Below are 123,249 nucleotides of genomic sequence, written 5' to 3'. Positions count from 1 at the left end.
AAAAAAGAAAAACCACTCAGATTTTTAATCTTCCAAATTTCCTGAATGTTTCTCTTTCCCAACAAGTATTTTATTTGAGAGAACATCACAGGGTTTCTTAGCTGTTATGACTCCATTCTAAAATGCCTCTAAGGAAAAGACCAAAAGAATAACAATTTTATTCAAAATGTAGGTCCAATCCCCAGCCATCATGGGTAAACATTGCTTTTATTTTTGTTTCTTTCTTTTTGCCTTTCCAATGAAAAGATAGTAAGCCCAAATATTAATGAGAGGGCTTTCTTTCGAAGTTTGGACTAGAATTAAAGTGTTTGGGTCACTCGTCCATCTGTTGAAGTTGGACTTGGGTAGAGTATAATTCTTGGATTGTATTACCTTCTTTATCTTTTGTTCAATAGCAATACATTTGGAAGTATGAAATAAGGAACTTTCCAGCATTAGCAATGGGATGAGTGCTACTGTTATTATTAGAGATTTAGTCTATTTCAAGGAGCACACATTGAACCATAAGAAGTTGCATAACTTTAAGCAAACTTCTTACAAATGTAACGATGAATGACTTTTTGCCCTTTCTGCATCAAATCATAGTGTGGGGCAAAAACTGACCAAATGGTTCATTTTCCATCCTTGCCCCAAATAAGACTATACTATTTTCTCAGGGAAAACAAAACACTGTTATTTTTACCTTTCTCAACTCAGGGTTAAGGAGAAAGAAATTATATGGAAGTTCAGAAAGATATGATTTCAAAACAAGTCCTTTTAACATTCATCCCCAGCACAGAATCTTGGGTAAAGTTTTAATAGTTTTGGTTATGCTTTCCATGCCTTATTTACATTAACAACAGGCTTCCTACGTAGGATCCAAGAGCAAATAATCTTGCTAAATCAACTTGTCATCCTAGCCAAAGCAAAAGAAAATCAAGGGATGGCAATGCTTGGGAAGACCTGAAATGACTTGTGTGCAGTCAGCTGGCAGTATTGTGTAGTGGCTTACACACTGGCTCTGGAGGCAAATTGGTTGTGTCCAAATCCAGGTTTTCCTTTTCACTAGCTTTGAAACCACAGACAAGATATTAACCTTAAGCTTCAATCCCCATCTATAAAATGGAGTAATGATACTGACCTCATAGAGCTTTTGTGTGGCTTGAATGAAATAAGCAGAGCACTTAGCATGGTGGTGAGAAGTGAGCTATGTGCTCAGTAAGCACTGGGTACTGATGCAATTCTCTCTTCTTCATTCTCTGTGCTCCAGTTGCATAGGATTTCTTCATTCCTAGAATGGACCACATGTTTGATTTCAACCTTAGGCCTTCACAGATGCCATTTCATTTGCAGGACATGCTCCTCCTGCCCTTCATCTTACTAAGTCCCATCATCCTTACTGTTTCTGCTCTTCAAAGAGATCTTCCTTGGTCACCTACACCATGGGCTGGTCATAATGTCTTCCTGAACTTCCCCTTTATTGTAGGAACTAGCATATAGTAGAAGTTGCTTAACAAATGACCATTGTGACTAACCTCATTACTATTAAACTATTTAAAAACTTAATGGCCTAAATCAAATCAGTGGGGTGAGGAGAATAGCTTTACAAAATATGGGGTTTGTAGCCAATGAGTTCTGCCACCTGTCAAAGGAAGCAACCAGGCTACATACAGCAGGATGTATCATGTAGCACTTGCCAAATTGGAGTAATTATACTAACTTCATGGTTTTTGCCATATGTATACAATATCTAGAGTGCTATTTTCCCAGAATTTTCTTTATATTGGTTCATTTTTTTTGTTAATTTTGATCTGAGAAAACATAAAATCACAACCTAATTGGAAACCAGTCTTTGAGAACCACTGATCCAGTTCAACACTCTCCTTTTCCAGATCAGCAAACTAAGGACCAGAGAAGGAGAGGAACTTCCCCACAGTCTCATACCAAGTATATATCAATGATATATCAATGGCAACAGTTCAGATCTCTCACTTCTTAGGGGGTATTTTTTGTCATATCCTACACTGCCTCTTATGAGTTTCATTTCACACAGCCTGTTTTAGTTAGGTTGGCAAATTTAAACAGGTTTGACAGAATAATTCATCCTTATTTTTGATGACTTATAAAGCTAACTAAGGAACCACCCTGGTTGTAGATGTTTCTAACAGAAAGATAATGCCCTAATCTAGAAGAGCAATTTATGTTTCAGAAACGGTGACAGTCTAGTGACCTTCTTTCCCATCTCTTATGATCACACCACAGTACCTTCTACCTACTTTACCAACAAGTAAAAACAATGAAGTTAATCAGAACCAAAGTTCGTTATTGTGATAACAGTATTGTAGTGGTAAAGCACAATTCAATGTTTTTAGTAGATTCACAGGGTTGTGATGGTTGGCACAATTATCACCAGAATATAATTTCAAAACAGTTTTATTTCCTCTAAAAGAAACCTGTATCTATTACCAGCCAATGTCCACCCCTCATCATTGTCTCCACTCCTACCTCCTGCAGTGCTAAGCAATCGCTTAATTTGCTTTCTGTCTTGACAGATTTGCCCACACTGGACATTTTATATAAATAAAATCATACAATTCATGGTATTTTGTGTCTGGCTTCTTTCACTTAGTATAACATTGCCAAGGTTCATCATGTAGCATATGTCAATAATTCATTTTTTATGGCTGAACAGTATTTCATTATATGAATATAACACATTTTGTTTACTCATTCATTAATTGAGGAACATTTCAGTTGTGTTTATTTTATGGCTACTATGAATAATGCTGCTCTGAACACTCATGCACAAGTTTTTGTGTTAATGTATGTTTTCATTTCTCTTGGGCACGTATATACCTAGGAGTGGAATCAGTGGGTTACATGGTAATTCCATGTAAAGCCACTATTTTGCCTGTCCCAAATCCTTGACTCCTTCTAGTAACAATCCTCCCTGGCCCTCTCCATTTTGCTGCATAATTTCTTCCTCTTTGGCTAATCTTGGTAGAACTATCAGCTCATCAGAATTTTCCCTGGCTATCGGATGAGCAGGTGATCCAAGTCCTACCAATCAGATGCCTCTTCTTGGAGTCTGACTCTTTGGCAGAGGGACATCTACCAAAGGAGTCAGAGCTCATAAATTAATTTTCTATCATCTACATCACAGAGTGGCATTTATACTTCAACTTTTTCTTTAAGGACTGAGTTATACCATATCCTTCCAATAAGTTGCCTGATTTTGCTTTTTGCCTAAGCAGGTCAAGGGTAGTTTTGTTGCTTACAACTGCCTTCAGGCACATATTGGACACTTTCTTTAGATATGTAAAAACACATGTGTATTTATTACCCTGAACTGGTCTTTCTGTTGATGTTATGATTTAATCGACCCAAATCTTCCCTCCCTCGCCCATCATCTAAGAGGGAACAGGAAAAACACCCTCTATTATATGCTTTGATCCCCCAAAAGAGGAGCTTCAAACAAGTCCCTGAACTTGCCCTGTGTCCAAAAGACAAAGATGCACATGCTAGAGCCACCAACAATAGTTCTTTCTTGGTCAGGTTATAATCAGAGGCATTTGCATCAGTATAGTCCCTGCTCTTTCATGTATACATAAAGGATGCAGTTACAACAAATTAAGGGTTTGCATGCCTTTATTCTGTATTAATCCACAGAAGGCTTCTTCAAACCCAACGATAGGGTCCTGAACTCCCTTCTTTCCAACTGTGAAAGACAAAATGCACAGGACAATTAAAAAGATGATTTTACTCAGGCTATTACAATAAGAAAAATGTTTATTAATGAAGACTATCTCAAAGAAAAGGAAGGGGCCTGTGGTTTTACGGAGGGAAGTAGACAAGAGAATCGTGAGGGGGGTAGGGGTGGGCCTCAACTGAGTCATTTGTGAAGGGTGGTTCTTCGTGGTTTGCTCTTTCCCGAAACAGTAAAGCTTCAGAAATTTCTTTTTGGGAATAGAGGACTTAGATAAAGTTAGATTTGGCCCTTTTCTTCCTTCCTCGCTTCCTTCCTTCCTCCCATACTTTGTTCCTTCAGGAAATATACATTGAGTATCTCTTTTTATTCTGGGACTAGGGTTCTGGCCTAAAGCTAGAGGACCTTGCTCTCAAGGTCCTTGCAAAAGGTCTCAGAACTTAGTAGGTACCTTGACCTGCATAAGTAGAGGGAGCCCCTGGTGTTGAGGCAGACTCTTCCTCTTACTACCTCATTCTCATCATTCCCATTCCCAAGTCACCTCTCTTCTGTTGGTCTCTTTGCCTTCAGTCAGATGCCCCTCTTTCTGAATAGCACTTCTACCTTTTCCTACTACCTCCTAGGTCAGTCTAAATGTCTTTTCCACCAAAGAACTTTCTGGATTTCAAATGCAGTACATAAGATAGTTTGGGGAAGGTTTAATGGTCCTACCAAACCTCATCCCAATTCTCTGATAGAGATAGCATATTTCTTCTTAATCTGGGGTAAAGTGGTATCTAAAAGCAACCTCAGGATACCCTCTAGCCTCCTCTTCCAGCTACACTGACTCCTCAAAATGTCCTTTATATAGAAATTCTAATAAGTCCCCAGACCTGAATGAATCACTCCTTTTCTTATTATATTATTTAACAATCTGCCTTATTGAAATTATTTATAAATGTCTTTTCTAATAGTTTGTAAGACAGTTTTTTATTCATATGTCTATCTCTCAAAATGCCCTTTATACCAGGCAGATATAAATCTTCCTAAGTTTGAGGAGTAAGCAAGAATTATAAATACTGTAGGGAAAAAATTTGTACTTCAGTGTAAAACTATCCATTGTCTATAGCATATCCCTCTAGTGCTATCCTATTCTGATTCTATGGGAGCTACAAATCTGTGAGCTGTAGATAAATGATAGCAAGGTCAAATAATTCTTGTCTATAGATGTGCAAATTCTATTCAGTAGAGGTTCAAATGACTTCTATCCCCCACTGTGGAAGAGTCCAGTTTTGCCTCTATTTATACATTCATTTTGATATTCCTGACATATAAATGTATTCAGTTCACTTTTACTGGCTTTAACACATCTCTATTTTCCTTATAACTGAGTTAAATAAAATCTTTAACATGTGCTTTTTTCTATGTCTATATGAGAGTTAAGATCTTACCTGTTTTTGAAAATTATGTTTTAGCAAGGTTGAATTGCATGAAATTGCTCAGATCATCAAAGTCAACTCAGGAAAATCCTCACAGGCATGAGTTCAGGGGAAATAGTGTAATAATTATAAGTACAGGATCTGCAGTCAGACTCCCTAGGATCAAGATCTACCACTTTTTTTTAAAGCTACTTATTCTTTTTGTGCCTGAGAGCAGATAATATTACTTATTTTATAGACTGGTTGTAAGGATTATATATGTTCAACAAACAATGTGTAACATATAAGATTTCAAAAAATGTTATATATTAATATTATTAATCAGTAAGCAGACAGGTTAAGTAAAGTCTGGAACCCATTAAACTCTAGCAGGTTAAAGACAGAAAGCAAAACTTTACCAATCACATGTCTCAATTCACAGCCATAGTTCCATTTATAGGAGGAAAAGTTGAGTTGATAAAAAGTAGAATCAAGCTTACTTGAGATATTATTCTGCAAGTTTGTACCACTTTGCTAGCCCTGGGATTTTTCCAACCAAGGCCACTTGATTGACAGACAATGAGTCCTTCCTGTTTCTCTCTCTCACTTTGAGACACAACTCCTCCCCCACGCGCCACCCCCTAGATTTCTTACAAATCTCCTCTCTGACTCCAAATATAAAATGGGGCTGAGGCACAATTATCAGGGAAATTTCTGTCTCAGGAAACCCATTTTCAAGCTACCAATTTAGAATCTCTTGTCAGCCAATTCCTGCCAAAGTATTTTCTGAGAGATTTTCTTGGGCCCTTCATGACCCCATATTTTACCATCTATGCTTTTGGCCAGATGATAGCAGTCTCCTTTATGGATGTATCTCTGATTGTATGTCTGGAAAATAAAGACAAAAAAAGAGGATAAAGAATCCAGAAATGGTACAGGTAGGAAAAACAAGTGTCAGATTGACCTGGGGAGCCAGATTGGGAAAAGCAGAATTTATCTGCATACACACTGCAATTTGTGAACTACACTCAGTGGAAAAAAGATATATTTCATGGAAAAAATCACCATGCTTGCATTGTTTTTTATAGAGGTGGAGGACTTTTTTGGTTTGGTTTTGGTTTGGGGATTCCTTTTTCTTTTTTGGCTGCTTTTGTCTGTAATAGAACAAATACTAATAAAAAAGATTCTGATGTGTAATTCTACTTTTTATGGTCTGTTCTTCTACTATGTGTCCATATCCATAGGTAAAAGCTGAACACCACATTTATTTTTTTCACATAGAGTCAATTTTCTTAATTATCAATTCACAAATTCTTACAGGTTAAGATAGACAAATATTTGAAGCATGTATATCTTAATAAGTTCTTCTGGGGGCCTTAATTTTGATAGTTTCATAAAAGGATGTAGGACTACTCCAAACTTAAGACTCACTGTTTTAGAGGACCAAAAAAATAGAATAATTTTATCACCTCTTTCAGTCAGTGGACAATGGAGATGCACGAATGAAGAACTGATTTTGACTCACCCTTTGTTCCATCTCTTCTCCAAGGCCAGCGCTTGGCATGAGTAAGTGCAATACATGGGGAGACAGAGAGTGATTGCAAGGAGCCAGAGGACTGACTATACATTGCAACTTTACAGAATAATAAAGAGACCACTTTTCAAAGTTCTTGTCTATTCAGTGTAATAGAAAATAAAGAGAAATTGGTTCATCTTTCATTTGGAGAAGTCAGCCACCCAGGTCATCTGGTTAAGTGATGTGAACCAAGTTCATTCAAGTGCTGCATAATGTTCTAGTTCTTTAGAATGTTTGGAGGGATTTGTTCCCTGATGAAGCTGAAAAGTCACCACAGTAAGGCTATCAATGACTCATCACAAAGGCCAAGGGGGAAAAAAATTATTCTCGCTCTTCTAATATGGCATAAATGGTGGGATTCATTCTCCCTGTTTTTAACCTGCTTCTGAAATGGCCTGAACTGGATAAACCAGAAGGAAAAAAAATAAAAGATTCATTTATTGTCTAGTTTGATTCCTCAGTAAACAGCACATCCATATTTTAAATTTTAAAATCATATATTTAACAGCTTTTTAAAAAGAGGTTGCTTTTGACCAAGGAGTGTCATATTTAGGAATTATTTACCTCTGAACAATTAATCAGAATCTTCAGGAGTAGTCCCTATGCAACCTTAGTTTTAAAAAGTTTAATGATGATAACATGAGAGCCATTGGTTAAACTAAGAAACATCTAAATTTTTAACACCATTTCACTTTTATAAGAATGATGTGGTCCCTTTAGAAATCACTTCAAATTCAAAGGCTATTTCCTTATCTCTAAAGTGGGGATATCCAACAAACATTATCTTAGGCTTTAATGAATATAAAAAAAAGAAAAAAAGAAGGGCGCACTCTAAAAATTAAATGTTAATCCTTTTCCATCCTACAATAGACACTCTCCCCCACAAAGAGTTATAAAAGTGACAAATGTCTCATTACCATATTCAAATGTAATGAATTTAAAATAACTGAGTTTTTTTAGATGATTAATTCTGACCAAGCATCTTTTCCTCTTTGCTGAGTGAATAATAATAATTAATTTACAGTAAGCAGGTGATTCACATTCTACTCACACTCTGATTTCCTGGCTAGGACCAATGCTGAGGATCAAGCCATCTTGGCTGGCTGCCTATTCAGCCATGGGATTATTCTTCTTTACAAACAGACCCGGCCAAAGCAAAATGAATTCACATCCAGCTGAGACGATTGTCCTTATCAACACACATCTTCGGGGAATGTCCCCCAATCTCTGCCACATGTCCTATGTCTACTTTTGTGATGATACAAGCAACCATTTTTGCATATTTTTTCCGTGCCAATTTGTGCTAATTATTTCACATATATTATTGCATTTAACCCTCACAACAGCTCTCCGAAAGAGATAATATTATCTCCATTTTACAGAGGAAAAAACAGGCTTAGAGTGGTTAGAAAACTTGCCCACAGGCAAAGAACCGATATTTACACCTGGATTTGAATTCAAGTCTGCCTGGCTCTTAACCACTATACCAAATTCTTTCTTTTTTTATTTTTATTTATTTATTTATTTTTTGAGACAGAGTCTCGCTTGTTGCCCAGGCTAGAGTGAGTGCCGTGGCGTCAGCCTAGCTCACAGCAACCTCAAACTCCTGGGCTCAAGCAATCCTTCTCCCTCAGCCTTCCGAGTAGCGGGGACTACAGGCATGTGCCACCATGCCCGGCTAATTATATATATATATATTAGTTGGCCAATTAATTTCTTTCTATTTATAGTAGAGACAGAGTCTTGCTCTTGCTCAGGCTGGTTTCGAACTGCTGACTTCGAGCAATCTGCCCGCCTCAGCCTCCCAGAGTGCTAGGCTTACAGGCGTGAGCCACCGAGCCCAGCCCCAAATTCTTTCTTGACCTGCACGACTAATTAAGTCCCACCCAGATTCTGCCCTTTGTTCTATCTCAAATCACATAGCAAATTTCCTATCTCAGAAAACTGAAAACTTAGCATTTCTGTTACTATAATAGCTAACATTTATTCAGGAATTACCAGGCACTGAGTACTTTATATGCCTTATTCTTTTCTTTGAACCATCTCTGGTAGACTTTTCATGTTAAAAAAAATTTTTAACTAATGAAATAATTTACATGTTCAAAATTATGTGTATGTACTTACAGTTGTATACCATGTCCACTAATCACATACTCTTTGCTCCTCCCCCTCTGCTCACAGGAAACTATTGTAATTCCTATGAACCAGCCAAGCTGTCTCTTGCTTCTGGTCTTTTGCACATAAACTTCTTTTCTTCTGCCATATGCTCCTGAATACCACTCTGCTTCTCCCTACTCATTCTTCAGAACTCAGTTTCTCTTCCCGTCCAAATATGGTTTTATGTGTCTTATGTCTGGGCTGATCCTTTTGGTAGTATTTAACAGGCTATATTTTCATTTGTGATCTATTTGTTTGTCTCTTCTTTCATGTTGGGAGCTCTTATATACTACAGCAACCAACACCTTAGGCATCAGATGTGCATAACAAAGTGCCCACATAGGGTAGATCCATAGGAAATCTTTTTTAAAATAATGCAATTAATTACAATTTCTATAATCCATACTGAACCTGCCAGGCTATACCTCATGTGATTTCAAACTGCTTTTACAGCATTATGAAGTAGAACCAAAGCTGTTTGGCACAAGATGGTAGGAACTATAGAACTGTTTTACTTAATCAGTAAATTTCATTTTTCTTTTTCATTTATTAGCCTTTCTTGGGCCATTCTCAAACTTTGCCTTTTGAAAAACACAGAAATGTTAGGTAAAATATCAGTTTGTTTTAGAGTTAGAAGAAGGAATGAGGAGCAAATGGATTAATTAAATTGCTAACAACAGTCTGAATTTTATGTCTTTCTTAATGCATGGACACAATTTCAACTCTTTGGAATTAATGCTAAATTTTTAAACAAAATTTTGTGACTTAAAAAACAATAAGACTGCTGGGCGCGGTGGCTCACGCCTGTAATCCTAGCTCTCTGGGAGGCGGATTGCTCAAGGTCAGGAGTTCAAAACCAGCCTGAGCAAGAGCGAGACCCCGTCTCTACTATAAATAGAAAGAAATTAATTGGCCAACTGATATATATATAAAAAATTAGCCGGGCATGGTGGCGCATGCCTGTAGTCCCAGCTACTTGGGAGGCTGAGGCAGTAGGATCGCTTAAGCCCAGGAGTTTGAGGTTGCTGTGAGCTAGGCTGACGCCACGGCACTCACTCTAGCCTGGGCAACAAGCAAGACTCTGTCTCAAAAAAAAAAAAAAGAAAAAAACAATAAGACTTATTTGCCAGATCTTCTTCCTGACTGTGAACCTGTAAGTTTTTGTCTCCCCAAGAGAATGTCAAAGTACACTTCTCCAAGAAAATTCAAAAATCTAAAACCAATCAGAGTGTTCTAATGGAATTAAGAAAAATCCCAAGCTATATGATTTGTAATCAATATGAAGCTATTACCATTTAAAACAGAGACGTCTGAGAGTTCTTAGGATTTGGTTTTTGAGGAGGGACCCATCAATTCCCAGATTGCATTCAGGTGTGTGAACTGCATTTGAAAGGACCTGAAGTACATGGTGCTGAAAGAACAGTTCCCACTGAAGGTTTTTCACCTATGCCAGAATAGACAGGGAAGGGAGACCTGGGAATCTTCTCCAAGTTAGGAAGCACCAGCAGCACTTAACATAAAAGAGTGTCATTAGAAACAGTATCAGATTAGAGACATCAGAGATACCATTTTTTATAATATTGTTTGAGAACCACCTGCAGCAGAATCACCTGGAGGATACAGATTTCCTGAATACATTAAGACGCTTGATATCTATTCTCAAACTGCCCTCTGAGAAAGTGCTGCACCCATAAACACTCCCAGAAGCAATGGATGTGAGAATCTATTTTACTGCACACTCACCCAACCATACGCACTATAGATCAAGGGCTGGCAAACTCTCGCTGTATAAGATTAGACAGCAAATATTTTTGGTTTTGTGGGCCATCTATTCTTGGTTGAAATTGTTCAACTCTGCTGTTGCAGGTGGATAGCAGCTGTAGGCAATATGTAATCAAATGGATGTGACTGTGTTCCAATAAAACTTTATGGACATGGAAATTTGAAAAATACTTGCTTTTCATTCAGGGTCCCCCACATTTGAGCCCAATCTTTCAGGCCCTCTTCATTACTACCCTATAAGCATTGTGCTTTCCAGCCAAGCAGGATTGCTCACTGTTCTCCCCACATTTCTTACTCTGCCAGGAATGACCTCATCCATCCTCCTCTGTCAAAATTCCACTCTTCCTTCATCACATGTGGTTTACTTTTCAGAATGCCTTTGCTGATCTATAGCTCTCTTTTCCTCTTGTGACAACATTCATTACAGTCTAAGAAGCATTAAATTTGAATATATGTCTTAGCTACTGTATAATAAACTTCCACAATTCCTTGAATATTCCCTGGCACAAAATAAGTACCCAATAAATATGTAATGAATTGATTAAACAGACTGTTTTCCCTTTTGTTTCTCCAGAAGGGTTTTCCTCTCTTCATAGCTGAGGCAGAGTAGACTTGGATCAGATATTATCTCTTCAGTATTTGAATTATTTTAGGACAAAAAAACAGAACTGGTCAAAAAACAGACTGTAGGCCGGGCGCTGTGGCTCACGCCTGTAATCCTAGCTCTTGGGAGGCCGAGGCGGGCGGATTGCTCAAGGTCAGGAGTTCAAAACCAGCCTGAGCAAGAGCGAGACCCCGTCTCTACTATAAAATAGAAAGAAATTAATTGGCCAACTGATATATATATAAAAATTAGCCAGGCATGGTGGCGCATGCCTGTAGTCCCAGCTACCCGGGAGGCTGAGGCAGAAGGATCACTCGAGCCCAGGAGTTTGAGGTTGCTGTGAGCTAGGCTGACGCCATGGCACTCACTCTAGCCTGGGCAACAAAGCGAGACTCTGTCTCAAAAACAAAAAAAAACAAAAAAAAACAAAAAAACAGACTGTAATATATATATATTTATAGATGGAACCTTCACAGCCAAAAATTCCTTTTTGTTACAACGAATCCTTTTGTAGTATATTATGTGAGAATATGTTCGCATTGAATTTTTTTGATAAGAAATAAACGATTTATCAGACAACTGACTTGTTTGGAAAAAAAAAAAAAAAAAAAAAGAAATAAACGATTTAACAGTTAACATTATAGTTTAAATCTTAAAACAATTCCTAGTGACCAGTCAGCATTAAAAATTATTAAATAAGTTGTTAGATATCACATAGTCAAAGCTGAGTAATTTTTTAAAAAAAGGGTGAATAAGAGTAATTCAAAAGTCCACAGTTCTTCATAAGAACAAATTCCTAAGTGGTTTCTTGGATTTTATTTAATGTTTTCAGAGGTAAAAAAAGACAAGCAAACTTTATTTTTATATTATCACATCTACTAACATTTTATAAAGTTATATTTCCAATAAAATTAGATGTATCATTCTTAGGAGGAATTTTCATCTATGCCTTTTCCTGAATTAAAGACTTCTCAGAATCCGGATGTAAAAATTACTGGTTGTAAAAATCCAGATAGTGAAATTAATCATCATTATGTGACTTATGATTAAATTTTAGTTACTTATTATTGAGTTTTAAATAAATAATTATGAATTGACAGACAATGTCACCAGTTACATTCATAACAAATAATCAATTTAACAATATTATACCCTTATTTTATTTTGCGTAAGAGTAACTGTCACAGTCTACATTCACCAGACTAACCACAATAACATAGACATTTAATAAATCCTATCCATCTGTTAAGTCACTTAGATTTTTAGTTCAGAATTAATTTTTAGTTAAAATTTAAAAATAAATTCAAGATAAAACACTTTACCAGAAAAATAATCCATTATAATTTTTAAATGGTATTTAACCTTAGATTCTCTACTGAAAGCCTTCCCAACATGTATTCAATAAATGTACAGTTTTATGAACTTTAGATTAGTCAGATCTTGATATAGTCTACTTATTCCTAGAACTGATTAGTCAACCTTATTACAAAAGACTGCAACATGTATTTTTATAGGTGTAACTTTTATAGTCCAAAATTCTTCTCTAGTACAATTAATCATTTTGTAATATACTGCATATATGGTCATATTGAATTTTTTATAAGAAAAAAACAATTTAGTAAGTTACCATTGTACTTTAAATGTTAAAACAATTCCTAATGACAAATCAATATTAAGAATTATTGAATAAACTGTTATACATTGCATAGTCAAAGCTGAGTAAATTCTAATATGAGCTTTGCTAACAAAATTCATCTTGAAAAGAGTTTGTATCTTAATTTTAGTGTACTCTTATAAGATAGATTTTATATATGTATTTGACTACATCTTTAGTCTAAGGATATCTTTCAAGGACAAATGTCTAAGAATTTTATGACTGTAACAGAAGGTAATCTGATTTGGTTTTCCAAAATGCATTTTTCACTTTGGTCATGCCTTAGACTGATAAGTAATCATTAGCCACATACTACATATAGTTCTACCACTGAAAAACAAAAAATCCAGATAACATTAATTTGATGTGCATTTATTATTTACCTATTGGTCACAGAAATTGGGGCTAGGCACCGAGGAAAATAAAATAATAGCATGTGTAGAGAACAGTTCAGTTGGCATGAAACATCTCACTTTTCCCCCCAGTACCACAGCTTTCTATTTCCATTTTGTTGATGGGGAAACAGAAATAGAGAGTTCATGTAATTCTCCAAAATTCACTGAGCTACTTGGTGAATCCAGAATTGTGGTCCAAATTTTCTGACTTCCAATCCCATGTTTTTCTCAATCATATCACACTCCACATAAATATTCTGATAGTTTTTAATAAGACATGGAAATTTGGGCTATGTGATTGGACTAATTGTCTGCAGATATTTTCTTCATGTTGCCAATATAAATTATTCTGAAAGCTTAGGAACATTGAAAGGATCCTGTTTCCTATCCATTCATCTTAATTAGGAAAGATCTGGAAGAATAAGGCATTCCAGGGAGCTGCCTAGACAAGGAGTTATTTATTAGCAGAAAAATGGAATCAGACAAAAGCATTGGGATCAGAAATAATTACCAATGAGTTTATGTTCTCTGCATGTACACATGACCATAAAATTCTCAATGAAAGAATTATTCACCATGTTTCCATTTTTTCTCCCATATCTTTTGGTATCTGTCATTCATATCCTTGCCTGTTTGCTACTTATGTTGGAGCCAGGATATGCCCTAGTCTTGTGGAGCCAGCAAGTTTCTTCTGTCTGGAATGAAAGGAGCTCCTCTTTTCAGACTGTCATCTCATTTGACTACCTTTCTTTGTGCATCGCTTAGTTTAGGCTAAAGGAAATACTAAAATAAAAGTTACCATTTTCTACATTAAGTCTAAGTTTCATGCCCAGGTTCCTAGAGTCACTCAAACTATCAACAAAAATGTTCCCAATAAGAGAAAAATGATTGGTTTTCTAGCCTGTCTCAAATACAGTCAGAATTGGTTAATTCAGAAGCCCAGATTTCTGAAGACACACACCTTCTCTTAGAATTTGAGTTGAAAATTTTCTGCCCCGATATGAATTATGATTATTTTTATTTTTGAGGGCGGTAATCTAATGTTATTGTTGCAAACCTCAGCTCTCTAGGAGTGAGGGATTTCTGTATATCATTCTTGACCAAGAGTTATTCTTAAAAGCAAATAATCAAACTAAGACAGTAATCTATTTGGAAAGGAAAACAGGTTTAAAAATTCCAATTAAAGGATCAACTTCCAACTGACAGAAGATTGCAGAAGAATATGAGCAATGAATATAGGTAAAGTGGTTCTTTTTCAGAGGGAGCAAAAGAGAGCTAGAACAGGTAAGGGGTACATAGGACACTTGAACTCTATGATGTTTTGTAATTTCAAAACGTATGAATAAAATATGGAAAGTTAACATTTATAAACACTAGACAGTGAGCACATAGGCGTTTGCTAAATTACCCCCTGCTTTTCTGTACTTCTAAATTTTCATTGAAAAGGAAGGAAGGAAGGAAGGAAGGGAGGGAGAGAGGGAGTGATTTAAAAAGAAATTTGTTATTGTTGTTTTTATCTTTGAATAGTAAAAGGTAAAAGAGAATCATTTTATTTTAAATAATCAGAATGAGAATCTTACAATAATGTAAAATCAATGAGATTCTTTTGTAAATGGACAAAATACATGAAGAGTAATTGGAAAAGTAACAAAGTTAACTACATTTTCTAAAACCTGGGAAAAATATTGCGAACTATGGTTGCTGGGAAAGAGGTTAGATAGGTTATATGGTTTTTTTTTTTTTTTTTTTTTTTTCCGTCCTATTATATCCGGTAACTCGATTTGTTGTCTGGCCCTTACTCAGAGATTTTCGTTTAGGAGATTAAATTGCACCCGTAAGCCTGCCTCAAGGAAACTAGAGCATTAGCGCATTCGAAGTGAATTATCTATTTTATCATATTGGTCAGCAACTACTTTAAAATTTGTCTCCTTCCCACTTAAAGCAAAAGGAAATTCTATGTTTGGAGCTGGTTTTAGAACATTTGAGAATAATAAAGCCAAAGAGATTGGTGTATAAGACTGGGAAGGAAACTTCTACAACTCCCCACCAGGAAGGTGATTATGTCATGTCCTATTAACTAATCCTTTGGTGGAAAGGATTTGCCTCGAGGACATTTGTAAGCCTTCATTTCACACCCTCATCATCATGATCATTTTCCTACTCAGCTGTCTAACTGCTGGGATGATTTGTGTGAGGTGACAATTTGACTCTGATGAAGCCTTTTATTTTATTTTTATTTCTCATTTTAAATAATAGATCTACCTAATGGAATTGGGAGATAAAAGCTTGGTTCAATAATTTTCCGTCAGCAATTTTCACAATACTCAATAAATGTGTTTTTATCTAAAACAACATCCTGGACACACGTTTGAAAATATCATTCTTTATGATTATAAAAGTAACTCATACTTACTATAAAGATTTTTCAAAATATAGAAATGCATGAAGGAAAAAACTAAATATTACCCATAATCCTATGACTCACCCTTTACTATTATTATTTCTTGTAGGTTTTTTTTCCCCACATGTATATATTATTAATATTATCAGAGCAGGAATTTTTTTCTGCATGCACGATTAAGATTATTGAAAATATTTTATAATCTGGTATTGACATTGTGCACATATTTGCAACCTGTTTTTAGGTTTGTAATTAACACTTTGGTAATCGATTTTGTTTGTTTGTTTTTTTGAGACAAGATCTTGCTCTGTTGTCCTAGGCTGGAATACAGAGGTGTAATCATAGTTGACTTTAGCTTCAAACTCCTGGGCTCGAGCAATCTGCCTGCCTCAGCCTCCTGAGTAGCTAGGACTACAGGTGCAAGCCACCACATGTGGCGAATTTTTAAATTTTTTTTTCAGAGAAGGGGTCTGACTGTGTTGCCCAGGGCTCAACTGATCCTTCCACTCTGGCTTCACAAAGTGCTGGGATTACAGATGTGAGCCACTGTACCCAACCTGGTCACCAAATATTAATCTAAAACTCAATAGTGGCCTGTCAGAAAAATTCACAGGGTGTAATGGAGGCATACGGAAAATGGCAGTCATTTTTAACATCTATACCAAACATTATTGTACTATCAATTTAAATCCTGCAAAGTTAAAGTTACAGGACATGGTCAAGCTCATTGCAAAGTCCGTGTAATATTAATGATGTATCTATACTCTGAGGAAATGGGGTACTATTATTTATTGAGCAACTACTATATGTCAGGGAGAGAGCTGAACATTTTGCAAACGTTGCCTCATTCATATATGGCATCTGTTTGTGAAAAATGAAGTTTCTAACCTCTGTGTCCATAAAAATGATAAGAGATAATGTAGGTTCAAATTCCTGCAACTCAAGAAGAAAAAGACAAACAAGAGGCGGGTTTTGATTAGAAATATTTAAATTCACTGTTGAGTCAAAGTAAACTGTATAATTCCTCTATTGTCTTCTTATTTTGAGAATGGAGGCACAGCCTTAGTGAGTATTAAAATTTTATCTTCTGTAGGTAGATGCTTGCCTTGTAAGAATGTGGTGCAATCTATTTTTGCATGAAATACATTCTGTGTGCTGCCATATTGGGATTGCTTAGTGCATACTACTGCCTACTGTGGAGAAGTCTCTGTCTTCTGCTGATCTATAGGTAATAGCAAGTGCTTCTGGAATACATCTTCCTAGAGTCATAATAGGATATGCTATGGGCTCACATCACAAGTCATCTCAATGCAAAATGGCATGTGATTTACTGCAGTTACAGGAAATGCAGATTTGATCTGGTATGTGACAAGTAGAAAGCCGTGTTTTCTTGCCCATATTAAAGAAATAGTTTGCTGTTTGAACATTGTTTTGGATAACTCCTTCCCAAGGAGTCTAACTTAAAGCATCAGTAAACATACTGCTGCTTTTATGTTTGTGATTGTCACAAGTAGTGTATCCTCTACCTTACTAGAAAAAGACATGACAAAGTGTCATGTGTTCATAGGGCTATGTGCCTTTGCTAGGAGGACAGTGGTCGTATATTTCTTTATGTGAGCACTTGTCAATTAAAGTTAACTTAGAGTTACTTCATTTGTTAACACTTTACTTTTGCCCTTCCCATTTATTATTTCTCTGGTTCCTCATGACAGAGCTCTATCATGGGGTATTTTTTAAGAGCACAGGCTCTGAATCAGATAGTAGAAGGTTTGAATTCCAGCTTCATGTACAAGCTGTGATACTTTGGACGAGGAACTTAACTTCTCTAAGGCTCATTTTCTCTACTGGTAAAAATCACTCCATATTTACGGGGTCTTTATGAAGGTTAAGTCAATGCATACGAAATTCTTGGCACACAGCCGTGTTCAAAGAAAGAAGTCCTTAATAATCCTGCTAGATGGGTGAGGCAAATATGAAGGAGAAAGACACAACTAGGTTAAGTAAGAGACTTGCTACTGCCACATAGTTGCAGAACTGGAGTCAGATCAGCATTCCTATTTCAGTCTCTTTTTTTTTAATAGGTTGCTTTGCATTCTTTTTTTTTTTTTTTTTTTGAGACAGAGTCTCGCTTTGTTGCCTAGGCTAGAGTGAGTGCCATGGCGTCAGCCTAGCTCACAGCAACCTCAATTTCCTGGCTCAAGCAATCCTTATGCCTCAGCCTCCCAAGTAGCTGGGACTACAGGCATGCGCCACCATGCCCGGCTAATTTTTTATATATATATATATTAGTTGGCCAATTAATTTCTTTCTATTTATAGTAGAGACGGGGGTCTCGCTCTTGCTCAGGCTGGTTTCGAACTCCTGACCTCGAACAATCCACCCGCCTCGGCCTCCCAGAGAGCTAGGATTACAGGCGTGAGCCACCACGCCCGGCTGCTTTGCTTTCTTGATTAGACACATAAACTGTTGACTTTTAAAAATATGATGTTTTATCAACAAATGTAATTATTAGGCATATATTGTCTCAGAAATAGTGGTGAGGCAATGCAGCTATAACAGTGGGCTCACCTACAACCACCAAGTCCATGTGCCCACACAAACGAGCACATACAAGCACACAACTTCATTCCGAACGTGTCCTCTTTCAAAGGAAACCTTAGGCTTGCTGCACACACCTTGCTTCAAGTTATGACTCTGTTATAACTTGGGCATTTACTCAGAGCCCCTGCTTTCTTGTTAGTAGAAAAGAAATAACAATAGTTCCTGACTTTTAAAGTTATTAAGACTAATTAAGATACTGCAGGGGATGTCCTTAGCACAGAGTACTAATAAAACCTCGAAAAGCACTAACTGAAATTGCTCTGAGGCAGTACTTACATGAAACTCTGGTTCCATCACCAATTAGCATTTGTCAAAAAAGGAACAGCTGCCCAGAGGAAGTCAGTTTAAGAAATCATACATTGATAATTTTGATAGAGTACAAGCTTTCTCTTTGCTGAGGGTAGGTCAACATACCTGTCTTTGATTTGCATTCGGGCCAACTTCCATCCTCCAAACCTCTGTGACCATCACAGGCCCGCCACTGAGCTTCTGGCTTCCAGTGTCTTTGTTCCACTCCCCAAATGGAGGTCAGAGTTTCAGTTCACCAAATTCAGTGCACATGTCTTCAAATATTGTGTCAGTGTGCACGAAGAAGCCTGCCGTATGATTATGAGCATTAGATGAGTAACTATATGTGAAACAATCATAATGATGACTGGCACATAGCAACAGCTCCATAAATGTTCCCTGGTGTTATTGTTGTTGTAATTATCACCCATTTTTTCCAAAAGGGTTTTATCGAGTACCTATTACGTACCTGTAGATATTCTGGGCACAAGATACGTAAAGGCAAAGTGAATAGACCAGATCTCTGCCTTCATGGGGCTGAATGGGGGGTGGGCGTGGGGGTTGGTTCACAAAACAAAACAAAACAAAATTCAGTATGCTGAGCAGAACAGTGAGTGCTCGTGCTACCTAGATGGTGGTTATGGACTATACACTCTTGGTGGGGACCCGCTCCAGTATCTTGTGAAAGGCGTAGTGAGCAATTGATTTATGATGGTTGAATAAATACATAAATGGATGAATTTCTGAGAGGGAGCCCAGCTAAATCTGGGTACTGCAGGTTCTGGGTCAAGGCTGTGTGTGCAGATATCATGCAAACTCTGCAGTTTGTGAACTCTGTTTATGTGGCAAAGTCTGGGTCAGAGTATATGTGAGTGGATGTAAGGAAGAGGATGAGGTTATGAGAGCATGTATATAAGTAAAGTCTGCATATATGTGAGGTAACAAGGAAGGCAAAGCGTGAAATTTTTTTGGTTGTGCATTTTTGAGGTAAATCTTGGCTTGTGTGTGAACCTAAGTGTAGGGGTTCAGAAGACTGAGGTAAACCTGTCTCTAATCAGTGTGTAAGGTATAAATCTGGGGTTTGTTGTATGAAGGACAGAGTATTAAGAAGAGTATTTTGCAAGGCAAAATCTAGGGATGTGTGCACAGCTGTGACCTGTAATGTAGTTGTGTGTGAGGCAAATTAGGGGTGGGTAAAAAGCAAAACCTAGGATGGTATATCCATAAGGTAAGAATGGGTGTATCAATGACAAGCTTTTGTGATTGTCAATGAAATACGAGGGTTTCTGTGTGTGTGTATGTGTGTTTTGTGTGTGTGTGTGTGTGCGTGCGCGTAACCCAATTCAGGAGTTTATGTAAAGGTGTAGGTTTGTGAGGTAGATTCTGGACGTGAGTGTAATTGTGAGACAATTCGAAGATCAGGGTGAGGCAAGTCAGGGTTTATGGGTAGGACTGTGAGTTTGTGCTAAAGTTCTGAGTTTGTATGTGTTAGTTGTGGTGAGTCAGGTTTTGGCTTTGAGACGAACCCACCTGGGTTAAGGCTGGTGCTTTGTGCGTGAGGGGGTCAGAAAGATTTGTGTTTGTGAGGTAAACTCGGGAGTTGGAGTGGGTGAGAGTGGGGTCTGTGCGCGGACGTGAGTCCAAGTTCTTGCGTGCGAACACGGAGACACCGGAATTGTGTGTAAGCGTGTGAAGTCCGGGGGGCTGCGGCGCGAGCGGGAAACGGGCGCGCGGCGTGCGTGCGCGCGCGCCAAGTTTGGGGCTGTGTGTGCGCCGGGCACCAGCGCCGCGCCAGCCCGGGCGGCCGCGGGAGGGCTGGGGGCGCGGGAGGTCCCGCGAGCGAGCCGGGCGCGCCGCTGCGCCGGGCCCCTGCGCCGCGCGCTCCCTGGCGCTCTGGCCCGCCGGCTCGCGGGGGACAGGCAGGAATCGGAGCAGCACTGCCGCCTCTGGCGCGAAGGCTCAGGCGCCTCCTCCCGCCCCGCTCACTGTGGCTCGGCGCACGCTGCCGGCGGCTGCCCTTTCCGCCTCTGAGGAAGAAAAGCTCTCGGGTCGCTGCCGCGCTTGAGCCATGGCCTCGGGCCGGAGGGGCTGGGACAGCTCCCACGAGGATGATCTGCCCGTGTACCTGGCCAGGCCGGGCACCACCGACCAGGTCCCGCGGCAGAAGTACGGCGGCATGTTCTGCAACGTGGAGGGCGCCTTCGAGAGCAAGACGCTGGATTTCGATGCCCTGAGCGTGGGGCAGCGGGGCGCGAAGACTCCTCGGAGCAGCCAGGGCAGCGGCCGCAGCGCGGGGAGCCGGCCGGGGGTCGAGGGGGACACCCCGCGCCGGGGCCAAGGCCGGGAGGAGAGCAGGGAGCCCGCGCCCGCGCCGCCCGCGCCCGCCGGGGTGGAGATTCGGAGCGCCACCGGCAAGGAGGTGTTGCAGAACCTCGGCCCCAAGGACAAGGTAAGGGGGCCCGGTCACTTCTCCGCCCGCCCGCGGTCCCTTCGCCAGCCCTGGCCGCCATGGCCCGGGCACAACTTTCTCCCGCTCACTTTGCACGGGGCCGGGGGACGCGGAGGAGGAAAAGGGCATCCTCCTCTGAGCATAGCGTGACCTCCTAGCCCGGACTCTGGACTCGCGCGTGTCCGCAGTCGCGGCATCTTTGTGCGCTCGCGGCAAGGGTGCGCCGCGTCCCCCATTCCTGCCGCCTTGCCGCACCCCTGGGCCATCCGTCCTGGGTGGGTGTGTCAGCCCGGCCATCCCGGGGAGGCTTAGGGGTTCCCGGCCCTGCTCTCCGCCTGAGTAACCCAACAGCACAATTGTCTTGACCTCCTCTGGCCCTAGATTAAACCGCAACCCGGGTCACCAGGGCGGAGGGCAAACTGATGGTGAGAAAATGGGGTCGTCTCCGTAGCGCCCGGAGGAAAGTACAGGATGGGCGGTCTCCCCTCGCACTCTTCGAACGTCGTTTCTGTCCCTGAAACTTTTGGGTGTGGAGCCACTAGACTAAACACCAGGATCTCTATGCTTCGCTTCTGCCCTAGCACACATTTCACATCTGTGTTTGTAAAGAGTGTATTCGTGTGTACGTATCTTGGCACAAGACCGGGTATCAGAGGGGTCCAGCTGCGTCTGCAAGAATAGCAGTGTATTTTTTTTAAATAGGCGAGGGTATTAAGGGTGCACATTAAACTAGCACGAGATGCAAATTCCCTCCTGCTCTTATGCCAAAGCCAATTTCTTCTGTATGTGTATTTTTTGAGAAACTCATGTCACACTGAACTGACTGAAGAGATGGTGTTGTAATCCAGCTGATTATTGTGTTTAATTCATAGGAAATCAGAGCTGTAGTTCAGAAAATTCAGGTCCTGGCAGGGCTGGAGGCTTCAAAGTTCAAACTGAAGCTTTTGAGTTGGGAAACAATAGTAATCAGATGTCCTCGCCCATGTCTAGGTAATGGCTACAAAATCCATCCGCATGTATTATTCTGCACTAATATCGTTGGGAATAATAACCTGAAATGGAAATGCCTGCCTCAGAGCAATTATAGTTAATGCTTATCCAGGTTTTTGTTGTTTTGCCATTAAAATGCAGTGAGCCAGTGAAAAGACAGCATACCACTCCACTCCTTGATTTTTGAAAGTTTAAACATACAAACCAACCTTGAACTACTGATACCACCAGGGAAAGTAAGTATTGAAGTTAGTGCTGTTTAAAGGTATCACTTAGGAAACAATGTTGGTGTCCCTTGGAATCACTCATTCAGTTTGGGATTTTACATCATCCTTTGAATGTGGGCTTCCTCTAGGCCTTGCTTGCACACCCTTTTAGGGAAAGTTTCTGATATTTTGGAAAGGCTTTGGCTGATTCCTAAACTGAAGAATAGCCCTCTAGAAAGGTCATTGCCTCTCTTTAGGTCTAACTTGATCAGTATTGAAATGTTCCTTTCTTGACTCCAAGGGATGGGAGCAGTGATGGAAAAGGTCGGTAACAATTGCTGTGAGTCAGTGCTATTCCCTTTGCTGGAACACCCTGATGCCTGATGTAAGTCAGATAATATGCCTGGTTTGCAAGACTGAAGAATGGTAACTTGAGAAAGGGAAAATGTTCCTCCTTGAAACCCAGCAATTCTCTCGTTTCTCCCCTTTTGCAAACCCTATACTTTTGGCTCCTAATTGAAAAATAATAATACAACCTAAACATCGGCAGGATTTCTAGTGCTACATGGTTATTTGTAAGTTCGGGCTTGCTGTCAGCTTCATCTAGGCCATGTTATTATCTCTAATTTGGTTGAATCACACTTTTAGAAGAGACCACAGAGGTTATCAAGTTCTGAACTTGATGATTATTTCCTTGAGGATACAGATTGAATGTTTGAATGTGTCTTTGTGGCTGGAATGCTTGGCACATTGGAGGTGCTCAGTAAATGTTTGATACATTAAACCTCCTTAATTAAGCCATCTTTTGCTACATGGATGGTACAAAATGATCATCTGGCTCCTGCTAAAATACTGCCATTGTCAGGGAGCTCACTACCTCATGAAGCAACTTTTGGACAACTTAGGCAAATTGCCCAAATTTGCCTATCTGTAGTTTCTACAAATAATTCTTAGTTATAACCTCTGGAAATATAGGAATAAATATGTTTCCTTATTCTGAGATATTTTAGTGATTTTTAGGTATGTGGGCTCTTATATCTGTCAGAAAAGGCTGGGTGATGCTACAGTAACAAACAACCCCGAAATCTCAGCAGCTTAATCAAACAATAACAGTGTATTTCTTGCTACTACTTGTTGAACATGGGTCAGCAGGGAAGTTCTGTTCATTGTTGTCATTCAGAGATCTAAACTGATGGATGCTCCATCTCTACACATCTGTGGTGGGAACAGTGTGTGGCAAGTTGTACACAGACTCTTAATCCCTCTCTGAAATGATGACCGTGATGTATATTCACATTTCATTGGCCAAAGAAAATCTTATGTCCATATCCAACTTCAAAGAAATTGGGGGAATGCAATCTTACCATGATCCGGTAAGACTAGAAATATTTGGCAAATAGCTCTAATATCTCTCCCAGATCTGGGGATATACTACTCGGGTGAAACCCGGCTAACCCTTACTAGGACTAGGCATGTAGCTTATAGCCTCTTTTTCTCAGTTTTCTCATCTGAAAAATAAGGATAATAGTGACTACTTTGCACATAATAAGTACTCAGTACATATTAGTTATTACTATTTCTCTTTAATTTTTATTGCTCTTTATATTTGAGGGCAGTTATCACGTTTTTCCCTAAATTTCTTTTTTAGCTTGTTATCCCATCTCTTCATCATTCTCTTTCATAAGCATTTCGCCATTCTGATTTCCTTTTCAGGATATATACTATATTTTGTAAATACTTTTCTGAAACTACAATGTCCAGGACTGAACATGGTGCTTCAGGTGGAATATGGCCGTGGCGAAGTGCATTAGGCGATTTAATTTTCTAGATTTATACATAATATATGCTTCTGTAATAGAAGATTACACTTAATAATTAAGTATCTGTGTCTTACTATTGTCTCCATAGTAAATTCTTCATCATTGAAGCTTTCAGAAACTTTTTTACATAAGCTACTGTTACGCCAGGATATCCCCATTCTATGCTATAGCAATTGAATTTAAAACAAAAAATTTAACTATATGATTTTATTTTTATTCCCGCTATAGTATTCATCACTATCTTAGCTCATCTTTCTATTATATAATAACAATTTTGAACCTTAACTCTATAACATTTCTATTCCCAGCTTTGTACCATTTGAAGATTTGATAGTATCACTTTTTGAGCCCCTTCTGTGTGCCTCTCATAAATATGTATTTTTTCTTTTTTTCCTCACAGAAAATGATTGTACAGATAAGGAAACTGAACATAAGAGATTCTGCATGGTTAGCCCCAAATCACATAGATAATAAAGGAGAGAGCCACAATTCAAACTCTGAGTTTTCTGACTCTAGAGTCCATGTTGTTTCCATACTAGGAGACTGCTTCTTTATTTTAATTTAACCAGCCTGAGCACTGTGTCAGCTCCTGACATATAATATAATGCAGGGTAAAGACAGATCTTCCTGCCACACCTCTAGAAACCTTCCTCCATCTTGCTACCAGCCCATTACTCAGGCAAACTTTGAGAGCAGTTGTTCAGCCTTTGAGAACATTTGCTGCAAAATCCTTAGTCTTCCAAGTTGATTGCAAAACTATCAGAAGACATTTTAAAAAATTGCCTTGATAAAATCAAAACATGCTTTGTCTCTAGCATACCTAATTATTAACTCCCATCTTAAAGAAATGCGTTTAAGAAATTATGAAGAGGTTAAATAACAAAAGGGTTGGGTAGAATAAAAATGTAAGAGTATCTCTAAGTTATACTTTAAATGCTAAGTTCCATGTTTAAAGTTACCATTGGGTGCTAATAGTATGGTTCTGAATTTACATCTAAACACCTTGTTAACTTATGTATTTAGATTTTCTCATGATAGGCATTCGTATTGCAAAAATCCTCTGGTTCACTCACACGAGTTTTTGTTTATAATTTTTGACAGTGTATAAAAAGCAATTTTAAGTGAAAGTAAATATTTTTCACCATTTCTCAAGATGCTTTTCCATGCACACAGTATTTTCCTAGCAGTAAAAAAATTACTCAGAGGAGGAGAATTATGATATATAGTCTGTTTGAAGCAAATGATACTACAGAGACTTTGTCATCCAGCAAAAACAAAGTAATGACGTTATGATTACGCAGGGATTTCATTGATAACTCCCTATCAGGAACGTTGGATCATTCATTTCTAGTTCCCTGCTTCCCACGTGGGCCACTTTTGTGCAAGATGTCTCCTTTATGAAGTCAGCAGGGGCTTTGAGTGTACAGAGAGAGACTTAGAAACAAATGAAATGTGGCTCTTACCTTTTTACCATTTGCCATTTGTCTTTTTTTGTCTTAGGCTAAAAGTTTTCAAAATGACTCAGAAATTGATGTTCTCCTCCTTACTCTGCACAAGGGAAGACAGCTGGAAATAAAATTCTAGGCTAAGAAAGTTCTCTGTAACCATTAGAATCCAAATCCTGGAGTGTAAATGAATTTTACAAGGCTACTCTGACAAATGAAAGTTTGTAACTAGGGGAGGAGAAAGGCCTCCTGCTCACCTGGCCCTCAGGCAACACTTGAAACTGGGAGTGTTTCCTTACCTAAACTTGGAAGTGTTTGAAATCCTTCAGAGCTTTGGTTTAGTTTGACAGTAGGCATTTGAGGAACATTAAAAAACAGTGCCTTCTGAGTAATGCTGCGATTGGCAGAGTTCCCTAAAAGTAATGGTCCCTGGAGACAGGGTTTTGCTGACAGCTCTTGTAAGTAAGGTTTAAGATGGGCCAGAGCACTGTCTGTGATGTTTTCTGTTGGTGACTGCTATAGCTGATTCTCTTTGTGATTAATTTCTACTGGGCATTTCCCTACGAATGTTTCTATGAGACAGGGAATAAAGCTTACTAGGAGTAGGAAATCTGGCTAAGGAGAACACAATCTGTGACTGCAGGCTCGGTCGTCCATTTTCAGGAGGAGGCAGAAGGTCCATTTAGATGTGTAAGCACTTTTTAAATTAAGCTTCTAAGAAAATGTAATGTTAAAATATATCTATACTCTTAACATGGAATCACAAGGCGTTCAAAAAACAGTTCTACTCCATCAAAGAACAATGAGATTAGCAAAAAAGAAAACAAAATAAAACAAAATTGGGTAAAATATTAGCAGTCTCAGCTTCCAGACCCAACCTTTTACCTGCTGTGTAACTAATATTTCTCCAAATCACGTAGATAATCACATAGATATTTCCCTTCTCTTTGAGCCGTAGTTTCCTTCATTCTAAAACGTAGGGGCTGGACCAGATGGTCACGATGGTAATGGTCTATAGACTTCTTTTTTTTTGAGACAGAGTCTTGCTTTGTTGCCCAGGCTAGAGTGAGTGCCATGGCATCAGCCTAGCTCACAGCAACCGCAATCTCTTGGGCTCAAGCAATCCTACTGCCTCAGCCTCCTGAGTAGCTGGGACTACAGGCATGCACCACCATGCCCGGCTAATTTTTTCATATATATTAGTTGGCCAATTAATTTCTTTCTATTTGTAGTAGAGACGGGGTCTCGCTCTTGCTCAGGCTGGTTTCGAACTCCTGACCTCGAGCAATCCACCCGCCTCGGGCTCCAGAGTGCTAGGATTACAGACGTGAGCCACCGTGCCAGGCCTCTATAGACTTCTTGATCATACATCTTTATCCAAAAATTTTTGGAGTATGCTTCATATTCCTTATATGTATATGTCTATGTGTATACACATATATGTAAACACATGTGAATATGTATAAATTATATACAAAAATATATTAATATCTTATGACTGTCATAAAATGCAAATCTAAAATATAAACTAAAAAAAGCAGAAATATCATTAAAAATATATACATCCTGATTTTTTTTTTTTACTTTATCCCAGTGGCTTGTCTTGCCCAACCAATTGGATAAGTGCTTAGAAGTCTGTATCTGTAGACTAAACATATAATAATCAATTGTTCTAACATTATAGTCTGAGTTCTTCATTGATATAAGCCCTTTTATTGAACAGCTCCAAGAGAAAGTTCAGAACTCTTGAAGGCTTGTGATGAAGTTATAGACCAGGTGTTGGTCGGTGCTCAATGCTGTTTGTGAAATTTGTGTGCACTTTGGGCCAATAGGTTGTGGCAAACAAGGTAGTTCCCAAATCTCCCTTCACCCACTGATAGTTTTCTTTACTCATTTATTCAAAAAGCATTTATTAGGGCTCAGCTATATAGGTACACAATTAAAAACAAATGTTTAACAACAAAGATGTGCCAAACAGTTCAACAATAGGAAAACATAAACTGCATTTCCTCATAATCTTCTGGAGAAAACTGCCATTAACCCAATGGTGGTGTATTTTATTTCTATGTGTGTGTGTGTGTGTGTGTGTGTGTGTGAGAGAGAGAGAGAGAGAGAGAGAGAGAGAGAGAGAGAGAGAGAGAGAACACATGCACTTTTTTCCCAAAAGTGGGAAGATGCATTATTTCTGTGTTTAAACTGTTTTTTTACCACTTGCTATTATCTGAATGTTTGTATACCCCCAAATTTATATGTTGAAATCCTAACCCCCAACATGATGGTACTGATTAGGTCATAAGGGTGGAGCCTCATGAATGGGATTAGTGTCCTTATAAAAGAGGTCCCAGAGAGCTGGTTTTACTCCTTGCACCATGTGAGAACACAGCTAGAAATGCCATCTATGAGCCAAAAGGTGGCCTTCATCAGACACTGAATCTGCCTTGATCTTGGACTTCCTAGTCTCCAGAACCGTGAGAAATAAATTTCTGTTATTTATAATTCACCCAATTTATGGTATTTTGTTATAGCAGCCTGAACAGACTAAGATACCACTTTTTAAAAAATTAAAGAAGCTCTAAGTTTTGGAGCAGTTTTAGGTTCACAGTGAAGTTAATTGGAAGGTACAGAGAGTGCCCACGTACCCTGTCTCCACCTTCACTATTAACACCACACACCAGAGTAGTACATTTGTTAAAATTGGTGAATTTCTATGTTGACACACCATTGTCACCCTAAGTCCATACTTTACATTAGGGTTCATTTTTGGTGGTGTACATTCTATGGATTTCGAAAAATATTATATATAATGACACGTATCTACCATTGTAGTATCTTACAAAATAGTTTCACTGCCATAAAAATCCTCTATGCTCTATTCATCCCTCCCTCCCCCCAACCCCTAGCAACTACTGATCTTTTTACTTTCTCTATAGTTTTGTCTTTTCCATAATACCATATAGTTGGAATCATACAGTATGTAGGATTTTCAGATTGGCTTCTTTCATTTAGTAATATGCATTTAAGTTCCTTCCATCTCTTTTCATGGCTTGATAGCTCCTTTCTTTTTAGTGCTGGATAATATTCCATTGTCAGGATGTACCATGGTTTATCTATTTGCTCACCTACTAAAGGACATTTTAATTGCTTTGAAGTTTTGGCAATTATGAATAAAGCTGATGTAAATATCCCTATGCAGGTTTTTGTGTGAACGTAAGTTTTCAATTAATTTGGGTAAATAACTAAGGAGCATGATTGCTGGATCCTATGGTTGAAGGTATGTTTAGTTTTGTAAAAAACTGCCAAATTGTCTTCCAAAATGGCTGTACCAACTTGCATTTTCACTAGCAATGAAGGAGAGTTCCTGTTGCTCAACATTTTTGTCAGCGTTTGCTTTTGTCAGCATTCTAGATTTTGACCATTCTATTAGGTGTGTAGTGATATCTTATTGTTATTTTAATTTGTAATTCCCAAATCGTGTATGATATGGAACATCTTTTTATATGCTTACTTGCCATCTGTATATCTTCTTTGGTAAGGTGTCTGTTATGTTCATTTGTCCATTTTAACAATCCGGTTGTTTGTTTTCTTATTTTTGAGTTTTAAGAGTTCTTTATGTATTTCAGATAACAGTCTTTTATCATATGTATCTTTTGCAAATATTTTCTTCCAGTCTGTGGATTGTCTTCTCAGTCTCTTGACAATTTTTATAGAGCACAAGTTTTTAATTTCAATGTAGTCCAGGTTACCAATTATTTATTTCATGGATTGCACTATTGGTGTTGTATCTAAGAAGTCATCACTATACCTAAGGTCATCTATGTTCTCTTCTATGAGTTTTATAGTTTTGTGTCTTACATTGAGGCCTATGATCCATTTGGAGTTAATTTTTGTGAAGGGTGCAGATCTGGGTTTAAGATTCATTTTATTGCACATGGATGTCCAGTTGTTTTAGCACCATTTGTTGGAAAAATTTTCTTTGCTTCATTGTATTACCTTTGAAAAATCAATTGATTATATTTATGTGGGTCTGTTGCTGGGCTCTGAATTCTGCTCCATGTACTTATTTGTTTATTCTTTCACCAGTATCACACTGTCTTGACTGCTGGAGATTTCTTTTAAGTCTTGAAGTTGAGTAGTATCGGTTTTCGGATTTTGTTCTTCTCCTTCAATATTGGCTTTTTTTGTTTTTGTTTTTTGTCTCCACATGAACTTTAGAATTAGTTTGTCAATATCACTAATTCTGGTTGGAATTGTGTTGAATCTATAGATCATGTTGGGAAGAACTGAAATCTCGACAATATTGAACATTCCTATTCATAAGCATGGAATATTTCTCCATTTATTTAGTTCTTTGATATCTTTCATCAGAGATTTCTAGCTTTCTCCTTGTGGATCTTGCACCTATTTTGTTAAATTTATACCTAACTATTTCATTTTCAGGGTGCTAATGTAAATGGCTATGTGTTTTAATTTCAAATTCAACTTGTTCAATGCTAGTATATAGGAAAGCAATTGGCTTTTGTATACTAATCTTGTATCCTGCAACTTTGCTATAATTGCTTATTAGTTCCAGGAGGGCTTTTTTTGTTAGGTCAGTTCTTTTGGATTCTCATTTATTTGTTTGTTTATTTATTTAGAGACAGGGTCTTGCTCTATTGCCCAGGCTAGAGTGCAGTGGTCTCATCATAAGTCATTGCAACTTTAGACTCCTTGACTTGAGAGATCCTCTTGCCTCAGCTGCCCAAGTAGTGGGGACTATAGGCACATGCCACCATGCCTGACTAATTTTTCTATTTTTTTGTAGGGACAGGGTCTCACTCTTGTTCAGGCTGAGATCAAACTCCTGGCCTCAAGTGATCCTCCCACCTCAGCTTCCCAAAGTGTTAGGATTGCAGCTCTTTTGGATTTTCTACATAGGTGATCAGGTCATCTTCAGAGAAAGTTTGTTTGTTCCCTCCCAGTGTGTATGACTTTTATTTCCTTTCTTGTATGACTTCCAGTATGATAAAGAAAAGCAGTGGTGAGATGGTGTATCTTTGCCTTGTTCCTGATCTTAGTGGGAAAGCTTTGAGCTTCTTACCATTAAGTATGATGTTAGCTGTAGGTTTTTTGTACACATTCTTTATCAAATTGAGGATGTTCCCTTCTATACCTAGTTTTCTGAGTTTTTATCACTAGTGGATGTTGGATTTTGTCAGATACTTATTCTGCATCTATTGATACAATCCTGTGATTTTTCTTCTTTAGCCTGTTGATGTGATGGATTATATTAGGTGTAACATGATGTGATGGATTCTCAAATGTTGAATCAGCCTCACATATCTGGGATAAACCCCCTTGGCCATGGTGAAAACTTTTTGTATACATTGTTGAATTTGATTTGCTTATATTTTGTTGAGGAATTTTGCCTCTCTGTTCATGAGAGATATTGGTCTGTAGTTTGATTTTCTTGTAATGTTTTTGCCTGGTTTGGGTATGATGATAATGTTGGTCTCATAGAATGAGTTACAAAGTATTTTCCTCTGCTTCTATCTCAGGGAGAGATTGTAGAGAGTAAGTATAATTTCTTTCTTAAATATTTGATAGAATTCACTAGTAAATCCATCTGGGCCTGGTGTTTTCTGTTTTGGAATATAATTATCAATTCAGTTTCTTTAATAGATATAGGCTTACCTATTCAGATTTCCTATTTCTTCTAGTGTGAGTTTTGACAAATTGTGCCTTTCAAGGAATTGGTCCACTTTATGTAATTCATCAAATCTGTGAATATAAAGTTGTTCATAATATTCCATTAGTATTCTTTTAATAATCCATGAGATCTATAGTGATGTCCCTCTTTCATTTCTGATATTAGTAATTGGCATCTTGTCTCTTTTTCTTAGTCTGGCTAGAGGCTTATCAATTTTATTGATCTTTTCAAACAACCAGTTTTTGGTTTTGTTGATTTTCTCTATTGATTTCCTGTTTTCAATTTTATTGATTTTTGCTCTAATTTTTATTATTAGAAAAGAAATTTATTTTATTACTTAAAAAGAAAAAATCTTTTCTTTTGCTTACTTTAAATTTAATTTGCTTTTATTTTTCTAGTTTTTTAAATTGGAAGGTTAGATTATTGATATTAGATCTTTCTTCTTCTCTAATATATGCATTCAATCCAATAAATTTTCCTCTGAGCACTACTTTAGCTGCATCCCACAAATTTCGATAAGTTGTGTTTTCATTTTTCTTTGGTTCAAAATATATTTTTAACAATTTCTTCTTTGACCCAAGTGCTATTTAGAATTATATTGTTTATTCTCTAAGTATTTGGGAATTTTTCATATTTCTCTCCTTTATTGATTTCTAGTTTAATTCCATTGTGATCTGAGAGAAGACATTGTATAATTTCTTTTCTTTTGCATATATTAAGCTGCATTTTATGGCCCAGAATGTGGCCTGTGTCTGGTGATTATTTCATCCATGCTTCAGAAGAATGTATAATCTACTGTTGTTGGATGAAGGAATGTATAGATGTCTATTATTTCCAGTTGATTGACAGTGTTGTTTCGTTCAACTATATCCTTACTAATTCCCCATGTATTGTATCTGTCCATTTATGTTAAAGTCTTCAGCTATCATAATGGATTAATCTATTTCTCCTTACAGTTCTTTTAGGTTTTGCCACATGTATTTTGATGCTTTGTTATTAGGCACATACATATTGAGGATTGTTATGCCTTCTTGAGGAATTAACCCCTTTATCATTAAATGATGTCCCTCTTTATTTCTGATAACTTTTCTTGCACTGAGGTCTACTCTGTCTGAAATTAATGTAGTTACTCACATTTTATTTTGATTACGGTTAGCATGATGTGTCTTTCTTTATCCCTTTACTTTTAATCTCTCCCTTTATAGTTGAAGTGTTTTTTTTTTTCTTGTAGTTAACATATAGTTGGTTCTTGATTTTTGATCTACTTTGACAATTTCTATCTTTTAATTGGTATATTTGGAATCATTGACATGTAAGGTGATTATTGATGTAGTTGGATTAGTATCAATCATTTTTATTAACATATTCTATTTGTTGTCCTTGTTCTTTCTAGTTTTGTCTTCCATAGTGTTCCTTCCTTTTCTGGTTTTAATTAAGCATTTTATATGATTCTATTTCCTCTCCTTTCTAAGCATATCAATTATACTTTTTAAAAAACTTTTTAGTGGAGACCTTATAGTTTTCAATATATATTTACAACTAACCAAATCTGCTTTCAAACAGTGCTATACCAATTCATAGGTAGTAGAATTACCTTATAATGATACAATATTCCTAATTCATCCCTCCCATCTCTTATATCTTTACTTTCACTCATTTCAATTATACATAAGCATATATATTTACATAAGTATACATAATTAAATACATCATTGCTATTATTACTTAGAATAAATTTACCTGTTAGATCTATTAAGAATAAGAAAAATGAATTTTTTGTTTTACCTTCACTTATGTATTCTCTGATCTTCTTTCTTTCCTTATGTATATCCAAGTTTCTGACTTACATCATTTTCCTTCTCTCAGAAGAACTTCTTTAGACATTTCTTGCCAGACTGCTCTACTGGAAACAAAGTCTCTCAATTTTTGTTTGTATAAGAAAGTCTTCGCATCTTCTTCACTTTTGAGGGATGATTTCACAGGGTCAGAATTCTAGTTTAGTGTTTCTTTGTCTCTCAATAATTGAAATGTTTCACTCCACTCTCTTCTGGTTTTTGAGAAGTTGGATAAAATTCTAATGTTTGCTCTTCTATAGTTAAGGTGCTTTTTTCCTCTGGCTTCTTTTAAGATTTTTTCTTTATCTTAAATTTTCTGAAGTTTGAATATGATATGCCTAGGTGTTGTTTTTTCATTTGTTTGTTTTTGTTTTTTGACATTGATCCTACTTGTTGTTCTCTGGGCTTCCAGGATCTGTGGTTTAGTGTCTGACATTAATTTTTGGGAAACTCTCGGTCATTATTGCTTCAAATATTGCTGCTGTTTCTTTCTCTCTTTCTTTCAGTATTTCCATTATGCATTTTACATCTTTAATTGTCCTGAAGTTCTTGGATATTCCATTCTGGTCTTTGTTCAGTCTTCTTTTCTCCTTGTTTTTCAGTTTCAAAAAGTTTCTATTGTTATATCCTCAAGCTCAGTCACTCTTTCCTTAGCTGTGTCTATTCTACTTATGAACCCACCGAAAGCACCTTTCATTTCTGTTGCAGTGTTTTTGATGTCTAGCATTACCTTTTGATTCTTTTTTAGAAATTCTATATCTGCTTACCTTATTCATCTGTTCTTGCATATTGTCTACTTTTTTTTCTTATTAAAACCCTTAGCATATTAATTGTGGTGTTTCTAGTTTCCTGTTCTGATATTTTGAACATTCCTGCCATATCTAACTCTGGTTCCGATGCTTGTTTAGCCTCTTCACACAGTGTTTTTTTGCCTTAGTGTACCTTGTAATTTTTTGTTGAAAGGTGAGTATGATGTACTGAGTAAGAGGGACTCTAGTAAATAGGTCTTTAGTAATATACTGGCTTTTATAGGCCTCTGATTAGGTCTCAGTCTTTTGGGGAGCCTATTTCCCTGGACTGTGAACTTCACAAGTGTTCCTCAGTATTTACCCCACCCGTACCTGGTCCAGGATAGCGGAAGTGTGCTGGAGTTGTGTATTTCCCATTCCCCACTGGAAGGCTAGAGCCGGATAGAGTTGGGTATTCTCTTGTCCCCCTAGTAGGTTAGCTTCTCATAAAACCCCAGGAGCTTAGGCTCTGGAAACATAGTTTCTCCACAGGACACATCTTGTTCATGTGAACAGAATACTCTGATATATTTCAAAATGGTTCCTTTCCCTTTCCCCTACCTGAGGCAGAAGGGGATTTTTCTCCAGAGTATTCCCTGTGAGGACCTGGTAGAGCTGTTGGAGGTAAAACTCACAAAAGTGTGGAGGGTCTCCCTTTGACTAGGTGCCTCTGGAGTTTTTAACTCTCAGAGTTGTCCATACTCATCCTCCAGCAATGAATCAATGACAGTTCAGCTTTTCCTACCCTAGCCTGGTTCCTGTGGAAGTTTCTGCTTATGGATCTCTGCTTGGGTATGTGTGATTCTCTGTATCTGCCTGTCTGTCTGCCCAATTTCTGGGGAATCAGTTTGCTCTTTGACCTCACTTGTCTGTCGGATCTAAGAAGAGTCATTGATTTTTCAGTTGGTTCAGCATTTTACTTGTTACGACAAAGTAATGACTTCTAGGCTCCTTACATGCCAGACCAGAAACCCTAAACTATTTTTAAACCTCAGTTATTATGATGTCTTTACAAAGCATCAGAGATTTTCTAAAGCATAATTTACGATGGCTATCTGGTACTCTATTATGATGTGTCACATATTTAATTACTAATTCCTTTTAATTGGATATTTATGTTTTTATTTTCAGTTTTGATTTCATATTTACTGTCTCTTCTTTTGTTATTATAAGCAAGGAGGTGGCAAACCTTCTAGATAAATCTTTGTACACATTTATTTCGTCACCATTTTTCAATGAAAAATCCTACAAATGGCTGAATGTGGTCATTTTCATGCTCAGGAACACTGAGCTTGAGATGGATATTTCCTACTTGAAACTTCAGGTTCAAGACTCCAGGTATACAAAGCCAGGCGAGCCTTTTATATAAATTCTGTAAGAAAGAAGAGAGTGCAGCCTGGGATGGAAGAAACATTAAATGGCCCAAATTATTCAACAGTAGATGAGATTCAGGGGCCATAAGAGCCAGGTAAGTGGAGATAAAGTAAAAAAAGTGGGAAGAGGAAGAATTTTAAATCTTAGCTGGAGGTAAAAACATGAAAAGAAAGGAAGCTGAAGTTGTAAAAGGAGATCTAACTAAAAGAACAGAATTTTTCTCTACCAAAGTTTCCTCAATAATCTCTTGGAATTTTACTTTCCCCTGAGTTTGGAGCACAAATATGAGCTTCAAGAGATATGTTCTAATGAAATATTACTTCTATAAAGTACTTATTTATGTAAGACAGTGATGTCTTTAATCCTCATGACAACTCTACAAAATAGGTATTAACATCCAGATAATCTAGAAGAGACACTGAGTCTCAGAGACTTTATTCAGGTTCCTATAATCATATAACTAGAAATGGACAAAGTCAGGATTTAAGCCCCAGGACTGTCTGATTGCTTTCTGTATGCCACTGTGCTGTTCTTTTCTGGTGTTGTGGCAGCTAAGCATCAGTACTGAATGGGAACCAGCACCTAGAACTGGCTTGACTAAGAGAAAGATCCAAAATTAAATATCTACCAGAGGGCATTTCTGAAGAGTGAGAACGTGGGTCTCACGGAATCAAAATAGGAAATCAGAATTTGGTCAAGTCCGAAAGGTGACCACAGTAGCTATAGCAGAAAACGTGAGAAGCTATGAAGCACTAGAAAGAGGCCAGGAGATAGAGCAAGGGAAGGAAGAAGTGGACAGGGACTTAGACAGTTGTCACAATATGCCCAAGTGCCTAATCATAATTTTTATTGACTGCTTTGGCTTGCTCGTGCGTCAGCCTCATTTAAAGACACCCCCTAAGGGCAGAAAGTATTCAAACGACGGCAGCACAGATAGGGCTCAAATCTAGGTCTCCATGATTATGGAGCCTAACATACCACGATTCTAGATGGTCTTCACGGAGGGCAGAACCACTTGGTTTGTTTCCAAGAAGCTAGATTATGTCTAAAGAGGAAAGATATAATGCCTATGTTGGGTTGGGAGTGGGCTAGGAAGGGGCTTTTTTGCTCTGGGTAGTATTCCCACATCCTGCCACTTGGATAGAAACAAATAAAGCCAGTGACATGGAATGTTGTATGATAAATGGATATCGAATGAGAAGGGAAAAAATATAGTTAATGAATGATGATATCTCAAAGAATTGGTGGGGAGGGAAGACTGTATCTACAGATAGAGTTTTCTCCTACACACCACCCGCAGAGAGTCAGGAAGCCAGACTGTGGTACACTAAGGGAAGATTTTAGTAAGACTACAGGGTGGGGAGTGGGGAGTTCAAAATAGATGTGAGGGTTTGAAATGAAGGCATTGTATCTGGCAATGTATGTAGTCAACTAACAGATCGCAAATAAAGGGTGAGATGTCTCTCAATTATCTAGAATAGGAGTCTGTAAACTTTTTCCCTAAATCACCAGATAGGAAATATTTAGGCTTTGCAGACTATGAGGTGTGTCTATTCCAACTACTCAACTCTGTGTAGCAAAAGCAGCTGTAGACAATATGTAAATGATGGCTGTGGCTGTGTGCCAATAAAACTTTGTTTACAAAAACAGTGGTGGGCTGGATTTGGCCCATGGGCGGTTTGTTTGAATACACGAAAAGGGGCACAGGTGTATGTGTGTTTGTATATGTGCAGGTGTGAGTGGCAGAGTCATAGCAACTTTTCAATATGAAACGATTCAGAAATTTGAGGTAGACATAGTAACCAAGCAAAACAATCTGAAAGGCTCAGACACACTTGGTCGCCTTTCAGGATGCCTGAGATTGGAGGAGGAAATTAAAAATAAATACATTCTCTGACACTAAAGAGGAGAACAATGCAAGATATTCAGAGAATGTAAATTTATGTAGTGGAGGCAAGGCTTGTTGAAGAACAAAGACAGGAGAAAGGGGGAGGTGGAAGAGGATAATCTGGAAATGACAGTGGGAAAGAAACAAATATAGGAAGTAGGAGTGATTTGAAAGAAGGTCAAGCTTAAAGTAAAGCTTTGCTGGAGGCTAGTAAAAGGAAAAGTGGAAAGGCAGCAAACAGCCCAAAAAAGAAGAGATATAATAATGGAAAAGAAGGCCTCTTGGAGTCGTCAATCAGATGTGGCACTGTTAAGAGAATGGGGAGAATGATGAGGCTCACTCACCCTTCAGACACGTCAACAGATTAGGTATATGGAGTTTGGGGGTGGAAATAACGGCTTGTCCAATAAAAGTATGGTCAAGAATTTGCAGGGAAAGGGTACACTTGGGAGGGTGAGTTGATTACCTTTCAGGAGATGTGTGCTCACCATTCAGGAAATCTGACTTGCTGACCTACAGCTCAGGAATTCAGCCTGGAAGAGGCATTCAGTGAGAGTCAATGGCTCTCTATTTGCTCTTTTGTTCATTTATTCTTTCACACATTCATGGGCCCAACAGGTATTTACTGAGCATCTACCATGACCCTTTTCAGGGTCAACAGCAGTCCAAGATCTATCAGGTACTTGAAGGGATTCTGTTAAAGAAGTGATGGCAATTTCAAAAATGGGCCCTCAGGAGGACACCCTGGGCCTTGTTCAGGCCAGAGAAAGAGAAGGCAGAGAACTGATATTCACGAAAAGATCTCTCCATCATCAGTCACACGGCAGAGACTGTAGATAGTAGAAGTAGACTGTAGAATCTCAGAGCTAGAAGTAATTTCAAAGATCGTTTTTTTTTTCACCCCATAACTTCACAAATAGGGAAACTAAGGCTTTGCGAGGGGAATAAGGTTGAAAAATAAAAAAATTGTTGAGCATTTATTATATGCCAGGCACTGTTTTTTTTTAAATTGTGGTAAAATACACATGACATAAAATTTACCTTTTTAGTCATTTTAAAGTACAATTCAGTGGCTTTAAGCACGTTTACAATATTGTACAATCATCACCCACAAGTATCTAGTTTCAGAACTTTTCCATCACCCCAAAGGAAAACTCTGTACCCATCAATCAGTCATCACCCCCTATTCCTCCCTCCTCTTAGCATCTAGCAACTACTAATCCTATTTCTATGGATTTACCTAGTCTAGATATTTCATATAAACAGAATCATACTATAGGTGCCCTTTTGTATTTGGCTTCTTTCACTTAGCATAATGTTTCCAAGGTTCATCCATGTTGTAGCATGTGTTGGTGATTTATTCCTTTTTAAGACTGGACAGATATTCCATTGTATGGATCTATCAGATTTTGTTTATCCACTTATTAGCTGATGGACATTGGATCCTTTCCCCTTTCTGGCTATTGTGGATGGTGCTGTGTCAGACACTTTTTAAAGCACTTTACATTTATTAATTTCTGTTTACAAAAACCCTTGGAAGGAGGTACTACAATATATTCTTTTTTCAGATGAGAAAAGAAAAGTTAGGTAACTTTTCCAAGTCACACAATTAGGAGAAGGGGGGTGGGGAGGTGGAGCTAAGACCCAGACTTCTTCCCAGCCCACCGCTCTTTACGCCCTACCCCCAGCTCAGCTGTGTAAGGGCAGGGCTGCCACCCGTTCCTGTGTGCTTTGCTTCAAGGTCCACCACAGATGCCTGTGCCAACTATATTTGGAGTAAATTAGTTGAATTGAATTTCACTGCTGAATAATACATAGGAAACAAAAGGGAGGACTAGAGGTTACTCATAAAAAGTCACCCTATGCATTTTAATAGTAAATATATGAAACATCTGAAATACTCGGTAACAAGATGTTGTAAATAAATTATGGCATATTCAGATGACAGAATACTACAGAGCCATTAAAAATGACACTGTAGGAGAATAATATTGTGAGAAAGTGTTCCTGGTTTATTTAGTCCCACAGCCCTCTGAAGGGTAAACCAACCTGAGGTAGAGAGAAATTAAATAACCTGCCCAAGGCTGAGCACAGTGGCTCATGCCTGTAATCTTAGCACTCTGGGAGGCCAATGTGGGAGGATCACTTGAGCTCAGGAGTTTGACACCAGCCTGAGCAAGAGCGAGACCCGTCTTTACTAAAAATAGAAAAATGAGCTGGGTGTGGTGGTGTATGCCTATGGTCCCAGCTGCTCAGGAGGCTGAGGCAAGAGGATCACTTGAGTCCAGGTGTTTGAGGTTGCTGTGAGCTACGATGACACCACTGCACTCTTCCCAGGGTAATAGAGCAAGACTGTTTCAAAAAAAAACAAAAACAAAAACAAAAAAAAACAAAGGAAAAAAAACCTGCACGAGCTTAAACAACTCACAAAGCCAGAACTCTGTCTAAATCCCCAAACCCATACTGTTAGCCACAATCAGAAAATTAAATGGACCTTTTACAAAATCTTAGCTTCAGTAAGACAGATAATAGGTGACTGGTGTTTTTCTTCTCTTTCTTCAGCCCCATTTTCCACGTTGCTTACGATGCCATGCATTACTTTTGCAATTGAATAACAGCAGTGCAATTTCTCTTACAGAGAAGAGATTTCTGTTCAAATCAACCTGAAAATATAGTTGACTGAAAAAAGAGATTCAACCTCTCATTGGCCATAAGAAACGTAAAAATATAAAAAATATTGCCCACAGCAAAAGGAAGGAAGTATGCTGGAAAGAAACAAGAGGTATAGTTTTGTGGTTCCTTTCTCTACCCTTTCAACATTTGGGAACCATTAATGGATGCTGACCACTTCTTTTCCCTAAATAAGCATTTCTACTTCCCAATTCCTTGCAAAGGTCTTGTGTGACATGGCAGAAGTTGGAAGCATTCAGTTATGTAAGTTATATGCCTCAATTTTCTAACCCCCGTCCAAAATTTTAGTTTGCTTTCATTTCTGAATATTATAGTGAGCCTTTGCTTGGGGTGGGATTCTGTCTACACTGTGTAGTTTCCCCAGAGGATGTGAGAAATAACCTTTCTTCATATTGTTAATACAAGAACAATATCAGTTTGTTATTGTCTGTTACTGTTGATAGGAAGAACTCCATGAAAACCAGTCATTGTCTCTAAGGACTCAGGTTGTTGATATTTAATTCCAAATTTCCCCTTTCAAGTCCCGTCTCCTCATTCAGTCAGCAGTGATGTGGCTCCACAATAGCTGTAATATTGTCATAATTTCCATAGAAACCATCTGCAAAGCTGCAAACACAGGATTACACCCTCCCTGCAGGCTGAGGCAGGAAGGCCAGATGGACTATGAAGGGGAAAGGCCCTCAGTGAGACATAAATCACTGGGTGAGGGGGAGGACGGTGGGGGAGGAAACTACTTTAGGAGGAAAAATTGTGTTTGGTGCAGTCTTTGCCGCAGGGTAAAAATTCCCGAATGAAGTGGCCAGGAGTGCGGGCTCCTTTCCAAGGCCAATGTCTGGGCCTGATTACTTGCTGGGACCCTGGTGCTAATGGGGCTGGAGACAGATTTCTTCCTATGTGGGCTGCTGATTTCACAGGTCATCAGCCACAGACAGACAGACACACAGACATAAGATCCTGGTCAACCCCTGTGCCTATGAAGATAGGGACAGAAAGTGCCATGTACTGCCACTCCTGTGAGCTTGCCTGGACCCTTCACATGAATAGCTCATTGGACCTTCATGTTTTCCCTGAGGGGAAGATATTATTCCTATTTTACAGATGAGGTAACTGAGCTATGCTTACTCCTTCTCCTTAGATCTCAGCTTCTTCTTAAGTGTTTCCAGGGACCTTTCTCTGGGCCCTGAAAGCTGGGTGAGGGGCAGCTGTGTGCTTCTGAATGCACCTCTGTTTGGTACTTATTATTCTATATTATAAATATTTGTTAACCTCTTTCCTGCTAGCCTGGGATTCCTTTGCCAACAATGCCCTTAGCACCTAACACAGGGTTGACTCAGAGTAGATGCTCAATGTATATGTTTGAGTAAGTGAATGAATGAATAAGAAAGTGTCAGTAATTCATTCAAAATCTATCTTTTCCGCAGTTGTATGCCTGAGAGCACAGTGCCTGGCACAGACAGACCCTCATTAAACATTTGAATGAAACAGCGAATGAATGAACATCAGCCAGCTTACTACATGCTGTATCAGGGAGTCACACAAAGCCTTTCTGACTTCACACAAAGTTGCATTAGCTAGCAGGAGGTCATTGTCATGTCTGGCCAAGTAATTCAAAGTGTGTGGCTTCCCGTTAGTGACTTGCCACTGTTTGCTTTTAGAAGTACCTCTCATTATATAACAGCTCTTACACTTATCTGAGGCTACCCTTTGCCTGGTACAAAGGACACTTGCCTAAAAGCCAGGAGAGTAAGGGTGAGACAGTTCTTTCACTCACTGTGTAAATTTGGTCAAATCTTTTCACCTTTCTGGGCCTTAGTTTCCCCATTTTACTTGAGTTAAATATGAGATTTTCTAGGAGCACCCCATCCCTTTTTTAAAAAAATCAGAAGTAATCTTATGCTTAATCTAAGTAAAAGTGGAACCTCTTGAATAGAGACTCCTCCGGCCTTCCCTCATGTACCCGACCCTACCCCTTGGTAACCTCTGAGGAAGCTCAGTGGAAAACGAGATCCCTGGTGAACGCAGTTTAGAATCCACTAGGATAGATTATATTTAAGGCCTTTCTGGTTCTAAAGATCAAGAGGTCTAGAAATATGGGCATTGAGCTCCACAAATTATGTAGCCAGTCTGAGCAGATGGTATGTGCCACCTATCCTTGGAGATGAATGGGCATGGGATTTGGGGTCATTCTTTCTGATTTTTGAACCACGATCTACCACTCCCCCAGAGGATATTACTATTGAGCAAGTCATCTCACTTCCTCGAGCCAGTTTTCTCACCTATAAATTGGGGAAAGTATTCTTTCATGATTGGGTTTTATGAGATTATAGTGATAGCTACCATTTGCTATGTAATTACTAAGTCCTTGGTAAATTATGCTAGGAGAGGCAATCCACCATGGGCTTTAAGGATCATGTTCTCGCCAGTTATACCAAAAAATGTGAGGCCCTGACTGCTTATTATTTGGATCATTTCTCGTGGTTGTTTTCAGTGAGCAATCTTGAGAGATGAGGTAATGTTTCCCCCAGACAAAGAGTAGTCTCGCTTCATCTTACTATAAAAGTGGATAAATCCCCCAAGATCAGTGTTTCTCCTATAACACAATCCACTGTGTGGACAGGGGATCCATGATAAACCCTGACTTAGTTTGTTTTGTACTGTTATAAGAGAATACCTGAGACTGGGTGATTTACAATGAACAGAAATGTATTTGGCTCACAGTTCTTGAGGCTGGGAAGTCCAAGGGCATGGCGCTGACTTCTGACAAGAGCCTTTGTGCTGGTCCAATGGCAGAAGGCAGAGAGCAAAAGAGGTGAGAGTGATCAAGAGATCAAACTCACAGCCTCAAGCCCTTTTATAATTGGCATTAATCCATGCATAAGGGTGAAGCCCTCATGATCTAAACATCTCCCATTAATCCCAACTCCCAACATTGTTGCACTGGGGCTTAAATTTACCAACGCAAACTTTATACGGAACACATCTAAACCATAGCAAGCATTTTGCATCATTCCTGTGAGACTTAGGAGGCCCTTTCATTGAACAACTGATGAAAACCCTGTAAAACTCTGGCTCATGCTTTTGTTGTGAGTAATAAAGTCATCTGTCTCCCACCCAGAAGTCTCTTGTCGTCTGCCAGCATCCATGAAATAGGAACAGGCTAATTTGTTAGACTGTAAATAGCATAAAATCTCAGACCCCACCCAGTTCTTGATAGATACATTATATTGTAGTATATCACATTATATTACATTATATTAAGTTATTACAGCTGCCCTATGAAGAGATAGTTCTAGTAACAATATTTCATAGATAACAAAAGTATCAGGAGTGGGTAGAGATCGCCTTCAGCACTTGGCGGAGGGGGTAGCAGAACTGGGAGTGAGGTGCCAAAAGAAGCTGGAGCTTGGAGACAACTGCATCTACAGGAGTGATGCTGGCAGAAACAGGGAAACAGGAAAGAGATTCTGTTTCTCTTCCCTTGCCCATCTATTCTCCATTTTCTGCCTTCTGTTTGCACACCCTAATAGAAAGCTAGATGGTTGAGGATCCTGGGTCATGCAGTTTGCAGAGTCCCAGCTGAGTAGAAATTAGAGAATATAAAGTGTAGATGGATGGGCATAGAGCTGAGAGACAGGAGGCCAATAACAGGTACAATTGCAGTTCTTTGGTCCCTTATTTGTAAAAGGGGGATAACATCCATCTCATTAGGTTCTTTTGGAGGATTAAATGAAAAACCACTCAGTTGCTTGAGACTGATTGCAAGTGCCCACTAAATGTGAGGCTTTATTATTCTAATTGTGCTCAGCTTGCTTTCAGAATCGTCTGCTGCCTTTGCCTCTTTTCCAGTGGGACTTGGGTGTTAAGCTGGCTGCGGGGATTATCAGGCCATCTGGGAAGCTGGCCTCGCTGAGCTCCATGTGGAGAACAGGCTTCAGAACTCAGCACTTGCTCTCGCGAGTCAAGATGGCAACTTTCTCCCCAGAGATATTTAATTAGCTGGGTTGTCAGAGCCGTGTTAGATAAAATGCCTGTCTCAGATTGGATCTGTGGTTGCTCTAATGTGGGATTCTCAGTTTATTTCATTTGTCATCCTGCTTCCTGTCTTTTCCAAAATAAAGCCCCCTTGCCTTCCACTTCTGTCTTTTCACTCTGTCTTCAGACAAGATAAAATGTCCTTCACTGAGTGAGCAGGATTCACGCTCTCAAACAGCTGTTCTGTGCTCTCTGGGGTTTGTGCTGCTGCGCCTTCTCAGAATATCCAACCGAAGGGCCTGAAGAGACTCCAGTTTCAGCAGCATGGCCTGGTAATTAAGGATTCAGATTGTGGAGTAGACATGACCAGGGTTCAAATCCCTGCTTAACGTTTTATTACTTCCATGACCTTGAGCAAATAACTTCTCTGAGCCCCACTTTCCTCATGGTAATTGTATGTGTAACACAGGTTGTTGGAAAAATAAAAGAAGATAATCCCTGTAATGTACTAAACCCAGAATGCCTCATATTTTGCAAACCGTCAGTAAGTAATAGCTATTATTACTGCCTGTCTACGCTACTTTTTTTTTTTACAAACTCCTGATTTACTCAGAGTAGAATTTATTGATTAATATATTCCACAAAAGTTTACTGCTTATCTCTTACATGCAAGATGTGGTGCAAATACTTGGTGAAGAAAAATTATCAAAATAGGCTGGGCGCGGTGGCTCACGCCTGTAATCCTAGCACTCTGGGAGGCCGAGGCAGGCGGATTGCTCGAGGTCAGGAGTTCGAAACCAGCCTGAGCAAGAGCAAAACCCCGTCTCTACTATAAACAGAAAGAAATTAATTGGCCAACTAATATATATATAGAAAAAATTAGCCAGGCATGGTGGTGCATGCCTGTAGTCCCAGCTACTCGGGAGGCTGAGGCAGCAGGATTGCTTGAGCCCAGGAGTTTGAGGTAGCTGTGTGCTAGGCTGACGCCACGGCACTCACTCTAGCTTGGGCAACACAGCGAGACTCTGTCTCAAAAAAAAAATGACCAAAATGCAAACTTGATCTGGTGAAAATGGAAGAAAGTCCCTGCCTTCATGGTGGTAACAATTTCAAGAGTGGGGGACAGGGAGGCTGGTCACATTCCCAGACACATGTTACAGTACAGTGGGATCGGTGTTAAAATAGGGGTGTGCATAAAGGACCCCCAGGTCACAGAGGCAGATGGAGAACCAAACCAGGACTTGGCGGACAGGGAAGGCTCCCCATTGTCTCAGTGTACATTTGAGATAGCCTGGAAAAATATGCGTGTATGATATATGGTAATGGAAATGTATGTGTGTTGGGCGAGGGGGAGCGGTTCCAAGCAGAGGATCTGTAACAGAGAAAGCATGGCATGCTCAGGAACCTGATGCCCTGTAGATAGTAAGGGCATGCGTTGAGCCCTCAAAGCCAGAGAGGTCAGCCAAATTACATAGGGCCTTACAGAGTAGATGTAGGGGCACAAACTCCGAGAGTCTTCTTGAATTCTCTTGGTTGCCTCCTTCTTTCTGAAGATGCCATCTGCTTCTGAGACCACACCTCTTAGATGGCATGGTGTTTTTCTAACAAGTACTCAACTGTCTCCTGCTTTCTTACTAAGGTAACCCCAATTTTGTTGAAGGAGGCAGTATGCCCAGCTTAAAAAATTACATTTTCCATCCTCCCAAACAACACAGTTGTTTGCAGATGAATGCAAGTCCTAACTGACATGGATGTGTACAGGCTGGAGATAGGAAAAAAATTAAAAAGTCAGAATGTATATTAAGAAGATCTGTGAACTCCCTCTAACAGATCAATAAACACAAAGGGAATGTTTGAAGTTCTGAGAGATTGAGACCTATGTTACTGTATGCAGTGCATAGCCCAGGATAAATCTTTTATTGAAAAATATTTTTATAACAGCCCAAATTTTAAAAAGAGCTCAGTGTAGGACACATGAATTCTGGTCGTGGCTCTAAAAAAGTCAAAATGTGATTCTGAATGAGCTGTTAACTATCAAATAATAGCAAATAATAAATTTCCTTGGAAAATGGAAACAAAGCCTCTATTACACTGCTATTGTGACCATCAAAGGAACTAATGATAATACAATAGGGATTATGGGAGGAGGGAAATGAAAAATTCTGTTCAGGGGCAATTAAGGATTACTAGGGAGGAGGAATGGATGGGAATAAACATTAACTGATAAATAGTTCTCTTCAGAATTTAAATGAGATTTAGAGACAGGACATTATTTTCTTAAAGAGTCTGGTCAGGTGTGGTCACATTCCTGTCTTATAGGGACAGGAAGAAAAGAGCAATTGTTTTCCTAGGGGGTTTGGGATCTTAGACAAATAATGACACTTCAATAATTTTGGAAGAGATGATGATGGAGGGGAAGGTCAGAGAGACCTTGAGCCTTTTCTAGTCAGTCCAGCATGTCAAAATGCCATATTTGGGATAAATATTTCTAATTTCCTTCAGTTTTTTTCTCCTCTGCAATTGTTAATCTTTCCTGGTTATTTGATGAGATTCCTAGGAAGGGGGTCTTAAGATAATTACATTTCCTTTGGAAGACAGTTTCATCGATCAGATAAGGGAACTTCCAAAGAAGGGGAGAAGAAGTGAGAATGTTAACTGAAAGCTTGGCACTTGTCCCTGAGGCCTCAACAGAAGAGTGAAGACAAGTGGTTTGAGGAGAAGGAAAGAGAAGTTTATTAATTTGCCGGCAAATGAGGAGGTTGGCAGACTCCTGTCTTAAAGTACCAATGTCCTGCTTCTGAACAGGAATCCAGAGCTTTTAAAGGGGAGCTTTTCAGCTTCATGCTATTGCTGTTTAACTATAGTTGATGGTTCTGATTCATCCCATCTTTGGCTAAGACAATCTGGTTACTTCAGATGGGACAATTCCCTTGAACCATCTCATGTGGTACAAAGAACAAAGGACACTCCCCTCGCCCTCTAGATCACTGGCCTAGGGCAGGGATGCAGGTTTTAATTCCCAAAAGGAGTGTGGTGGGGTGGTTAGAGCAACAAAAAACATTTTTACCCTTTTTAGGCCATTCCCCCTCTTAGAAGAAGGTTAGAAAGTCTTTGGTTCTGAGGCAGCTCCTAAGGCCTTTTAATTTCCTTTAAAAATGCTCAGCATGCCGAAGCACCATACTTTGGGGTGCTGTTCCCTGAGTCCCAACATCATCAAGCTTCTAGCAGAAGAAGTCAGAGTTAGAATCTCTGACATCTCACTCCAGAGCCAGATGTCGTAGCCATAAATTATCTCTGTGATTATTGCCTTACTTCATTCCCTCTCTTTTCCTGTTTCAAACTCCTATTCATTTTATGATGGATCATCTCTCCAGTGATGATGATCTCTTAACCTCTCTGTATTTTCAATTTTTTTTACAGTCAAAGTTATTTGGTCACACTTACATTCCAGCTCACAAATTCTCTCTTCAGATGTAAACAGTCTATTGTTAAATCATTCATTGAGTGTTTAATTTCATTGGCTAATTTTATTATTTCGTTACATTCAGATAATATATGTCCTTCCAATTTAAATCTGCATTTTCTGTTTTGATATTATCTTGTTATTTTCCTGTACCTAAATATTATTTGTGCTGGGAATTTCATCAATTTAAACATACTGATTTTATTTTTATCTTTGCAATTGTTTTATTTTATGAAGTTTTGAGGTAACTTAGTGTGCTTTTGTATCTGTTCGGTTTTGCTTGGGGTAGATTATTTTTCTTAAATATTTTGTAATTTTTAGTTGTGAGCTCATGGCTAGGTGATGATTTTTATGAAAGAATCTAATGAACTTGGGTCCTGGGTGTCTCTTTCTAGTGGTTTCACTTTTTGCCAGATACCATAGCGGTATCCCTTGCCATGACCATTGTCAATGTTAATATTTCACTTTAGGAATTCCTAGTGGATTAAGAGAAAATCCAGATGTGTGTGAAAGTCTTCTCATTGTTACAAATTCTGAGAAGACTGTCCCAATAATACCCTATCAAGAACCTGGGCCGGGGCAAATAAGGTCCATGTCATCATTCTATATGCATGAGAAGATTTTACTAGCTTACTTTTTTCATGGAGAGACCAACATTTATATAAAAATCTCTGTTCCAATCCCTCCCTCTTTGGTGTGGACCAAAGAGCCTCATCTCTTTTTTTTTTTTTTGAGATAGAGTCTTGCTTTGTTGCCCAGGCTAGAGTGAGTGCTGTGGCATCAGCCTAGCTCACAGCAACCTCAAACTCCTGGGCTCAAGAAATACTCCTCCCTCAGCCTCCCGAGTAGCTGGGACTACAGGCATGCACCACCATGCCCGGCTAATTTTTTCTATATATATTAGTTGGCCAATTAATTTGTTTCTATTTATAGTAGAGACAGGGTCTCGCTCTTGCTCAGGCTGGTTTCGAACACCTGACCTCGAGCAATCCACCCGCCTCGGCCTCCCAGAGTGCTAGGATGACAGGCGTGAGCCACCATGCCCAGCCATCATCTCTTGTCATTTCTGGAGCATTAAAACCCAAACCCTTGTTTAACAAAATGGCCAGATTCAGCCAAAGTGTTAGCTTTCCTGCTTACTTCTGTTTTCAGTTCCTGTTTTTTTTGCCTCTAACTGTGCATTTACACATTTTATGTTGCAGGGGCTATATTATCTAATCTACCATATTGCTCTATTCATCATCATAAACAACAATTATTTTGTAGTCATAAAGAATTGTTCTCTGATTAGATCCTGATCAACTGAAATTTACATTAATTCAAATAAAGCCAGTTTGTTTTTTCTCTTAACTAGGTGACCGAGGACCTGATTAGTATTAATTTTCCATTTTAAAATTATATATTAATTCACATACTTTATTTAATTGTGAATTTCAAACTGGGGTTTATGACTATTTGTGTCTATATCCATTCCTGCTCTAGCCTCACCACTTGCTTGCTATATGAACTGGGTCAAGTAATAGAAAATCATTGTGCATCAGTTTTCTCATTTGTAAGAATGGCCATAATAATAGTAGCAACTTCAGTAGGTTGTTATGAGAATTAAATAAGTTAATACATCTAAAACATTTCAATAAGTTCCTGGGCATGTAGCACTTAATAATTTTACTTCTTGCCATTGTTATTACTATTATTATTATCTGTATAAGCAGTATAATAATCATATATTCATTTTTGGGGATATAAAAATGTACATCTTACTACTGTGCAATCATGCTGTTAATCCAAATAAATAAACTTCAGGAGTTTTTCACTATAATTTTCCCCTTTAAGAATCTTTTTCAAGAGTTTGAGTCATTTTCCTCATCATGATAACATGTTAAGGCAGTCCTTTCTATGGGATCACTTCTATGGTTTCTAATTACTTTGATCTTTGCCTCTTTCCTAGGGTAGCTTTTATTTATTCTGTAATTTATATTTATTTACGCTTTGAGGCTTTGAAGCTCTGCATTTATTTGTTCTTTTAAGGTGTTCTTTCCATTCCTTGAATAATTTTCCATTTTGAGCAACTTGTTTTGGGATTTTGATCTTTATATCAAGTCTTTAGCAATAATGAAATTGTTTCAATTTTAAGAACAGTCTCAAAAATCATATACATGCAACTTTCAGGTCTGAGTATCTTCTTCAAAACTTGCCCTGTTTCTGCTTTTGAAATGCTATTATTTTGACTTTTTATTTTGAAATGATTGTAGACTCATAAGAAGTTGCAAAAATAGAGCATAGAGTCTCTTGAACACTTCATTCAGCTTTAGCCAATGGTCACATCTCATGTAACATCAATACAATGTTAAAACTAGGAAACTAACATCTGCACGATACTTTTAACTAGATGGCAGGGCCTTGTTCAGATTCCACCAATTTTTGCCTGAATTTGTGTGTGTGGCTGTGTATGAGTGTGTGTTTGTGTGTGAATAGTTCTATGTAATTTTATCTCATGTATAGATTTGTATAACCACCACTACAGGTTGAGTATCCCTTATAAAAAATGCTTATGACCAGAAGTGTTTGGGATTTCATATTTTTTCAGACTTTGAAATATTTATATATATAAAATGAGCTATCTTAGGCATGGGACCCAAGTCTAAACATGAAATTCATTTATGTTTTATATATACCTGTATACAGCCTGAATGTGATTTTATAAAATATTTTAAATAATTTTGCACATGAAACAGTTTTCATTGATTTTTTACTACAGCCCATCACATGGGATTAGGTATGGAATATCCCACTTGCAGTGTCATATCAACATTCAAAATGTGTCTGGTTTTGCAGCATTTTCAATTTCAGATTTCCATATTAAGGATGCTCAGTCTGTACCATCAAAATACCATCCAAGGAACACCATCATGCTATGTCATACCTACCCTGCCCCTGTTGCCTAGCAAGCACTAATCTGTTTTCCATTGCTATTGTTTTGTTATTTTGAAGATGTTCTATAAATGGAATCACATAATATGTAACTTTTTGAAATTGTTTTTGTTCATTAAGCAAAATAGTCTAAAGATCCATCCAAGTGGTTCATGTATCATTAGTACACTCTTCCTTATTGCTGAGGGTGGTATTGCATTGTGTGGACGTACCTGATTTTGTTTATCCATTCACTTATTTAAGGACATGTGAGCTGTTTCTAGTTTTTAGCTATTATGCATAGTTCTCCTATGAATATTCTCTTACAGGTTTCTGTGGAAATGTAAATTTTCATTCCTCTGGAATAAATGCCCAAGAGTGAAACTGGTAGGTTGTATGGCTAGTGCATGTTTACTCTTATGGGAAACTGCCAAATTATTTTCTGGAGTGGCATTTTCAGTAGTACCATTTTATGTTTCAAGTAGCAGTGTATGAGAGAAGTGCAATTTTTCATACATACTTTCCTTTAAGAAAACCTAATCTATCAAAATCTAGACTTTAAAAAATAAAGGATATTTTGAGTGATGAAAATGTTCTACACTTAGATGGGGATAGTTGTAGAACTCTATGAATATATTTTTAAAAGACACTAGACACTTTAAATGGGTGAATTTTATTGCATGCATTATATCTGAATAAAGATGTTAAAAAATAAAAGGATATTACAAGAGAGAATTTAATTGTATTACAAAAAATCATATTTGTTCACTGAAGTTCTAATTTATTAAGAATTGTCCATGTGGCAGACATTATGTGTAGTGCTTTATATATATTACTGTATGTAGTCCCCATATAATGATTCCCTCCAATTCCTAACAAACACTGTTGCAATAGAAGATAGTACAGAGTGGCTAACAAGGGTGAGGTTCTGGCACCAGACTGCTTGAATTCAAATCCCGACCCATCCACTAATGAGCTTGTCGTTTAACCATTGTCAACTTCCAAATCCTTTTCTGTAAATGGGAATAGTAAAAGTACTTCCCTCTTTGAGGATTAAAGGAAATAACGCATATAAAAATCACTTAAAATGCTGCCTGCATAGTATCATTATCATTATTATTAAATTCCTGAAAAGACATTTTCCTCTTAGCAGTTCATAATTGCCTGGTAATAGTGTTATGAGAAAGTGAGCCATGTGTATTAATAAAAGATGACAGATTTTGCCATTATGTATATGGAGGACAAGGGAAGCAGATGACATTTACTGATCCCCTCCTATGCACCAAGCACTGTACTTACTAGCCATTTTGTACACTTAATCCAAACAATGCTACATGACGGAAGTATTATTTTTCTGTATTTTACAGAAGTGGAAAAAAAAACTCAAAAAGATTAAGAAAATTTCCCAGTTTCATAAAGGCAGTATTTGATGTAGCCAGGATAGAAAGCCAGGTCTTTCTGTGTCTGAAGTTTGTGAAAGGAATTGATAAAAATGAGACTTTTCTCCTAATACTGCAATTAACTTAGGATATTAAGATAACTTGCAGCTTTTCTTTTTTCCTTATTGAGGAACTAAAATTTAGCATAGCTAAGGTTGTTGTATTTAAAATATATTTTAAAAAGAAATTTGGAAATCCATATAGCAGTTCAGAAAGGGCCCCAAGATTTTATTTAACCTGCATTTCCACCTGTTTCGAAGCTGAATCACAATTTAACTGCAAAAGGCAAATCCAGTGGTGGGAAAGTCCATTACCAGAAGTGTTCACTAAGAAGTGAAGAAATACATCCTAGAGATTAGAACAAGACGAGGCATCTCATGCTGAGCCCAATCAAAAGCCAAAACAGGCCGGGCGCTGTGGCTCACGCCTGTAATCCTAGCTCTTGGGAGGCCGAGGCGGGCGGATTGCTCGAGGTCAGGAGTTCAAAACCAGCCTGAGCAAGAGCGAGACCCCGTCTCTACTATAAATAGAAAGAAATTAATTGGCCAACTGATATATATATAAAAAAATTAGCCGGGCATGGTGGCGCATGCCTGTAGTCCCAGCTACTCGGGAGGCTGAGGCAGAAGGATCACTCAAGCCCAGGAGACTGAGGTTGCTGTGAGCTAGGCTGACGCCACGGCACTCACTCTAGCCTGGACAACAAAGTGAGACTCTGTCTCAAAAAAAAAAAAAAAAAAAAAAAAAAGCCAAAACAAAGCCTGCCCCCCTAAAAACCAAAAACTAATTTCAAACTAAGAAAAATAAAAGAAAATTATTTGCAATAATATGTTTCTCAAGTTTATTCACCCATGGATTAGTCTTTGTGTTCTTTCTTTTTCTTCTTCAAACTCTTTCTCTTTAAAAATCTGCCAAGTGTTGTAATGGAAACACAAAAGGGACTTTAATATCAGCCAATTTAATGAAAAAAAACAACAAAGAAAAGTTGTGTCCCTTATATTGAGCCTCAAAGATTATGCATCTTATTCCTCAGATTTATAGAGGAACTTGGCTGCAGGTCTTCACTGGAAAGAGACACAAGGATTTGGAATTCCACTTGGAAAACTTAGGTTTTCCTGATTTCTAGATCAACACAGAGACAGAATCACAAGGAGCACTCTCACATTGACGTGATATGAGATCTTTGGATAGGAAATCCCCAATCTACTCTCAGGGCCTTAAGTAGCCTGCCTGCTTTTTGTCTTGGCATGCTATAAGTTATTTTATTTTATTTTATTTTATTTTATTTTATTTTATTTTATTTTATTTTAAGCAGGAGAAACAAGGACTGGTATCCATATGATTTTTTTTAAAAAAGTCTTGGGTTCAGTTGGGAGCTTCTAGGAACCATAAGAAATGACCTCAAAACTGGCTGAAAAACCCAACAAGAATGAAAAATGGCATGCTGCAAGTTCCAGGACGATGCTGCAGAGATCAGCTTCAGATGCAGTTCATTTTGCACTGTTATTGATGACTTGGAAAGAGGCCATAAACCTATTATGGTAATTATATCTGCAGATGAGGGTAAATAGGATGGTGTTATAGACACTAGTGAGGAAGAGACATAGTACAGAGCAACCTAGAGAGATTAGAAATATGGGCAGGAAATGAACAAATGAGATCAGCCTTAAAAAGTGGGAACATGCATCTGGAGAAATACATAATTTGAAAAACAGAGAGGTGCCTAAAGGAAGGGTCATACTTGGAAAGCAACAATGGTAAATAAGTCTTTCAGCCAGTATTAGTCCTGGATTTGTTTGTAACATGATGGAAAAATAATGCTCAGGCCTGGTGTGCTTGTAGATTTTTAGAATGTCTTTTATTTTTTTTCAAATGGAAGCATTTCCATTATTTTATTTGATCATCAGCCCAAAGATATTGGAAGCAAAGAATTCGTTATCCATTGAAGAGATGAGACGAGATTAAATGAATTGCTTCAGGTTAATTTGTTAATAAAATAGATATGACTAAAACTTGAGTTTCTTGACTTATTTTTCTTTTTCTCTGTTCACTATACTACCTCCTCATTTTGCCTTGGATCTCAAAATAGTAATTATTTGTGGTTTAGCATTTACCTATTTCTGATATTGTGCACTATTTGATTTTATTAATACTTGAGATTGAGCATAGTATTAGTGAACCTTTGAACATGACATGAACTGTACCCCCTCCCCCATACCTATAATATCTTTCTAGGAGGAAGTGAGGCAGTGTTGTAATGGATGTAGATCTCTGGATTAGAAGTCAGAACCCTATACGAATAGTGTCACTAATTGTGGGGCTGAGGTGGGCAAACTATGTGTCTTCTATAGTCTTATGTGCTTCAGTTGTAGACAGAGTGGATTTATCACTATTGTCTCATGGCATTGATCTCTTTGAAGGTCTAAAAGAAGAATGAAGCTAATGTAAACAGAGACCATGAAATCTAAGAGAGAGAACTGGGAGAATGGAGGGAAGGGGGAGAGAGGGGGAGAGAGAGAATTATGTGAATGCATGGACCGAAAACAGTTATTAGCATATGACAAGCAGGCAGATTTAAGTTTTCATAACCTTTGCATAATCTACCTCAGTCCGTTCTCTGGTGCTCTTGTTATAGAGGTCCTATCTTAAAGTTGATCCTGTCATCCTTTGCTTTTCCTTGGTAATGATGTATGCATGTCTGTGCAGGCTTATCTGTTCCTTTGTTATGGACAACAGGTGAGAACCAGTGCACGGAGATGTGTTGTTGGATTCTGCCAACATCATAATAGCTCCTTTTTCTCTGAGAAATGCCTCTATGTCCACATGGGTGGACACATCCCAGCCCTATTTCTGTCCTGTGATTCCTCCATCCCTTCTCCACAGGTGATTAGAATGTAAGGTAACAACTGACCCAAACAGAGCCAATTAATTAGATTCTTTCCAACTGGGAATTGGAACCAAGAGACACTCATTTTATTCTCTCATTGTAATTAAAATGAAGAAACATGGAGTGGCCAAATGTGTAAAGAAAAACAAAAGTGGCTAATGTAAATAGAACAACAGAGAGAATGACAGTGTGCTTCAGAGGGTACTGTGCTTTGGATATGGTTTGTTTGACCCACCAAGTCTCAGATTGAAATCTGATCCTCAGTGTTGGAGGTGGGGCCTGGTGGGAGGTGTTTGGTTCTTGGGGGCTGATGATCATGAATCGTCCAGGGCTACCAATGTGCAGTATTAGCTGGAGGGTTCTCCAGTGTTCATAGACATTTGGGCAGGGGAGTCCCCTAGTCTTTCCCTGATGGTGGCTGATTGGCTGCCTCAGATATTTTCCTTTTTTATTGGTGTTGTCATGGAAAATAGCCTACATTGTGTTCTCAACTTAATTGGCTATTTTCTATTTTACTTGAAGAAAAATGTAATATAAATATCAGCAGCTCTATCCATCAGCTCTCTTACCATCTTTTTATACTACTTAAAGAGTACTCTATTAGCTAGGTCCTAGTAGAATAGTCATCAGAGAATTAGTGCGTCAAATCAACTTTCTGTAGCAAACATAGTATCTGCCTTTAGCTAAGTAAGATCTTTTACAACAAACTTTGCAATAATCTAGTTTCTTGTGATAAACTTTCAGTTGCAAAGTGTTAAGGGAGGAGACTTTGGACCTATTAAAACAAACTTTCAGTATTACAAAAAGTTCTCTGTGGCTTTTTAGTTAGAGAACTTAGAAACTCAACTTTATGCTGACAAAATAGAGAATAAGTATAGTCAACTTAAATTCTATAGTAAATGTATAAATATTCCTTAACCTTTTGTCTTTCTAAACAAAGGTAAATTGCTAATCCAGGGCATTGTGTTTGTGAAATCATTTGTAATGGTGTTTTCTCAAAGCTAGCCCTACAAGCAATTTCCAGGGCTTCTGCTTGGAAATTAAAAAAGTGGCCCCGGATTTTAACTTTAATTTTAGTTAAGGCTGAGTCAAAGATATGTGGGTGTTAACAATAATTATTTTCCACAGTGGTATTAGCTTAAAACTCTCATTACAACAGAACCATTGTCCAACTAACTAGCATATTTTTAAGCATTACTTCCCTTTATGCTATGGAATAAAATGAATCAACTCATCTTTCTATTTCCTAACATCTGTTTCCCCATGTTTGTGTCAGTATATCCATTCATTTTATAGATGAAACAAGTGATGCTAAGAAGATTTTTCAGGTTGTTAATTCCAAAGTCAAATAATTTGAAATGAATTTGGAAAATCTGCTTTTCTCTATTTCAGTCTCTGCTTTTTGCTGCTTATGTTCATGTCTCCAGTGAAAAATTAGTGCCTGGACCTTTAAAACTGTCCAGGTACTCTGCCACGTGAGCATTTGATACTGGACTTCCTGAGGTCAGAAATCCAGGGTCTCATTTGGGATCAGTGTAAACCAGTTACGTGCAAGAGGCGCCTGTTTCTCATTCCATGGCTCCTTCGGGAATTGGTTCAGCACAACCTGTTACTAGACCCTTAGGCATATGTCTCTGACATTCCTATGCCTCCAAAAAGATAGGGAACCAGAGGCAGATGAGGCCCTCTGGTCCTGGAGCATTTGCTGTATAGCTGAGTACAGGAAACAGGAGGGAAAAAACACAAAAACACACAGCCAAAGTTCCTTCCTGGAGACGGATGGGAAACCTGGAAAATATAAACTGGGATTGTGGCCTTGCACTTGGGGGTTGGCTTTCTATTCTGAGCTTCCATCCAGGAGTGAGTCTCGTACCGTTGATCTAGGGAGTAAGCTGATGTGCTATCCAGGGAGAGATCTGAATCCGGTCATGTGTGTTTCCGTTCACCCAAGGGTGAAATTGATTGCACTTAACTGAAGATTCAGCAGCTCCAGTGCATGTTACCAAACAGGCTTTTAACAGAGGGGCAGGGAGTTCCTGGATTCAATTTGTGATTTAGGGCTCAGTGGGGGTGGTGTAGGGTAGGCTGGGGAGGAGGTAGTTCCCTTGAGATAACTCACTGCTTTCTCAATTCTGAACAGGTACCAAAGACTACTTCCGAATACAACAGCCCTCCCCTCTGAGACAGAGAATCCCTATTGTTTAATTCCTAAATAACTCAGGAGTGTCCTACTGGTCTGATGTCAGAAATTTAAATGACCATAAACGAGGCAGGTGGCATAAATAAATGGAAGCCAACCCTATGTAAAGGAAGAGGAAGCATCAGACATTATGGTTAATTGGAGAATAAATGGTCAAAAGGCAGCCAGTATTCGACTCTAGCTGACAGAAACTATTGTGTGTTTATGAGTCCAGAATTGCCGGGTTTTGAATTTTTAAAGAAATCTAAATTTTAGTGTGAAACCTATAAAATTTAAAATATTGACTAAATAAAAAATGTCTCTCTGTGTAAATATTTAATGTCAGTCTCACTGTCACTGGTTGTGTTTCCTGGAAAGCTGATTCTGAGAAGGAGATGAGGATGTAGGGAGTTTATTAGAGAGTGCTCCTGGGATCAGCATCCGTGGAAGGGAAGGGAAAGAAGAATTGGGTAGAGGGACAAGTTGAGTTGTGATGCGCCCTTAACAAAGGCCTCAGCTGACCTTGCAGGCAGACCTGAAACTGGGATAATTCTTTTGAGGTTATTCTAGTTTTGGGGCTAGAAGGCCAGGCCTCTATAGGCTCACATTAACCAATTATGGGATCAGGCTGCCCTTGGACGGGGATACCTTGACAAGGGTGATTTCCAGAGAGGGCTGACAGCTGAGGGCTGAGAGCACCAGGTGGATAAGTCCTTCAGTCCTAAAGAGGGGCCTGGGCGGAGCTCCACAGTGTCTACTACAGACCCTCCTCACGCTGCTCAGATTCACTTCTCTGGGAGTAACAAGTCCAGGATTTGGTGGGGAGGTGTCTCTTCTCTTGAGGGTCTCAGGGCCTGTTTTTTCATAGCTGGTCTTAAGACCAAAATAAGACCCATATCATCCTCTACTGATCATCCTAGATTCTCCTTACTCTTAGCTAGCATCTCCGCTGGTCCCAGTGATTTGCCCAGTATTGAGACATGGATCTGGATCTCTGAGGGGTCAGAGCCTCGGGTCACCATACCATTCGCAGGCTCAAGTACGTTATGGCTGATGTGCTTGTCCATACTATCAAGGTTGGGCAAGGTAGTACCTAAAAGGAACCCATGTGGATCACAAGGGATATACTCCTCACTGCCCCCATTGTGTAACAGCAGCCCTGTATCCTCCTGATAAGGGGTCCTACAAAGATGCTGAGTCTTCTTCTTGCCTGTTTAGTTCCTGGCCACAAAGAGCCCAAAGCACCCAGGTAGCAATTGCAACTTACAGTTCAGTAGGACTCTTGCTGTGCCCCCAGATGGAAGCATTTCCTCTTCTGGGAAAAGGCACTCTATTCCAAGCACTATAAAAGAGCCGGGGGCTACAAAGATAAATAACACATACTTTCTGACTTAAATAAGTTTAACAAAAAAAATAACCAAAACATTAAAAATAATGGTAGGAATTGCTGTCATCTCATTAACTTACTTTGTGCTAAGAGCTTTACAAGAATAATCTTATTTAATCTCCAATATGTTCACTGTCCTTTACTCCCCTATAGAGTGTCCTCCCTGCTCTCTTAATCAGCTTAGATCCCTTGCTTCATCCTCAGTTCCCTTGGGTTTCTCTTTCCATTCTTAGCACTCATCTAGAGAAACCCCTATTCTACACCCTACCTGCTCCACACCTGCACACACGCGGCTGTGCACGGCTAGAGGAACATCCACATCCGGGCTTACTGGTCTCTCCTTAAATGTGTGGCCACTGTCCGAAGGGAATTTTTAGTGCTGCCAGATAATCATACCACATTTCCCTAGTCCCTTTACTGTAGTGGAAAATTATTTCATACCAATTCCTCCTCCCTTCTCCCAGTACTTTCCTACACCGTCTTAGCTGATGGCAGAGAGAATAGATGCAATCAGAAGACGAATTCCATAAAGTCCCTCCAGGAAATATTCCCAAGTACCTGCCCTTGTGCCAGTATACTCCTCTCTTCAGTGACTGGGGTTGAGCTGGTCTTGTTCCTAGCTGAGGGCAAGCCCTCCACTTAAACACCAGATGTCACCTGTGTTGCCCGTTCAAGAACGTCCACAGAGCAATTGTCCCATTTTTTCCCTGCCTCATAAAGTTTCCTTTCCTTATTGAATCAGGCCCACTGCATACAACTATGCTCTCAAATTAGATTCCACTTTCTCTGCTAGCTACTGCTCCAGTTCTCTGTCCCTGTTTACAATAAAATCCTTTGACAGAGTTGTCTATATTAAATGTCTTCAATTTCCCCTTGGATTTTCTCTTCAAAACACCATAGTGAGGTTTCACCTCCACAATTCCATTAAGACTGTTGTGGCCGGGCGCAGTGGGTCACGGCTGTAATCCTAGCACTCTGGGAGGCCGAGGTGGGATGATCCCTCAAGGTCAGGAGTTTGAAACCAGCCTGAGCAAGAGAGAGAGACCCCGTCTCTACTAAAAAATAGAAAGAAATTAATTGGCCAACTAAAAATATATAGAAAACATTAGCCAGGCATGGTGGCACATGCCTGTAGTCCCAGCTACTCGGGAGGCTGAGGCAGGAGGATTGCTTGAGCCCAGTAGTTTGAGGTTGCTGTGAGCTAGGCTGACGCCACAACGCTAGCCAGGGCAAGAAGAGTGAGACTCTGTCTCCAAAGAAAAAAAAACAACAACAAAAAAGACTGCTCTGGCAGTTTACATACTAAGTACTCAGTAAATATTACTTGAATAATTTAATACACCCTTAAAAAAAAAACCCAAAAAACAACAACAAGAAAAACCCCACAACCACTGGGAGTTGGGTATTAAGATGCTCATTTTATAGGTGCTCTGGTGAAGGTCTTCTGTGACCATACCAGTGTTTTTCATCCACTGGTTAATTATCCGTTCTCCTGTCCCTTGACCTTTCTTTACAAAATGAACACATTCTCCTCCTTGAACTCATTTTGTTTCTTGACCTTTGGAATGCTACGCTCTCATGGTGCTCCTTTATCTCCCTGACCACTGTCTCTGCTGCTTTCCCTGGTTGCTCATCTCCCCAGGAGGTCTCCTTACCCCAGAAGTCTTTTCTACACTCACTTCCTTGGTCATCTCATCCAGCCTTGTTGCTTTAAATAACACCTATAGGCTGACAACTCCTAAATTGGTATCTCTGGTCAAGATCCTCCCTTAGATTTCCAATCTGGAATATCCACCTGCCTGCTGAACATTTTACTTTGATGTCTAATGGGAATGCCCACAAACATTCCTGAGCATTCTTCCCAATCCCATTCCTTCCACAAATTTCCCTATCTCAGTTATGTACCTTCACCTTCATTGAGTTGCTCAAATGATTTAGTGTGATTTTTTGATTCCTCTTTGTCTCACACCCCAGTCAAATGCATCAGCAAATACTGTCGATTTTACATTAAAATATATCCAATGTCTGACCATTTCTCACTGTTTCCTCTGTTATCATTTGGTCTAAGCTACCATCATCATCTCACTTGTCCTTCAGTGACCCCTGTCTGTAAAAGTCCACTTCATCCTCAATACTTTTGAATGACTTTTACCTCCCCTTCCCTGTTTTATTTATCCCTAATGTAATTACCACACTTTTAATTACTATATATTTTAATTTTTTTATTTTTGACTCATCTCTTTCTCTAAAATGTAAGATTCATGAAGACAAAGATTTTATTTGGTTTGTTCAAATATTTGTATCCCTAATGCCTAGGTATTTATGATAGGTACTCAATAAATATTAGGTGAATGAATGAATAAATCATCATAAAACCACTGTGAGGTAGGTAATAAGACCCTCATTTTAGAGATGAGAAAATTAAGGCTTAGAAAGTTGCAGTAATTTGCTGAAGGTCATAGAAGTAGGAAGTGAGTGAATTGGAGTATGGACCATGGTTCCTTTCACTCCCAAGTGCAGATCCTTAGACAATACACCATTCTGGACTCAAGTCCATACTTTCCCCTTGGAACTCAATATCAATTGTTATTGTTATTTTTAATAAAATTCTTTAAATTAACACAAAGCTTTTGACCTTCCCCGTAAGCTTTGATGCTATCTCCTTTCGAAGCCATAGCCCTCTAGTCAGCACTCAGGTACCAAATCTATTCTACTGTGCCATTCTTTGGCCCATATGTTGCCTTGGCATTTTCGGACTGTATCTTATTAGCAAAGTGATTCTTCACCATCTTGAATTCACCTGCTCTGAAATCTTGAATCAGGACACTCTAAGAAGCCATAGAGAAGCAACAATAGATATTTTAAAATCTGAATTCTAACTATATGCCCTTTAGTTACAGACAAGTTCTTATTCCACCTATTAATCTTTATTCAGATATAATTTTTTAAATTTTTACCTTCACGTACTTGGCAATTATTGAGCAATTTGTATGGGCAAGGCTCTATTTCAGTCACTCGGTGAATAAAACAGATAAGGAACCTGCCCTCAAGGAGCTTATGTTCTAGTGAGGGGAAGGAGGATAATATCCAATAATAAATTTATATGTCATGTAGTAAAAAGTATTATGAAGGTAAATAAAGCAGGGAAGGGAGCTAGCAAATGACAGATGCTACTCTTGAATAAAGGTATAAAGCAAACTTCATGAGATTTGGGACTTTATCATTATTATTATTATTCACTTCTGTAATACTAGCACCTGGAAAAATAACAGCATGTAGTAGGCACAAGGTACATATTGTGTGACTATTGTGAGAATGAATGAATGACTTGATGGTGAAGAAGAGAGCCCAGGTAGGAGGTTACCGCAGTACTCCAGGTGACAGCCCTTGATGGCTATACACAGGGAGAAACTTTCCAAATGTCAAGGAGAGACCATAGTCTGGATATATTTAAAAGGTAAAACCAATAGCATTTGCTGAAAGATTGGATTTGGAGTGTGCGAGTGTGATTGAAGGAGAGAAGTCAAAAATAATGCCAAACCTTTGTCCCTAGCAACTGGAATAGAGGAGCCATTGACTGAGGTCTGGGAGGATGGCAAGTTTGGTGGCCCAAATTAAGTTTCTTTGGGACTGTAAATCAAGTCCCTTACTCTGTGTCTTCCCCTCTCTCTCTCATAGTTTCCTGCGATATCTAAAGCCAAGCACTGCTGTGTATCCAAGGAAAACCATTCAGAGCCATTTTACTGTGGAAAACAGCCATACTGGTTCCACTCCTCTCTCTCTTGGCCAGACACAGAGGCATCCTGTGTTGATGGCTGTCTTTCTTATTCTTGGAATAAGAAAGGCATAGCCAAGGAAGGCTTTTTGCTTCAAATTCATCTTAGGTGCTTTATTTTGATTTAAGAAAGTGAAAGATGATTGAAGAGGACAAAACAGGGAAAAAATAGTGTTTTTTTGTACATTTCTGATGATGGCAACAGCTTGAACCGATTAGCTGGTTATTATGTGTTCCTGTGCATGGCTTGTCACAGCACTCTGATCCGGAGGAACACATCACAATTCTCATTCAGCATGGCCTTTTGCATGCAAAACTGACCTCAACAAGTTTAACCAAGTCCTGTAATTTGAAACCACAGGCACACACCCAAAAACTCATCAGGTGATCAAAAATATGGTATAAATGTATTTAGTAAAGAGTATTCTGGATTATAATGATATTAGCAGAGGAGATGACAAGAAAGGCAAAGAAACCCAAGAAGTTAAAAAAAAAGAGGCAGTAGTATTTTTTTCATTTTTAAGAATTGTAAAAATCCCCTGTGTATTTTTCTTTTTCTTGAGAAAAATTTGCAAGATCCCTTCCAGCAAGTTTGGGGCAGTAAAATCTAAGGGAAAGATACCGCAAGAGAGAGCTCTGCAGGGTTCCACAGTATGTAGTTAATTCTCTTTTTACTCCCTTCTAAATATAATCCTGCTCATTTGCATGCCAATCCCCAGAATGCTTTGTAATTTCACAACTCTTGGCTAGTGGTCTCAGCACTTATGCTTTAAGAACAAAGCAAAATGTTTAGGGCGTGCCTTTGGCCCAGTCTTTTTTTTTTTTTTTTTCCCCTGTGTTTTGCAAGAGTATAGGGAGGTGACCTTTGCTTGGCATTTATCCTCCTTTCCAGTGTGTCACAGAAATAAAGTGGACTCTTCCTGTGAAGACTGCATTCAGTCCAGTTACCCATGAATAACCAGAAGCCTGGATTAACTCACTTGACAGGGAGTTGGGGGGGAGGGGGAGGCGGGGTGTGTCCTTGGATTATGTGACCAGGCCGGTTCATTTCAGGATTATTTAAAGCCCAAGATGGAGTATTGTGTACCCCCTTTCTGTGGGTGCCTTATATAGATTCTCTATTGCAAGTAAGCCTTCAATTTAATGACAAGACATCCAGAAGTTGTGATCAATGGCCTGCCTTATAGAAATGTGAATTCAAGATCCCTAACACAGAGTCACGCTTAGTGTCATCTACAGAATTTCTATTTAGTATAGGATATTAGGATTCGGGAGTGGGGGTGGTAGGAGACCTGTCTTAAAACGGTTTTATAATTTTTTGCATAGCAAGCCATTTTTTGTTATTTAAACGGTATGTTTGGAATTATTTTTCCGGAGGGTTGAGGACGCTCCCCTCACCCCAGCCACACCACTCAGACCCCACCCACAGTGGCCTCTCCAAGTAGGTCTCGGATTGTAGCCGGTAGCTGAAGGACAACATAGTGCAGCGCTGAAAGGCCATGTTTTTGCTTCTAGTCACATGTTAACCTTTGTCAGTCAGCTCTTCCTACAGTAAACTCAGGACTGCCACCGGTGCGCGGGGCTCGTCACTGACAGGGAACTACCGCAGTACTATTCCAAATCCACGGCTGCACACCGGGGACGTGTCTGGGTTTCTGCCTTCCCGTTCTACAGGTGTTTTCTACTTCTTACTCACAGAGCAGCACTAATGCTCTTCCTTCAATTCAGAGAGTCAAGCAATGGAGTGTCTTAAAAAAAAATGTATATATATATATATATATATATATATATATATATAGTACCTTGGGAATATTTGAAAAATACAGAGAATGGCTGATGACCGATACCGCGCTGCTCGCAGCCCCCCGAGGGCGAGTCACTGCTTTGCATGTTCTGACACGCACGTTCGTGGTCTCAGGATGCCCGCAGGCCGGCCGGGCTGCGCGGACCCGCGGGCTCTGCGCTCTCCCTGCACGGCGCCGCCGTGGGCACATCCGGCGCGCGGCTCTAACAAAGGCGGCGGGCGGCGGAGCAGGGCGGGTTCCGGGAGGCACGTCCGGGGCCGGCTCCTGTCCGAACCGAGGGCGGCGACGCCGGGAAATCGGACGAGGGGCTGACCCGAGGCGGCGGCGGCGCCGGCGGGGGCTCGGCCCTGGAGGCCGGGAGGGCGTCGCTGGCGTTTCTGCGCCCCCGGCCGCCGCCCGCCCGCACGCGCGCCCCGAACAGTCCCTCGCGCCCCCTGGTGGCGGTGGGGCTGGCTGGCTCCGCCGCGCTCGAAAGTCAGGGGGAAAAAAAAAAGGAAGAAAAAGAAAAAGTGGGTGAGGCAGATGCAAAGAGGAAAATCAATAGGGATAAGTGAGAAGAGGGAGGAGTCGCAGATCAGCCATTCTTGTCTTACGGGGTCCCAGCTGGCACCGCAAAAGAATAAAAAAAAAACAAAACCCGGGCGTGAACGCGAGTGGAGGAGGGCGCGTGCGGCGGGGGGGCAGGGGTGAAGGGGCCGGGGAGATTTACTATTGTCTCTGGCAGCCGCCGCGGGAGCCGGGGAGGGGGCGGAGGCGCGAGGAGGCGGCGGCCGCGGCCAGCGCACCATTCACTCCACCTGATCTCGGGGCGCTGCGCGCTGAGGAAGGCGCGGGCGAGCAGGAGCAGAAGGAGGGAGGGAGGCAGCCGCTGCAGCCACCGCCGCCACCATGTCCTACCAAGGCAAGAAGAACATCCCGCGGATCACGGTGAGTCCCCGCGCCGGGCGCCGCTGCCTGCGTCCTTCCCGCTGCCCGCTGCGCCGCGGGCGGGGGCGGCTTGGATCCCGCCGGCTTCCCGGGCCGGGTCCCCGGGGAGGGACGGGGACCCCGGGGTCCGGGTGGTGGAGAGCGGCGGTCAGCCCAGCCGGCGCGGCGGGCGCCAAGCTGACTGAGCGACCCTGGGGCTTGGGGAAAACAAAACAAAGAGAAAACCCAAACAGTGGCGCAGACAACTTTGGATATTTACCCTCCTGATTCCCACCGCCGGTGGTTCTCCAAGAGTGCAGGGCTCACGACTCCCCCCTGGACCCCCGCTCCGCCTTAGGATCGGTGTTTGCTGCCCCAGGTTGAGGTGCTTTTTGTTTAAGGGTCTTTTTGGCGAGGTATGGAGAAATGACACCTTTCCCCAGGGGTACTTGGCAGCCCGACCGCGCCCCTCTCCTAGCACCAGCCCCAGGGCTCTGCCCTCCGTGCCGCGACGGTGGTGGGGTGTCTGGGCCACCTGTCCTCGCCATGTCCCCTTCTTTCCGGCGTTCAGCCCGATTCATGTTTCGGTATGTCATATTCGGGACTATACAGCTAACGTGGCTACAGTGGGGACGATCAACTTTTTGCCCTCGATGAATTTTACATTTTTTGATTTCATTTCTCCCCATCGTCCCAAGACAAGCCCCAGTTTTTAGGGAAGATTTTAGTTTGCTGTCGAAGGTGCACGCCGTGTGCATGCAGTATCCAACCCATTGTGTGCTAGACTGAAGCCACCGCAGCCGGCGGGTGTGAGATGCGCTGGGTGCGCGCCTAGGGCGGGGTGGAAAGGGGGACGTGCCATTGTCAGGTACTGACACCAGGTCTTCACTGGCGTCCAAGCAAGGCGCTCTCCTGGGCAAAATACCGCGCCCAGCCTGGGATTCCTCTGTGGTGCGCTGCAACGATACTCCCGAATAGTAGGGACATATGGCAGGCTGGGATGGGAATTTAAAGAAAACCACACACACACACACACACACAAAAACACTGACATTTGTTAGCTTAGCACAAAGCTGTGCGGTTGTGCTTTGTCTATACTGAATAGGATGGGTGTGAGTGTGTGTGTGTGTGTGTGTGTGTGTGTGTGTAGTGGGGGAATGGGTGGCTACTCCATCTTTGCAAGGCGAACAAAGGAAGTGATCGGCTGGCCCCTGGGAGACTCTGCAGCCGCCCCAGGGCAGAGCTTTACCTGCGATAGTAGTTAATTTGCTGGGGTCCCCCAGGTTTTATTGTGGGCATGAGTGTTGTTTGCACTTGTTCCATTATGCTTGGAACACCCTGAGGGTTTGCGATTGAGATGCAGGACCTTCCCCTCTGCAGGCAGGAGGAAGCTTCTCTTGCCCCTAATGCACTTTATTGCCAAGTGGTTTATTGCCATTGCAGCATCATACCTTTTGCATGCACCTGAGCTGCACTCCACACAGATGCACCCCACCCCTCCCAGCGGTCTGGCTGGTCCTAGGGAAGAATTGAAATGGGTCCATATATCCTTTTGCCTGGTAGAGGCTTTGGGTTTAAACCAGTCCTCCTTCAGCACTACCTGATACCATTCACTTTCCATTATTGAAGAAACATTATGAACCTTTTACAATGCACATTTTCTCAGTGCCAATTGTCTTGTCTTTGCAAAGAGCTGTGGAAGGTGTCATCTAAACAGAACAACTGATTGGGACAAAAGCTCAATTTTTGTACTTACTTGCCTAACTCAGGAGATTGAGCCACAGCTCTGGTGCTATTATATGCCGGAGGTGTGCTGCATGTATATGCCACTTGCTTTATACAGTATGCATGTACCAGTCTTCCTGTTTGGGATAGGAAAAGAACTGATGTTTTTTTTTTCTCCTAGACTACAATGGTTGTTCTTATGGACTCAGCCTGTGTCATGACATTGAGGGCCACGCCCATTCTTCTAGGTATCATTTAAGCCACATTTAATGAAAGATAAAGAAATTCAGCCTTGATAACTTGCCTTAAAAGCCCCAGTAAATGTGGTTGTGCCCTAATCCCAGGGCCGCATTTGCGAAGGGTTCCCTTTTGTTTTTGTTTGAATGATCCTCCCTGGGGTACATCCTTCATTTTCAGTGCGGCTTCCATCCTTTCTCTGGCGCGTGGGGCGTGGTGCTGCATAGCAGCCTCTGCCTGGAAGCTAGGGCTGGGTCTCCAGTGCCAGGAACAGCAGTGGACAGTGCTTGTGGATTTCTTCAAGCCAGGCTGCCTTGTGTTATTCATTGTTAAAATGAGGGGGATAAAAGAAGGAGCATGGCAGGAGACGGGTGTTGGTCTTTGCAGATAAGAATCCATTTGTCATTTTTGTGTGTGTGTGTGTGTTTCCCAGAACTAGATTCTATTTTAGAATAAAATGTGTTTGTATGTCTGCATGTCTAGAGAAGATTACATTTATCTATATACTATAAGTATTAAGATACCCTTTCTAGATATAGTTAAAAACACAAAAATATGGACACAGATATACATAAATGGAAGATATTATTAAAGTTCTAAATATAAAGTATGTCTCCTACTGTCAATTCTAGTACATTTTTAAATGGTAATATTATGGAATTTGAATTAAATTTCCTATGTCCTCTATACTCCTTTCTGTAAAGGCTGCCCCACCCAATAGCTGAGGTGTCACTGCAATCCGAGGACTGCTGGGGGCAGTCTTTCTTGGCTCTGTACCTTTTGCCTCCTTAGGCACTATCCTCTGCCACCATTTTGGGGCCACAGTAGGGTTTGGGTTTTGTTGTCGTTGTTGTTTTTCCCTTCCACCTATTTTTGCTGCCCTCCTCAGATTAAAGCATTCTTAACTATCCTGTTTTTATTGATTTCCTGGGGGGAACTGGCTGGGCCTTTCCCTGTGAGTAGCTCAGTTCTCAGATCCTCTCAGGTCACCTGTGTGGATCATCTGCTCTATCACAGCATTAGCCATTGCTTCTAAATGCCAGGAACTGGCAGTTTGGGGGCTTCAGCAGATCAGAGCAGGGGACCTTTTATCTTCACTGTCTAGCACAGTGCCTGGCACATAAATACCTTATGATGATCAGTTAAATGAATGAATGAATTGAAGGTTGTTCCTAGTAGTAATTGCTCATGCCTAAGTGTTTATTTTGCATCAAGTATTGTGCTATGTGCCTTATATGCATTGTCTCATTTAACTCTTGAATCAATCAAAACAGCTAGAGAGGTACTCTAGCTATCCCTATCTTATAGATTAAAAAAAAAAAAAAACCTTAGAAAATCAAATATCATTTGCTTAGGGCCAGAGATAAAATAAGTGCTAGGGCAGGACTCACACCTGCACATCCAGCTGAAATCAAAATACTGATATGTCACTGTCACACTCCTTTGGTGTCTCTGCTTCTGTCATCACTGTTCCTTAGCATCAGTAAGGCAGATGGTTTACAGACTATGGCCAATGCTGGAAGAACTTCTGAAGCATATTTTTTTCTGCCACCATCAACAAATCCATTAATGTGGTCTCTTTTACCTTTTGTAGTAAGTAAATATCAGAAAAATTTCTGGAATAATAGTCACCTTATAAATTGTACAAGTAGAAAATTTTGATAAGTTACAGTCATTGTTTTCCCATGATATTAGCTACAACTTGAAGCTGACCACAGGAGTAGTCAGTGCCCTAACACTTAGGCTCCAGTGCTTTCTATGTATTTTCTTACTGGAATCTTCACAAATACCCATTTCCCAGTTAAAGAAAGTGATGGTAGATGAAGTCAGTTATCCAGAGTAACAAAGAGAGCATCTGGGGGCAAATCTGGAAATCAAACCCAGGTCTTATTCAGCTTTAAAGCTGAAGCTGCCCTGATGCAGCCACTGCCTCTCAGAGGCACCTGCAGCTGAGATTTTGAAAGGTGTGGCTAAAGAGCTCCAGAATCCTCTCAGGAAACAAATTACAGAGAACTGGCTTTTTGTAACTACAGTACTAATTGGTTCTCTGTAACTACTATCTTTTAGCTAATGCAATCCCATTACATTGGAAGTTGGGTTGTGTGGGTGATGTTTGAGAATTGCTGGAAGACACATCCTCAGGAATACGACCTGGAAAGTTCAGTCTAGGGCGTGTAGTCAGAGCTCTGTGATTTCACTTGAAAGGGTGTCATTGTGAGCATTGTGGGTGCTGGGGGAACTTTTTTTTTTAAAGAAGGGGCCTTATGAACTGGAGGAACACTCAGATCTCTGCAGCAGTTGAGCTGGGGCCTAGAAGTAGACTAGAAGTAGAGGAAGGGACAAGTGCCACCCCACCCCTAGATCTGTGTGTTTCTCCTCTTGCTTCAATAGGTGTCATGTAAGAATGGGAGGAAAATAGTAGGAGATGGAGGACTAGAGTTTAGGAGACCAAGAGAAAAGGAGTCACCCCAAACCAGCTCTATGTGTGTGAGGCATCTGAGAAGGGAAATTACAGAGCCAAAGAGGGAAGAAAAGTATCAAACACTGAGGAATGGAAAGCATCTTAGATATCTGGTGACGGAATCTCAGCCTAGGCACTGCCTGGGGTGCTCATTTGTTACTTTATATTTTGAGCAGGTATGGGGTGATTCCCAGCCAGGTTGTTCCTTTTGCTCAAACACTAGCAAAATGCCTCAGGTATATAAAGAGCTCTGAGTATCAGTAGCTGTGACTGAGCCCGCTGGGCAGGCCTGGGGTGGGGGGGATGGTGGGGGAGTGGGGTGGAATGCTGAAGAAATCTATTTCCTGAGAGAATTCAAGTCTATGTGGCAGAACCGTCAGTTCATGGATAAAAATCCTCCCTGCTTATCCTACCGGCCTATGGAGAGACTCAAATGAAGTAGTGACCATGGAAGTGGTCTGTGAAGCCCGGATGTATTCAAGATAGGAAACACATTTATTTATAACATCTCGACTACTTTGGAATATGGAAATTAATCAAGGAGGATGACAAAGGTCTGGTTTAGAAAGAGACTACTTAGGAAATGATTTTTTTAAACATGAATTTTCAAAAACAAACAAAAGTGAACACAGCGTTATATAAAATCTTTGCTATTTTTCTTGCTTTGGTTATGTTACAGTGTTTCTCAGAATTATGCTTGTCGTTCGTTTCTGATAATCCGGTAGAGTCCATTTGGGTGCCTTTGGACTTTGACAGAGAGACTCTCCCTTAACCTAATACAGGACACTTTCCTAGTTTACTTGAACTCTATGTTGGTTTCCAGCCCTAATCAGCTTCTAGCCTGGCATGATGTAGGTTATGAATATTCTTTCTAGCAGTTCCTTCATGAATTGCTTTTCAGTGGCTTTTCTGCTCTTTTTCCTTAGTTGGAAAAAAAATAAAATTGAATTTGAAAAAGAACAAAAACACCTCTTACATCCTAAAAGGCCCTCTGTTCTTTACCTATTGACACGTTTTATAGAACTATTTGTGTTTGCTTATTACAGTTAAAAAAAATTGCAAAATATTTACAACAGTAGGAATGTTCCCCTAGGATGTAAATGTGACTCTCTTTGATTAAATTAGTGTTTCTAATCAGAAGGGACTGGAAATTTGAATATGTCATCACCTCCTGGGATGGATGTTAATAGGAGAGGTGAAGTGCTCCCTCATTGCCCCATCCTCAAATCAATGTTCAACTTTACCTTTTCTCCCACTTTCTCTAGCCCAGTGGGAAACAAATGAGAAAGACCTTGGAAAACCCAGAGAGATAGGATCCTCTGTTTTGAGACTCTTCTGAAGGCCCTCTTTCATCAAACTCAATAAATGTCTATTTCAATATATGAAATATACTACCCCCCACCCCAAAAAAAAACCCTCCAAACAAGTTGGTAACATAGAGTGAGTCCTTCAACTTGGCCTCTTCTTTTGTTCCTAGTCCCTATGTGGAGTCTTGTATTAAAACTACTTCTCTTGAGGAACTTACTTCTGTTAATTAGGTTGTAGGGAACTCAGTGGTTAGAAATATGGGACTAAGCATAGTGGAGCTATTATTAATAGCTACCATTTTAGTGAGTGTCTTAGCACAAACTACATGGATTATCTCATTTAAGTCACAACAAACTACATAGATTATTTCTTTTAACTCACAACTCTTATAGCTCCAATTTAATATGAACCACCATTTTGCATTCTAGAGAGAGGCTCAGGGAAATTAAGTAACTTAACTAAAGGCACATAGCTGAAAAACAGCCTGGGATTGATCCCTAGAGAGGTGAGTTAGTTTCATAGGTAGGAAAGCAGCAGTTCCATATGCACAGGTGACTATCTTCTCCCCACGTCACCTCCAATGTCCACACCTGCTAGCTCACACGTGTGGTTCAGTGTTCCCAGAGTGGAAGGAGTGGGGACGGTCTGGCCAAACCTATCACATCACTGTTGGATCAACAACTGAGTGTATGTCTTCCCAATAGTGGTTCACGCATTGCTTCTGGCAGTTGTGTGTGTTAGCTTCTGGCTTTTGCCCCGGAGCATGTATGAGTGCAGGGTGGAAAAGAAGATGCTATTTTTCTGACTTGCTTTAGTGCAGGTCTGAGTCCAAGGCCCCTTCTTACTCTGTCCCTGTTCTCCTCCGAGACATAGAAGGAGCCAGGCTTCCTGTGCCCCTTCAGCCAAGCAGAGAAACAGAGACAGGACATACCCAGTACTCTAAGCCAGATGGAGGAGCTCCACAATAGAATGGTCCGGGAACCTATTTGGGACATCTGGAATTCAAGGACACATTTCTATGGCTTAATTAATCCCCTTTTTTGTGTATGTGGAAGTGCTGGGAAATGAAATGTGAGAGATAAAATGAGATTTTATTTTTTAAGAGAGGGGTTTCTCGGACTAGTTGAGCAAAGGAGCCCTCTTGTTCTATGACGCAATGTAAGGAAGAGAACCCTGGAGGGCGTGTCAGTACATTGTGGTTCAGGCCTGCCCTTGCCTCTAATTTACTTGTGACTTTGGGCAAACCCTTATTATCCTTCTCAGATTCTGCATTGGTAAAATGAAGGCATTGAACTAGATGATCCCTGAGGTCCCTGCCAGTGCAAATGACCCTGTGAGCCAGCCCCTCCTCACTTTGTTCCAAACTCACAGAGAGGAGCTAGAAGCCCTTCCTGTGAGGAAAGAGAGAGCAGGGAGAAAACAGATGAGAGCGGCAGTTGTTGGCTGAAACTCAGAGGGACCAGCCAACATCTGTGTTGGATATAAGGGGCTTTGGTTGCTTTTTACCGTTAAAAATCCAGTGCCTTTCTCATTCAGCGAGTAGACTTATTTAATGGACCCTGTGCAGAAGAGAAAATGGAATAATGATGATTGATAGGTCCTTTCCTTAACAGAGCTTTAGTATTAATTCAAATGAGTGTTACTAAAGCTATACCATGATTCATTTACTGTCACATACAGTCTCTCTTTTGGATAAGGCTACCATTGATAAGGGCACAAAGGCGACAATTGCCCAAAATCTAGACAAGCAAACAAACAGGAAACAACTGTGAGTCTGTCTGTATTCACTAAGCTTTTTTCAGCTGCTCTTGTTAATATTTTAAATATGATGGCCACCATCCAATGGACATAATCTACCCCCAAAGGCCCAATCATGTCATGGATACTCCATGAGGATAGGGATGGTTTTTGTTTTGTTACCACTGAATCTCTAGCACTCGGTCTTTAGCTGGTACATATTATATCAGGACCCCTGTAAATATCTGTTGAACAAATAGATATATTTAGCACTTACTTGCAGGAATAACTTCAGGAGAGAAGATGACCTGAAAGTGCACAAATTTGTTCTTGTATATCATCCCCCCTTTCACTGGTAGCTTTCTTTAAGATGAGGCCAGACTCCAAGGAACTGGCATGGAATCACTGGGCCAAGAGAAACATGACAGCACTTTAGCAGAACAAGCAAGTCATTGTAATCCAGGGCCTGACCTGGACACATGCACCAGCGAGTCCGTTCGTCACTGTACTTTTTTCTTCTCTCACGTCCACGCCTCTTCCTTCTTCTAAATTCTGCATCTGAGCTCTCATTCTGAGCTTGTTTCAGGGACCTACCTGGGTACTTCTTGCTTGCAAACAGACACATCATTTCTTATACTGCAAATTATTTAAAAGAATTAACACAGACCTTTATGTCTTCCTTCAAATAGAGAAAGTTGTCACCTTGACTTTTTGAACCAGGATATAGCATAGATCATAACTGAGGCCTCTTTCTGCCTTTGCACACATACTACAAAGTCATTAGAGTTAGTAGCAGTTAGACAGGACAGCCTGCATTTGTGCAGCAAACTCTTTCTTTTAGAAGTATTAGTTAAGAATCAGCTCATAGTTCTTTTTGTTTCCCTATTCGGGTTGGCCATTTAAGTGGAATGTTCTCATGTTTGTGTGTGTGTGTGTGTTCTCTCAAAGATTTTCAGTCTCTTACCCTGCTGCACCTGTCAACTTTCTCTGAGCTTTACTGGGAACTATTCTTGTCACTAGCTTTTATTCTAAAATTCATTCTTTGGTTTGAGGAGTTGGGCCAGTTAAAGCAGATTTTATAAAGCTCATCTCTGAGTGTATATATTAAATAGTTTATGGTCTCAGTGGGTCTGTGAGTAGTAATAATTACTAGATCTTTTTAAAGGGAACATCTATAAGGGAAGGGAAAATAGGATAATTAAAATACATTCACAGAACCTAAAACTTTTGGTTAGAAAGTGTTTAAAGTACTAAATGCATTATAAGGATATCATGTATAATATAATCAGGTATAATAAAAGCATTTTGCCATTTTTATTGAATAAAAGATATTTATTGACCACCAGCTCTGGGAAAATCAATTTAATAAGAAGAATTCAAACAACTCAATTAGATAGTTGGATTTCTAACTCGGTCTTCCCATTTTATTGATGAGGAAATTTAGAGAGATTAAGTAATTTGCCTAAGATCATATAAGCCTTAAGTGATGGAACCAAAATTCAAACTTAAGTTTATCTGACTCAGAGCCCACATTCTTTTTTTTTTCCAATTTATTTATTTATTTTCTTTTTTTGTTAAATTTCAGAATATTATGGGGGTACAAACACATTCTTTAACCCTTCATATGGGGCTACCTTAAATTCTACCTTCTCTTTCCCCACATGTGGAGTCACAAATGTTGGCTCCAGCTGGAGTTCACTTCAAGAGTGGTGTTAAGTCCTTCTCTGTGTCTGTTTCCCGCGAGGCATGAGTGGTTCAGGTTATGGGAGACGTGAAGAACAGCCAATTGGTGCCTCTCCCCTGGATGGGGGTTGGCGCACAGGCACTGCTCGGCCTCAGGAAGCTCTCCAGCCTTCCCAGTAGGAGCAGGCGGTCTTGTTTCCTGGCATGTCCTGAGCAGCTCCCCACTACTCTACTCAAACACCTTGCCAGGGAGGTGCCCTCACTCTCAGCACCTTGGCATTAAATTAGCAAAAATACCAATTAGGGATTCTTTTTACCGTGAATTTAATGCCATCTTCTCATTTCATACCCCATCCTCTCCAATAAATTCTGAGCAAGATTCTCTTGAGGTTTGATTTAGTGTGGCTCTCTGAAATTCATAGAGTATCCTTACAGATTTTTTTTTCAAGTCTAGCCTCCCCTTACAGATGATAAAACTGAGCCCCAAGTGGTGTGAAATGAAATAGGGTTTTTTTTGTTTTGTTTTTGAGACAGAGTCTCACTCTGTTACCCAGGCTAGAGTGCCGTGGCGTCATCCTAGCTCACAGCAACCTCAAACTCCTGGGCGCAAGCAGTCCTTCTGCCTCAGCCTCCCAGGTAGCTGGGACCACAGGCTTGTACCACTATGTCAGGCTAATTTTTTCTATTTTTAGTTTCCAGCTAATTTTTTTTTCCTACTTTTAGTAGAGATGGGGTCTCGCTCTTGCTCAGGCTGCTCTGGAGGCTGAGCTCAAGGAATCCTCCTGCTCCAGCCTCCCAGAGTGCTAGGATTATAGGTGTGAGTCACCACGCCTGGCCTGGGACTGAGATTTTAAAATTACCTATAACTTTTTTATTTTCAATTACCAAAAAAAGTATGATGGTTGTAGAAAATTTTACCAAAACACGAACAATAAGGACAACGAAAATAAGCTTCTATGAAATTACTCAAAAATAGCCATTGTAAACTTTAGGAGTATACCCATCTACAATTTTTTCTTGTGACTATATGTGCCATTTATTAAAATGGTGCCACATATTGTTTATGCTGTTTTATGTCCTGCTTTTCATTCCCCAATATATTATGACATCTTCCCATGTTTTAAATATCCTTCCATGACTTAATTTTAAACAGCTATATATTATTTCATTGCTTGGAGAATCCAGCTAAATTAATTCCATTTTGTTTGAATTTTTTTTGGTTGTTTCCAAGACCTTTGCGTTAACAACAAAAATGAAATGACAGATTCGTTTTCAATTGCAGTTTTTAAGTTGAAGTCAAGTTAATAGCTATCCCAGGATGAGAGGTTGAGTAACTTGCCTGAGGTCATTCAGATCACAAATATCAGACTATAGATTTAAATCTCAGTGTCTTTACTCTTAGCCTGATATTCTTGTCGCCACTCCAGTTACTTCATCCGTTATGCCATTTTCCATGGAAAACTGCTTTCTCTCTTTTTCTTCAGCTCTCAAATGAGCACATTTGTTTTCTCACCACCACCTTGCTTACCTCCCTGTCTTGTTGAAGCTGTTGACATTTGTGGAGGTACACAGTGTCTTGGGACCTGAAGCTGCACAGCTGGAGAGGAAACATGGCCAGTTCTTTGTTCCCCCGGCTCCTTAATGGCTTAACCTATAAGCCTGGAAGCTGGTTTTAATTTTAGATTTTCTGTGTGTATGCGTGTTTGTTTTTAAAACTTTTCCCCCCTTAATTCTTTCAAGGAGACCTTTGTTTGAAATCATACACTCTTTTCCCTCAAAGGCAAATTGGGCCCCAAATCTTGATGAGATTACATTGTTTGGGGGTATTGATAAATTCAGAGTGGGGTTTCTGGCTTATCCAACGAAATTGGTTTAAATTATGGCCTTACAGAGAGAAAGGGCTTTAAACAACTTACAAGGTTTTAAGGCAATCGAATGTAATCTGCTTCTAGAGTCTTCATCCTAGGTTTATTCCACAAATAAGGTATGCTTTGTTTTGTTTTGTTTTTATTTCAGTTACTTCATGGCATGCTTTATCTCAAACCCCTTTTTACTATGAGAAATCATGGGAAAAACTTAGCTTTGCTTGGCTAAGGGCAGGAAGAGTAATAAGGGACCTGTTATTCAAACCCCTTCATTTGAATGATTAAGAAAATGTGGTTCGAAAAGGGAAAAAAAAATTGCCAAAGGTCATACGGTAAGATAGGTTTTTAAAAACTGAGGCTTGGGACTCATTTTTCCCTTGCTCCAGTTCAGTGCTTTTCTTATACTTTTTTTCGAGGGATGGGGAGGATGAGGGAGTGTTATGTTGAAGTCCTAATCCTCAGTACCTTAGAATGTGACTGTATTTGGAGATAGGATCTTCAAACAGGTCATTAAGTTAAATGAGGTCATTAGGGTGGGCCCTAATCCAATATGACTGGTGTCTTATAAGAAGAAAAGCTTAGGACAGAGAGGCACACAGAGGAAAGACCACATGAAGACAAAGGGAAGAGAAGAGTTGGATCCACAAGCCAAGGAGAGAGGCCTCAGAGGAACCCAACCTTGCTGACACCCTGTTTCCAGACTTCCAGCATCCATAACTTTGAGAAAATAAATTTCCATTGTTGAAGCCACCCAGTCGGTGGTACTTCGTTATGGCAGCCCTAGGAAAGTCATATAGGGAGAAAGTAAAGAACAAAGAATTCAAAAGTTCAAAAGTTCAGACTTAGGAAGTTCTCAAAGAACAGCAAAGGGAGACTCAAATAATATTGATAAGAAATTATGCCAAGCCAGAGGCCATGCTGATTTTCAATCATGATTTTATATATGGCATTTCATTCAATTTTCATAACATGCCTGGACTATAATCATTGTTAAGCCACTTTACAGATGAGGAAGTTAACTTATGAAGTTAACTTATCTAAAGGTACATACTTAACTAACTGGCAGAACTAGGTCCAAATTCACCTTCTTGTCTGACTTTAAAACCCTCTCTTACTACACTGTGCTACTTCCCAAAAAGAAAGTTAATTTGAACTGCTTAGGAACCATTGCTTATCAAGTTGTCTAATGTTAGGAGGAAGAAAAAATGTACTTCAAAGTCTCATTGACCTGAAATCCACTTAATTGATTAGACAGGAAATATTTGGCCTCTGATTTTAGGATAAAAACAGAGACCAGGGAAATTTGAAAGTATAATCAATGTATTTGGGTTTCACTAAAGAGTCTTCGCAGTGGCTCAAACGTTCGCCCATCTAAATGAACAGCTACACATAATGAAGAATTTACATTCATAGTGCTGGGCCTGAGGCCCTAAAGAAATCTGACCTATCAAAGGAGTCTCAGTTACCCACACTGGGTCACATTTACGAAAGTAGGAAACCAGACCTGTACATCTATAACATGAGCAGACCTGGAAACTGTGTATGTCAAGAGTTTTACAGTGAAATGCTTTAGAAGTATTTTCAATAATCAGATGTGATATATATGCAATCGATCAAAAAATACCAAATTAATGTGAGCTGCTGGTAACCCCAAGTGTTGTAATATAGGAAACACAATGTGCTTTAAATAGTGAATGTAGATGGCTCTGTTGGAGCTGCTTCCTCCCTGTCTTAAAGTTGTGAGGTCTATCAGCGTCTAAATATATAAGTTAAATTTACTTGGACTTTAATGTAAGAGAACACCATCAACCTAAGAGGTGGGTGGGCTTTGTTTTCAGCAGATAACTGGGGTTAAGTCCCAGCTCAGCTGTATACTGGCTGTACAACTTTGTTGGCTCTACCTGTAAAATAGCATCTTAATCCAACCACCGCTCACCAAAATTTTTCATCACTGTCACCACCCTCGCTCAAGCCTCTGTCATCTTACTGAAAGAACCTCCTAACTCTTCTCTGAGCTTCCACTTTGCCTTCCCCCAAGTTCATTCTCCATGCATAATAACCAGGGAGGTCCCTGAAAAATGTAAATCAGACCAAGTTGCTCCCCTCCTCAACCATCTCCTATTGCGCTTCAACTAGCACCCTGACCATAGCTCTTGAGGTCCCACGTGGCCTGTCCCTGCCTACCTCTCTGGTCTCCAGTCCTGCCACTGCCCCTTAGTGATACTTGGCATCAGCTGTCCTCACCGTTTGCTCTCCCTTAGACATGACAAGTTCATGTTCAGCTCAAAGCTTCTATACTTGCTGTTCCCTTGGAGTGGGGAATAGCCTTTTCTAGGACGCATAACATTCAGATCTCTGTTCAGGCAACAGCTTCTTGGACATGCCTTCTTTGTAGACTTAAATCAAAAGACTGTCTTCCAAGCCTTTACAGTCCCCTTATCCTCTTTCTAGATTTTATCTGTCAATGTTGAAATTGTACTACTTGTTTAGCAGTAGCTCACTTGTTCTTTGCCTTTTCAACTGCTACAGTGTCTTATTTTGTTCACTATTGTATCAATAGTACTGTGAACAGGAGTCATTTATAAACATGAAATAAAGGAATGGGTGGGTCAATAAAGGAATGAAAAGTCACACTACTCTTTTACTTTAAAGTAATGTGCTTTCCCTGGGTTAAGTGGTTTGAGGAAAACAGGTATCAAAAAAAAGGGTGATCAAAAGGCTACCAGACTACCTGCTGCATGATGCTAGGTACTCTGTGTCATTCTCTGCTGTATCACCAAGGCCTAGCTCAGTCTTCTTTTGAATGTATGGGATGGTGAATGGAAGATGAAGGCTTGGATTGACAGGACAATGTGAAAAGGCATGGGTGAAAACCTGCCATGTCTGATATCACTGGCAGAGGTTGTAACTTGTTTGCTATTTTTTTAAAGATATAATTTAATGCATGTCACAACATATATCCTGCTTTGGTAGGCATCTGTAGCTATAAACCTCAGTCTGAAACATTTCTGAGCAGAAACATGTTATAAAAGAGGAGACTATTTCAGAACTTTTCTAAAAGAAGATTATTCTCCTGGTATTAGACACATAGAATGTTAAGTAGTGATGCTGGGAAGAGCAGAGGGCAGCTTCATGGCTTTGCAGGTAGGGATGAAGTCTGCAGGCCTTTCAGCACAGGCAAAGTATTCCTCTGATGTTAGCATGGTCTTTGCCAATAATAAGCAGTCTTGAATACATTCCAGAAGCTTATCTATTATGTGTAAAGCCTCAGATCTTTGGTGAAGGTGAAGAAACCTTTTATTATAGGATTAACTGCCCACTAGTCTTTGATTTTTGAGTTCTGACAATTTTTAAGTGGTGCCTTATTTATATTTAGCTCAAGGGTTTGTTTCACTCAAGGTCTGCCTGACCTCTTGAAGTCCTTGTTTTTAGAGCATTTGCAGTTTTCTCTGTCGATATAACTTGGGGAAGTAAAAAATAGCCACTGCTTTAGTAATCACCTGTCTATCAAATGGAAGCAGAGCTGTGGGTATATAGGTATTTAGGCAGATGGAATTCTATGACCAGAGAAATTAGTTATCACTGTTGTCTACTTTATCAAGAAAGAACCAGAAAAAAGAGTGAACTCTTCCATTCCTATCCTTCCCCATATTCCTTTTTCGCAAGTGTGTTTAGGTTCTTATAGGAAGGTGGTTGATATATATCAGGTGATATATATATATATATATATATATATATATATATATATATATATATATATAGAGAGAGAGAGAGAGAGAGAGAGAGAGAGAGAGAGAGAGAGAGAGAGAGAAAGAGAGAGGATGGCTAGGCATCCAGGTAGAAGGCTTTGATCTGAAAAGATTTGGGTTCTGGCTTTTAGAGGAATGCACATTTATTGAGCACCTGTGGTGCAACAGAATCTGGGCTTAGTCCTCACAGGAGTCCTTTAGGGCAGATGCTCTTTTCCTCATTTTACAGTCAGGATTCCAAAGCCCTTCTCTTGTTTAAGCATTCCACCAGGTTGCTCTGGCAGCCGATCACCACTTGGGGTTTTAGGCTGCAGAATGAATGATGCAGCCCCTCTTTGCTTTCCTGTATGACAGACCCAATTTCTGATGTCTGGACTCCAAGGCAGAGCATAGTGGAGGACATCTCTGGTCTTTGAAATAGTCCCTTCCTCCCATGCTCTCTCTCCATTGGGCCCCTTCTGTGGCAGCCTCAAGTGACTGGAGCATCATAGCTGTACATTCTCTTAGATGCATCCACCATGGGACAGTTTGAGGAAGTTGCATAAGCCAGTGGTTGTGTGCTTATAACCACAATCCCCAAGAGGAGCCCCCGCTAGCTATAGAAATATAATGTCAGACTTGGAGAAGAATCCCTGTGGCCTCCACAAAATGGGGAACAATCGCCTGTCATTTGAAGGTGTTGCTCACACCCCAAGGCCTGAGCCTGCATGCCTTCTCTGGGAATTAATTGCATTTTGGCTGGCTTTCAGATTGAGTGAAAAGGTTTCTTGTTTCTGAGAAGCAATAGGATGGGAATTCACTAGGCTTCCCTGTCAACGTTAGCTGTCAGTCAGAAAAGATCAAAGAGGAGAATGGCTTCCTAAGAGGGAGGTGGGTACCACTCCTGGCATAGCAGCTGAGAGAAGCAAAGTGACTTGCTCAGGCTCACAGAACTGCGGCCAGAATCCAGGGCTCCTAACTCCCGTTCTAGGGCTCTTTCCACCATCCTTTGTTGCCTTTCAGTTGGCATAGCTATTTTCAGTGTGGCATTAACCCAAGTCCATCTAGTATCTGACCATTCTTTTAAGTCCCAGGCCCCCATTTTTGCCTACCTGCTACATGGCTCTATTGTTGACCAGTACTTCAAAATTACTCAGTCTTGCACCGCAATTTGTTACTTTTCTTTCTGTTCTCCATTTCTGTTAATAGGTCCTTCTTGAACATCCTGCTTTGAAACTCCAGTTGACTTTGATGTGTGAGTTTCTTTCCCTCTTCAGTTGCTTAGTTGAGTCAAGCTTTCTTCTGCATTATATCATTGCGTTTTCTTTTTTCTTTTTTTTTTTTTCTGAGACAGAGTCTCACTCTGTTACCCTTGCTAGAGTGTGGTGGCATCATCATAGTTTATTGCAACCTCAAACTCCTGGGCTCAAGTAATCCTCCTGCCTCAGCCTCCCGAGTAGCTGGGACTACAGGTGCATGCCAACCATGCCCAGCTAATTTTTCTATTTTTAGTACAGACGGGGTCTCGCTCTTGCTCAGGCTGGTCTCGAACTCCTGGACTCAAGCAGTCCTGCTGCCTCAGCTTCCCAGAATGCTAGGATTACAGGTGTGAGCCACTGTGCCTGGCCTGTCCTTACATTTTCTAATCTGTATTTTTGTTGTCACACTGGACAATAGCAATCACTTTGATCTTTTTCCTTTTTATAATTTTCTTCATTAAATCCCTTTTAAAAGTTATAAAATGTCATATACATTGTACAGCTAGAGAAATCATGTAAATAAATAGAAGCGAGAGAACAAAAAGTTCAAAAATTTCCCCATACCACTTCCCTTTGCATCTCTTCCTTCTACCATACCCAATGTTAATAATTTGACGTGCATCCTTCTAGACCTTTCTTCCAGACCAGCTCACACAAAAACATAATAAACATATTTACATATGGTATGTTTTGCTTGCTTTTGCAAGAATTGGGTCATATTTTGCACATGGCTCTGTAACTTACTTATATTAGATATTTCTTCCGTTCAAGATAAAAATTTAACCTATTTTAAAAATAATAACAGCAATCTATAGTGTGGCTGTACTGCAGTTCATTGCATCATGTCCCATTGTTGGCTATTTGGGGATTGTGCTGGGTATTTTCTGTTTGCCTCTCCAGATACCCCTCTCCACCTTTGTCTGCCCTGCTCCTTGCCCTGAGCCTGTGTGGGCTGCATCAATAGGCTTCTTTGCTCTTGGGCTCCCGGTTGCATTTAGTTCATAGGGCATCAGTAGGAGACTGGCGAGAGGGTGAACAATGAAGTCAGGGTATTTCCCCTGATTCCTTCCTGCTGGGTCACTGCAGCCTGGCAGCATGTCTCTACTAAAGATTGCAGCTCCTGCCAGTCAGCTCCCTCTATGCAACTACCCACCCCATGTCCAGTAACCACTCCCCTGCCCCGGCAGCGGCTCCCTGCTCTTGGTGGGCCCTGGGTGCTGCATATCCATTTAATGTCCCTAAATCCTGCCTACACTTGGTTAAACAATCCCTTTGTTAAACTCTTCGTAATAACTCAATCTGAGTATTCCATCTGTCTCTTGCTGGTGCCCTGACTGTTAAAGGTTGTTTCTTGTTTTGTTTTTGTTTTTTCCCTGCCACTTGTTACTTTCTAAGTCCTTCTTCCCTTTATCTCCAGCATGGTCATTCTGTTAGCTTAATTTTTTTATTTTTTATTTTTTTGACTCTGAGCTTGAATTTTGCTTATTTTCTCAAAATCCTTCTAAGCCTCCTCAGTGTCCACAGAATAAAGCTCAAACTCTGGCTGCCTCTTGCATCCCTTCTTTCAGTATCCTGGGCCTCAGGGGCTCTGCCCAAATCCACGATTTCCTACTGAAATGCATTCCTTGCACTGGTACCATTTGTTCTCCCAGTGACTGGTTTTGTGATATCAGACCATGAGCAACCTGCAGGGGTGGATTCCTGCTGGTACGTTAGATCATGTCAGGTGATTCTGGAAGAGGGCATTAGATAACATTAAATCATACAATGAGAAATTTTGTGTCCCTTTCTAATTCTTTTTCAAATCTTCTGAGTAGATCAAGGAAACAGTTTCTGTTTGGTGCTAGTTTCTCATTAACGCCTTCCTGGTGCTTGATAATCTTCTTTTGTAACAAAATGACAAATCTGAGCTCAAGCTCTTGAAGGCAGCAGAATGTGGATGTTTAGTGATGTTTTCATTGTATTCATTCCTAGGCCCAGTGTCTATTTTTGGCAAGTGATACTGGATTAGAATTTATGAGCTTAAGATAGTGTTTTCTTTTAAAATACATTTCTTTAAAGATAATATTAAGCAAATAGCAGCACAGTTTGGAGCAGGATGTGTCAAATATCATGCAGGTTGTACACAAGTCACTGAGGTTTGGGCGGAGGCAGACCCAGCTGACATTCCTGCTTGAGAACAGAATGACCCTGGGGTTCCTCTAGTCCATCTGCCCTTCCCGTCCTCTCACTCCTGGCCCGGTGATCCACTTGTGCTTATCTGTGTCTGGAACCCTGCTGAAGATTGAGAAACCAGTATCTGGGGGCTGGGATTAAGATGCCATCCACAGTTCATTCCCTCATCTGCTCTGACCCAGGGCAGGCCATGTCACTTGTCAGGCTCTTTTATAATCACATCTTTAAAATGGTTAACGTGAAGTTCTGGGGAGGGAAGCATGCACATAGCTGGTTTTGATGCTCCAGGTCAGAAGACAGAGCAGCCACTCTGCCCTGGTTAATATTGCCCTTGGCTACTAATCCTTCACCTTTCTGCTTTCCCTGCCCTGTGTCTGTCTCTCCAGGGCCAAACCATAGATAATAAAGAAACTTGAAAACAGTGCTTCCTATGTCTTATGTTTTGAAGGGAGAGCCCCAAGCTAACCTCCTTCTAGCACACCTCGATGGTCATAAGTATGTTTAGATGATGAGGGAAAGGAGGAATGTTTTTTGAGACTCTTCATCTGTAGCAGTTCAGAAGTTTGGAATAGCCAACCCTGTTGAACTATGCTCAGTTTCAATAAAGACTCAGAGCCAAGAAACTGCCTTGCTCCTCACGATGATGTTTTTCTCCCAGGCCTTTCTTTCTCTTTCTCTTTGTCTCAATGGCATGCTTGTCATGGAGGGTCCTAGAAACAGATGCATACACTGAGTAGGGAGGGTGGGTGTGGAGGCTGATTTAAGACCTTGCCGCCCACTCTCCATTCCTGCTGGAGGAGAGTAGATTGTTATCTCCACATGAGAGCATATTTCCAGAAGGAGAATGACCTGGAGGGGCCATGGGAACGTGCCCTGTGGGGGTGGGCTTAAGTGGGGAAGTCTCGGCCTGACCCTGGCTACTGGTGCCAAGAGCTGAGAACAGTTGCTCAGTGCTGACTAGAGACTGGAGTCTCTGGAATTCCCTGTATTGCAAGGGCTGTTATATTTTGATTCACGAAGTCTTAGTTCAGTTCTTCTTGAGTATTTGCGAAAGAGGAGTTTTACAGCAGCTGGTTAGAGCTGTAAGATATAATAAAAATGATGATAGATCATGTGTGTGGAGCATTCACAACATGCCAAGAAGAGTTCAGCCCTTTCCGTGTGGTGTGCTCCGTGAGCCTTACCAGCACCCTCAGAAAAAGGTCTCCTTGCCCCCGTTGTCCACTGGTGAGGTGACTGAAGCCCAGAGAGGTGAAGTCACTTATCCAATCACAGGCAGTGTTACTGCTAGAATTCAAACGCCTGTCTGCGTTTCTCACCCAAGGTAACATTTGATAACAGAGCCTGGATGAGAACTGTGGTCTACCGAGGAGAGCCTGTTGGGTATCTTTGCCTGAATACCTCCTCGAGTCAACTGGACTCTCTTAGAAAGCCTGGTTCCCTCTCTCTTTTTGAAATGGCGCTGCTTTGAGGAAGAAAAACAAGATTTCAACCATGCAGTCTATCCATCTTTATGTTTTCTTAAGAGCGAGAATGTTTTTAGGAAGTCAAATCTAATTACCCAAATGGGAATTTATTTTAAATAACCACCTGCGCCTTCATCTGGATTTCAAAGAATCTTTGGATCCCCACTGAGAGGGTCAGAGTCTGTGCTTTGTGAAGGCAGGTAACAAAATATTTGATTTTGGAAGATTTGTTCTTCATTTTATATCCTCTTCACAGGATTATAGTTTTTATTCTGAGCTGCTGGAATGTCTGCAGAGTATAGAACAGATGTGTCCTGAGTACTGTTCTCAGGCTGACTTTATTGACTGGGAAGGAGTCCATGGAGGGTTTTGGTTTCTCTGGGAGGCATATTCTCATCACCTCAGATGGACAGAGGTGGCAATTTACGTTCTTTAAGTGAAAGACTAGGGGAAGAAAACTAAAATGGAAACCAACATCTCCAATAGGCTTTAGTTCAAGATTCTGTCTTTCATTCCCTATTCCAGTTTGAATCAGTCATTCTTAACAACAGCCCTTGTTGTTAAGTCCATTCCCCTGCCCCCCTCCCTCCTTCCCTCCCTCCTTCTCTTTCTTTCCTTCCATCTTTCTTTCTTCCTATCTTTCTTTCCTTTTCCTTCTCATCTTTCCTTCTTTCCACCTTGCCTCTTTTCATCCCTTTCTCTTTCTCTCTTTTCTCACTTCCTTGTTTTCTTCTTTTCTTTATTCCTCTCTATCTCTCTGTCTCCTTCTGTCTTCTCTCTTACAAACTTTGAATTTTTTATAGTTGATCTTCCTAATCATTGTCATACCCTACTGAAGGAAAAAACGGTTAGACTTTCATCACACTTTAAGGGCCCGTGCTACCCTGGATTGTAAATTAGATCCCTTTGTAAACTGTATTGACACATTCAGACCATAAAAGGCAGGTTTAATGCACTGATTTTATAAGTAGTACCTTAAAAGTGATTGGGTTCCTAAAGTTACCTACCGCAGAGAACTGGTCAGCAGTTTTAGCAGTGGAACAGTCAGATTCAGCATCCAACAGAGAAGAGAGCCCTGTCAGAAAGAGCCATTTGTCATAAGGTTTAAATACACCTGGTGCAGTGGTCTAGAAGAAGTCAATGCAGTGACAAAAGGTGGGAGACTTGGATTTCCTTCCAGCTGGAACTAATCAACTCTGTCACTTGGAGTAAGTCATTCGCCTCTCTGTATGTATCTCCCTATTTATAAAATGGAAATGAAAATCTTTCTCCAACATACTTCTTAAGGCTTTAGGAAATTCAAAGTACTGTAAATAATATTGTACTGTAAATAATGTGATAAATGTAATATTTATTAACTGTTTGCTATGTGCTAGATTGATCACACACACACACACACACACACATACTTTTTCTTTCTCATTCCTGGCAGCCACCCTGTGAGGTGACTAGGTATTATTATCCACTCTGGGCTAATGAAAAAACTGAGGATCTGAGAGGTTAAGTCCTAACTCAAGATCACATACCTAGCTAAGTGGTTGGTCTGATTCTCCCAGTAGTGGGGGAACCCAGCTGGACTTAAGCTTGCCAGCTGGTATGCCTGGCACCCCACTGGGCTGCAAGAGAGTGACACAATCAGCTCTTGGTCGCCAAGCAGGGCCTATGGCAGAGTCCCCAGCTGGTTACTTCAGGCTCTGAACAGCTTCATTTTGGGTTCCAGATACCCTCCAGATTACCCCCCACATGCCTTAGAAATATCACGTACAGCATTACACGAGAAAGATTACTAAGCTCCAAACGAGACCACTTTACCTCCTCCAGGCTTCAGGCAATGGATGCGGGCTGCCAGGGACAGAAAGTGAGGAGCCCCATGAAGCTGTATTCATCACCAAGGGTGACTTTTAATTGCAGATGTTGGGCTTGTTCAACTTACTGGTTTTCGAGACAAGCGTGTGTTAATCTATGAGGCTGGTCCACGAATTCATAGAGAAACAGTTTTTGTATCCAAAGAGGTTTGGTTTTATATGGCCTGAAAGTGGTCAGTAGTTACGTCACCCCTAACCCTCACATTCCTCAGTGCCAAGCCCAGGAATTGCCTGTCAGACTCTTCTGGGTCTGATGGCTGGTTTGTCTAAGTTCCCATCTTTAGTGGATCCCCCATGCATGGTAAGAATTAAAATTAATCAAGTGGTTTTTTTTCCTGGGTGGCAAGCTGGGGAACCCCTAGGGGAAGCATTTGTTTGAGCTCTGTGAGTTTAGGATTTGATGTTTCTGTTTTGCATGATGAAAACAAATAATAAGAATGTTAATACTTACTGCACATGGAGCAAAGGTCTTGTTGTTACTCCCTTCTTTGAAACCTGCAATGGGACTATCATTCATTCATCTTTAAGCTCTGTTTAGATTCCCGATTAGTGAGCCAGAAAGGGTTTATTTAATTACCATTTGAAGTGTTTCCAATGACACCATCTCAAGGGTGTTAATTCCACGTGGATCAGCTCTTACTGTCTATCTCCTGATGTACATAGGGCCTGAGATAGCTTTTGCCCCTTCGCTGACATTTGATGCTTGTTGACGAAAGTGATAGTTCATACCAGTGGTACAGAGCTGAATGTCCTTAGGCTGGTCATATTTCATAACTGGTCTCAGTGCAGACAGAAACTGGCCCATTTCCATAAACCGGTTTAGTTCAGCTCTTTGCTGGGAAGATAAGAAAAATCAGAAAAGCACTGAGCTATGAGAGGGAACTCTTACAGTTACCAAGAGTGTTATTTCTGAAGCTCCTATTGGAGATGCCCTGTTGCCTTCATAGGCATGCAGAACTGTGTGTGGGGAAGTGGCTCCTTGTGCTGGTCAGTGACTTGGAGCTGGGCTGGCTGATGGCTGCGTAAGAGCCATCGATGGAGCTTATAAAACACAAATTTGGTGGCCTGGAGCAGGGACTGGGAATATGTATTTCTCTAATGTGCACACTAGCTTAGAAGCAGACCTAGGACTGCCTTGTGTAATTTTACAGTACTGTTAAAAAAAAAAAATAGATGACAATAGCCTTCTTTTTTTCCTTAAAATTCCAATTTTCTGGCCCTCATATAACTTTCTGACCCAGATGCCTTTCCATCCTGCTGATAGAGTATTAATACAGTGATGTAATATAACCTCCAGGGTCTTACCCTTTACCTGTTCATTTGACCAATCTATAACAGCTGTCTAGGATGGGCTCCAGGAACTAAGGTATAAAGATCAAAAGATACATTGTTCCAGGACTAAAGGAGTCTTTGGTCTAGTCAGGAGATAATTGAACAATAAATCAGCTATTGTAAAACATTGTAATTGTTCAAACTAAATTGTAGTGGGGGAAAATCAGGTGATGCATCTTGGTGGAGAAACCTTTTGCCTGGGGGCCTGACAAAGGAGAAGATGGCATTTAGATGCCAGGTGAACATATGAGAAGACAGAGAGAACATTTTTTGCAAAGACCTAGTGGCCAGAGAGCCTGATATGTGACAAGAACTGCATGTTTTGTTGTTTTACCACTGCTTAAAATACAGAGACAATATATAATAGCAGTGACGATAGTCATATTGACAGAGACCAGAGCAAGAGGGGCTTGTATATCACAGGCATTTGTATTTGATCTCATTAGCACATCTGCCTTGCCACGTATGTAGGTTTTTTCTAAACACCGCATTGATTTGTATCTTTTAAAAATCTTTTCCCCTGATGATATGTGATGATGAAATTATTATTCTTATGCAATACCTTGGAAGCAGAAGAAGCTAAGTGGTAATTGTCTATATCCCACATGGGACCCTACCTTTTGTTCTCATTTTCTGTCCCTTTCATTCGTGAAGCCAGGAGTCAGCCTGTCAGAGGGGCTCACTTCTCCATAAAGCCTGTATCTTCTTTGAAAGCTAGTGTTCTCAAACGGACCAGGGAATCAGTGTCAAGGGAATGATCATTGTGATTAGCCCTGAATATGAAGTCTTCCTGCCGTTGACCCCTTGATCAGTGCAATCAGAGCTGCCTTGTTTACACAGTTCTTCACTCCTCTGCTCACAAGCCTTCCATGTGTCTCAGTATCTTTTCATTCCAACCCAGACTCTCATCAATCTCAGCACAATTAGCCTGCCTACCTCCCCAGCCTCATCTCATTCCACTTTCTTCCTTGAACCCTGAGCTCCTCCCACATTGATCCTTTTCTGGTTTTCAAAGAACCAAAACTTATTCCAACCTGAGAACTTCTCCACATGCTGTTCATTCTGCCTGCAGGAGTTCTCCAACCCCTAGCTACATCTCTTCCTTGAAAAGACCTTTTCCAGCCTCTATTTAAATAAACCCCGTTCCCCTATATTCTGTGAGACTTAATGCCATTTCACATTGTTTTATTTGTTTTGTTGATTTCTTTTATTTCTTTATTGCCACACTTCCCCTTTTAAGTTCCATAAAAAGAAATGACCTATTGTGATCCATTTACAACAATACTCTCCCCACCTACCTAATAATAAATATTAATTATTTGCTGAATGGGTGGATGGATAAACAATGGATGGGTGGATACATGGATAAATGGATGAAATTGAAGTCTCTTAAGTTGAACTCATCACAAAATCCAGCCTACCATTTATTCATGCTGTAGCTCCACTCAGCCAGGCTCCTGTGAACCTAACAAAGCTGTATCCATCCCATCTACTTCAGTCTAAGCTCCATTCATTTAATGAAATCTGTGATCTCTGTCGCTGACACTGATCTATCCCTCTCCTGACTTATATGTAAAATATGTTTATTTTGTTAATAACTTTGGAGTATGTTTGCATTGTTTCCAATTGGATCACTTCCCACATTTCATCTCAGTTATATAACTTTTAAAAAGACCTTATTTTGCCCATAACAAAAACAATAAAGAAATACACTCATAAAATGTGAGAAATACTGAGTATAATGAAGCAAATGTAAATCCTGCATAATTTCTCCACCATGAGTGAAATATTATAGATACTGTGGGGATTTTTTTCCATCTAGTGCTTTTCTTTTATATTTCATAACTTTGTGTACATTTGTGCATACCTATGTAAATATCCTGGATCTTACACATAACGTGATCTGAGCATGTTCTCATGTCATTATAAACATTTTTAAAAGCCTGTTTAATTGTACACCTAATCCTAAACTCTATGTTTAAGAATCACCAATGAGTGTCAACAGAGCACCAGTGTGCTAGGCACTGAAGTATATGTCATCCCATTTTAAGTATTTAGTGCCTACTGAACCAAAAAAGATAATATAAAGAGTATCTCACTTACTTGAGTAGCTCTGTGCAAGTGTAAGCAAACTCCATAATAATTTGAATTAGGGGTAAACAAGAAAGACTGAATCCCCAAATAAGTACACCTAGTTCAAATGTTGAGTGCTTGAGCAGACAGATGTCTTTAGTAAATGTGTTTCTCCTAGAGGTGTAAAAGAATGAATTGGGAAACCTTAGCAGATCACTCTTCTCTGAAATCCCAGCTGTGAAAATGACTCATGTTTTCCTTCTTTTCCAGAGTGACCGTCTCCTTATCAAGGGAGGCAGAATCGTCAACGATGATCAATCCTTTTATGCCGATATTTACATGGAAGATGGCTTAATAAAGTATGTATATAGAACCCTTCTCTTTATCTTTTTGTACTTCCTTTCTTCATTAGCAGCCCAGAAAGAAGCTCGGATTTCATGACTGAAGTGGAAAATCTGAATTCAATCAATACAATGATACTGGGGGCCTCTTTGTGTAAGCTGCCTAGATAGGTACTCTGTGGGTCATGGAAAAGTGGAAATGTGGCCACTGTCCTTAAGGATACTGAAAAATGTGCACAAATTACAACACCCTAAATATGTTAGGTCTTGTGTAATAGATATCAAAGGAGTTAAAAATCAGGATAAGTGATTTAGAAGTATACAGAAAGGAGAAATCTACTTAGAGGTAAGGTTTGGGGGTGGATAGGGTATTAAAACTGAACCTTGACATAAGGGTAGGACTTAGATGGGCAGGGCACAGATAGGACATGCATTTCAGAAAAAATTGCCAAATAGATTTATTAGGGATGTATAATTACTTTACAAAATGTTTTGCTATTGAATGTCTATAAGCAACACAACCAGATAACTTCTATGTGTAGGTTCCTTACACACAGGATGTGATTTACACAGTCTTACACCACATAAAGCAAAGTACACCACCACACTGCTAAGTTGTTGTGTGGGACTTGTGTATCCAACTCATCTTATTAGCCACCTCTGGCCTTATTCAGTTTTATTTTTATTTTTTTTTAATTAATTTAAAATAATTACTTTCTTTTTATTTTTTATTCTTATTTTTTCCTAAATGTAAGAACGTGTTCTGTAATACAGTTTTATTTTTATATTGAACTTCATTGGCTAGTTAAAGTTTTGGGTTTATAGGCGCTCTTTTACTTATCTTTTGAAAACTTGGCATAGATCGAATTTTTTGCAGGCAGATTGTTCTTTACCAGGTGTCAAATCTAGGCTAGCTTCTTCTTCCGCGTGCTCTCAAAACACCCTGAGCTCCTCTCAGTCATAGCAATTCTGACACTCTTAGGCCCCCTCGAGAGCAAAGATCATATCTTGTCCATCTCCCTATCCCCAACAGCTAAACCCAGTCCGATACTTAGCACGTAAAGATTTGACAAGAGCTACCTTTCATTGTGTAGTATGTGCCAGGCACTGTGTTAAATATTTTACACGTTTTATCTCATTCAACCAGCCAGCAATGCTATTAATTAAGTATCATACTATTATGACTGTCTTTTCTCAGATGAGGAGAAAGAGGCACAGAGAGCGTAAATAAATTGCTACAGGTCAACCTATTAGTCAAAGACATTGAAAAAATGAGCGAGAATGAATGAATGAATGAATATAAGAATGAACACATTTGTTCATAGTTGCCTTGCCAATTTACATTATTACTTTTTCACATTAGAAGTAAGAGAAATGGAAATAATATGCAAGCCAAACAATATAAACCAATAATTTCTTTGAAATATAAGCCACAATTGATTTTATATTTTTCTATTACTAAAAAATTATATAGAGATGGTTCTATTTGAAGGTACCAAGTCCCCTTACTTAGCGATTTTCAGAGATGGGGAAAATTTAGTATAAAATGCTTCCTCCTCATCTCAGAGCTCATGGTAGGCATCATGAACTGATCACACAGTGCTTTAGGCATCCACTGCCGGAGTTGAATGTGCAAGATGAATCAATGTTTGCCATCTCTATTAGAGACTGGAAGGCCACTTGCCAAGGATGTTACAGAAGGACTTTAACCGTCAAATGTGTATGTTGGTGAAGGAGAGAAGGTTGGATAAATGAGATCTTCATCCAATCCTGAAATTTAGTGTATCACCAACAACATTCTTAACACACACAGAGCATAAGAACAGAAATAATTTCCTCCCACTGTTACATAGCTGTTGGTCTGTCTGTGAATATTTATGGAGTACTTCCTGTGTACCATGCAGTTGTAGTTGTGTAGGATATTGGACTCAGGCTGTGCCAGACAGATCATCATGCTGTCTTTCCCTGGGGACCTTACAGTCTTTTAGGGGAACTGCAGTCCCTGTATATATGTGCAAAGGACCTAACATTAAGTAGAGGCAATATCAAGTATTAGATTAATAGAAGAGATGAGATTCAAAGGAGAAAGAAAACTGGTTATTAATTATGATAGCTGATATTTATTGGATTCCTTGGTGCCTAACAATTCTATTGGCTTAACATAAATTCATATGCAATCTACACAACAACCTCAGGGAGGAGGCATCTTTATTACATTTTACAGATGAAAGAATTGAGTCCTGGTGAGGTTAAGTAACTTGGCCAAGGCCATAGAGCTAGTAACTGGCAGAGCCAAGATTGTGAATCCAGATAGCCCACATCCAGAGCACAGCCACATTCTTAATTATTAGACTGGGCTGTCAGCAGAAGCTTGACGAAGGAGAGGAGATGGAAGCTGAGCCTTCACAAATGACTATCACATTGATCTGTGCACTGGAGAAAGAGAGGGAAGGCATTTCTGTTTCACACTCAGTATTAAGCTAGTTGTTGAAATGGCTGAAAACACACATACATGAACATACACATAGGCCAGGGATTTCTTCATGCCCTTGGTTCTCAATTTCCCTTAGAGGAAAACCAGCGAGGGAGGAAAATAGAAGCAGAACTGGCCAGTGTCTGGACTCGAATAGAATTATGACCAGAAGCTGCATTGTTTCCACAGTGTGTTTTGAATTGTGGCCTTGGAAAGTCCCAGTGGTGATGTGGTAAAGTTGGGCTCTTAGAGATGTCAGGAATACTTTATTTTGGTTGCAGAATTTTGGCAGGCCAGTGGTGGACCTCTCATTGCCCCAGGAAAGTGTCTTTCTTGGCCAAACAAAAGGGGGAAGTGCTCTTGCCACTGGCACTAGGGTACATATATCCCCAAGGTAGGAGATGTTTAATGGTAATAGACTTATGAATCCTAGGTCTACCAGGAATCCATAGTGAATGGGTTTGACCAGCTGTTTAAACCAAGAATGTGATTTCACATATTAACCAAGCAACACTGCATGATCTGTAAGTAAAATCATGTAGGAACTAGCAATATGTGTCACTTTCCTTGTAAGATGTGCCTTTGAGGTCCTCATTGGTTTAATTTCCACTTGAGTCTCCCCTTTGTTCCTCCCTGAGATGCTCTGAAGCCTCCTGGGTGAAGCTATGTCTTGTACAGGTTGTCACGATCACGTTCCTTGGCTTAAAGCTTCTACTAGGACGCTGACCACATAAAAGCAGCTGGTGCTGGAGGCATCTGCATCTTTGACTTCCTCCTTGTCAATCTGCTGTCAGCTATGATTGGCTGGATAGATTTTCAAGGAAGGGTGGAATTGGGAGTGAAGACTGAGGTGGGAAATGACCCAGACAAAAGCCTTTTCTCAGGAGCACAGATAAATCTGCTTAGAAGGTGGCTAAAGTTCCCACACCTGTTCTTTAAATGATTCATTACTTCCTTCAGTCTCTCCTAACAGTCCATTGTTTTGCACTATTTAGATCCTTCTCCAAATGTTATTCCTTACCCTTAACTCAGATAAAGAACAAAATGAAAGGAATAATAAAAACACTTATTTTTAAAAAATACCTACCAAACACACACTGTATTCTAGATACTGTCAAACCGCTGGGGTTACAGTACTAAGCCAGGACACTGGGTCCCACCAAATGACATATCAGATTGTTCTGTGTCTATAAAATTGTTTTCTGTATATATATCTTTTTTTTATAGATAAACTTGTGAGTCACTTGGAAAAGTTACTTTGACAAATATTAGTATCACTGTTTAAAATCCTTGTAGCACTCTGTTTATAATGGAAATTGCTCTTTTAAATTACCAGTTATTTCACTGTCTCTCCAGGCAAATTGGAGACAATCTGATCGTCCCTGGAGGAGTGAAGACCATCGAAGCCAACGGGAAGATGGTGATTCCTGGAGGCATCGATGTCCACACTCACTTCCAGATGCCGTACAAGGGAATGACCACAGTGGACGACTTCTTCCAAGGGACAAAGGCGGCCCTAGCAGGTGGCACCACCATGATCAGTAAGTCTTCAGATTTTACACACCCCTGTGCCCCACAGGCATGTGTGTTCAGCGAATACGTTAACCACAGCTCCCTCATGATAACTTGTACACTTCGCTCAGTTAAGTCTGCAGACTTTCTGCCTAATGGGGCTGAGAAAAACAGGAAATGGGCAACTCCCCGAGACTGCACAGAGGCGGTTCATGAGGCTCTTGGCCATGAAAGCAGCTGTCCTGTCCTGTCCTGTCTGCCTCAGCAGCAGCAGGAGCTGGCTCTTGCAGTGGGTGGGCAATCTGCAAATGTCATCTCTGGGCTGGTCACTGGGGAAAGTGGACAGTGGACAAAAAGTTATTTCAAAACTGCGAGCCTGGGTCTGAAGGAGGAGGGGGCGGAGTGCACGGCAGAGCACTGCACCGTGAATGGGGCTCAGGAGAATCCCAGAGAGTGATAGTGGAGACTCAACTTCTTGGGAATTTAGTGGGCTTCAGTGATGTTTAGTGCTATCTGGTCTGTACCGCATTTTGACCAATTCATCTTTAAGATTAGGCAAAACTGTGGCAGTGCTTCCCCTTGTGTTTTTTTTTTTTATTATTTATTTATTTGTTTGTTTCTGGTAACTATTGCAATTCCAAAGAAACCTAGGGAGTTGCATACCATTGGGTTACTGACCGATAGCATTCCAGGGCAGTCTTTCCTGTCCCGAAGGAATCCCGATGCATTGGGTCCCATCCCAGTGCTGGCCCCAAACTTGGTCAGCCAGAGCACTGTTTATTTTCACAACGTTTACACCCACTGGAGAGCACAGTACAGCCCGAGACGTTGAATTAGCCACTGTCTGCTGTGTCCTTTTGACGGGAGCAGCAGCAGGGTTCAGCTTCAGCTAGTTGGGTGTGGAAGGCCATAAAAGGTGCAATTCAGGCAGAACCAAGCTTTTCTGCAGCTGAAGGAGGGGAAGCCAGCTGACTTTCCCACAGCTGCCTGCCCACGAAAGCCCTGGTGTGGATCCAGACATTAGTAATGCAGCTCCATGCATTTGCTTTCTGATAAGTGCACTTGGGCTGCCTTGACAGAAGGCAGCGGAAATGAGCGATCTTGGCTTGGCTTTCTGCCACCTAGGCAAGGAGTTGGACCTGTTCAGTATCCTTGGGATTCACATCATGCTTGGTCTTCCACATCAGGGAAGGAGCAGGAGGAAAGTCAGAATTCCCAGTGACAAGACAGTAAAGCATGCAAAGAGCCACAAAAGTGTTCCTGTCCTTTGTAGATAAGTTAGAAACCCTAGAGATATAATAGAAACCTTATAATCCCACATCACTGTTAGATTTCGGCTATCTATTCTGTACCTATTTTTTTTCTTATTTAACAAAAATAGGATAATAGTATATTGTATGCACTTAACTGTATTTTAGCCTGCCATTCTCACTAAATAACATGTTATGGATGTCATGCATATTGTTCCATTCATTTATTTTTATTCTACCACACATTTAAAATGAATTTCTAGTCATTCATTTTACAAAAGCATTGTGACTTACGTATTTAACCAAACTTCCCTATTGTTAAAGATTTCACTTGTTTCCAGTTTTTCACGTGTAAGTATATATAAATAATGTTTGCAGTGGCAAACATTCTCAGAACTAAAATTTTGTGGACAGCCTCATTTATTTCCATAGGAAAAATTCTCAGGCATGGGACTAATTCCTGGGTTAAGGTATGAAAAATGTCTAGGTTTTTGACCTTTGTTTCAAAATTGTTCTCAGGAAAGTTGTACCAATTCACACTTTGCGTCAGCTGCCCAGAGGAACTATGAACGTGTAACTTTTGCCTGATCCTCACCAACTATAGATGCTATTATTTTTTAAAATATCATCCAGGGTTGTAGGTGAAAGAACAAGTTTGGGCCTCAAGGAAACCAGATTCTTAACAAAAAGTTTCATGGAAAGAAGACCTGTGAGCCCGAGAGTCAGATTCCCTTATCTGATGCCAGGTCTTTCCTGTGGCAATGAGCAGAGGCCCTGCATGTCTTGCACCTGATATAATTTTAACACCCCCTCCATCCACCCTTGGAAGAGAGCCTGACTTTTATCACCAGCAGTGACCACCCCTAGCACTAGTAATAATAGCCCATAGCAGCCACTCATTGATAGCTAACCTTTATTGAGCACATGCTATAAACCAGGCATCAGGCGAAGCACTTTCCATGCATTTGCCCATTTTTATGTACGTATGTATTTATTTCTTTATTTTCGTCACCCGGGGCTAAAGTACAGTGGGGTGATCACAGCTCATTGTAGCCTCAAACTCCTGGGCTCAAGTGACCCTCCTGCCTCAGCCTCCCAAGTAGCTGGGACTATAGGCACACACCACCACACCCAGCTAATTTTTCTATTTTTCGTACACACTGGGTCTCCTCTTGCTCAGGCTAGTCTCGAACTCCTGGGCTCAGCCGATCCTCCCGCCCCAGCCTCCTAAAGTGCTAGGATTACAGGCGTGAACCACCGCGCCTGGCACGTTTTTCCCATTTAATCTTACAGCAAATTCTGGAGGAAGGCACTATTATACCCTGTCCCCAGTCCACTTGGCACCCATTTTAAGGAGAGAAAACTGAGGTTTAGAGGAGCTAGTAATTTGTCCCAAATCACATAGCTAACTGACATTTAAATTATCAGCATCCTCGAAACTACCAGGTTAATTCCATGCTTAGGAAATAAAGATTGTGTAGTCACAGCTAAGCAAGCAGGAGCGGGCCTGAGTAGAGGGGAGCAAAGGCTGTGTCTGAGTCACCCACCTGGAGCCTCTGCCGTGCAGTTGACCACGTGGTGCCCGAGCCCGAGTCCAGCCTGACTGAGGCCTATGAGAAGTGGCGAGAGTGGGCCGATGGGAAGAGCTGCTGTGACTATGCCTTGCATGTGGACGTCACCCACTGGAACGACAGCATCAAGCAGGAAGTGCAGAACCTCATCAAGGACAAAGGTGAGCCCAAACATACCCTCTTCCCTCCTCCCCTAGCTTCTCCCTGCCTATCCTTCCAGCACCATCCACTCAATTTGAGTCACTTTCCCTTGCTTGGGGCCTGGAACCTTGAGCATAAATACTGGATGTAGGGACACTGCTGTGCTTCAGGCACTTTACATACGCAGTCTTACTCCTGACAGCTTCCCCCCCCCCCCCCCCCCGTGAGATAGGGATTGTCATTCCTATCTCCACTTGCAGGTGGAGAAAGGTAGGCTCAGCATAAGTAGCCCAAGGTCACAGAGTTAGGAAGCTGTAGATCTATCCAAACTCTATACTCTTCACCTAACTGCCCGTTTTGCAGAGGAAGAAACTGAGGTTAGGAAAGTGTAACTTACTTACGTAAGGTCACATGGCTAGTCAATAATGAGATCGGGGATTTTTAACCCCTATTGTTTTTACTCCAGAGACCAAACCATTACTATAACAATGGCATCTTGAGAAAAGGCTAAGACATTCCCAAGAGCAAGGATGTGTTGTTATGCAGGCTAGGAGCTTAGGGTGAGAAAACGAGTGTGTGTGTGTGTGTGTGTGTGTGTGTGTGTGTGTGTGTGTGTTCGTCCTCTCAGTGAGTACATGATTTAGGTTCTATTTTCCTACGTTCTTCTGTTCTCTGCTTCTTTCTACGTTTTGATCATCAGATATTTCACTCCCCCCCATACATATACACATAGGTGCAATGTGCTCAGCATTGTAAGGTGGCCTGGGGGACTTAGGGAAGTGCGAATAAAGGGCTCTGCTGAGCTTCCAAGGCAAAAGGAGGCAGGCCCATGAAGAACAACATAAAAAAATGCCACAAGATGCAAGAACTGTTATCAAATGAGTAGTCTAGACACAAGGCTGGGAGTGCAGTGGAACAGAGTGCACCTGGCTTGGAGGGGAAAGGATGACCCCTGAGAAGATGAGCTTTTCTTTCCAAATCCCTCCTTAACCCACAAGCCCTGCCCAGTCCTTGGTGACACAGAATGTGACATTAACCTCCTCCCTTTTTTTCTGTATTTTTATTTTCTTCTACACTGGGCATCTCACCTGGAGTGGAAAATTGAATGGCTTTAACCCCCACTTCCCTCTCAAAGGGCCTGGGTCATTACGCAGATGGTGCAGAGGCTTTTGGGAAGGGTAGTGTTGGGAAAAACTGCCCTGAGTTGAACCACTCTGGGCAAGGAAGTTCTCAGATTACAACCCACTTTTGGCCTTGGAACACTGTGGGCTGAGATGGCCCTAATGGTTTGAGACCAAAATTATCCTCCTTTCCTTAAAATGATTCTCTGTTCCCCAGTTCTACCTATTTCTGTAAATCACTATATTAATAGTTTATTTTAGGTGAAAATTACATAGCTCTTTCCATATAACTCTTAACACTTTAGATGTCCAAGCACAAGACGAAACTTGCCTTCCACCCATTAGCTCTGCCCGTTCCCTGAGGACAGGGTGTGCGTCTTAGTTCTCTGCACAGGCCTAGTGCAGGGCAGGCATTTGTCAAACAGTCAAAGAAACAGATCCTAGGAAACCTATTAGTGGGGACCAAATATGCGCCAGGCCTGGTGCTAAGATCTCTGTATGTGTTACCTCTTTTAATGTTCACGACCACCTTGTGAAGCAGGGTATTGTTATTTTTCCATCTTGTGCATAAGGAAACCAAGGCCCAGAGAGGTTAAGTATCCTAAACTCACTGAACTAGTATGTGGTGGATTCCATGGGTGCAACCCCCCAGTGTGTGTGAACACAACCAGCATGCTAGAGTGATTCTCAGTTATATCTCCTGCCTTCAAGAGTATCAAAGTTTGTGGACCTTCTGGGCTGGGGAATGCTGGAAGGGGGAGGTGAGAAAGAGGTGCAGAAGAAGAGACCATTTTGCTATGCTATCACTAGGAATTGTTTGCTTTATTGGCTGGGGGTGGGCAGAGTAAAATGTTCTTGGAGAAAGCAAAGCATCTGCTTTATTTTAGATGGCAGCCTGGGTGATGTGCTTGGGCCCCATGGGCGATAGAAGAGGGAGGAAAGGAGGGAGGGTGGGTGATTGTGATAATGTCTTTCTCCTATTCTTCCTCTCTTCTGTCTCTTGCAGGGGTTAACTCCTTCATGGTTTACATGGCCTATAAGGATTTGTATCAAGTGTCCAACACAGAGGTAACAACCCATTTGCTGTGTGGTTTGGGGTTCTGGATGGGTTTCCTATTGTTGTTGATGACCTTGGCCCTTGTAACATGAGTCACTGTGGTCACTGCGGAAGACTGCTGGGCCAGAGTGCTTCTTGAAGCCCTTGCAGTTCACTCTACATTTTGAATAAGGTGACAGGCAGAGTGCTGGTGGCAAGGCAGACAGGGAGCTAGAATTTCCACTGGCGGCTGCTTTCTTAAAAGGGTAAGAGGGAGGGCATGCCTAAATCTCCATCTATTGCACAGGCTTCAAACCCCTCAGAAGCTCCAATGTGAGGTTCTCCACCCTGCGGGATCAGAAGGACTTTTCTGCTATTTGGAGTAACCATTCCAGCTTGCCTCTGACTCTCTCCCTAAGAAATTCCTGGCATTTGTTTGTTTTAGACAAAGGTCAGGTTTTCAGAGGAAATGCAAGAAATTAATTCCTATGCTTCCTGGTTAGGAAGTAAAGTTATGGCTATCTTGAGAGGTTAAGAGATAAGAGCTTCAACTTTCATATTAACTTCTGGTTGGCCTGTAGTGGCTTTCTGGAACACTTGTTGAGAAGGATTCTGAAGCTCTGTCTCAGCTCAGTGGGAAAATAATTCCATTGAAAATGTGTACCAGAAGCAGAGGAGAGGGGTTGGTAGTACTTTGTTATGTATTTGTTCTGTCTGCCTAAGAGACATGATAGGTTCTTTATGTAGACTAAGTTTCCAAGAATTTGTTTGGATTAGCACTTTTCTTTGTTCATGCATAATTTTAGTTTATATTTCTATAGTTGCTAAAGTGACTTGCCAAGGTGTGACAAAGACTAATTTCTATTTCAGCTCTATGAGATCTTCACCTGCCTGGGAGAGCTGGGGGCCATTGCTCAAGTTCATGCTGAGAACGGGGATATCATTGCCCAGGTAACACCACACAGCTCCCTGGAGTGAGCTTTCTGCACAGACTTAGGTCTGCACCCAGTTTGTTTCCTCATTTCTTCAGTGTTGCTTGAACTCTTGATATGCGTGGGGCACAGCCCTAAGGACCCTGCCGAAGCTAGAACCTGCCCTAAAGAACCTCAAGGTGTAGGAAGAAAAGAGGGGCAATGTAGATTAACCAGGAGGAACTAGAAGATGGTGTAAAACAGGAAGAGATCTGGCCATTCTGGAGAATCAGAAAAGGTGTCCCAGAAGAGGAGGTTTTCAAATTGGGCCATTTTGTGGGACAGCTTTCCTGTTCGTCTTCTGAAATGGGTCAAAGCTATGGAACATTCTCTCTTCTACAGAAAAAGCCGAAGGCAGCATATCTCAAAAGCCAGAAATCGATCCAGGTCTGTAGAACTCACAGTCTTGGATAATAAAGAATTTAAGTCCCGTGGGGATCAGATGCCCCACTGGCTTCCTAGAAATCATATTGAGAAACTCAAGGAAAGAGTGATGGAAGTGAGGGCCCCAAGGCCCAAATCGGTCATTGGTAAGGAAGCAGAAAGCAGTTCTCTCTCCATCTCCTGGGCTGCTTAATGGAATAGATGCACAGATGTATCTTAGGAAGGGTTTTGTTTATCTCAGAAACATCCAGGATTGGCCTCTGCTGGGAGGAGAGAGCCATAAAAGAAGAGTGAGCTTTCTTAGTCCATTTGATAACATTAACGGCAAGAAACCATTATTCATTCTTTCAAAGAGTATTTCCTGAGCACTTTGTGCCAGGCACCAGACGGTTGAGGTGAGCCAAAACAGATGCATTCCATAGCGCACAAACACTTGCGCTGTGCTTCAGGCGAGAGTGGTCAGCAGGGGTATGGGAAGAATGTATAGGCTGACCCTCGTCGCATTAGTATATTCTCATTTAATCTTCTCCCAACCCTTTAAGGATGCCATCATCCTCCCTGTTCATAGATGGGAACATCAAGGCTCAGAAGAATTAGGTCACTGGCCCATGGGTCCCAGCAGATAACTGGGAGAACCTAATCTTGGCCCCTAAGGCAATGTGCCTCAGTGGGCATCTTTGCCCAGAGATGGTGTATCTGGGTCCCTTGTTCCCCAAGCCTAGCCACAGCCCCCCCGCCGCCCCCCCAGGAGGCAGTGCCCCAGGGGTATAGGGCTCCAGCTGTGGTGATCTCAGACTGTGTGTGTTGTCTCGCTGGTGGAGGAGGTGAGCTAAGCATGCAGTTTCCTCTCACTGTGACCAACGAGGCTAATTAGTCAGGCCCCTGACAGCACCTTCAGCCACGTCCCCCACACACCCAGAGATAATGAGGTCCTTTTCCATAGACGGCCCACATGCCTTGTTCCCACGGGAGGTGCCCTGGTGGTGTTAGAGCTGCAATCCTCCCCCTTCTCCACATTTTCAGGGCAGCAGCCACAGGTCTCAGTCCTGCCTTCAGCTGCCCTGGAAACCAAAAAGTCCCTGCCACTTCACTCGAGCCCCCGTGGAGGCAAATGGACCCTAACTCAAAGCCCCTTTTCTCAGCTTCTTTCCTCCTGTGGCTCCTTAGCACAGAAGTTTCTCTGGTCCCCCTCCCCCCCCAACCCCCACCCTTCCCTTACCTTGGGAAGACTGTTCTCAGTCGGGAAAAGAGCAAGGACATTTTTCCATTTGGATGAGTTTCTTGTGTGTGTTTATTCAATTCAGCTTGAGCTGAAAGATTTTTATCACATTGTCTAAATGGAGGCAGCTGCTGTGCTCAGAGTTTCCTGCTGAAAGTGACTAAAGAGAAGAAATCTTTCCCTTCCGGTACAAACAAGGGCAGTTTTCAAAAATCTCAAGTTGATGAGACAGTCTGAGAGTGCAGAATCTTTAGTCATTCGTTTAACAGTTATTTGTTGAGCACCGATACTCAAGTATAGGGAAGTCTTTCAAAGTCTTAGGGAAGATGAAAAAGGCAGGGTCCCTTTCACCATGGAGCAAGCCACAGTCGTGCCATGACACAAACTATGATGTAATTAATTGTAGCTGTGATGAGTGCCACAAAGTGCCCACTGCTACCCGCCCCCATGTGAGGTAGCAGCCACGGGGCTTTACATGCCATCCTTAACCTTCCAGCTGTAGGGACACCGTGGCTTTAGAATAGGTCTTCCCAACATGAACAATGCATTGAAATCACTAGATTTTACTAATTCCAGAAATTCTGATTCAGTAGTAGGTCCAGTAGTAGAGTTCAGGCAAGTGTATTTTGAAAATATTGCTTGGTGATTTGAATGTGTTTGGAAACCACTGCTCGAGCTAACTTTGTCCTGTGCCATTATCCTGGCACACTTGAACAAGACAGAATTGAGAGTGTCGTATAAGACAAAAGATGCTTTAGTTGGAGACCTTAACCCTTGTGGGACCTGAGGCAGTTTAGAGTGGAAACTCACTAGAGTTTGGAAGAAATTTAATTCAGTTCAAGTTTCAACAAGTGAGAGCAGTGAGAATGAAAAGTAGGGGTGCATTGCTGGAAAATTCAACCTCTGACATTTTTGTTTTTTTAATTCTGTAGAGCTGGAGATAGTGGTTGCTTACATAGTATATGCATTTTCCTCCCTTCTTCTCTTTTAGAAATCTGTATTATTAAAAACAAAAACCAAAAAGGTTCTTCTTTTCCAGGTGGTAAGAATCCTTTCCTTTCTGAACACCTCATAGTTTCAGAGTGAGACAAGGCTTTGTTCTATTCACCATCTCTCTGGCGTCTCCCATTTTACCAAAATACTCCCAGGCCACTGGGCCATGCTTGCTGGTACAGAGGTTCATAGGAACTAGCCTTAGTAATTTGAGAGTGAAAGCCAATAAAACTGCAGATATGATAACTTAGAACTTCTGCCAATTCCAGTTAGTGCATGTATGTGTTCACTACCCAGCCACCTGCTTTTTCCAGAAAGCTGGCCAGCATCTGAGGAGTTTAGCCATCAGCCATGAGGTGTTTCTATCCACAACTTGGTTAAATAGAATTTGCCCAAAACCCAACTTAGGTAATGCTGTTTAGAGACATTATTTGTCTGGTTAAATTCTGAATCCATTCATTTAAGCCAAAGATTTAAAGCATAAAACCCTCAGGGAGATTTATTAAATTATAGGTTGTTAGGATTCAACCTCACATCTTTGGATTTGGTAGGCTAGGATAGAACCATAAATCTGTATTTCTACAAAATCAGCTCAGGTGAATTCTGATGTAGTTGGTGGGCAGCCCACACTCTGGGAAACATAGCACTAAACCGTAAGCTCCATGAGGTCAGAGGCCCCATTGCTGTAATTCAAGTACTAACCCCAGAGCTTAGCGTGAAGCAGATACTCAATACATTTTGCAGAATGAATGAGTTTAAAGTGCATGCATGAATAAAGAAACGAGTTAAGCAAGTATAGTTTCAGAGGTAGATGGGTCTGAGAGAGATGAAGAATAAGTGAACTTATGTGACTTTTGATGGGTAAGGCAGACAAAAAAAAGGTATACACTAATAAATCTTCCTTTTAATAAAAGCAACTCACTCTTAAATGCTTTTCTCCACCTTTTGGTTAAGACTGCCCTATGTTGCAACTCCAAATATAGAATTAATACATTTGTTCAATATACACATTTTCATTCTTTTTTTCCCTTGGGTACATCTTTAGATCAGAACATTCTAATGTGATTTTTTTCCAAACCTCAGTTGAGCTTACCTAAGAACTATTTTTCTATTCTTTTCTCATTCTAGGAGCAATCCCGCATGTTGGAGATGGGAATAACTGGCCCAGAAGGCCATGTACTGAGCAGACCAGAGGAGGTAAGTTGCAGGGGGGTGGAGGTGAAGGGTGGAGGAGGGAGGGAGAGACAGGAGCCGTGAGGACTTGATTCTTAACAGCATCTTCCAGGAGCCTCCTATCATCACAGTTCCCGCAGCCTTGCTGTGGCCTGCCGCTCATTTTGGGTTTGGAGTCTTTGTGTTGGCCTAGCTTCCTGAGCCGTGTGCATACACTACATAGGAATACACATCGCCAAAAGGTGCTGAGAATCTAGGAATACCAGATAGCAGTGTTGGGACATTTGTTTCAAAGACCACTTCTGCCTGACCCTAGCTCAAGAGCCCATGAGAAAATTAGAAAGGAATGTAAGGGAATGCTTACTTCTCATCCCTAATCTCTCTAAAAATAACACAAGTTAGAGTGTCCTTCGCAGCTATTCAGTGGGAGTGTTAAATTTCTAATTCCTTTCTTAATGGGTGTGAATCTCAGAGAATTTTCACTTATTCCCTTATTTCATATTATGTTTTGAGTCCTACAAAATATTGGCCATATGGATAGGAGGTTGAATGGGCTTTTTTATGGGCATTATTATGCCTGTCAAATTTGCTTAAGGTGATGATTACATCAGGTACGAAAGTTTCCCACACGTAAAAGGAATGATGATTTGCATCTGTGCTTAGCAGCCAAACAGCGAGTAAAAAGTAGCTAGTGGTTGGTTCCATGTCTCTGGGATGTTGGCAACTTCACCTGCTGGCATGAGGCACAGAGCTGGGAATTGGCTGTCCATATGGCTGAGAGCAAGTTGGCTTTGGAAATGCAGCCTGGGCCTGGCACCTGCAGTGAATTAAAGACCCTTCATGTTAGTGAGACGAATCCTGTTTCTGCCCTGTCATTCCAAACTCTTCAACAGGTAGAAGAAGGAATGAGAACCAGAAATGATTGCATTCCTATTGCCCATCTCTTTTAGAGTCTTATTTAAAATTAAAGTGTAACACATATTTTTAAAAAGTGTTATCATAAGGATGCAATGAATTTTCACAAACTGAATACATTTGTATAACTAGCATCCAGCTGGTAAAATAGAATATTATCAATACCTCAGAAACTGCTTTGTGTCTAGTGATATTTTTGTTGCCATTTGAAATAATTTATAATTTTGTGATTGGGGTTCCAGTCACACACAGCATTCCTGAAAAGTCTGTCTCCTTAATAATACCTGATCCCTTCTACGAAATGCTTATACCTAGAACTGGGCTAAATACATGCGTTATCTCAGTTGTCCTTGCTGGTACTCTGGGTGGGTGGCATTGTTGTACAGGTAAAGAAACCGAAGCTTAGAGAAGTTAAGCCACTGGCCCATCACTTTGAAGGACTGGAAAATTGTTTACCCAGTGTGAACAGGCCAGGGTGATCAGCACCGTTTGTCAGACTTTTCTTAAATGCCGGTCACTGTAGAGATGTGCTGGCAAGACAGACTTCCAGCAGCAGCCAGGGGATTTCAGAACAAAGTCTATTTTTGTTCCTCAGTTTGTTTTTTCAACCTCCCCTTAACCCTACCACCCCACCCTCCTCCCTGTTCCCGTCTCCTTTTTAGTAAAAAAGCCTCTCGGCTGCAAACCTCTACAGCCCTAGAAGCCCTTTTGGGTGAAGTTGGAGGGTGATGTAACCTTCCAAAGATAGTCATGTTGTCAAAGTGCTGAAAAACCTGCAGTGCTGGGGTGGGGGTGGGGGAGATGAGATCAAAGGGACCAGGACAGGGGTCCCAGAGGAGCTCAAGTGGTCAGCATGGGCGTGAGGGGGGAGGAATGAGCATGGGAGGAGCCAGCTCCTCTCCAGTTCAAAGCACACCAGATACCATCTCAAGTGATGCTGTTCAGAGAACCCAAAGAACAGAGACAGCCACTCCACTCTGGAGTACAGAAGTCTGGGTGCTTCAGGAAGGTGTCTGCATTCACCTTCAGGGCTTTGTCCACATGGAACAAAGTGCAGCTTGGGGGAGACCAGCTCGGCCAGCCAAGTTCTTAGAGTCTGTCTTTTGAGCCACACCCTCCACCAGCAGTGACTGGTTTGCATTATACAACCACTGGGCATCTGCAAGCTATTTTTGGAATATTTAAAAGTGTTAGGCTCTGCAAGCTAACCAAAATGTCATAGCCATACAAAAAGGAACTGTTGTGGATTCAATGGAAAAATGCCAACGTCTCTGCTCTGGGCTGAATTGGACTAAGGCTTTGGGTAGTAACACAGACACTCGACTGATCAGAAACTGTGATCTGCAACAAGATCAACAGCTACCTTTCAAGGAACACTTGCCTTGTCCCAGAAATGGGCTAATTGCTTTACAAGGATTAACTCATTTAATCCTCACAACAGCCCGAGGTGTCAGGTCTTATTCTTATCCCCGCTTTATAGACAAGGGCACTGTGACAACGCGCCTGAGGTCACCCAGCTTATAAGTGCTAGAACCAGGACTCAGACCCGGGCCATCTGAGACAGCCTGCCTGAGCTCTCAGATCCTGCTTTGTTAATAAAATAAGGGAAAACTTACTACTTCTTACTTAATAAATGCAACTGTGTTGGTTAGCATATTTGAAAGCATGAATTCTGTATTAGGGTGGGGTGGGAGAGATCAATAATAAAAGAAGTCTTTGTGTTGAGAAACCTGGGAATTATTTTTGTATAAGAAATGCCTCCGAGAATTAACCCTTTGCTGACTATTGCCGCAGGAGAGGACTTGAGGTGCCGTGATGCTCAGTTGCCCTTACTACTAGTAGTAAGGATTTGATCTTTCGTTTTCAGTTCACATTATCTGAGCTTTGTAAATGGACATATTAGTCAAGGTTATATTGGGTGCAAAAGTCAAAGATCAAGCTTAAACTGGCTGAAACACACAGAAGTAAATGATTGGTCGTAGGTGTTTCAGGTCTGGGTAGATGGAGGAGTTTCAGCAATGGTATTGGGACTCTTTCAGTCTTACTCCTTTCTTGGCTCTGTTCCCTTTCTGTTGGCTTTATGTTCAATATGAATGGTGACAGGAATAGATGCCAGGAGGCGCCTGGTGTCCATAGCATCCATAGCATAGCTGTGTTGTGATTGTGATTCCTGAGAGAGTCTGGCCTGAGAAGACTGGGGAGCAAGACACAGCCTTGGTGGTGACCACAGGGAGAGGAGATTGCGGGCTAAGGAAAACTCTAGCTAACAGTGAGTGTGTACTCTGTGCCAGGCATTGTTCTCAGACAGAAACCCTGTGCTGTACTTTTCTTATCTCCATTTTCCCGGTGAGGCGTGGAGGCACTGCAAAGCTAAGGTCACGTGGCTGGGAAGTGGTAGATCTGAGATGTGGGCCCAGGCTGTCCAATTCCAGATCCGGCTCGCTCCTGTGCAGCGCAGCATTCTCACCGCTTGTTGAGGCAGAGGAGTGGCAGGTTGGAGAGGCTTATGTTCCTATTAACTCCCGGGGACTTTTTTTTTCTTTTTGCAGCTGGAAGCTGAGGCTGTGTTCCGTGCCATCACCATCGCCAGCCAAACCAATTGCCCTCTCTACATCACGAAGGTCATGAGCAAGAGCGCGGCTGACCTCATCTCGCAAGCCAGGAAAAAAGGTGATCTGTGCTCCCAAGATCTCGGCGCCCCTGCTGCGCTGTGTGGCTCCTTCCTCCTCTGGTTGCCCTGTGTCATGTACTATAAATGGTGCCCACTTTGCTCACTGCCTCGCTCTCTAGAAAGCCCCTCTTCATGTCCTGTGTGGGTGGCAGGATCCTGGGATTTCTCCCACTTGGCATATAAGTAAACTGAGGCTCAGGAAGGTTGGGTGATTTGCCCAAGATGACATAACTTGAAGCAGTTCTGAGATTTGGTGCATTTTCCCCCCTCCATTTGATCTTTCGTTTTCAGTTCACATTATCTGAGCTTTGTAAATGGACACATCAGTCAAGGTTATATTGGGTGCAGAAGTCAAAGATCGAGCTTAAACTGGCTGAAACACACAGAAGTAAATGATTGGTCGTAGGTGTTTCAGGTCTGGGTAGATGGAGGAGTTTCAGCAATGGTATTGGGACTCTTTCAGTCTTACTCCTTTCTTGGCTCTGTTCCCTTTCTATTGGCTTTATGTTCAATATGAATGGTGACAGGAATAGATGCCAGGAGGTGCCTGGTGTCCTCACTTTTTGGTGGAGATCATGGTGAGGAAGCAGAATATATCCATCCCAACAGCTCAAGCAGAGGTCCCCAGGAGCGCTGGGTGTGTCCTGGGTTGGGTCATGTGCTCATCCCTGCACCCGTTGCTACCTTGGGATGGTATAATCTGGCCAGGACAGAGGACAGAATGCAGGGGCTGGGTCATGCCCCCTGAGCCACACAGATTAGCACGAGTTATTTTAAAGAAGGTGTTGAAAGGGTCTCCAAAGCATGTCTACTGCCATGGCCAATGTGAGGGGTCTGTCTCCACTGCCTTCTGACTTTTCTGCTACTTTTCTCCACTGCCGTCGACTTGGGCTTTGTTTGCTTGCCTTGTGCTTAGCGAAAGCGTACTCCCATTTCCAAGCTTGCTTTTCTGTTTGGCTTCCTGTCCTCAATGGCAGACGAATGGACTCAGTCGTGAGGTTGGGTAAATGAACAGAGTGTGGTTGAGAAACTGGGGACGCAGGGCTCTGTGTTGAGTTGTGAGAGGGGAATTACCAGGCCGGGTTACATGGTCACTACCACTGTGGCCATTCTGGTAGCAGAGAGCCCCAAGATGAGTGATTCATCTACCAAACCCGACTGTAAAACTCCGCGTGTGAGTGACTGGGGCCGCTAAAAATAGTCCCGGCTGACGCCGACGGCTGAGCGTCCAGCTGCCTGGCCTTCTGGCAGAGGGCGACTCTTCTCTTGTGGGAGGGTAGTCCTTTGACAGTCTTCCTAGCTGGCACACTCTGGGGCATCCCCCACTTCAGCACGTTCACAGTGAGCCTGCTGTTTTCTCTGTGCTTTTGAATGTCTCAACTGACACGGCGTGCTGGCTCCACTGGGTATGGGTAATTGGGTGAGAACCAGGAGCGCAAGGGTTCCTTACCCATTCTTGGAGAAACTTGGAAAAAAAATTGCATAGGCACCCTCCATTCCCCACCACCACTGCGGCCACCACACACCCCTCTGCCCATGACTGCCCCCCACCCTCTCATGCCTTTTGCTGATGGCTGCATCCCGCCTGGGACCCACTCTCAGGACAACCCGGGGGCCCTTCGGGACAGGGTGTTTTAGTTATACACTGGTCTTAGTTTGAACTTTATGGAGAAAAGTGCCTCGCCCTTAGCCTGTTGGCTCATGATTCTCTGGCAAGGAAAGTGAGTACAGCTGTGACTCCAGGGTGGAAGGGAAGCGTTATTTCAGTGGTGAAAAACTGGCAGCAGCTGAGATTGACGCCAGTAAACATCTCACGGACTGTCATTCTCAGGGAAAGAGTCACCAGCATTCCAGGCAGGAAGACAAAGTGTAGCAAGCAGTGTTTGTTCTTCCCTCCTGGCCAAGGATACTGTTTAAATCCCAGTGTGTTTAATCCCCAATCAGCAGGGCTCTTTAACTGTATGGCTGCCCAGAATGAATATTGAGGGAGCTATAATATAATGAGGACAACTACATGCCCAGGATGGAGATAAATACTTTACATTTTTTACTATGTGGAATTCTCAAAGAACTCTGAGAAATAGGCATTATCATTACTCTTTTTTAGATTAAAAAAATATATACTGAAGCACAACTTGTCCAGGATCTCCCAGCTGGGAGAGCTAGTATTCAAATCTAGATTTAATTGCAGTTTTTCATTATTTGATTCTCCCATGCTAAACATAGTCCAGAGAGAGTGTTCTTCCACTTTTAAGGTGATATTTCTCTCAATAGTAGTGGAGTGCTTGCTGTGGCTTTAATTTCTTCATTTCTTTGTGATCCTGTGTGCTTTAGTTTGGTAAATATTTTCGGATAGCCCTTGACATGCTCATCAGTTAGGTGTGGATCTGTTTTACTGCCAGAGCAACAAGCAGGGCTGTCGTGTGTGAATCGTTGCCATTGTACCATTCCTTTGCCCATGGCAGACATTACTAACCGATCCTGTGTCTTTTCTAGTTAGACCAAAAGGATTATGAAAATTCTCCCAACATGGAATTCTAGACAACCATGTTGTTGATTGGGGTTGAAATGAGGCAAAATCTATTTATAATCCTGGTCTAGAGTATGACTTCATGGGGAACTTTGACTATAGAAGATAGAGGACCAAACCTAACAAAGCCCGCTGTACAGGCAGTGTTGGCCAAAGACTATGGCATAGAGAAACTTGGTACCAACCAACTTTCCATGAGACAGTGTTTGCCTTTTGTATCACTGTCTCCTCTGCTGCCTCCTCCTCTTCTTCTTTTTCTTCTTGTTCTTTCTTTTTGGTTTTTATTTTTTTTTGTAGAGACAGGATCTCTCTATGTTGTTTAGGCTGGTCTTGAACTCCTGGCCTCAAGCCATCCTCCCACTTTGGCCTCCCAAAGTTCTAGGATTACAGGCGTGAGCTACCAACCCTGGCCTTATCCCTTCTTTTTGAAGAAGCTCAACAAAAGCTTATAACAGTGTATTTTTCAGTATTCATCCCCTCTCCATGGGTTGGGCAGTTAATCCCCAAATTCTTGACACAAAATTTGATATATCTTAGGTTATGGGATGTCTTTGAACAAGTTACGTATTGCCTTAGGATGAGGCAGCAGTCCTCAACGGTTTTGCCACCAGGGACCGGCCTCAGCTCCACGTCAGATCGCCAGGCAGTGGATTCTCATGGGGAGAGCGCAGCCTGGGTCCCTTCGCAGGTGTGGTTTGCAGTGGGCTTCTCCCTCCCGTCAGGGTCTGATGCTGCTACTGATCTGATGGGGGCTGGGGCTTGGGTGGTGATGCCAGCGATGTGGAGCGGCTGTGGGTGCAGGTGGTGCTTCACTCGATCACGCGCCGCTTGCCTCCTGTTGTGTGGCCCAGTTACTGGCGGGCCACGGACGGGTGCCCATCCAAGGCCCAGGGGTTGGGGAACCACAAGATTAGGGAGTAACAAACAATAGAAAAAAAATCATGAAAGGCCAGATGTGGTGGCTCACGCCTGTAATCCTACAATCCTAGCACTTTGGGAAGCTGAGGCAGGAGGATTGCTTGAGGTTGGGAGTTTGAGACCAGCCTGAGCAAGACCGAGACCCTGTCTCTACAAAAAAGAAGAAGATTAGCCAGGTGTGATGACACACACTTGTAGCCCCCGCTATATGGAGGCCAAGGCAGGAGGATCGCTGGAGCCCAGGAATTTGAAGTTGCAGCGAACTATGGTGATGCCTCTGCACTCCAGCCCAGGCAACAAAGCAACCCTGTGAAAGAAAGAAAGAAAGAAAGAAAGAAGGAAGGAAGGAAGGAAGGAAGGAAGGAAGGAAGGAAGGAAGGAAGGAAGGAAGGAAGGAAGGAAGGAAGGAAGGAAGGAAGGAAGGAAGGAAGGAAGGAAGGAAGGAAGGAAGGAAGGAAGGAAGGAAGGAAGGAAGGAAGGAAGGAAGGAAGGAAGGAAGGAAGGAAGGAAGGAAGGAAGGAAGGAAGGAAGGAAGGAAGGAAGGAAGGAAGGAAGGAAGGAAATTATGAGAGTCTCTGATCCACAGCGAAGTATTTTTCTTTGTGGAATCAAAGAATGTCCTTGTAAGGGGAGGATCTAGCAATTCCAAGTGACAGGGGCACATCCAGGGCTTTGAGTTTGTGCAGTGGGAAGGAGGAGGATGTAAAGAAGTCAATGTTTACCGAGCACCTATGTGCCAGACCCTTCACATATGCCAGAACCTTTCATTTTCATAAGCCTGAGAAGTAGACATCAGCTTGTTTTGTTTCATTTATTCTAGGACATGTCTATTTCACATTTTAATATCTCTGAAATTAGGATGAACCTTAAAACCAATATATATTTTTATTTATTTTTGCCTCCAATTTTAATTTGCCTCCAAATTTGAGAATTAATGCTGCATCTTACAATCAACAGCTTCTTCTAATCTAGGGAATACAAAATTGTTCACATTTAGCAGATAGGAAAGCAGAAGCTTAGAAAAGTTGGAAACAATGACTTGAACCTAGGCCTGTCTGGCTCCCAGCCACAGCCTTGGGTAGGCATAGGAGCTGTGATGAAACATGCCGGGCCCAGGGCAGCACATACATGACCCTTGCCTATTTCCTTCCCCTTCCAGGAAACGTGGTCTTTGGCGAGCCCATCACTGCCAGCCTGGGCATAGATGGAACCCATTACTGGAGCAAGAACTGGGCCAAGGCGGCTGCGTTTGTGACATCTCCACCTCTGAGTCCTGACCCAACCACTCCTGACTACATCAACTCCCTGCTGGCCAGGTTGGTGTGGGAATGCCCGGCAGCAGGTGTTTTATAGAAACATCTTGGGGCCAGCTGGGATGAGGACTGCGGCAGTCCCATCCATCAGCTAGAGTAGAGTTTGCAGTGTGAAAAATACATGGAGAATTGTCCTCCAGTTTTGAGCATGGAAAACAGGCTCTTCCCCATCACATTTTAAACAAAAATACTGTAATACTAGTAGTAATGATAATAGCCATAACTTTATGTGCCAAGCTCTATGGTGAGACTGCATGTGTGATCTCATTGGTTCCTCGTGATAACTTTATGAGTGAGCCACTATTATCAGCATTTTATAGATTAAGCAACTGAGGGTCAGGGAGGCTAAATCTTTTGACTAAATTCAAATAGCTGGTCATGATGACACAATCAAAATTACAGGGACAAGATCAGGCATGTTCAGGGTCTCGTGGAGATATTAATAGAATGTGGAATGATGGTTACCAAAGGTAGGGAGACCAGGGGAGGCATAAAGTGAGTATGGTTAATGGGTACAAAAACATATTTGACATAAGATGAATAGAATCTAGTATTCAGTAGCACAATAGGTTGACTATAGTTAACAATAATTTATTGTATGTTTTAAAAATAGCTACAAGAGTGGAATTGGAATGTTCCTAAAGATATGATAAATGCTTCAGGTGATGGATCCCCCAATTACCTGGATTTGGTCACTACACATCATATTCCTATTTCAAAACATCACATGTGCCTCAGAAATACGTATAATTATTATGCACCCATAATAATTAAAAATATAAATCAATACATAAAAATTATAGGTAGCTCATTTATTGTTGCCCTCTGGGGACATGTGGGATCATGTCATTGCTCCTTGGAGCCCTTTTGCATTTTGCTACAACAGAAATGATCTGATCTCACACCCCTCACTTCCCAGATGGGGTCACTGAGCCCAGAGAAAGGAAGAAACTCATCTTGCGGCTAGTAAGAGGTAGAGGAGGGATTCCAAACCCTCACAGTGGACACTAGATTCTGGGCCCCTGATGTGTCTCCAGCCATTTCTCCTGTTCACATAGAGCTTTTGTCCTTTGCCAGTGGGGATCTGCAACTGTCTGGAAGCGCCCACTGCACCTTCAGCACTGCCCAGAAAGCGATTGGGAAGGACAACTTCACAGCCATTCCCGAGGGCACCAATGGTGTGGAGGAGCGGATGTCTGTCATCTGGGACAAGGCCGTGGTAAGGGATCAAGGTTGTGCAAGGCTGGCTAGGGCCAGAGCAGAGTCTCCTGCCACCAACCGAGCTGGTGACACTGCTTGTCCGTGCCACCCCAGGGGCGATGCTCAGGGTCCAGGTGAGGTCTCGTACCTGCAGAGATGTCTCTGGAACCAGGTGGCCCAGGTGGTTGTGGGATTTTTTTCCTGGGGTGATGAATCCTGAGATCTAGGATTGAGGGGGCCTTCTCCTCTAGACTGTTAAGGACTAGGAACCAGATATACAGCACCTTCATCTGATGGCATAAATGACCTGTACTTAAAATAGTAGTGAATTAATTCTTTTTGCTTGGAGAGTTTCATGACTTCTTTTGAAACAGCTGAATATAACCCTTTGAAATGATAAGTAATGAGTCTGTGCCTAGACTAAACTCATCTGCTTATCAAGGTTGCCCCATACTGAGGGGATGTGGTCATCTAGACTATACAAATGATCACCTATCAATGTCTTCTGGCATAGTGGCCTGATTTTGTTTTCCTTGCTCACATCACAAGGGCTAACAAAAGGAAATGCCGTGCAAACAAAGACTCTCCCAAAAATTTTAGTAAAATTAATAATTAACTCATTATTAAGTTCCCTATGTTTTGTTTTAAGAACTCTAAAGACATTCATCTCAGAGCCAAATAGAATGTATATGAATTAGTGCCTCATTCATCTACACAGCGTAATCCACTGAGTTTCCATTGTCTTCTTGGCTCCCAGGAAGCTCAAAGCTAGATTTTAAACTCAATTTTTTCTTTAAACAGACCTTTTGTTTTGAGAAAAGGGAAAGTGTAAGTATTTTGTCTCTTCTTTCACAGTGTTAGCTTTCTTTTACACTGCTTTGTATTTATGGATGTATATATGTATTTATCCTGGCGTTATCTGGAATTGTTAAAAAAAATATATTTTTAAATTACCAACAATGATACATGCTCAACAAAGAACACTTGGAAACCACAGACATGCACACACACGAAAGAAAAAAAAATATTTCATAATTTTACAACCCAAGGAAACCATTGTTATCATTTGGGTGAAGTTCTTCCTTATTTATCCTATGCACATGCAAATACAAGCACATATCTAAAGTATGGTACACAATTGCATTTGTTTTTACTGTGAATCATCTATTAATATCCTTTTTAGGATTAGGAAGGGCATTGCTTCTCAGCCTTTTGGCTAAGATCAAGTGTAGAATTAGGAAGGGCAAATAAGTAAATGTATGTACATATCCAGTAAACAGTGTATGCTGCAGGACCAGTAACTTCTATCTGAAACCATGTGTTTGACCATTTTGCCTGAGCAGTCATGACAGCCCAGCTGATTCTTAAGCTTGCTGGGGAGGTTCTGTGCTAACCACCTCAGATGCTCCTCTTTGTACTTCTGGGCCTTTGTGGCCATCTTCCTCTGAGCTCAGAAGCCCTGCTATATTATTGATATATAGATAGATATAGTGATAGAGATATGGATGTAGTTTTTTTTTTTTTTGTATTCAATAGGCCACAGGGAAAATGGATGAAAACCAGTTCGTGGCTGTGACAAGCACGAACGCTGCCAAGATCTTCAACCTGTATCCCCGCAAGGGAAGAATATCTGTGGGCTCTGACAGCGACCTGGTCATCTGGGATCCAGATGCTGTGAAGATCGTCTCTGCCAAGAACCACCAGTCTGTAAGGCTCCCGGCTGGCGGGCGTGGAGGAGAATGAATGGGGAATGCATGCAGAGAACCGGGTCGGGAGCAATGTGTTTATGCGGTACACCAGGGTAGTTAGACCAGGAGGCGTTGCAGCAACAATCCATCCCCGAATCTCAGTGGCTTATAACCTCAGCGGTGTTTCTCACTCCTGCTTCTCAAGCCTGGGGGGTCAGCAGAGGGGCTCTGGCCATCCCAGTCACTCAGGCACTGGGGCTGACCAAGGCTCCCTGACCATCCCCTCTACACATGCTCTGTGGTTGCCGAGGCGGGGAACAGGGCATGGTGAATGGTGAGTCAGCCCTAAAAGCTTCCACCGGAAGTGGCGTGTATAACTTCCTGCCACACTGCACTGGCCAAAGGTAGCCTCGTGTGGCCGTACCTAACTTCGGGAATGCAGGAATCACAATGATACTTGTGCTTGGAGGGAGAAAAAAAGTAGGAAATAACTGGTGAGCAGCACTGATTGACCTTCTCATAAGGAGGCTCATGTGGAAGATCATAATGAAAGTGCAGGCAGGACCTAACAAAAACAAGTTTAATACTTATTGGTAAAAAATAGTTAATATTTTTAAAGCACTTATGTTTCAGACACTGTGCTTTTAATTCACTGAATCTTCATAATAGTCTTCCACAGGTAGGTACTATTATTATCCCCATTTTATAGATAAGAATATGGAGGTACAGAGAATTTAAATAACTTAAGCACCAACGAACAGTGAAGCAAGACTAAAACCTGACTCCAAACTGATGTTCTCAACCACGCTGCAGTAATGCCTCTCGCTTGTTGAGTCACGGAAGGAGGTAGTGAGAAATCCCATTTGGGGTGGTAATGGCCTTTGCGTAAACATTGTGTCATTCCACATGATTTAATTTCAAGCTAGTGGGGACCTCAGGGCCACACAACCCCTCTACCCACCCACTCAGTACAAGATTGCCACACACAGCATCCCTAGTAGTTATCCAGCTTCTCCTTGGACACTGCCAGTGACAAAACTTGACTCCCACTTGAGGGCCTTAATAAAGATTGGACACGTCTTTTTGCTAGCAAGTCCAGTCTGTACTTAGCAAGCATCTGTCTTTTGGTGCCTTCCACCACTGAAAGCTTGCAGATGCATGGTGAGCTCTTCCTGGCTTACCTGGTAAATCAGCCCCTAGGGACACTGAAGGCAGGGTCCCAAACACAGGAGATAACCACATTCCTCTTCCCCTCCCCCTCCCGCTTCTACCCCTGCCATGGCTCTGCCCCTCACCCTGTCTCCAGGCTGCGGAGTATAACATCTTTGAAGGGATGGAGCTGCGCGGGGCTCCTCTGGTTGTCATCTGCCAGGGCAAGATCATGCTGGAAGATGGCAACCTGCACGTGACCCAGGGGGCCGGCCGCTTCATCCCCTGCAGCCCGTTCTCCGACTATGTCTACAAGCGCATCAAAGCCCGGAGGAAGGTAAGAAACAGGGGAGCCCAGAGCTGGGGCAGGGGCTTTGTGCCATTCAGGCTCAGGGATAGTAGCCATGAGATCCGGAGGGGGCCGTGTTCTCTAGACTCTCACAAAGAAATTCACAGTGATGATCTTGTCCCCAAGAACAACTGCGCAGGCTCATTGTACTAGTAAAAGGGGTTTTGAAAACTTTTTGGCCGAAGAAAGCGTTTTTTTCCCCACATTTTTATAGTGCTTTTATTTAAAATAATTTAAAATGATATCAGTATTTTTTTTTTTTAAGAAATAAAATTACTCCTAAAAAACTAAGATGAGAAGCAGGAGTCCACACCCACTCATCCTTGTCCCATCCTGTGTAGTGTTGCTCCACTGGGACAAGCACAACGTTTAGCTGTTGTGGTTCAAATAAAATCTTATTTGTGTCGCTGGGTTTTTTAATATATATGTATCTACCTCTCTACGGACACACACACGCATGTATAAGTGTATATATATATATATACACACACATACACATGTGTGTATACATATAAAACAAACAGGTCCAGTTCTAGTTGATTTAGGAGGTGAGGCCTAGAACTTTCTTTTCACCTCTTCTCTCTTCTCCTCACCAGTCTCCGGGTCACCTTTGTGTATGCGTGCTATGCCCCACAAAGCGAGGCTAGACCAGCCCTAGGATTGTGGAATTTGAGCTCCACACTCCAGTTCTGGCTCAATTTAGAGAAGAGAGTGAAACTCAAACTTTCTGAGTATCAGTTCTGTTTCTATTGTTGTCTTCGATTCTGGAACCAAAGAAATGTTGACGATTCCGAGTTCACTGGTTTTGGGGAGGACAGACACGGTGGTCGTCCCACTGGAGCCATTAGCACTGCAGACTTGATGGGCTTTGCTTCCGTGCCTGCACCTGAGGCCCTCACAGGGAGGGAAGGCTCTGGCAGGACTTCCAGGGAGTCTTACGACGATCGACGATCGTCCTGTGCGGTCGGGCTGGTCTGGCAGCGTGTCCTCACTGGCTCACCTCTGGCCAGAGAAAAGAAACGGGCGGGAGCTGTGTGCCGGCTGTGCTGCTGGCCTGGGTGGTCTGGCAGCGTTTGTCTAATAGAGACTGTGAGCCCCTGTGCGGGAGGCACCGTGCTTCCCGTGACCGTAAACCCCAGCGCCTGGCACGCGGCCTAGCAGAGCACGCACTGGGCTGGTGTTGCTGGCTGGCTCCACAGTCCCAGGGCAAGCTCACGGCCACAGCCGGAGGTCAGTGGGTCAGACCACAGACGTTCACTTCCAGGCCTGCCAACCCTGCTCTGTGCCGAAGGGTGTGAGGGTGGAGCTCCCACGTGACCCATCCTGGCCAGCACTTGGGACCTCGTCTCAGACTGCTGCCCTTCCGATCGCTCTCTCCGGCTGTACTGCTGTTCTCCCACCTCATAATGTTCCCGCTGCTGCTCTCTGGAATTGCTCTCCCCTCGGCTGGCTACGCTGTCATCCACACCACTCCTCTGCCTCCCCTCAGCCTCCCCCTCTCACAACCCTAACCCCACGGCAAGGTCCTTTGATCCTTCACATCGAAGCTCCTCTATTTAGGGAGGTCTTCCCTGACCACCTCCATTGTCACTCTATCATGACACACTCCTTTATTTTATACCACCTCTCCCTTCCTCTTTATCATCATCATTTGCTGGCTCTTACTACACATTCTCTATTCACTGATGTATTTATGCTACCTAGAACAAACGCTAACTTGCTGAATGAATGAATGGTGACACGCTCTTCTCTGGCTGCAGATGGCAGATCTGCATGCCGTCCCGAGGGGCATGTATGACGGGCCGGTGTTTGACCTGACCACCACCCCCAAAGGGGGCACCCCCGCGGGCTCAACCCGGGGCTCTCCCACTCGGCCAAACCCACCCGTGCGGAATCTCCACCAGTCTGGGTTTAGTCTGTCAGGTGAGTGCTGCAGGCTGGTCAGGGGAGGAGAGGAGGGACCCGGGGGGTGTTCCTGAGAGCTCAGCCTGACTGTGTATTTTCAAGCCCAGCGCTAGCATCATCCTTAGGGAGAAGGTTAGTGGGGCAAACAAGGTTTGCTGACTCAACAATAGGTCCTGGTGAGAAAGTAATTCAAGGCACAGTCAGGCTAAACATTTTAAATGGTGACAAATTCTGCTTAGAGATCAGACCTGGATGGGGTGTGGGGTAGGGGAGTGATTCCCACTATGAATTAATAGTGATTTTCTACAGAAGCCTATGAGAGCTAGGCAGTGTCTTGTGTTTTCTTCGCCCAGGTTACAAGATAGCTCAGATTATTTTTATGTTCAGATTGCAGTAGCTTCTTATAACCTAGGACTTTTATTATATTCTCCCATCCCTAGTAATAATGCTGACAACAGCTACCATGGATTGAACAATTACCATGTGTCAGCCATTAATCTTACCTGGTCTTGAAGAACTCTCTGATATAAATAAATAATGATTCGGTTGCTCCATAACCAGTGGTCTTAAAATGGGGGAAAGTAAATGTAGATTTGCAGCCCTATAATGAACAATGTGAGAGAAGCAAGATACCAAGAAAGGAAAGATGTATTTAAATGGAAAATCACGGCATATGGGGAAGAGAGGAGTAATAAGGAATGGGAGAAGCAGAGAGACAGGGAGAAAGAGGGAAGGAGGGGTATAGGAGAAGCAAGACAAAGGAAAAGAGCTGAAAGTCTTGAGGTCCCTTTCCCAGAGGCCACATTTTGCTAGTTCCAAGCAATTTGGGGCCATTTTTTGTTGCTCCCTGGCTATGTTAAAACTTAAGCTTTTCGAGGCTCCTTTCTGAAGGGACGCACACACGCACACACCAACGTGTCCTTTTGTGCTGTGGTCACAGGGACCTGACCATTACCACTTCGCACTGTGAGACCTTGGGCAAGGTGCCTGACTTCTCAGAGCCTCGGTTATCTGCCTGTAACACAGGGGCAGTGAGTGTGCCTCTCTCAGACCAGTCAGACCAGTGCTGAGGGTTCAACGTGGTAATCTGTTCAGCACTGAAAACGTTGCCTGCCACAAGGGATGTAAGCAGTTATTTTGCCCATCATCATCGCTGTTCTTCCTTGTATTATTATTATGCTGAGGGGCAGATGACATCTAGGTAAGAACTTGGGTCTTCCTACCAGCCAGTACTTTTGGGGGACATAAGAAAAGTCTAGAAGACCTGACAGACTGGAATGGAAGTATCTTGGGAGGTGAGGCCAGGAGGGCACTTAATATCTTGCCCTCTTGAAATTAATCCAGTTTTTCTCTTGCCCACACCCCTCTCCTTCCCTTTTTTTCCCTCCCTGGGACTTCATTTCCAACTGCAGGCACCCAGGTGGACGAGGGAGTCCGCTCCGCCAGCAAGCGCATCGTGGCGCCCCCTGGAGGCCGTTCCAATATCACATCCCTGAGTTAAGCAACCCACTCCCCAAAGAGAGGGGCAGAAGCAAGAAGAGATTTTCTTGAAGCCAAAATGGTACACCGATATTTAAGAAGGAAAGTGAATCCAAACAGTTGCGATCTAAAGAATCAACAAGCCTCAAGCCTTATGTTTCTCCAATGTTAACGCTCGCTTGCCTAGCTTTACGAATATTGCTTTGTTTTCTGTTTATGCATAGCCTTGATTCGTTCGGCCCCTCCCCATTTACATGCATGCAGTCAGACAGGCCACTAAGGTAAAAGAGTCTGCTATATTATTATAGTGTTGAGAGCGTGTGTAGTGCTGCATCTTACGACAAGGGGACAGACAAAGCTGGGATGTCAGGGAAATGGACAAAAGGGACGCAGGTTACATGGGGTGAGTGGGTGGTGGGAGCCCGGAGCAAGGTGGAGGGCGCAGACAGAGGGGCTGGGGTTGGGCGTGTAGGCGGGGGGTGGGTGGGCCGGGTGAGGGTGAGCGGAAGGGGTGTTGTGTATTGTGTTGACGACATGCGTTTATTTCCATGGGAGACGGCCGCTTGTGGCAGCTGTCCCTTCGTCTCGGTCCCCTGGGTTCTGTGGAGAAGGCAGGCAGTCATTGGGTTCTGGGCTTATGTCACGTCCCCTCCTAGTAGATTTTGTTTCTTTGAACATTTATTAAAATGCCAAACCCAACCATTTCTTCCACCTGCTTCACTGTTGCCAGTGTCTGCCCGGGCCTCCTTCTCAGTGTCGCTTCCAAACCCTCCTCTTTGCCGGGCTGGGGAGGGCGGACGGGGAGAGCGGGTGATGCTTCTCCTCCTCTCGCCCTCCCTGCGCCTCTGGTGCTCTTGAAAGCCAACAGCTGCGGACACAGCACACAGGCCCTCGGAGGTGAGGGCGGCCGCAGCTTGCAGACGCCCCCCTCTAATCACGATGATGAGTTCCCTCTCCCTCTCCTGTCTTTGCAAAACCCAAACCGAGAGGAGTAGCATGCATGCGTGCTTCCGCCTCCCGAGTCAGGATTTCAGCTTAGATGGGGCAGAATGAAGGGCCTCTCTTGCCAGTGGTGAGTGATTCTCTTGATGTCCTGAGATCCAGGTACATCCGTAATAACAGGATCTTTCTTTTTGTTTCAAAAGTTGATTTTATTAGGTGTGTGTTCCCTTATATTTTACCGTTAATGGGTACTTTCAGTATACATGGGAGTCAAGCAGGGATTTGGGAAAGCCAGCCTCGAGCACAGGGAGCACATTTTGTGCCTCCCCCACCCCTATCCCCCCCTTCTGTTTTCCTATTCTAAATCATCCGTTTCCCCTCCCATTAGCAGAGCCTCTGGGGGCTCTTTTTGTTTCGGTACCAGTATGTCCCCAGGTGGGTGGAAACGCCATGACGCAGCCCTCCCAGGGGGCACCCAAGGGAAATTAGCACGGAGCGGAGCGTTTGCACCTGCCTGGCCTGTCACAGCTGATGTCCATTTCCCTCTCACGCCACTTCTAAAAGCTCGGTTTTGGAGCAAGTTCTGTGAGCAAGATGAGGATGTGTAGAACCAAGGCACCCATTTGCAGGAAAAAAATATATTCCACCCGGGAATCGTACCTCTGCGCTCTTGGGCACCCGGCTGGTAGAACCCATAGCCCTGTGTACTAAGTACTTTGAAGAGAAGAGCAGGCCTCAAACACCTTTTAAGTGCTTAGAAGAAACCGCTATCTTTGACTTCAGGTTTTAGAAAGTTGAAGACTAGAGAAAAGCCCACACTTGGCTACAGAGGACTTTGGAAATAGCCAAGGAAGAGGAGTTCCCCCTAGCAAGCTACTTTCTGCTCCAGTCATGAAAAAGACGTTTCCCTGCTCATAATAGAGAATCTTACTATTTTAAGGCTCTCGTGGTGCTTTTCTTTTAAGGGAAACTTAGGTGAAAGGGAAAAATGTAGCTCTTAATTTGCAATTCAAAGATTTGGGGGCCTCCCGTAGAACTGAGAGTGGCAGTTTCATACGCAGAGTTTTGCCGGATCCAAACCATATACCTCATTAGCTGGGCGGGGATTTAGGATATAGATTGCAGTTCCAGCCACAACCACCAGAGGGAGGAAAAGGCACATAAATAAACTCAATTCTGAGCATCCCCTTCTGCACCGTCTGCTCTGCCCTTACCCAGCTCCTGAGTCCAACTCAACCCTCCACAGCTTCTCTGTGCCATGAAGATAAATCTTCCATGGCCACGTGGGTCATCTTCACCACGCCTGGGACTTCCAAAATGGAAATTCCCGTTGGAACTTTATATTCCACACAAGCTCTCCATGCTGTAGGAACCACCCCTTCCTGCCCTCAGGATGGGCAGCGTTATCTGAGGAAGCCTCTCTTTCTTCACTTACCATGACTAAAACTTATTTCCCAAGCGTAGACATTCCTGAGAATTCCTAAAAAGAACTTCCACCATTTTCTTAACATGAGTACTGAGGGATATGTTTCTTAAGTTAAAATTTATATTCAGATTTGCTCTCTTCCCATAAGACGCATCAACCAGCCCTAGGCAGAGGGTTTAGGAAAAGAAACCGACGAGAGTCGTGGCCCTTTCTAAAATCACAGGCACCTCATCCGGATGTGGGAAGGCTCCCCGGATCTTGTCTCACTCCCAAGCTGTCTTTGCCATCTCATCCCGTGGCCGGGCCCCTCTCTGAGTGTGCCCCTGCCATCCTCCCAAGCTCCTCACAATGTCCCTACACCCACATGGCAATCAGTTGGAGTTCTTTCTGAGAGGGCCACCAGCTAAATTTTCTAGAAATACCAGGATTATAGTCATCCCCAAAATGGGTTTTCTGTAAAGTCCAGTCATCCTTTGAGCTTTTTCTTCATGGCTGTTCCCAGAGTGTCACCCTCTTCCCCAAAGGCCTGACTTCCCTAAGCCTGGACTTTCACTCACCCCGAGCAGCCCTTTCCAACAGGGTGGACGAGTCCCCAACTTTGGTTCCTGCCACAAGCTTCCCGGGCCTTCTCCCCTGGAAAACTCCAGCTCGAGTCCCAGATACACTCTTGGGCTGTCCCGGGCAGCCAGCATTCATTGTAAGTTTCCTCTTTGAAAACTGGTGTGTGGGTGTTCAGTTCTGTGTCTGGTGGATATGGACAGACAGTAACCCTCCCGTGATCTGTGCTAGCAGTGAGGCAGCTCTGCGACGCAAAGAGCTGTTTGCTTTGAACCGTGAAGAAAACTGTGTTTTGAGTTTAGCTGAGATTAAAGAAAACAAAAGTTCATTAAGTGACTGTTAATGTAAACCTGGTTATTAAAATAACTATGAAATTACCAATGTTGTTCTCCAGTCTTCTTCTGTGTGTGATGTGCCATTTCACCTAAAATACTAAAATTGTATAATAAACGTGAAATACATAGCGAGAGAGGCAGATCTGATGATAGCAGAATTATCTGGAGAAAATTTGGAGTGGGAGAGTTCTATCTTTTCATTGAGGTTGAGTCGTTAGTTTTTGCCACAAAAATTGATAACCGTTACTGAAACCTTGGGGAATGAATAAGGTTTTTTTCTATGGGTCATCAAATTTCACCTGAGTCAACAGAATCTCAAAGTGTTAGGGTATTTTTT

At 41.6% G+C, this 123,249-nt stretch overlaps 1 protein-coding gene across 2 annotated transcripts; it reads left to right on the top strand.

The window, feature by feature from the left end:
- The first annotated feature begins 20,437 nt into the window (after nucleotides 1-20,437).
- On the top strand, nucleotides 20,438-120,100 carry DPYSL3 (dihydropyrimidinase like 3). Of its 2 annotated transcripts, none has more exons than XM_012774184.3 (14): nucleotides 20,438-20,989; nucleotides 89,620-89,708; nucleotides 93,520-93,704; nucleotides 96,493-96,657; nucleotides 98,765-98,826; nucleotides 99,665-99,745; nucleotides 103,490-103,558; nucleotides 106,999-107,119; nucleotides 111,728-111,884; nucleotides 112,959-113,100; nucleotides 114,618-114,788; nucleotides 116,076-116,255; nucleotides 118,028-118,190; nucleotides 119,585-120,100. In XM_012774184.3, exons 1-14 carry the CDS (start codon nucleotides 20,609-20,611, stop codon nucleotides 119,671-119,673), a joined length of 2,055 nt encoding a protein of 684 aa, XP_012629638.1. In that variant the 5' UTR covers nucleotides 20,438-20,608; the 3' UTR covers nucleotides 119,674-120,100. The 2 variants fall into 2 exon arrangements, with proteins under 2 accessions (XP_012629638.1, XP_012629639.1); XM_012774185.3 differs by lacking the exon at nucleotides 20,438-20,989 and adding an exon at nucleotides 64,280-64,456.
- Nucleotides 120,101-123,249: the final 3,149 nt, after the last annotated feature.

Source organism: Microcebus murinus, chromosome 21 (genome assembly GCF_040939455.1).
Source record: "Microcebus murinus isolate Inina chromosome 21, M.murinus_Inina_mat1.0, whole genome shotgun sequence".
NCBI classification, from domain to species: domain Eukaryota; kingdom Metazoa; phylum Chordata; class Mammalia; order Primates; family Cheirogaleidae; genus Microcebus; species Microcebus murinus.
Note: the sequence above shows the minus strand (reverse complement) of the source record. Positions and strands in the feature narration are given on the sequence as shown.

Coding starts and splice junctions, on each gene's coding strand:
- DPYSL3 (XM_012774184.3), top strand. CDS start 20,609: ATGGCCTCGGGCCGGAGGGGCTGGGACAGCTCCCACGAGGATGATCTG. Junction 93,705..96,492: donor AGGTGGCACCACCATGATCA/GTAAGTCTTCAG, acceptor TCTGCCGTGCAG/TTGACCACGTGGTGCCCGAG. Junction 116,256..118,027: donor GCATCAAAGCCCGGAGGAAG/GTAAGAAACAGG, acceptor CTCTGGCTGCAG/ATGGCAGATCTGCATGCCGT.